Below are 143386 nucleotides of genomic sequence, written 5' to 3' on the forward strand. Positions count from 1 at the left end.
GTTTCCAGCTCTGGGTTGAGAAATCCCTGGAAATTTTGAGGGTGGGGCCTGGGGAGGCTGTTGCTTGGAGAGGGGAGGAGCCTGAATGGGATAGAATGCCATAGACTCCGCCTTCCAAAGCAGCCATTTTCTCCAGGGGGACTGATCTCTGTAGCCTGGAGGGAAATTGTAATTCTGGGACTTCTCTGACCAGCACCTGAACACTGGCAACCCTCTTCCACAATAAGATTGCTTCCCCCTTCCCCGCATCTCCAGATAAAAAAAGAACTTGAGTGGTGATGTCGGGAAAGACTCTGTTCGACCTGAGAGCATGGAGAGTCACTGCCAGTCATAGGTCGACACTACTGAGCTAGATGAACCAACAATCTGACTCGATAGAAGGTGTTCATTGAACCCGCTGTGGGTTGGATCCAAAGAGAGTCTTCCGCTTGCAAAAGGAGACCGGCTGTTGGTGGGAGGTCACTGGTGGATTTGGTCCATTAGAATTCTTTAGCTTCTGCTGAAACAAAAATGGCAACTTACGGCCATTTTTTTAGAGATGCTGCTGCTGTCTACTGTACTTTAAGGTGGGGGCGCAAAATCATTTGCCAATTTTTTTTAAAAAAAACTGACAACAGAAATGTCAGCACGGTTGGTCCTTTTTTCCTCCCCTTCAAAGAAAAATTTAGCTTTCGGGAGCTTAGAAAGTGCAAAACCCACAACATTATGCTGAAACGGCACACTAGAAATGGTGCGAGGAAAAAAAATCACCGGAGTGAACAGCCTTGTAAGTACAATTAATGTCACATCATTCTCAAATAAAGTATTCCTTACGAGGGGTTTTCCTTCAGTCCTGTCCTTTACCACCCCCACCCACTCCCTTTACATTCCCCCCCCATAAAGCCTCGGAAAAGGACATTTATAATTTCCAGTTTAGTTCCCTGGGCTCTCGCAAATAGATGTGGGTAAAATTTAATTTGGGCTCCAGTTCACCAAACTGTAGCACTTTTTGATCCCTGGATTCAGTCCGGCACTGTGTGAAGTACTAAAAAAAGGAAGTTGGCCTCTGAGCGTGTGCAGAGTTCCTTTCTCTCACCTCCTGTATCAGTTTTATAATCCCACACAAGAAAGATTTTCTGTTGACACTAGTGAAAGTAGGAGGGGCTAGTAGAGGAACTGGATTCTTACTTGTGTTTCAGAGGGCTCCTCCCCTTGCAAAGGGGTCACAGGTGAGCAGACCACAAGCGGGACGCTGCGAGGCTGCAAAAGCTAGGTGGAACCACGGTCATGTGATCTCAGCCAATCATAAAATATCACACGATCACTTGCAACTCTCGGTGTCACATGACCACAGGCATGCTATAATCTTTGGGTGAGATCGTTGTAGGGTTGCCAGCTCCAGGTAGGGGGCTACCTGGAGATTTTGGGGGTGGAGTCTGAGGAGAGGCAGCGTTTGGGGAGGGGAGGGACTTCAGGGGACGACAAGAGTCCACCTTTCCAAGTGGCCGTTTCCTCTAGGTGAAATACCTCGAGCACCTGGAGGACAACTGTCATTGCAGGAGATCTCCAGGTGCTACCTGGAGGTTGGCAACACCATCTTATATCGATCCTCACACACTCTTTCTCCCTGCCCTGCACCAGTAATCAACCAGGAAGCACAACCATTTGCCCAAATGCTTATCTGCTGTTCCCAATTCTGCTGAGACTTCAAGAGATGGTAGATTCCACCAGCATCTCCTGCCCATTCTAAACACCAGTTCTCATTGGAGTCTATGCCTGCCTACACTTTTGCACAGCAACCCCCATGGCGTTTTGCTATATGATCCTATGGACATGATACAAATGAATGGAAATGCCCCTGAAAATATACAGGTTCACCTGGGTTCAAAAGAGCTGCAATCTTATATAACGGGTGGCTGACGGTAGCTCTCCAGATGTTTTTTTGTCTACAACTCCCATCAGCCCCAGCCATTGGCCATGCTGGCTGGGGCTGATGGGAGTTGTAGGCAAAAAAACATCTGGAGAGCTACCGTTGGCCACCCCTGTTATACACAGCACCACCCCACAAAAAGTCCATGAACATTAACAACCATCTGTGTTCTAGCCCAGTTATGGGGCCACACGCAGGCCATTGTTATGTCGCCGTCCGGGTATTTTAATTAACTTTAGCTGATACTTTCATGCTGTATGATTTTTGTTTGTGATTTTGTATGTTGTTACCCGCCCTGAGCCCATCCTTGGGGAGGGCGGGTCATAAATTGAAAATAATAAATACATAAATAAATAAATATAAATAAATAAATAACCGCTTCTGCCCTCGCCCTGCTTCCAGACCCCCAGCCTGTTCCATCAAATTCTTTTCTAGCCCCATTAAACATTAGACTTACAGCCTCAGCTGCCGTATAGCCTGTGAACGCATGGATTTCTCTCTAGATATACAGGATAACCGCGGTTCGCCTTGCCTCATTCCAAAGGTTTGCCCTGAAAAATGGAAGCTTATTTAAAGCTTCCAGGTTGGGTAATTCTTGGGAGATGGGAGGTGATGTCCAAGCTGGGGAGGGACGTCAAGGTATAATGCGGGGGGGGGGGGGGGTGTAGCAGGAACTTATTTGCATATTAGACCACGCCTCCCTGATGTAGCCAGTTCTTCTGGAGCTTACAGTAAGCCCTATACTAAGAACCCTGTAAGCTCTTGGAGGATTGGCTACATCAGGCAATGTTCCCTCTAAGTTGCAGAGTCTTGTGAGCAAAAGTTCTACTTTGTGAGCTCCTGGCATTAAAGCGGTGAGCTCCTGCATCAATTCGTGTGCTCTGGGGCCATCCTTCCTGAGGTAAGACAAAAAGGTGTGAGCTGGAGGCTAAAAATCTGTGAGCTAGCTCACACTAACTCAGCTTAGAGGGAACACTGATCAGGGGTGCGTGGCCTAATATGCAAAGGAGTTCCTGCTACAAAAAGAGCCCTGGTAGAATGTCATAGAATCCAAATGAGCCATTTTTTCTAGTGGAACCGATTCCTGTAGTCCGGAGACCAGCTGTAATTCCAGGAGATCTCCAGGTGCCACCAGGACATCGGCAACCCTACGCAGCCTTCCTGTTCCTACTTTCAGAACGAACACACTTCTCGCCTTAATCCTTGCTACTCTGCTGCAGTCCCTGCTCACGCTGTCTCTCCTTCAGCCGCCTTTCTCTCCTGCCAACAAACAGAATGTTTTAGGAGCGGAAAATGCTTCCCAAACCGTTGCTGTAGCTAGAACTGAAAGAAAACGGCAAAATAATAATAATAATAATAAAATCAGTCTTCCTTGTCTACAATTTAAAGGGTTATTTTTAAAATCCCTTTTACCGATGAGAAGCTGGAACTGGGCGTTGTGTTAAGAGCACATTTGGACGGCAGCAATAGCCTTCCTATGAACTACGGCATAAATTCACACGGCCGGTATTTTCTCCCATTGTGAATTAGCTGTAAATCCAGAACTCAACAGCATTTCCAGTTCAAGCTAAAGAAGTAACGGGAATGGTCAGACCGTCAAATTATTGTAATTAGAGCCACTAAACTGGCCCAATAAGGAAAACATCTGCTGTGGAGGGGGGGGGGTTATTGGGCTATATGTTAATGATCCTAAAAGTTCCAATCAGGGCTTTTTTGGTAGAAAAAGCCCAGCAGGAACTCATTTGCATATTAGGCCACACCCCCTGACACCAAGCCAGCCGGAACTGTGTTCCTGCTCAACATAAAGCCCTGGTGTCAATGATCCAACACTTCTGTCTCTCCATTGAAAGACAAATAAATAATGAGATGTAATCTATGGCTGCTTCCGCATGGAGACGATTCTCCTTGGACTTTCCTCTGCCTTAGCCCTTGGGGGCTGCCGTCCCGTTGCTCTGCTGCGGCCACAAGAGGGCTTTTTCCATGCTCTTTTTAAAAATGGTAATGGGTACATCGTTACAGTATTATAATAATCTATTACAATAACCTCCTGTTACCAGCTTTCGCTGTTTGTTTTTTTTAAAACAAGCCTCTAGCTATTTTGGTTGCAGAGTTACAGGGGAAAATGTGCCGTCTGTGCTTTCCCCCTTAGGCCTAAAGGCTTTTTAAAATAAAAGCTGAGAAACTAGTGCATTGTTGCAACAGATTATTGTCACGTTGGAATATTACAGCAGTTTAGCTAGTGCTTTTTTTTTTAAAAGCCTGAAAGGGGAGGGACGGTGGCTCAGTGGTAGAGCATCTGCTTGGGAAGCAGAAGGTCCCAGGTTCAATCCCTGGCATCTCCAAAAAAGGGTCCAGGCAAATAGGTGTGAAAAACCTCAGCTTGAGACCCTGGAGAGCCGCTGCCAGTCTGAGAAGACAAGACTGACTTTGATGGACCAAGGGTCTGGTTCAGTATAAGGCAGCTTCATATGTTCATATATATGAAAAAAAACCTCCAGGGGCATCAGAGAGAAAAAAAAAAGTGTGTGTGTGAGAGATGGCTCCAACGTAGGCAGAACTTGCAAAATACCCACTTTCTAATCGATCCAACACCCACAGATACTTCGACTGAGATCTTTAAAAAAAAAACAAACCCCAGTTTTCGGAAAGATCACAGCAAAGTGGGCCATGGGCTGGGGAATCCGTAGAAACGGGATGAATACAGAACGATGTCATATGACGGTCCTGAAAACAGCACTGCAGTTCAGAAGCCAACAGGGAGAAACCCCTCCCCCCACTCCCCCCCAAAATTGAAACAGCCTACTTTGCCACAGGGTGCAGACATGAACTGCCATGGTGCATCTGTAAATCCCTTTTCCTTTTGCATTAACCGTTACGGCACGGCAAAAGCGTGGCAAGTGCGTTAGGCTTCAGTCTTTCTACAAATATCGTATGGACACAAGCCCAGATTGCCCACTCTTTCTCCATAGGTGTTTTATTATTATTATATACGGGTTTTTCATACTGTGGCCTCATCACACAGCACTGAACGACAGGTGCATTCAAAACAGGGTGTCTTCAGAGTTCCCAGGCTTCTACCACCCCTATCTGACCTTGTCTTTCTTGACACTGCCCACCTCCTACCTTATAAGCATGCATCTGGGTTCATTCCTACATAATGGGGGGGTTCCTTCCCCCATTCCCTCCTTGGTTCTATTCTTCCGAGGTCCAAAGCACCGTGACATGCCGCTCACCACACTTCCCTCTGCATCCCCTTCCGCCGCACCGAGTTCATCTAGCAGGGTACGTTTGGTTCGTAAAGTCCGGCATCCTTTCTCCTCCCTAGCAGAGGCACCGCCTGTCGGATTTCACCACCTCCTCCGACGAATGCACGACGTTGGGGACGAAGCCGCTCTTCACCCCTTCCCATCCTTCTTGGATGGTGATCTCCCCCCTCTTAACCAGCTCGTAGATGTCTCGAGTGAGGTCGGTAAAGGCCTTCTCCACGTTGATGGCGTCCCGGGCGGAGGTCTCGATGTATTTCATGCCGTAGGCGACGGCCAGTTTCTCAGCCTCATGCCGGGTGACTTGCCGCTGAGTGTCGAGGTCGCACTTGTGGCCCACCAGCACAAAGACGATCTGGTAGGGCTGGACGTGCACTTTGGTTTCCTCTAGCCACTCGTGGACATTCTGGAAGGACCTGCGGTTGGTGATGTCGAAGAGCAGCAGGCCCCCCACTGAGTTCCGGTAGTAGGCTCTGGTGATCGATCTGAAAGGCAAGGAGAGCCCGAAGGGGGCAAAGCTCTTTTAATGAGGAGACCGCTGGTCAACATGAAGTCAAGACTGTCTACTCTGACTGCCAGCACCTCTCCAGGTTTTTGGGCACAGATCTTTCATAAGAACATAAGAGACAGCCCTGTTGGATCAGGCCAATGGCCCATCCAGTCCAACACTCTGTGTCACACAGTGGCCAAAAAACCCCAAGTGCCATCAGGAGGTCTACCAGTGGGGCCAGGACACTACAAGCCCTCCCACTGTGCCCCCCCGCAAGCACCAAGAATACAGAGCATCACTGCCCCAGACAGAGAGTTCCAAAATACTCTGTGAAATAAGAGAAGCCATGTTGGATCAGGCCAATGGCCCATCCTGTCCAACACTCTGTGTCACATAAGAACATAAGAGAAGCCATGTTGGATCAGGCCAATGGCCCATCCAGTCCAGCACTCTGTGTCACATAAGAACATAAGAGAAGCCATGTTGGATCAGGCCAATGGCCCATCCAGTCCAACACTCTGTGTCACATAAGAACATAACAGAAGCCATATTGGATCAGGCCAATGGCCCATCTAGTCCAACACTCTGTGTCACATAAGAACATAAGAGAAGCCATGTTGGATCAGGCCAATGGCCCATCCAGTCCAACACTCTGTGTCACACAGTGGCCAAAAACCCCCAAGTGCCATCAGGAGGTCTACCAATGGGGCCAGGACACTACAAGCCCTCCCACTGTGCCCCCCCAAGCACCAAGAATTCAGAGAATAAGAGAAGCCCTGTTGGATCAGGCCAATGGCCCATCCAGTCCAACCCTCTGTGTCACATAAGAACATAAGAGAAGCCCTGTTGGATCAGGCCAGTGGCCCATCCAGTCCAACCCTCTGTGTCACATAAGAACATAAGAGAAGCCCTGTTGGATCAGGCCAATGGCCCATCCAGTCCAACACTCTGTGTCACACAGTGGCCAAAAAACCCCAAGTGCCATCAGGAGGCCTACCAGTGGGGCCAGGACACTAGAAGTCCTCACACTGTTGCCCCTCCCAAGCACCAAGAATACAGAGCATCACCTGCCTCAGACAGAGAGTTTCAACAATACGTTGTGGCTAATAGCGACTGATGGACCAGTGCTCCATATGCTTATCCAATCTCCTCTTGGAGCTGTCTATGCTTGTAGCCGCTGCCACCTCCTGTGGCAATGAATTCCATGTATTAATCACCCTTTGGGTGAAGAAGTACTTTCCTTTATCACCTGTTACCAGAGCCTTAACTGGAGATGCCAGGGATTGAAGAAGACGATGATATTGGATTTATATCCCGCCCTGTACCCTGAATCTCAGAGTCTCAGAGCAGTCACAGTCTCCTTTACCTTCCCTCCCCCTCCACAATAGACACCCTGTGAGGTAGGTGGGGCTGAGAGAGCTCTTACAGCAGCTGCCCTTTCAAGGACACCCTCTGCCAGAGCTATGGCTGACCCAAGGCCATTCCAGCAGCTGTAAGTGCAGAAGTGGGGAATCAAACTCACAAATACCTCCCGCTAAATTCACAGGATCTTCATTGCTGTCAGATGGCCATCTAGCCTCTGTTTAAAAACCTCCAAGGAAGAAGAGCCCACCACCTCCCGAGGAAGCATGTTCCACTGAGGAATCGCTCTAACGGTCAGGAAGTTCTTCCTAATGTTGAGCCAGAAACTCTTTTGATTTTATTTCAACCCACTGGTTCTGGTCCTACCTTCTGGAGTCACAGAAAACAATTCCACACCATCCTCTATAGGACAGCCCTTCAAGTACTTGAAGATGGTGATCCCATCACCTCTCAGCTGCCTCCTCTCCAGGCTAAACATCCCCAGCTCCTTCAACCTTTCTTCATAGGACTTGTTCTCCAGACCCCTCACCATCTTCGTCGCCCTCCTCTGGACCCGTTCCAGCTTGTCTATATCCTTCTTAAAATGTGGTGCCCAAAGCTGAACACACTACTCCAGGTGAGGTCTTACCAGAGCAGAGTAAAGCGATACCATCACTTCACGTGATCTGGACACTAGACTTCTGTCGATACAGCCCCAAATTGCATTTGCCATTTTAGCCACCGCATCACACTGTTGACTCATGTTCAAACCCTTCTCCTTTGTTCTCCAGTGGGAAAGCTGGTTGGATCCAACCCTTTTGTGCCACGTGGCACCTTGCCTTAGCCTACTGAGGTGGACGTGACTCTAGGGCTTGGTCTGTGAGCAACAACAATTACCTGCCACGTGGCAGAGGTCTTAGACTGAACTCAGTGGCTCCTTGATTCAGTGGGTCGCGGGGAGCCCCCCCAAATAGGATGCAGCTTTGTCGATGAAATATGCATTACCCTCTAGATTAATAATTGTGTGCCTTCAGGTTGCAACCAATCTGCAGAGGCCCCAGGATGATGGGGTTTTCAAGGCAAGAGATGAGCAGAGGCGGTTTGCTCTTTCCTTCCTCTGCAGAGCAACCCTAATCTTAAAAACTAAGAAACAGAGAGCTGGAAGGGACCTCAAGAGTGAAGATATGAAGATATGAAGCTGTCTTATACTGAATCAGACCTTTGGTCCATCAAATTCAGTATTGTCTTCTCAGATTGGCAGCGGCTCTTTCTCCAAGGTCTCAAGCTGAGGTTTTTTCACGCCTATTTTGGCCTGGACCCTTTTTTGGAGATGCTGGGGATTGAACCTGGGACCTTCTGCTTCCTAAGCAGATGCTCTACCACTGAGCCACCATCCTTCCCCAAGAGTCATCTAGTCCAACCCCCTGCACAATGCAGGGAATTCAAAACTACCTTTCCCAGTGAGCCCTGCTCTATGGCCAGAGGAACGCAAAAAACCCTCCAGGATCCCTGGGCCAAAACTCCTTCCTGTCCCCAAAGGGGTAATCTGCATTACTCTAGACATATAAGAGAAGGCCACAGGAGGTGCACCGCCTCCCTTTCACTGTTGGACTCAATTCACACCTGGTGGTCTCCTATCCAGGGTTTTTTTGGTAGCAGGAACTCATCCGCATATTAAGCCACACACCCCTGATGTAGCCAATCCCCCTGGAGCTTACGGTAGGCCTTGTAAGCTCTTGGGAGGATTGGCAACATGAGGGGTATGTAGCCTAATATGCAAAGGAGTCCCTGCTACACCGGGGGTGGCCAAACTTGCTTAATGTAAGAGCCATACAGAATAAACGTCAAGATGTTTGAGAGCTGCAAGACGCGCACGTCGGATGTTTGAGAGCAGGCAGGCAAGCAGGAAGAAAGGAAAGCTAACAGATGGGGAAGGAAAAGAGAGGTGGAAAGAAAGCAACTTTAAATGTATTCTCCAAGCTGCTGGCTGACTTGGCTTGGATAAGCGATTTAAAGAGACAAATAAATGCTTTTTCCAAGCTGGCCGATGGGGCGGCGGGGGCCCTGAGAGCCACACAGCATGTGTGAAAGAGCCACGTGTGGCTCCCGAGCCACAGTATGGGCACCCCTGTGCTACACCATGACCAACTCTGCTTAGCTTCCAAGCTCTGATAAGAATGGCCTAGGCTGTGCTGCTGACCCTTGAAAGGGGTCCCTGTGAGGCCACGAAAATTGCCCTGTTAGCCCAAGGAATGTGCTCCGTGGACTCAACACCCTTCTTTGGCCAACAGACTCAATGGCTCCGGTGTAGCTGCTTTCTCTGGCAGCACTGGGGTTCTCTCTGAGGAAGCTTCTGGTTGTTGGCTTCGGAAGGCTTTCCCGTCAGCCCTGAGGCCTACCTCTCTGCTTCCCAGCAGGCCGCTCTCCGAGCAACCACTTCTGTACACCTCCTTCCTCACCAGGACGTACTTAGGCATTAAACATTCATTGCCTGGGAGCTGTGCTTTTAAAAGAAAATGGAAACAATGGGGTCTTAAAGAGATAGCTTGAGAGAAGAGCCCCACGTGCTTTTCCTAGCAGACCGGGAGGGCCGGCGAGATGTCGATGGCATCGCGAGGAAAAATAGGCAATTTCCTGAATGGCAAACATACACACAGCATCTCCTAATGGAAACGCTGCTTGAGCAAAATGGTTCTTTCTCCTGAGTAAGTAAATGTTGAGCTCCAAGGAGAGCGGCTGTTTGCTTATCGACACACCCCTTCTGGGGCACTGTTCAGGACGGCGGATCCAGTTTTAAAAAGAACCAGCCTTACATGAGGATGATATCCCAGGATGCATCACTCTGGGAAGGAGCTATGAGGCTTAGGGAGTACAGGAAGTCTTCCTCAGCGTTTCCATGGTGAGACATGGAGTTACGGGCTAGGCAGACGCTGCCTCTTCATACCCATCCGCCTACATGCCACAGACCCTAATTTTAGGAAGGGAGTCTGAAGAACTGATCCAAATTGAGGTGAACAGAAATTAAATTTTAGACCTACTGGGGAAATTTTAAAAGCCAGTAAGTCTCCAGCTCCTTATGGCATACACCTGAGAGTTCTTAAGGAACTCAGAAGTAAGATTGTTGACCTACTGACCCGTATACGTATCCTGTTACTAAATTCAGCGGCTGTGCCAGAAGACTGGAGATTAGCAAATGTGGCACCCGTTTTTGAAAAGGGATCCAGAGGAAATTACAGGCCAGTCAGCCTAACATCTGCCCCAGGCAAACTAGTAGAAACTGTAATCAAAGAGGGACAAAGCCTGCTGAGGGAAAATCAGCATGGCTTCTGCAAAGAGAAGTCCTGCCTTATCAGCATTTTGGAGTTCACTGAGAATGTGAACAAGCATGTAGATACAATGAGGAACCTAATATAGTGGTGGTGGGGCTCGCATCTGAAACCCAAATTATCACTGAATGTCGAAAACAAGGACTCTCATCAGGATACCTGCGGCACTCCTTTCCCAAATGAAATGAGCTGGATCCTTGGTCAGACAAAGCAGGGTGGGAGCGTTTTCCGCTGAAGCCCAGCCACGATGGCTCCACTGGATTGGATCCAACCATCTTCTCAGTAACCTTCCTCCAACTGCAGTGGCTCTTCCTCCAGTGGTAGAGCCACTAATGTTGGAAGAAAACTCCTTAGACTGGAGATAGACCTCAGACAGCTTCAAGAGGGGATTGGATAAGTATCTGGAGCAGAGGTCCATCGGTGGCTCTTAGCCACAGCATATTGCTGGAACTCTCTGTCTGCGGTGGGGATGCTCTGTATTCTTGGTGCTTGGGGGGGCACAATGGGAGGGCTTCTACTGTCCTGGCCTCACTGGTGGACCTCCTGATGGCACCTGAGTTTTTTGGCCACTGTGTGGCACAGAGTGTTGGACTGGATGGGCCACTGGCCTGATCCAGCATGGCTTCTCTTATGTACAGAGAGTTGGACTGGATGGGTCATTGGCCTGATCCAACATGGCTCCTCTTATGTTCTTAGACATGAGCCCAAGTGAAAGGTGGCGGCATTGCTATTGTAATAAGTGAATGAATAAACTAACCAACTATGCTTAGTTGAGTGGCAGGGGGCAGTTCTCCTCTACGACCAGCACTGGTCAACATTGTGGGAAGCGGTTCCTGAAGAAAGAGACAGCCCCATGGTTTGTATGCCATCCTTCGCTTGGGGGACTTTCGCCACCCACTAAAGACTCTGCAAGGACTTCACTGTGCTGGGCAGGAATCCATGTACCCTCAACACGGCTGTAGGTCTGTGGGTATGGGAGGGCCCCCCGGATGAGCTCAAGCACCTCCCCTGAGTTTGCCAGCTCTGGCTTTCTGGCAAAGTTGTTAATTTCCTGCACTGTGCAGAGGGCTGGACTAGATGACCCATGAGGTCTCTTCCAGCTCTATGTTTCTGTGTAATTCCAAGAAATCTCCAGTCCCCACTTGGAGGCTGGTTGCTATAACCTCCCCCAGCCTATGTGGCTGCAGTTTATCTGGAAGGAGGGAGGCCTTCCTTGTCCCGAATATGACAAGCAGGCCTCTGCTTTGTATGCACCAGGATCGATCCCTGGTACCTCAACTTAGTTAACAAGACTTCAGGAAGGGCCTTTTCTGCCTGAGTCCCAGAAGTGCTGTGCCAACTTGGTGTGGGGCAGGTTTGTCTGTTCAAAATCAGACTGATGTACATTTTTTTCCTATTGATGACACCTGTCTTACTTAACAGTGCACTTAGATGGGTGCAGCTCCACTTAGGAGCACATGGCCAAACTGCAAAAAAAAAAAAATTAGCCTTTTTTATTTAATGACAATACAGAAACAGTTTCAATATCTACGCTGTAAAATTTTCCTTTCTCACATGCTTCCTTGCTGCTTTTTAAAAGCGTGTGAAGCCGGCACCCCTTTCTTTCTCTTCTTTTCTTTGGGCTGGCTCAGAAAGAAATAACTGATGAAATCTCTGCAGGAAAAATACGATGGCAACAACAGAAACGGTCATCGGGCATTTTATGAGCCGCACAGCAGGAAAAAGGGAGGTTTCCCCCCATGTGCTGAGTGGCTACAATTCAGCCTGGCGGTCATGTGCCCTGGGCAGTTTTGGGTTGCTGCCACTGCCCTGGGACTTGTAATACACAACAAAAACCATTCCCAGTCCTCAGTGACAGACACATCCAGAACCGGGCCAGCCCAGTGTTTTAGGAGTCCAAAAAAACAGGCCCAAAATCCATGAGGTCCTTCAGATTTCATGTCTCTTTATTTCTACAAGGGTCTGACTTGAGCTGTTCGTGTTGAAGAGGAAGGAAAAGCGTTCTCCAGAGTATGCGGTACAGTCCTCTCCAAGGACTGCGTTGGCTTGGAACCTGCAGGTTTGTCGGAAGGAACTGCTGCGCCAAAAAAGGCCTCTTGGAAACGTGGGGAGCCTACAGATCAGAGCCCAGGAGGCGCCTCTCCAAGCCTGTGCTGGGAGAGGAGGGCAGGAGGTGGGCCCGGGATCAGCCCGCGGTTTCTCCAGGAGCCTTCTCAGCATCCTTCCTGCAGCGCAGGATGGAGGCTTGCAGCCTGTAACTGCGCATCCCTGAAAGTTTGTCCAGGGCAACAAAGGAAGCCCAGGCCAGCAGGTCTAAGGGACAGACTCAACCCGGCAACACCAACACCTCCCCCAGAAGATTCTGCTCTGCCCAGTTCTCCCTCTAAGCTGAGTTAGCAAGAGCTAGCTCACAGTTTTTTACCCTCCAACTCCAGATTTTTGCCTTAGCTCAGGAAGGATGACCCCAGAGCACACTCATTCATGCCAGGAGCTCACAAAGCAGAATTTTTACTCACGAAACCCTGCAGCTTAGAGGGAACGCTGGTTCTGCCCCCTGCGTTGCTGTTTGAAGGAGGAAGACCTTGGGAGCTGTATGGGGGTGGGGTGGGGGGAATGGCCTACTTTCCCTGGCACTGAGATGCGACGTCCATGATCCATCCCCACTGCCAGTGAGGGTCTCTTGCCCTTCCCACATGTATGGATGTCAGCAGGCCTGTAGCTAACCAGGGGCCCTGAAGGTTGGGGGGGGGGGGGGGCTCACCCCCAGGCAGGCCCTCTCTTCTGTGCAATTTAAATGGGGTGGGAGGGGCACCCAGGAGCAGCCGCTGCCCCTCCCCTGTCATTTAAAGGGCCCACAAATCAGCTGATTGGTATTCTTCACCCAAAGGGTGATTAACATGTGGAATTCACTGCCACAGGAGGTGGCAGCGGCTACAAGCATAGCCAGCTTCAAGAAGGGATTGGATCAACATATGGAGCAGAGGTCCCTCAGTGGCTCTTAGCCACAGTGCATTGATGGAACTCTGTCTGGGGCAGTGATGCTCTGTATTCTTGGTGCTTGGGGGGGGCACAGTGGGAGTGCTTCTGGTGTCCTGGCCCCACTGATTCTCCTGAGGGTGCCTGTTTTTTTTTTTTTTTGGCCACTGTGTGCCAAAGAGTTTTGGACTGGATGGGCCGTTGGCCTGATCCAGGATGGCTTCGCTGATGTTCTTATGCCTAGGGCAGTGATGCTCTGTATTCTTGGTACTGGGGTGAGGGGGGCAACAGTGAGAGGGCTTCTAGTGTCCTGGCCCCACTGATGCATCTCCTAACGGCACTTTTTTTTTTTTGGCCACTGTGTGACACAGAGGGTTGGACGGGATGGGCCGTTGGCCTGATCCAGGAAGGCTTCTCTGATGTTCTTATGTCCAAATAGCAGGGGGGGGGGGGAGGAGGCAGGCGCAGTCACCAGCCTCCTGCATGATTTAAAGCCCCCCCCCCTGCGACCCCCCCATAGCCCCCTCCTCAGGGCTGGATGTCAGGCATGACAAAGCAAGATGCGAGAGTCGTGGCCTCCCCGGCCGCTCCCCCCTAATGCTCCAGCAGCGCACAATGGAGCCCAGCGCTCTCCTTGGCGCATCCCGAGGGCGCCACGTCGGGGAGGCCGGAATCCCCCCCCCCAAGCCCGACTCGCCCCCCGGGGCTGCAGGGGCCCCCTGCCCAGCCCCCCTCGCCTCCTGCGGCCGGCCCTGCCCTGCCCCGCGGCGCCCACCTGAAGCGCTCCTGGCCGGCGGTGTCCCAGATCTGGAGCTTGATGCGCTTGCCGGGCTCGATCTCGACGAGGCGCGAGAAGAAATCCACGCCCACGGTGGGGTCGGAGACTTGGGCGAAGCGGCCCTCGGTGAAGCGGCGGATGAGGCACGACTTGCCCACCGTGGAGTCCCCGATGACGATCAGGCGGAACTGGTACAGCCAGATGGCCTCCATGCCCCCCCCCGCCCCGCCGAGCCCCCGCCCCCGCTAACGCTGCCCGGGCCGCTCCCGCATGGCGCCGCCGCCGCCTGCAAACGGCCTGCAAGCCCCGCCGAGGGAAGCGCCGCCGCCGCTCAAGGCCCCGCGCCGGCGGCTCGAGGCGGGAGGGGGGCCCTGCAGGGCAGCGGCTGCTCCGGAGCCATCCTCGGGGGGGGGGGGGAGACAAAAGGGGCTCAAGGGCCGGCCGGGCTGCTTCTCCTCCGGCGGGGCCTTCCCTGCCCAAGATGGAGAGCGGCGCGGGGCTGGCGGAGGCGGAGGGATGCGGGCGGCGGGCGCGGGGACGGCGGCGGCATCAGCACCAAACAGTCTGACTCATCATTGGCAGCGGCAGCGGCCGCAATGCCCCGACTAAAGGCGCAGCAGCAGCAGCCCCCGCCGGCCCGGCCGCTACCGCGCGCCTCCGAAAAGAAGCGGCGCCCCGAATGGAACGGAGGGAACGGCCCGACCCGAGGGGGCTCGCTCGACGGCACCGCGGAAGGAGGAGAAGGGACAGCCAGGCACACCACGAGACGCTGAAAAGAAGCAAGGAAAGCGCAATTCTGCGGGGTTTGGAGGAGGAGGAGGAGGAGGAGAGGGAGGAGAAAAAGAAGAGGGAGGAGGAGGAGAAGAGGAAAAAACGAGGCGAAGAGGAGGAGAAAAAGAAGAAGAGGGAGGAGGAGGAGAGGAGGAGAAAAAGAAGAAGAGGGAGGAGAAGAGGAGAAAATGAAGAGGAGGAGAAAAAGAAGAGGAAGAGGAGGAGAAAAAAGAAGAGGAAGGAGAGGAGAAGAGGCGAAAAAGAAGAGGTGGAGGAGGAGAAAAAGAAGAAGAGGAAGGAGAAGAGGAGAAAATAAGGAGAGGAGGAGATAAATAAGAAGAGGGTGGAGAAGAGAAAAAGAAGAGGAGGAGAAAAAGAAGAAGAGGAAGGAGAGGAGGAGGAGAAGAGGCGAAAAAGAAGAGGAGAAAAATAAGAAGAGGGAGGAGAAGAGGGAGAAGAGGAGAAAATGAAGAGAGGAGGAGAAAAAGAAGAGGGAGGAGGAGAGAAGAAAAAGAAGAGGAAGAGAAAAAGAAGAGAAGGAGGGGAAGAAGAGAAAAGGAGAGGAGGAGAAAAAAGAAAAGGGAGGAGGCGAGGAGGAGGAGAAAAAGAAGAAGAGGAAGGAGAGGAGAAGATGAGAAAAAGAAGAGGAGGAGGAGAAGAGAAAATGAGAGTAGGAGGAGGAAAAGAAGAGGGAGGAGGAGGAGAAAAAGAAGAGGAGGAGGAGAAGAGGAGAAAATAAGGAGAGGAGGAGAAAAAGAGGAAGAGGGAGGAGGAGAAAAAGAGGAGGAGGAGAGGGAGAAGAGGAGAAAAAGAAGAGGAGGAGGAGAAGAGGAGAAAATAAGGAGAGGAGGAGAAAAATAAGAAGAGGGAGGAGAGGAGGAGGAGAAAAAAAGAGGGAGGAGAGGAGGAGAAGAGAAAAAGGAGAGGAGGAGAAGAGGAGGAGAAAAAGAAGAGTGAAGAGGAGGAGAAAAAGAAGAGGAGAAGGATAAGTGGAGGAGAAAAAGAAGAAGAGGGAGGAGGAGGAAAAGAAGAAGAGGGAGGAGAAAAAGAAGAGGAGTCAGGAGAAGAAGAAGAGAGGAGAAGGAGGGGAGAAATAGGAGAGGAGGAAAAAAAGATGGAGGAGAGGAGAGGAGGAGGACAAGAAAAAGAAGAAGAGGAGGAGAGGAAGAGGGGAGAGAAGAAGAGGACGGAGGAGAAGAAGAAAAGGAGGAGGTTCCTGCACTCATCCTGAGGTGCTAAGGGAAGAAAGCATTTTGGCAGACAGGGTTACCCAACAGTACAAAGATGCCAAAATGCCACTCTCCAATCATCCTATCTCCATGCTAGAAAAAGTTTCACATAAGAACATGAGTAGACATAAGAGAAGCCATGTTGGATCAGGCCAAAGGCCCATCCAGTCCAACACTCTGTATCACACAGTGGCCAAAATACTCAGGTGCTATCAGAAGGTCTGTTGTGTGTGTTCCTGCCTGGCTCATTGGAGCCATAAGGACTGAGCTTGGGGACTCAGGGATGATGGACAGCAGGATCCAAATACCTGTTGCCCTTCTCCAATCACCAGCCTCTGGCTGGTTTGAATGCTCCAATGGCATGCTAGCGTGGGGACCTAGAAATGTATATACTGGGCTTCCGGGTCAGAAACAGCTTGCCGAGTGCCTCCTGGCAGCTCTTCTGAACCTCATGAATGGAGGGGCCCCTTCAAGGGGGGCTCTACTGGAGACCCGGTAAGGATCTCTGGCACCAAGAGGCGCGATGGTGGCGTAGAATTCCGACAGGTGCGGGATTCGTAGCACCTTCTTTGCCTCCGGCTGCACCGCGCAGTCACCAATTTTGTAATGGACTAGGTGAACCGCTCGTTAGTCCAAGAACAATGAAGAAGAGAGAAAATGAAGCAATGAAGAAGAGAAAAGTGAAGAAAAAGAGGGGAGGAGTGACACCATTAGCCCCCCTCAACCCCCCCTCCTTTTCAATGTTAAAAGACTTAAAAGTCTAAAAACGAGGCTTGAGATTGAAGAAAGATAAAAATCTTTTTTGGTGATTGGAGGAAAAATAAAGTGGAACATTGGATTTTGATTGGAGAATATAAAGTGGATTGATTTAAAGACTTAAACTGAAATAAAAGTGAAAAGTGGAAATATTGTAAAAGAGAAGAATTGACAGAAAGTCCTTTGATTGTTACAAACTTTCACAGCTTTTCTTTATCGAATGGACACAATGGGGTTGAAGTTAGAATCGGATTGGGACATAAATGTGGCTTTAGAAATTTTTCGGGACAGTTTTCGTGAATGCGATGCAAGCTCTGCAAAAGTCTTTGCATGAGTGCCTCAATCTGATGTGTGACCCGACAGCTAGCGATAGTACTGAAAGTATAAATGAGCCACAGGATGTAACAAACCAGATAATATCAGGAGACCAGAAGACAGAGATGATGGGAAAAGAAGAAGCCCAGCAATATGGGAATCATTTTAAAATGGAGTTGGTGGTTGTAGCTTTGTTTACGAAGGAGAAAGAACACCTTATCAGAAAGGAAGAGGAGGAGCGTCCCTCAAAGATTCCAAAAACAGAACAGAAAGGAGAAGATGATGCCAGCACATCAAACAATGATGAAAGAGAAGAAATGGAAGTCCAACTGTTTGTAGCAGCAGTAGGAGTGAAACAAACACAGGGGTGCACAGCAGCTGCAGCAGAGGAAAAGATACACAACAGCCCAGAAAATTTTGACAGACGTATGTTATTAGGACTGGCTAAAAATTGGAAGATCTTTAAAAAGAAAGAGACTAAGAAGAAGAAGAAGAAGATATTGGATTTATATCCCGCCCTCCACTCCGAAGAGTCTCAGAGCGGCTCACAATCTCCTTTACCTTCCTCCCCCACAACAGATACCCTGTGAGGTAGATGAAGATATTGGATTTATATCCCGCCCTCCACTCCGAAGAGTCTCAGAGCGGCTCACAATCTCCTTTACCTTCCTCCCCCACAACAGACACCCTGTGAGGTAGATGAAGATATTGGATTTATATCCCGCCCTCCACTCCGAAGAGTCTCAGAGCGGCTCACAATCTCCTTTACCTTCCTCCCCCACAACAGACACCCTGTGAGGTAGATGAAGATATTGGATTTATATCCCGCCCTCCACTCAGAAGAGTCTCAGAGCGGCTCACAATCTCCTTTACCTTCCTCCCCCACAACAGACACCCTGTGAGGTGGGTGGGGCTGGAGAGGGCTCTCACAGCAGCTGCCCTTCCAAGGACAACCTCTGCCAGAGCTATGGCTGACCCAAGGCCATGCCAGCAGGTGCAAGTGGAGGAGTGGGGAATCAAACCCGGTTCACCCAGATAAGAGTCCGCACACTTAACCACTACACCATACTGGCTCTCCCAGTAATAAATTTTGCATTGTCAGAAATGGAGAAGAAATTAATATATTCTTTGATTTTGTGAGAAATGGATTATTAGAGATGTAGTTAAAATTTGTAAGTATTGGTTAAAAATTGGACAGTTGGGGGAAAGAACGAAAAGATTGTGATATTGGGAGGGATTTATTTAGATTATTTAGCTGATGGCAAGGGAAAAATATATAAAAGGATGGTGGGCAGCCCAATCCAGACATAAGTGGCGGCCAGCTGTGGCGTAGCTGCCGAGCCGCTAGTAGACTTCCTGAGGACTTCGGCATGCTGGAGCGTGGGGAGGGGAGAAGCATAGCTCGCCGTGAGGGAGATGATCGACATGGCAACGTCGCTGGCATAGGCACGCAAGGGAGGCGGTGGCAGCCGGAGGGGAGGGCCAGCCCCCCCACCCCACCCCCCCATTGGCCAGTCCTGGCGCATGCACTGCGGCTCATATCAGTCAGGGATGAGGAGAGGCGGACCTAGAGAGGCTGATAGCCATCTCCAACTTACCCCCAAACAGAGAGCGGAGCCAATGATGGGCAGACCATCAAAGGCAAAGGAGAGATGTCCCACCAACATGGGGAGGGAACAGGAGTGAGGCTGGGCATGCGCGCACAAGAAGCTTGGCTTGGTGGCAAGGTGGGGGTGAGACAGGCCCGCATGGGACCACGGAGAAGCCGTCAATCCCCTCACACCCTCCTGCTGTCAGAGACTCTGCCAATGGCAGGCAGACAAGCAGGAAGTACCAAGTGCAGGAGTTGGATGTCATAGACAGTGGCTGGAATGTGTGTCTGGGAGTGAGCAGCCCAGCAGCAAACACCCCCCCACCCAGAGACTCCCTGTGCTGACCTGACGCCCCCTGCCATGTGCACAGAACACCTCCCCCAGGGGCCGCAGAACTCAGAGTGCGAGTGCATCAGCCACAGAACTCTGAGTCCACTTCATCAGCCCCCTCTTAGTGCCCTCCGCACAACAGCCCTGTGGGGTCGGGTAGGCTGTCAGCCCGGGCAGGCTGAGGTGTGGCGCTCCTCTCCCCTGTCCAGCCACACTAGTGGCAGCATGGCAGCTCATAGACCATTTCCCCTCACCAAAACCAAGTCTGCCCATCCTCCCAGGCAATCCCTTGGAGAGGCCACTGATGGGGGGGGGGTGCCCAGGGAACATGCAGCAGATGCCAAGCAGGAGAGACAACAGAGGGCACAGCTCAGACTTTATTTTTCTGGAACAGAGTGGGTGGGGCTGAGATGGCTCTCAGCAGCTGCCCTTTCAAGGACTACTACGAGAGCTATGGCTGACCCAAGGCCATGCTAGCAGGTGCAAGTGGAGAAGTGGGGAATCAAACCCGGTTCTCCCAGATAAGAGTCCGCACACTTAACCACTACACCAAACTGTTTTTAGGATGAGTGAGGGGCCAGGTGGGGCTTTTGCCCAGTGAGGTTTCTGACGGGCCTTCAGAGAGTAGATTTGGTTGTGCAGGTTTTTAGCAGCAGCTGCTGCCACAGCTCAAGGATCTTCACTGTGTGACTGAAGGGAAGCCGCAGCAGCCATGTTGTGGCTGGCTCTGGCCCCTGCGGCAGCTATTTGGAGGCAGCCATTTTGTGGCAGCACTCACCACCTCGTGTCAGAATCCCAAAAGTGCCTGCAGGTCAAAGGGGAAGGGGACCCCTGGCATACGGCAAGATGGATCCAGATAAGGGATCTCCTAGTTTGCAAATCCAAGTGGACTTTTTCCTCTGAGGGGAAAAAAAGTCAGATTGTGACACAAAGACAGAGCATCTCAGGACTCAGGTGCAGGCCTCATTTTGGGCAGGAGCTCACAGGAGCGGAACTCCGGAACCACTACATTTTTTTGTGCTCTTTCTTTCTTACCTCCCCTGCCCCAAATACTTGCTTCTGGACGCCATTGTTCTACCCCCTGTAAGAGTTTTGCTGAACTCTTTAAGATTTGACAAACTTCCTAACGCTTTTTTCTCACACAAAAAAAAAGGAAAATAAAATGTCTAAAGCAGACAGATGGACATCTTCATCATGCCATCGTGGCCTCATAGGATACATTTATTTATTTATTTTATTGAATTTATATCCCGTCCTCCCTGCCGAAGCAGGCTCAGGGTGGCTGAAAGTCATTTAAAAAGCGCAATGGGAGTCAGGTTTTATTATGACAATTATAATTCCAGAAGCATTTAAGGTCGATGCTGAGTTAATATAATTTGGTACACCTTCTGGTGATGTCAGGGGTGTGGGGCATGTGCCAACGAGTTGTGCTAATGAGCTCCGGCACCTCTTTTTCTGCGAAACAACACTTGCTCACGTGTGTTGTGTCTTTACGGAGGGGGCAGCTGTACTGGTTCCCATTCCTCTCTGACCCCAGTTAAGCCATTTTCTCTGCAGAAATTCTCTGCCTGGGTCTCTGCTTTTGGCACACCGTGGATTCCTTGTGGGCGCTTTGCTGGTGGATTGGCATTTGGGTGGGAGACAGACAGGCTGTTGACACCGAAGCTGTCATATAGCTATGGCTTACATTACTTTGGAAGAGCCCCGTGGCGCAGAGTGTTAAAGCTGCAGTATTGCAGTCCTCAGCTCTGCTCACGACCTGAGTTTAATCCCTGGCGGAAGCTGGGTTTTCAGGTTGCCGGCTCGAGGTTGACTCAGCCTTCCATCCTTCTGAGGTCGGTCAAATGAATACCCAGCTTGCTGGGGGGGGGGGGGGGCGGAAGTGTAGATGACTAGGGAAGGCAATGGCAAACCACCCTGTAAAAAGTCTGCCGTGAAAACGTCGTGAAAGCAACATCACTCCAGAGTCGGAAATGACTGGTGCTTGCACAGGGGACCTTTCCTACATTACTTTGGTTTCTACCAAGGAGAAGGCAAGACACAGTTTGCTGCCCATGGGCAGGATCAAGTTTGAATTAGCACTCATGAACAAAATCCAGGTGTTTATCCCCCAAGATTCCTATCTTTTCAAGCAGGAATGCAATTCCGGCTGGTTTGGCATCAGGAAGTGTGGCCTACTATGCAAATGAGTTCCTGCTGGGCTTTTCCTACAAAAAACCCTGTGTGAAACAATGGTGATGTCAGGGGGTGTGACCTGATATGCAAATGAGTTCCTGCTGGGCTTCTTCTACAAAAAAAGGCCCTGCCTAGCTAACTGTAGGTGCTAACCAGTGTTCCCTCAGGTGAGTTAGCATGAGCTAGCTCACAGATTTTTAGCCTCCAGCTCACACATTTTTGTCTTCGCTCAGGAGGAATGGCCCCAGAGCACAATTTCTGCAGTAGCTCCCAACTTTAATACCAGTAGCTCACAAAGCAGAATTTTTGCTCACAAGACTCTGCAGCTTAGAGGGAACCTTGGCCGCTAACATCTTGCATACCCCATCCTTACAAATGCTAATTTGATCCATCACATTTCATAAAGGACACCTCCACCCCACGGGCAAGGGAAAGGGCAAGAATGATGACAGACTCGGTAACCAAACAGTCGGTGCGCACAGCTGTCATTGACACTGCAAAGGTCAGAGGAAGCGGGATCACCCCATGGGAGAGAAATCTACTGGGACACCTGTTTCAATGTGACATCTGTACACAGCCTCCCAATCCCCTTGGCAGCTGAAGTCTTTCGCCACCTCCTGGTGGTTGGCAAAACTACAACAACAAGGGGGAAATGCCTGCGCCGCTCCTTGGCGTTGTAAGACTCCCGGTAATTGTCACGCGTTGCCTAGGAGACCAATCCACACAATCCATTAAATTGTTACCTGCATTGTTTTGTTTTCCCAGTGTCACTGTGCAAACAGCAGTTCCTCTCCTCCCGGGGCTGCTTTGGAAAAAAAGTTTTAAGTATGAATAAGAAAAATAGTGAATTCAAGAGGCTCAACGCAGTCTCTCTCAGCCTTTTGAACTGGGAGTGGGTGGGCATTGGAACTATACACCAGGGCTTTTTTTGAGCAGGAACGCAGTTCCGGCTGTCTTGGTGTCAGGGGGTGTGGCCTAATGTGCAAATGAGTTCCTGCCGGGCTTTCCCTTCAAAACAATGGTGATGTCAGGGGTGTGGCCTAATATGCAAACGAGTCCCTGCCGGGCTTTTTCTACAGAAAAAGCCCTGCTACACACTGTCTTCTGTCACCCTCCTCCTTTTGAGTTTTTGAAAATGCAAAGATCAGTGCATGCACCCAGAGCGGCTTACATCCTCCTCCTTGCCTCCGTTTTATCCTCACAACAACCCTGCAAGGTAGGTTAGGCTCAACAAGTGTGACTGGCTCAAGGTCACCCAAGGTCACAGCACAAGTGGGGATTCAAACCTGGGTCTCCCTGATCCTAGTCCAACACTCTTAACTACGGCACTACTGCAGATTGGGACAGTAGCTTTCTACTAATGCTAGAAGAGGAATCATAATAATGATGATGACCAGGGCTTTTTTGTAGCAGGAGCTCCTTTGCATATTAGGCCACACATCCCTGATGTAGCCAATCCTCCAAGAGCTTACAGACCCAGTTTGGTGTAGTGGTTAAGTGTGCGGACTCTAATCTGGGAGATCCGGGTTCGATTCCCCACTCCTCCACTTGCACCTGCTGGAATGGCCTTGGGTCAGCCAGAGCTTTCGTAGGAGTTGTCCTTGAAAGGGCAGCTGCTGTGAGAATCCTCTCAGCCCTACTCACCTCACAGGGTGTCTGTTGTGGGGGAGGAAGATAAAGGAGATTGTGAGCCGCTCTGGGACTCTTAGTGGAGGGTGTAATATAAATCCAATGTCTTCTTCTCTTAATACAGGGCCTACTGAAAGCTCTTGCAGGATTGGCTACATCAGGGGCGTGTGGCCTAATATGCAAAGGAGTTCTTGTTACAGAAATGCCCTGATAGTGATTAGGGTTGCCAAGTCCAATTCAAGAAATATCTGGGGACTTTGAGGGTGGAGCCAGGAGACATTGGGGGTGGAGCTAAGAGCAAGGTTGTGACAAGCACAATTGAACTCCAAAGAGACTGCACACCTTTTAAATGCTTCCCCTCAATTGGAAATAATGAAGGATAGGGGCACCTTCTTTTGCGGTTCTTAGAACTGGATCCCCTGGTCCAATCCTTTTGAAACCTGGAGGGTGTTTTGAGGAGAGGTACCAGATGCTATGCTGCAAATTTGGTGCCTTTACCTAAAAGGAAAAAAAACACCAGGGCTCCCAGAGCTCCACATACCCGTGGATCAATTCTCCATTATTCCCTATGGGAATCGATCTGTGTATGGAATAATGGAGTGCCCAGCAGACATTCCCCCTCCCGGCTTTCTGATGACCCGGAAGCAGTGGGAGGGCCTCCAAACCGAAAATGCCTTTTGGGAGCAATTGACTAATTGCGTGTATATTCTTACTGAGGATTGGTTCCAGAGTACTGAAGTATTTTGATCAGAGGAAGTGGATATCGAAACACGTAACTTCTACCTAGGAAACGTGTATACTTCTTATTCATTTTCGAGTCTTCACCACGCTGCAACGTTGTTGTTTTGAGAGAGTTCTTCTACAATAACTTTGTTTCTTTCCAGAGAGGTCCGCCTGTCAACACTGCTACGCTACAGCAGCCCTTTCGGGTGGCCTCTTTAAGTGACTCTGGTTTTTTTGTAGGATTTGCAATCGTTTCAATGTACTTTCATAAGTTGCGAGCGTGTAAAAATAGTCTTAACGCTTCAAATGCATTCATAGCTTTATTAATTAGCCGGAAAGTAAATGCAACTTCGCATCAAGCTCATGTAACTGTTTGTAGTTAATTGTCAGTCTCAGAAAATTCTTGAGAGATTTTACATCTCTTTCGAACACGGTTCTTTCTTGGTCCCCGCCTGCGGATGGGCAGCCCGAATAATGATGATGTTGTACATTTTAATTCATCGTACACAGTGCAACCCTATGTAATGTCTGAGCCCAGTCGGGGCTTAGGTGGAAGTCGCTGCATAGGGTTGCGCACACAGTGGACCTTTTCGACAGAATCGGGATTTGAACCTGGATCTCCCAGACCCGACTCTTAATGCTCCACCCATTGCACTTGCTCTGGCTGTCAACGGAGCACACTATTTCTCCTTCTCAAGCCGGACAAAAAGAAACATGCAAACACGGCGGCAGCTGTTCCTGAGGAACGGTCTTCCCAAACCAAACTGGGCCGTTGGGGTCATACCGGGCGAGTCATCACCGCTATTCCAGTGAGGGCTGCTGTATCTCCCCTTTAATCAGCTCTTCCCCACTGTCCTCACTCAGCATATATTTCTTCTGGGGTTGAAGCAAATGGTAGTTTCTTAGAAACAAGCAGCATTCTGAGCGACTGAGCAACCCAGCAAGCTCCAAGCACGTTCTGAACACAGGCTGCCAACCAGCCGCCCATGTAGATGGTGCTCGTTTTAAATCACGGACAGATCATCAGTGGGAGCATATGGGGTGTTCCACTCAAGAGAAAACAGGTGAGGTGTGCTTGATTTCCAAGTATGTTCTTTGTGAAAATGAGAACATCACTAGTCAGATCTTGGTTTTAGGGGGGAAAGAGGAGCAGGGCTTTTTTTTGTAGCAGGAGCACCTTTGCACCACACACCCCTGATGCAGCCAATCCTCCAAGAGCTTACAGGGCTGTTAGTACAGGGTCTACTGTAAGCTCCAGGATTGGCTACATCGGGGTGTGTGGCCTAATATGCAAAGGAGTTCCTGCTACGAAAAAAGCCCTGGAGAGGACATAACCTGTTTTAGAACCTTATCCCTCCGCAGAAATCTGCCTTGACGTATGAGGAAAGGTGGGAACTAAGGGTTTTTCTTTGTCGAAAAAACCCAGCAGGAACTCATTTGCAAATTAGGCCACATCCCCTGATGTCACCATTGTTTTGCACAGGGCTTTTTCTACAGCAAGAAGCCACATACCCTGACACCAAGCCAGCCGGGGATTGCGTTCCTGTTCAAAAAAAGCCCTGGATATAAATATTTTGATACATAATAAATGAAACTGAAATCTCCCAGGACACCCCCCCCCCCAAAAAAATTTGGGAGTCTCCGGTTAAGTGGATAAAGTAAGTATAGCTAAGAACCACAGAAGCGAATGTTGCATCAACTGCCACAGTGCTATTTGTGAGAGGCAAGGTACCCCACGTGCCCATCCCTTTCAAAGGGATGGCTTTACAAACCAGGGGGTGGGCTCGCAGGTGGTTCCCTTCCGACTGACCCAAAATGCCGCATGTGCTTTAGCTGATGCCAGTGGTGGTGGAGGGGGACTTCCGTGGAGACAAACTGTTGAGTGTACAGAGTGACCGTTCCAGGGAATGAATGGGGAGACCCTTCAGTGCTCAACACTGGAGCTTCCCGCTACAGGGATAAGGAGTCCAGGGGGGGGGGGCTTCTGTGACAGCAGACTGGAAAGGCACTTTGCACTTGTAGTTCTCTACAGGTTGTGTTGTGTATGTGGGTGAATGTGGTTACTTTGTAAGTGTGTTCCTGTCTGGCTCATTGGAGCCCTTAGGTCTGAGCTTGGGGACTCGGGAACAATGGGCAGTAGGATCCAAATCCCTGCTGCCCTGCTCCAATCACGGGTCCCCTGCTGGCTTGAATGATCCAATGGAGTGCTTGCATGGGAACCTGGATGTGTATGTAGTTGGCCCTGTGGGCCCAGTCTCCAGCCTTTTAGTTCAGCCCTTGCCATGCTGTGCTTAATAAAGGAGCTATGATCACTACCGCTTCGCCTCTTCCTTGCGTTGAACCCACTATATTGTAGTCTGAGGTCTTCTAGCCAGCACGATCTGCAGGGCTTTTTTTTTGGAGCAGGAACTCCTTTGCATATTAGGCCACACCCCTTGATGTAGCCAATCCTTCAAGTGCTTACAGGGCTGTTCTTACAGGGCCTGCTGTAAGCTCTTGGAGGATTGGCTACATCAGGGGTGTGTGGTCTAATATGCAAAGGAGTTCCTGCTACAAAAAAAGCCCTGACGATCTGTGTTTTGCTTTGCAACTGAGGTGCGATATGATGCGAATTTTGTCAACCAGCCTGAATTATTGGAAAGGCAGTCTGATTTCTGAAAACCAACCAGTAAATAAATACCACACTACATAGTGTCAGGGAAGGGGGGAAAGGGACTAGAAAATGCAAATATATTTTGGTTTATTATATATTTTAAGTCACATTTTTATGAACTCCTGCCCTGGGAGCCAACAGCATTAAGAAAATTTTCTAGGTAAAATTCAAAGAACATACACCTCTACATCATAAAGTGAGTGAAACCTTTGGTTTGCTACAGGTACTTCATTGCTACTGGATGAGTAACTGCATCTTTGGTTATAAAGCACTTCCCACACAAAAAATAAAACAGAAATGGTATGGTAACATTCATTCAACAGAATGCACCACGTTGTTAATATACCAAAGGGCAGACAGATATGATATGCTAACACAAAGTTCCTTATCACACTTGGGATTTAATTTCAATGCACAAAAGGGCTGGGAAATTCCCATGAACTCACAACATTGCCTTTTTTGGTTCTGGAGCAAACCCATCCAGGCTTTGTCCTCATGATGAAGTTGACTCAAAAATAGCACTTTCCCCCTGTGCTGTTAGCACTGAGTTCCAAACATGATTGTCTGGGGCTTGTGGTCACATGTGCCTTCCACGTTTTCTGGGATATTTACTGTGCACAGATGTGGAACGCCTCGTTGAACAGGATTGCTTCCCCTCCACCAATTTCAGTCCTGCACAGGGCTTTTTTTGAGCAGGAACACAGTTCCAGCTGGCTTGGTGTCAGGGGGTGCGGCCTAATATGCAAATGAATTCCTGCTGGGCTTTTCCCACAATGAAAGTCCTGTGCAAAACAATGGTGATGTCAGGGGGTGTGGACTAATATGTGGACTAAAATGCACCATCTTCAAGTACTTGAAGGGCTGCCATATAGAGGATGGTGTGGAATTGTTTTCTGTGGCCCCAGAAGGTAGGACCAGAACCAGTGGGTTGAAATTAAATCAAAAGAGTTTCCGGCTCAACATTAGGAAGAACTTCCTGACTGTTAGAATGGTTCCTCAGTGGAACAGGCTTCCTGGGGAGGTGGTGGGCTCTCCTTCCTTGGAGGTTTTTAAACAGAGGCTGGATGGCCATCTGACAGCAACGAGAATCCTGTGAATTTAGGGGGAGGCATTTGTGAGTTTCCTGCATTGTGCAGGGGCGGTTGGACTAGATGACCCTGGAGATCCCTTCCATGATTCTATGAAATGAATTCATGCTGGACTTTTTCTACAAAAAGCCCTGCGTGAAACAAGGGTGACACAAGGGGGTGTGGCCTAATATGCAAATGAGTTCCTGCTGGGCTTTTTCTACAAAAAAAGCCCTGGTCCTGCATATGTACTGGGGAACTGTGCCTGGTAATGAGTTACCTCTGGCTCACATAGGTGTGCTGGATGTGCACCAAAGACTTGCACCTGCAGGCTTCAAATCATGGAAGGGAAGGGAGGGATGCTCTTCATGAAACCCAGAAGCGCCTCCCCCTAAATCCAACCATGTGCCCCTCTTAGTGCTCTGCAAAAAGCAGCCCTCCTATAATGTGAACATGCCCCATCTGTACATAACAGCTGCTGAATGAACAGGTCTTTTTTTGGGGGGAGGGGGTTAACAGTAGCATGGTACATTTCCTCTGTTAACTGAATTGGGTCAAAAATAGCTTCTTAGAGTGCAGGGGTGGCCAAACTGTGGCTTGGGAGCCACATGTGGCTTCTTCACAGAGACTGTGTGGCTCTCAAAGCCCCCACTGCCTTGTCGGCCAGCTGGGAGAAGGTATTTGTCTTTTTTCATCACTTTAAATGCATTTAAAGTTGCTTTCTTTCTACCCCATCTATTTTCCTTCCTTCCTTCCTTCCTTCCTTCCTTCCTTCCTTCCTTCCTTCCTTCCTTCCTTCCTTCCTTCCTTCCTTCCTTCCTTCCTTCCTTCCTTCCTTCCTTCCTTCCTTCCTTCCTTCCTTCCTTCCTTCCTTCCTTCCTTCCTTCCTCTGACATTTATTCTATGTGGCTCTTACGTTAAGCAAGTTTGGCCACCCCTGTTATGGCGCATACAGAGAAAGGAGATGAGCACAGAGTCCATCCATTATTAGATAGAACCCTCCCTCTCCATATAACCACTTATCTTTTTAAAAAATCATCATGATACCAGAAGACGATTAGGGGAAAATGCACCACCAACCCTGGTAAATAAAGAAAAGAAGGAACAGATTAACAAAAGGCACAGACTGTATGGCAGACTGAGAAACCAACAAGACCATTAATAGGTATCAATATGTATCAGGATGTCTGGTGGGGCAAGGCATCCTGATGATACGAAAAGCTGTGGTTAGAATGTAGTTTGGCATTAACAGGTAAGGTAGCTCATGTAAGTTTGGCTGATTCAGTTTAATGCACCAATCACAGAACAGATCTCTTCCAGAGAAACAAGCATTGGTGGCTGTAGCTCAATAGCATAGAAAATACTTTTTGTGCAGAAGATCCCAGGTTCTATCTCAAGTAAGTGGGCCGGTAAAGGCCTTCCGCCACTGGCCAAGGGATTATGATGAATTTTCAAGTGTTGTGTCCCATCTTCACTATAATTCTCATGGGCCAGGGATAGATTTTAAATTTCAGACTTTTTTTTTTACAAAAAAAATTGTCCTCACAATTCATCTTTGTTAGGAGGTTTTGAGAAAAATGAACAAACAAACAAACAAACAAGAGGTGCCTTGCGAGGTAAGATCAAATCCAGCATCCTTTGCAGGAGTCCCAGCAACCAGAAGACATCGAGTGGTCCATCAGAACGTTGGCCGTTATCCATTGGGTGGGCTGTGATCGACCAGTTCCAGTATAGACAGTTTTGGCCAGATGTGCCAAGGACTGACTCATCATGAAGCAGACACATCTGTCCTAGAATACAGGTTTCACATTTCATTTATATCAGACTTTTATGCTTCAAAGTTCTGATGACATTGTGCTTGCCAGTGGATAGACGGACCAAGTTAATCATGGCTTTAGTATAACTTCCCCTGCATAGGAAAAACACCCCCAATGTCATGAAAACAGTAATATGATTATTTAAAAAAAAAAACGGCCTATAAAGTATTTACACCTCTTCTTCCCTGCCGTTTGGGTCTACACCCAACACTGAACATCTATCATCTGGTACGTAGAGAGAGAAACAGTAGTTATTTTGCCATGTAGCTAAGCTTTGGTGTGGCTAAGAGCATTATAGGTTTTTGCTCTTCCCTCGGGATAAGAAATAATACTTAGCCCGTAATGTTTTAAAAGAATGTTGGGAAAATGTCTCCAAGCTGGCAATCAAGGGACCTTCTTGTCCTTTGTCTGGGAACTCACTCCAGTTCTTAGCTGGGGACCAGCGGTTTCACTTCAGCTTCCTTTTCCCTGCTAAGGAGCGCAGAGGCAGTGTCCCTTCAATCCATTCGTTGGCCGTCGTCATCATCTCCTGCCAAAAGGCCACCTCCTCCTGTGTGGAATCCATCCAGTCGACAGCAATCCCATAGCTAGAGCCTTCGAAGAAGAAAGATGTGGAGAATCACTATAGCAAACCGTACAAGAAAGGGACACCCTCTCACGATCCAATCTGCTTTCCCAAAAGGACCGTGCACTTTTGGTGCACAACAGCAGGGGTGGAATTCTAGCAGGAGCTCCTTTGCATATTAGGCCACACGCCCCTGATGTAGCCAATCCTCCAAGGGCTTACAAGGCTCTTCTTTGTAAGCTTTTGGAGGGTTGGCTACATCAGGGGTGTGTGACCTAATATGCAAAGGAGCTTCTCCTAGAACGCCACCCCTGCACAATAGTAAATTGTTCACTGTCAAATCTTATTAGCAGAGTTCCACGTGACACCAAAAGAGCCATTTATGCCAATCTTGGAAGACAACACTATTCGTTATCTAAATTAGAAAGGGAGCCTCAAAGGTTGCAGCTGGCTATTTAAAAACAACAACAACTATAAGCAGATGTATATATCATTTTTTGTGGCCCACAGGTAATAAAATGGTACAGAAAGTGAGCTCTGAACATACAGTAGCGCAACAACAGCAGCAGCATCAATGGCAAGTAACACATCAACATCACAGCCTCATAATCAATTGCACATCCAACTCCATAATCAATTGCAAGGATTTTGACAAATGTTTTGACAACTTTTGGGTGCAATGGATGCAAAACGTGCTGCTGTTCTTAAAAACACTAATCCGTTTTGCATATGTAAAAAAAAGGTAAAGGTAGTCCCCTGTGCAAGCACCAGTCATTTCCGACTCTGGGGTGACGTCGCATCATGACATTTTCACAGCAGACTTTTTATGGGGTGGTTTGCCATTGCCTTCCCCAGTCATCTACACTTCCCCCGCAGCAAGCTGGGGACTCATTTTATCGACCTCGGAAGGATGGAAGGCTGAGTCAACCTGAGACGGCTACCTGAACCCAGCCTCCACCGGGATTGAACTCAGGTTGTGAGCAGAGAGCTTGGACTGCAGTACTGCAGCTTTACCACTCTGCGCCACGGGGCTCCTCATATGTGCCTGAATCTAATTTATTGTGTATTCTTTGTATAGTGCCCACTGAGGACTGGATGCTCATGCTCTTTAGGGAGGAGATGTCGCTCAGTGGAAGAGCCTCTGCTTGGCATGCAGAAGGTCACAGGTTCAATCCCTGGTATCTCCAGCTAAAAAGATCAGGAGGCAGGTGATATGAAAGACCTCTGCCTGAGACCCTGGAGAGCTGTTGCCAGTCTGAGTAGACAAGACTGACTTTGATGGGAGAAGAAGAAGACTATAGATTTATATCCCGCCCTTCTCTCTGAATCAGAGACTCAGAGTGGCTTACAATCTCCTATATCTCCTCCCCCCACAACAGACACCTTGTGAGGTGGGTGGGGCTGAGAGGACTCTCACAGCAGTTGCCCTTTCAAGGACAACTCCTACGAGAGCTACGGCTGACCCAAGGCCATTCCAGCAGCTGCAAGTGGAGGAGTGGGGAATCAAACCCGGTTCTCCCAGATAAGAGTCCACACACACAACCACCACACTACACAACCACTACATTCAATATAAGGCAGCTTCATGTATACATCAGGTCTATGTGAGCTCCTCTCAAGTATTCTGTGCCTCCCTGTTTCCATACCCCTCTGCTCTGTGGACACCTGCTCTGCTGCAAAACCCCCCCTTCCTATTCCCTCTTGGTGTCTCCTTTGTGGCTATACCTGCTAGGGTTGCCAAGTCCAATTCAAGAAATATCTGGAGACTTTGGGGGCGGAGCCAGGAGACTTTGGGGGTGGAGCCAGGAGCGAGGTTGCGACAAGCATCATTGATCTCCAAAGGGAGTTCTGGCCATCACATTTCAAGGGACTGCACACCTTTGAAATGCCTTCTTTCCATTGGAAACAATGAAGGATAGGGGCATTCTCTTTGGGGGCTCATAGGATTGGACCCCCTGGTCCAATCCTTTTGAAACTTGGAGGGTATTTTGGGGAGAGGCACCAGATGATGTGCTGAAAATGCCTCCAAACCGGGGGATCCCCTGCCCCCACTTGGGGATTAGGCTGGAGTGAATTGAATGAGAATGGCATAGAAGTGTGAGGAGTAAAAGCAAATTATTGGTTCAAACTGTAGCTTGGATAAAGCATTATTGCAAAACAGGAGTATAGACCGGTTATGCCTGTAAGCTGCTACTTAAAATTGTATTGGAGTATCCTCTGCATACATTGTGCAAATCCAGGTTTATTTAAGAATTTTTTGCTACTAGTAAAAGACTTGGAATACTAAATCATGTTTTGTGAAAGTATTTTTGATTGGACTGTTGAAGATAGGAAATTGACAAGAGGTGCACTACCCATGGAGCTGTTGCTTGCTTCCACCTGGGGGTTGGCAACCCTAACACCTGCCTACAGACTGCCCTCCATTGGTTGAGGGGCCTGGGAGACTTCCAGACCATGTGGATATTTACGGGAATCTCATGAGCAGCAGCCCTATTGATTAAAAGAGCTGTTGCTGCTGGACATGATAACAAGGATGTGAGATGTTGGCATGGCTTTCGGGAGTGATTCAGAAAATAAATGGTTGGGCTGCGTGACTCGCCAGCAGTCCCTCCTGACTCCCCGCCCCGCCCCAGGCCTTCTGTCAAGTGTCTCTTTTTAGCATAGGGGCAATTAGCCTTCTCAGGCAGCCGAAGGCTGGAATTTGGGGGGAGTCTTTAGCTTCAGGGGTTTGGGTGGCCTCAGACAAGACACTTCAACAGGTTCCCTTAACCTAGAAGAGAGTAGATCAGGGGCAGTCAAACTTCCTTAATGTAAAAGCCACATAGAATAAATGTGAGATGTTTGAGAGCCACAAGACATGAACTTCAAATGTTTGAGAGCTGCAAGGCAGGGAGGGAGGGAGGGAGGGAGGGAGGGAGGGAGGGAGGGAGGAAGGAAGGAAGGAAGGAAGGAAGGAAGGAAGGAAGGAAGGAAGGAAGGAAGGAAGGAAGGAAGGAAGGAAGGAAGGAAGGAAGGAAGGAAGGAAGGAAGGAAGGAAGGAAGGAAGGAAGGAAGCCCTTAATCCACCACTCTTTTAACATCCAACCTAATGAAAACTTCTGGAGAACCTGAAATCTTGGACATCATAATATTGTTTGGGTTGGGTTGGTCTTAATCAATGATATTATATGACTTTGGTTCATGCATTTTGATGTGGATTAAAATGCAACTGCCATCTACTTTAGTATGAATGTATAGTCCAGGTGCTTAATGTAAGAGCCACACAGATAAACATCAGATGTATGAGAGAGGAAGGAAGGAAAGAAGCAAGGAAGGAAGCTAGGAAGGAAGGAAGGAAGGAGGGAGGGAGGGAGGGAAAGGTGGAAAGAAAACAACTTTAACTTAAAATGCATTCTCCAAGCTGCCAGCTTGGAGAAGCTGAGGAAGGCCTCAGCCTACAGGACCGTATCTCCCCATATATGCCCTGGAGATCACTACAATCCGGCACACAACATTTGCTGACCATCCCTGACTTGAAGGATGTCCGTTTTGCCTCAACTAGGGCCAGGGCCTTTACAGCCTTGGCCGCAGCCTGGTGGAATCAGCTCCCCCTGGAGATTCAGGCCTTCACTGAACTATTACCTTTTTGTAGGGCCTGTAAAACGGAGTTATCCCGCCAGGCCTTTAATTGAGGCCTGGACATCCTACTCTATTCCTTCCATTGGCCGGCCCTATGCTGCGATACCATCTCTGCTGTAATATTAAATTACCTTTTTACTGTGCCAGATTCTTAATCTATATAACTTGTGTCCAACTAGGCCACCACCTGTAACCGTTTATGATCAAATTATATTGTATTATTGATATGATAAGTTTTGTTATTTATACTATTTTTATAATGATGTAATCCGCCCTGAGCCCTTTCTGGGATAGGGTGGAATATAAATAGTCTAAATAAATAAATAAATAAAAATAAGAGAGAAATGCCTTCTCCAAGCTGGCTGACGGGGCAGTGGGGACTTCGAGAGCCACAGATCATGTGTGAAAGAGCCACCTGTGGCTCCCAAACCACAGTTTGGCCACCCCTGGAGTAGATCAAGATGGGTGGCCATGTTAATCTGTCTGTAGCATAGGGCTACTAAGCCCCCGGAGGTTCTCAGGGGGGGATCTCCCCCTGTGTCGCTGGCACGATGACATCACCTGGAAGTGACATCATCAAAATGGCGTTGAGCGTGCAAGCTGTTCTAGGCATTCCCAGGAAAACTCTATGGTTTTCCCTGGACGCTCTAGCCATTTGAGAGGTTAAAACTCTATGGTACTTATTGTACCATAGAGCTTTACCTCCCAAATGGCTAGACTGTCCGGGAAAACCATAGCGTTTACCCGGAAACGTGCATGTTGCCATTTTGATGACGTCACTTCCAAGTGATGTCATTTCGTCCCCCGCCGGGACTTCAAGAGGACTTGGCAATCCTACTGTAGCAGTAGAAAAGAGCAAGAGTCCAGGAGCACCTTAAAGCCTAACGGAGCCGGGACTCCCGAAAGCTCCTCCCCTGCTACAGATTTTGTTAGTCCTTAAGGTGCTTCTGGACTCTGGCTCTTTTCTGCTACTGGGAGAGACTAGGCAGAGGCATTTGCTCCCACAGGAATGGCAAAAAGAAACCCAAAGCCCCATCTGTTATGCTCATTAGAGCAGTGAAAACCAAACAGTCCTTGGGGCTGTAGTAGATGGTGCAATGAAAATGTCAACTCCGTGTGCCACAGTGGTGAAAAAGGCAAACTCTATGTCAGGGATTATTAGGAAAGGGATTGAGAATAGAATGGCCTCATTTTGGGCAGCAGCTCACAGGAGTGGAGCTCTGGAACCTCTGAGTTATATTGTGCTCTTTCTTTCCTAATATTCCCCCCCCCCAAAAAAAAAATACTTGCTTCTGGGCTCCATTGCTCAAGCCCCCGGTGAAAATTTTGCTTAACTCTAGGACCGATTCCCCACTAGCCTTATGCTGCTCTCACTCTCCTCTTCTCCGCAGGGTTTCCGTGGGATTTCACACTCTCTGCCCCGGGGCTGCAACTCGCTCCGCCTCTTTCACGCAGCAAACAAGATCCTCTAAAAACCGGTTTCTGTTTGCCGCTCGAAAAAGGCGAAGCGAATTGCAGCCTTGGGGCAGAGAGTGTGAAATCTGTTGAAAGCCCCACAGAGAAGAGGAGAGTGAGAGCGGCATAAGGCTAGTGGGGAATCGGTTTAAGATTTGACAAACTTTCTAATATTCCCCCCCCCACACACAAAAAGATGGGGAAAGAACCAAAATATATAAAGCAGACAGATGGAAATCTTCATCCTGCCACTGTGGCCACATAGGAGAAAGTAATTTTAAAAAGTATGATGGGAGTAAGGCTTTATTATGACAATTATAATTCAAGCAGCATTTTAAGGTAGATGCTGAGGTGATACAATTTAGTACACCCTTCGCTGTTGTCAGGGGTGTCTGTGGCATATGCAAATGAGTTATGCAAGATGAGTTGTGCTAAAGAGTTCCGGTATCTCTTTTTCTACGAAATGACCCCTGCTGTAATGCCCATATGTAGATCTATGGGGCAGCCTTATTTGGAAAACTGCCTACAGTCCTGGTCACTTTATCTCCGAAAGGACGTGGCAGAGCTGGAAGAAGCACAGAGGTGAGCAACCAAGATGATGAGGGAGTTGCAGCACCTTCCCTAGTGTCAATTCTGTCTGTAACTCTGGCTCAGTCAAAGAGCATTCTGGGTAGAACCAAAGTATATTCAAATGCTGCTAGCCTGTACCTTTCCTACCCCTCCCTTCCTGTAGTGAATAGCCTTGCTTTGAAATGAAAAGATGTGAAAGTCTTATCTGTGCCTTCTCAGGCCTGGCTCTCGGAAGGGAGTCAGGAGCCCGCAACGATCAAGGCCATGCAAGCCTGAGAACGAATTGGTAACATCAATGTGTGAATGTTCCCTGCATAATCCTCCCCCCCTTAGGAATCCCTTTGAAGTGTCCCTTATATGCCATGTATCTACAGGTTATTCTTTAGTCTTTTCAATGCTGGTTTAACCTCAAGTATCAGTATCAATAAAGTAGTTTCTTTGTATCAACAACGACTCGTTATTGAATCTGCCAACTTGACACCTAGGAGGACAGGCCCAACAGTCTGGCACTTTTCAGTTTGGACAACTAACGGGGGACATGCTAGAGGTTTATAAAATTATGAATGGGACGGAGAGAGTTGACAAAGAGAGATTTGACTCCCCAAATATTAGAACTCGAGGGCATCCAATGAAACTGATGGGCAATAGGCTCAGGACACACCAAATGCAATATGACTTCACACAGGGAGTGATTCAAATGTGGAATCTGCTGCCTGAGGATGTAGTGATGGCCACAGGAATAAACAGCTTTAAAGGGGGATGAGAAAGATTCAAGGAAGATAAATCCATCAGTGGCTACTAGCCGTGCAGGCCCGGAGCCAGGATTTTAAAAGTTGGGGGCATGTAAAAAAATCTTTCACCCTTGCAGCAGGGGAAGGGAAGGGAAGGGAAGAAGAAGAAGATATTGGATTTATATCCCGCCCTCCACTCCGAAGAGTCTCAGAGCGGCTCACAATCTCCTTTATCTTCCTCCCTCACAACAGACACCCTGTGAGGTAGATGAAGATACTGGATTTATATCCCGCCCTCCACTCTGAAGAGTCTCAGACCGGCTCACAATCTCCTTTATCTCCCACCCCCACAACAGACACCCTGTGAGGTAGATGAAGATACTGGATTTATATCCCACCGTCTACTCCGAAGAGTCTCAGAGCGGCTCACAATCTCCTTTCCCTTCCTCCCCCACAACAGACACCCTGTGAGGTAGATGAAGATATTGGATTTATATCCCGCCCTCCACTCTGAAGAGTCTCAGAGCGGCTCACAATCTCCTTTATCTCCCTCCCCCACAACAGACACCCTGTGAGGTAGATGAAGATACTGGATTTATATCCCGCCCTCTACTCCGAAGAGTCTCAGAGCGGCTCACAATCTCCTTTATCTTCCTCCCTCACAACAGACACCCTGTGAGGTGGGTGGGGCTGGAGAGGGCTCACACAGCAGCTGCCCTTTCAAGGACAACCTCTGCCAGAGCTATGGCTGACCCAAGGCCATTCCAGCAGGTGCAAGTGGAGAAGTGGGGAATCAAACCTGGTTCTCCCAGATAAGAGTCCGCACACTTAACCACTACACCAAACTGGCTCTCCACATCTCCAAGGGAAGGTCTGGGGCACCCAACATGAACTCAGGGGACAGGGCCCCCACAGGCCCCCTGTAACTACAGGCCCGTAGCCATGGTGACCTAGCAGAACCTCCACATCTACGGGAACTAAGCCTCTGAATCTCAGAGCCGGGAGGCAACAGCTGAGGAAGGCCTCAGCCTCTTGGCTGTCCAGAAGAACTGGTTGGTCATTGTGTGAAACAGGATGCTGGACTAGATGGTCCACTGCTCTGACCCAGCAAGCTCTGCTTATGTTCTTATGTTTTATGGGCCTTTCCTCCATGCTTGGCCCTCCGTTGTCGTGCACTTGGCCTTTCATTGCCTACAGAACTGGGGCCCTTTCTCCCCTCTGTCTGCACTTTGGCAAAGGATTCCTTGGGGGGGATGAATGACGTTAAAGTCCCTGAACATTCCATTCAACTCCGACAGAAATGAAGCAAGCCGCCGACATGTTTCCCGTTGAAATGCAAAGAGAGAATAAATACATTTTCAGAGAGAACAAAAGTGAAAACAGTGTTGGAAACCAAGTGGAAACGGAAATAAATGCTGCAATTTGACAAACAAGGCAGCGCCTGCGGGCTGAGAGGTCTCTTATGGATGAGATGGCGGGCCAAACTCCAGTTGGTGGCTGGAGATCAACTCGGGTTACAACTGATTTCCAGGCAGAGCTTGTTCAACATAAAAAGGAACCACAGAAATAGAGTGGGAAGGGACCTCCAGGGTCATCTACTTCAACCCCCCTGCACAATGCAGGAAACTCACAAATACCTCCCCCTAAATTCACAGGGAATGAGCCCTGTGGTGCAGAGTGGTAAGCTGCAGTACTGCAGTCCTAAGCTCTGCTCACCACCTGAGTTCGATCCTGGCGGAAGCCGGGTTCAGGTAGCCGGCTCAAGGTTGACTCAGCCTTCCATCCTTCTGAGGTCGGTAAAATGAGTACCCAGTTTGCTGGGGGGAAAGTGTAGATGACTGGGGAAGGCGATGGCAAGCCACCCCGTAAAAGGTCTGCCGTGAAAACGTGAAAGCAATGTCATCCCAGAGTCGGAAACAACTGGTGCTTGCATAGGGGGACTACCTATACCTTTTAAAATCCACAGGATCTTCATTGCTGTCAGATGGCCATCTAGCCTCTGTTTAAAAACCTCCAAAGGAGAGCCCACCACCTCCCGAGGAAACCTGTTCCATTGAGGAACTGCTCCAATGGTCAGGAGGTTCTTCCTAATGTTGAGCAGGAAACTCTTTTGATTTAATTTCAACCCACTGGTTCTGGTTCTACCTTCTGGGGTCACAGAAAACAACTCCGCACCATCCTCTAGATGTCAGCCCCTCAAGTACTTGAAGATGGTGATCATATCACCTCTCAGTCGCCTCCTCTCCAGGCTAAACAGGCCCAGCTCCTTCATCCTTTCCTCAGAGGGGGAGGGAAAGCAGGAAGGGTGTCTCTCTCACCCATAGTAGCCATGAATGAATATCGCCCCTCTTCTGGGGAGGGTTGTAGAAGTGCCCTCTGGAGGGTTGTAATAAGCGCAGAGCCTCGCTCTCATTGCTAATGAAAGCACGGCCTGTCGGCTGCTGGCAAGAGCTAATCTTTGGTATGAGATTTTTACTGCGGCAGGCTGGAAGTTTATCTGAGCCGCTATTTCACCCTTGGGAGCTTTATAACGTGGCTGATGACATCTCCGCAGTCAGAAGTTCTACGGCCCGTGAAGCCGGGGTGAGGAGACCAATTCCAGTCACCGCAGACGTCTTCCAAATGATCCTCCTCAAATTACTCTCAGCAGATGTTCCAATGGGGAAATCAAGAGCCTTTTTGGGATTTACAGATAGTTTGGGGAGGTGGGGTGGGCCGTCAAGTCACAGGTGACTTATGGCAACTCTCAGGGCCGGCCCTAGACCGGCTGGCACCCTAGGCAAGGCTAACGTCTGATGCCCCCCCTGCACTGATAACATCACCGTCACGTTGGGGGCACCCAATCTGGCGCCCCAGGAGGCTGGCGCCCTAGGCAGTGGCCTAGTTGTCCCAGTGGCAGGGGCCAGCCCTGGCAACTCTGCACGATTTTCAAAGGACGAGACGTTCAGCGGTGTCGTTGCCTTCCTCTGCATCATTACCCTGGACTGAGTGCTGAGTTTCGGTGGTGGGGACAGGTTGTGGAGCGGAACAGTTCTGAACACTTAGCTTGTTGACCCGGGGACAGCTAAAGAGAAAAAGGCTCAGCAACCAGGGAGGGACGGTGGCTCAGTGGTAGAGCATCTGCTTGGGAAGCAGAAGGTCCCAGGCTCAATCCCCGGCATCTCCAAAAAAAAAAGGGTCCAGGCAAATAGGTGTGAAAAACCTCAGCTTGAGACCCTGGAGAGCCGCTGCCAGTCTGAGGAGACAATACTGACTTTGATGGACCAAGGGTCTGATTCAGTATAAGGCAGCTTCATATGTTCATATGTTCAATCAAGCAACCACTTTGCATGCAGAAGGTCTTTCGCAGAGGTGGGGTTATAGCAGGAGCTTCTTTGCATATTAGGCCACACCCCCTGATGTAGCCAATCCTCCAAGAGCTTACAAAAAAAGGGCCTTGCGAGCTTTTGGAGGATTGGCTACATCAGGGGGTGTGGCCTAATATGCAAAGGAGCTCCTGCTATAACCCCAATATGCAGGCCTAATATGTGTGGCCTAATATGTAAATGAGATCCTGCTAGAATATGCAAATGAGATCCTGCTAGAATTCCACCCCGGTCTCCTGCTCAATCCTAGCCATCTTCAGTTCTCTTTTTATGCTATTTACACTTAAAGAATCTCAGGCAGGCGGACTAGACCATTCTCTAAACCGACAGCCGTCTGTTCTAATTTTATTTTAACTGTTTCTAATCCATTGTGTATCTTATTTGATGTAATTTATGTGTTTTGTTTGATGTAATCTGCCCTGAGCCAGCTTGCAGGGAGGGCAGAATACAAATCGACAAAAGTAAAATAAAATAAGCTGATGCCAGTAAGAGTAGACAATACTAGGGAAGATGGATCAATTGACTAATAGCATAAGAATGATAAACCAGAAAATGAAAGTCCCATACAAGTCACACCTTTGTTGTTAGCTAAAATACAAGGATATGGGGAATTGGCGGGACTTTGTATTAATAAAGAAAAATCAAAACTTCTATGTAAAAATATGCAAGTAAATAAACAAAAGGAATTGCAGAGGCTAACGGGTTGTGAAGTTACCTCTAAGGTAAAATATTTGGGTGCGGAGATAACAATGAAGAATATTGATTTGTTCAAAAATAATTATGAGAAGCTATGGCGTAAAATGGATGAAGATATGTTAAAATGGAATAAACTTAATTTGTCATTGCTGGGCAGAATAGCTGCAATTAAAATGAATATTCTACCAAGAATAATGTATTTGTTTCAAACTATCCCGATTGTGAAAGACAGTAAACAATTTAATAGATGGCAAAGAAAAATTTCAGAGTTTGTGTGGGCTGGGAAGAAACCAAGGATTAAAATGAAAATTTTAACAGTGTAAGAGAGGCGGATTCCAATTACCAGATTTAAAATTATATCACGAAGCAGTTTGTTTAGTGTGGATAAAAGAATGGATGATGCTGTTAAACAAAAAACTCTTAGCGTTGGAAGGTCATGGAAATAAATTTGGCTGGCACACTTATATGTATTATGGGGAAAAAAAAGATGGATGGTTTTTTCTCTCACCATTATATAAGAAATAATTTGCTAAATACATGGATGAAATATAAGAAATATGGAGATGAGAGAAAACTGTTATGGATAGTGTCAGCAGAAGTAATAAAAATAACAGCTGAGACGGGTGAAGAAAAGTGGTTGTCATATAATCAACTATTAAAAATATGAAGTGGCAAAACAGAATTGAAAACTGCTGAAGAGCTGAATAATAAATATGTTTGGTTCCAAATGCAACAAATAAAGAGCTTGGTGGATAATGATATTAAAACGGAAGGAATAAGAAAAGAGCAAACAGAAATGGAAAAAGTTCTGATTGGCGATAATGAAAAATTAATTTCAAAACTATATAAATTACTTTTAAAATGGTCTACGGAAGATGAAGTAGTGAAATCTCAAATGATTAAGTGGGCAATTAATGTAAATAAAGAAGTACAGATGGAAACTTGGGAATATTTGTGGAAGAACTCTATGAAGCTTTCGACGTGTCATAGTATTAAAGAGAACTGTTTTAAAATGATGTATAGGTGGTATATGACTCCTAAAAAGTTGGCAAAGATGAACAATAAGATGCCAGACAGATGTTGAAAATGTAAAAAACATGAAGGTTCTTTCTACCATATGTGGTGGACTTGTGAAAGAGCAAAAAAGTATTGGCAGATGATTCAACAAGAAATTTCTAGGATCTTGGGATATGAATTTAAGAAAATTGCAGAGACTTTTCTGTTGGGGTTACAAATGGAAAAATTTCCAAAAGAAAATAGAACTATAATTTGGTACTTGCTTTCAGCTGCTAGGACATTATATGCGCAGCTGTGGAAGCAAGAAAAAATACCAGAGAAATGGGATTGGATTGTAAAAGTTATGACATGGAGTGAAATGGACAAATTAACAAGAATTTTAAGAGACTATGACTTAGAAGTTTTTAAGATGGAATGGAAAAAGTTCAGAAGGTATGTAGAAAAAGAGTGGAAAATAAAAGGACATTGGACAATTTTTTATAATGATTAAGTCTTAGAAGGAAGAAGAATGTAATTTTTTTTTATTAGTTAAGGGTACCTTTTAATATTAGTATTATAAGTAAATAACACCGGCGGGGGTCAAGTAACGGAGGGAGGGGTGGTTAGAAAGTAATATATGGGATAGATAAAAAGAAGTTATTAATGATGCAGGAATAAGATATTCTTACCGTATGTTACTAAATAAAAATTGTTTTAATCAGAAGAATGATAAACCAGAAGAAGTAGATGATGAAGAAGATGAAGAAGAGGAGGAGGAGATAGGATTTGTACCCTGCCCTTCACTACCGAAAGGAGTCTCAGAGCGGCTTACAATCTACTTTCCCTTCCCCTCGCCACAACAGACGCTGTGTGACGTAGGCGGGTGAGCAGAACAGCTCTAAGAGAGTTATGATTGACCCAAGGTCATTCCCAGCTGGCTGCATGTAGAGAAGTGAGGAATCGAACTTGGGCTCTCTCTGATAAGAGTCCACGCACTTAACCACTACACCCAATGTGGCACCTGGACTTCTGTTCTTTTTCACTGAAACAGACTAATTATTTGTAGCTGATAGTACAAGGTAAATCAGAGTGCAATCCTAAACAGAGTTCCAGAGCCCTTTTGAGCCCACTGACATCGGTAGACTGAGAAGGGTATAACTCTGCTTAGAACTGTACCGTTAATAGTTCAGATGGTGGTTTGGATCCTCCCTAGAATTTCTGTGGGTGCAAAAATGGGGTGATTGTCACCAATTCCCCCAGTGGCGCCAAACATTTCCCCAAATGCTGGGGACTCCCAAGAATAGGTGGCAAAGAGGAATCAGAGGATCCCTGCAAGACAGGAATCTACCTGCCCATGGAAATTCTAGGTAGGATCCAAGCTATAATGCAAAACCATGGTTTATTCTAACTATGGTTAGTTTGTGAACTCAGGATTCAGCCTCATAAAAAGGTTTGCCATTGCCTTCCCCAGTCATCTACACTTTCCCCCCAGCAAGCTGGGTACTCATTTTACCGACCTCGGAAGGATGGAAGGCTGAGTCAACCTGGAGCCGGCTACCTGAACCCAGCTTCTGCTGGGATTGAACTCATTTTGTGAGCAGAGGGCTCCAACTGCAGCACTGCAGCTTTACCACTCTGCGCCACGGGGCTCTTCAGCCTCATACCAAACTCAGGTCTGCCTCGACAATCACTGCTTCATTTCCCTCGGAGGGCTTCGCTAGAGAGCAAACCAGACTTCAGCCAGGTTTTCGGCATTCAGACTTCTTGTGAGACCATCGGTGAGATAAGGGGAGGAATTCTAGCAGGAGCGCCTTTGCATACTAGGCCACACCTCCCCGATGCAGCCAATCCTCTAAGAGCTTACAAAAGAGAGCCTTATAAGTTCTTTAAAAAGAGCCTTATAAGAGTATAGATTGGCTACATCAGGGGGGGTATGGCCTAATATGCAAAGGAGCTCCTGCTAGAATTCCACTCCTGGGTAAGATGAATCAACCCAGAGCTTTTTTTGAACAGGGACGCACAGGAATGCATCAGGGGGTGTGGCCTAATATGCAAACGCATTCCTGAATAAACCCATTTCAGACCCTGGCTGCGGACTGAGAGACCTAACTAATCATAGTCAGAGGGGTGGTCTGCCTTGAGACGATCACCCTCATCCGAGCCAGCATAATTGCAAACCCTGGTTTCGCCTGCTGTCTGACCTGCGCCAATAGGTTGATGATTAACGGCCTGTGGGGCCATGTCAGGAAACTTGGCTCCTCTTGATCTCAGCAAATAGAGACAAAGCATTCAACATACATTGGGGGAGCAGCTGCCTTAGTCACAGTTTAAGCTTTGGCAAGATTTTGTGTGTTTGTTTGGGCTTTTTGTTCAGTGAAAGTTCTCAAGTGGGGTAGGATCAAGATAGTTAATGCTTACTTTCTCACAGCGGTCTGGATTGCTCAGGGCTGCCCAGCTGCAGGCCTCAACTGAAGCCGGGATCACCCTTCTGACTGCAACAACCCACAGACACAAACCTGAGTGGATCCCTGCGTCGACAGTCTGTGTTGCATCGGACCGGGTGTCGGGATTATTCTAGTTTTCACTCTGGTTGCATTTTCTCATCTGATTGGTCACTTGAACAAGATCACACAGATTCTTACAAAAATATTCTCCTCCTCTGAAAGGAAACCCTTGGGATACAATGTTCCCTCTAAGATGCAGAGTCTTGTGTGAGCAAAAATTCTACTTTGCGAACTACTAGTATTAAAGCTGTGAGCTCCCGCATCAATTATTGTGCCCTGGGGCCATCCTTCCTGAGCTAAGACAAAAAGGTGAGAGCTGGAGGCTAAAAATCTGTGAGCTAGCTCACGCTAACTCAGCTTAGAGGGAACACTGCTTGGGAACCTTTTATATTGTTAAAACCAGGGCTTTTTTGAGCGGGAACACACAGGAACACAGTTCCGGCTGGCTTGATGTCAGGGGGTGTGGCTTAATATGCAAATGAGTCCCTGCTGGGCTTTTTCTACCAAAAAAGCCTTGGTTAAAACAATCCCCAGCTGGCATCCCGATGCCAGTTCTTTCTGCTCGTATCTGCCAAGCAGCGGAAGAGGGTTCATGTTGAAATGAAGATTAAGTTCAAGAACATTTGACGGCTCACTCACCTGTCCCAAGTCCCAGCCTGATTCCTCCAAGGAAATGATTGGTCAGTTTTTCGTGATCCCAGACAGTCAGCTCGACACAGGCGTCTTTGAGATCTTCCGTGTGGAATCCATCATATACAATCGTGTGGTTAAAGACAGGGTTGGAATCCCTCTTGATCACTCGGGTCTTTTGATAACTTTTCTTGCTGGTGTCTGGAAGGACGTAGCTTAGAACAAAAAGAAATGGTATGTTTCATGTCGCTGCAAAAGGATACGTTTTTCGATGGCATTTCCCCCAGCTCTTTCCCTTCCAAACATAATCCAAAACTGACAGATTAAAATGTGTTGAAAACTGCTGAATCCATACACTGGGGAAACGGGGTAAATAATACCACTTCACCACTTCTGCTGTGAATTGTACTGTAGTCCTAAGCTCTGCTCATGACCTGAGTTCGATCCCTGGCGGAAGCTGGGTTTTCAGGTAGCCGGCTTGAGGTTGACTCAGCCTTCCATCCTTCCGAGGTCGGTAAAATGAGTACCCGGCTTGCTGGGGGAAAAGCGTAGATGACTGGGGAAGGCTATGGCAAACCACCCCGTAAAAAGTTTGCCGTGAAAACATTGTGAAAGCAACGTCACTCCAGAGTCAAAAATGACTGGTGCTTGCACAGGGGACCTTTCCTTTCCTTGGTGTGTATTCATATTTTAAAAAAGAACAATGGCAAGAGGCCCAGCTATTGAGTTGGACCCAGCCAGCTTTCTCACTCAGTCTTTCCTAACTGCCCTCCTTGCTACAGACTCCTTCCCATGACTTTCAGGGGTCATTTTGTAGAAAAAGAGGTGCTGGAGCTCATTAGCACAACTCATTTGCATATGCCACACACCCCCTGACATCACCAGAAGGGGTACTAAATTATATCACCTCAGCATCTACCTTAAAATGCTTCTTGAATTCTAATTGTCATAATAAAACCTTACTCCCATCATACTTGTTTGAATTACTTTCTCCTATGTGGCCACATTGGCACGGGGAAGATTTCCATCTGTCTGCTCTATCTGTTTTGGTTATTTCCCCATGTTTTGTGGGGGGAAATATTAGATAGTTTGTCAAATCTTAGTGTTCAGCAAAATTCTCACAGGGGGTTGAACAATGGAGCCCAGAGGCAAGTTTTTTTTTTTGGGGGGGGGGGTAAGAAAGAAAGAGCACAATAAAATTTAGAGGTTCTGGAGCTCTGCTTCTGTGAGCTCCTGCCCAAAATGAGGCCTTCTTTTGTCCATGCAGGTCCTTTGATCCCCAGCATAGCCTTTTTGGTTGTTAAAGGGATGCCTTTTGACAACCAGTGGAAAAGCTGGCTGGAACCAAGCTCTGCATGAGATGTCGTTTGTCTCTTACCCAACAGGATGAAATGCTGCAGCATCCATGACTGAATCTTCCTGATTTTTTAAAAAGTCAACTAGCGGTTTTGTGAGGCCCTGATATGGACAGGGTCAACTGCATGCATGTAAGTTTTAATCCATGTTTCCCCCCTTGTCTAAATTGACCTGTCCTAGAAGGGAAAAAAGACGGGCACCACCTTTTTGCTCGATCTCACAACCTGAGTTCGATCCCAGCGCAAGCTGGTTCAGGCAGCCGGCTCCAGGTTGACTCAGCCTTCCATTCTTCCGAGGTCGGTAAAATGAGTACCCAGCTTGCTGGGGGGAAAGTGTAGATGATGGGGGAAGGCAATGGCAAACCACCCCGTAAAAAGTTTGCTGTAAAAACGTTGTGAAAGCAATGTCACCCCAGAGTCGGAAACAACTGGTGCTTGCACAGGGGACCTTTCCTTTTCCTTCCTCCCCCCTTCTGGGGCTTATAACAGCTCGCCCTCTGCACCAGGACACCAATCAAACTGGGCACTGTACAGCAGGTGCTGGCCTTTTAAAAAAAACACCAAATATCAGGCATGCCTGATCATGTCAGATTGCGGAAGCTAAACAGGGTCGACTGTCATTACTACTTGAATGGGAGACTTCCTTGAAATACCCAGTTGGGAGGACAGGGGCAAGCTATTCAGTCACCTCTCTGAATATCCTCCAGGCTCCTAGAAGGGGTCAGTCATCAGAGGTTGACATGACTTCCAGATACAGATAGATGCACACAGGAGTGGAATTCTAGCAGAAGCTCATTTGCATATTAGGCCACATACCCCTGATGTAGCCAATCCTCCAAGAGCTTACTAAAAAGAGCCTTGTAAGCTCTTGGAGGATTGGCTACATCAGGGGTGTGTGGCCTAATATGCAAAGGAGCTCCTGCTAGAATTCCACCCCTGGATACACATATACAAACAAATATACAAAAAAACACCAACCCCTCCCACTGAATATCTAGTCATAGATTTCTAAGCACCATGAGGCTCAGAATGAAAAAAAGATAGACACCAATTTTGACTACTTAAGAAAGTTTTTGCATTTTCTACTCTGGATCTTCAGAATACATTTCAAACATCACACACACACATGTGCTCAGCTAATTCTTTTAAAATGGTGATATTGACATAAAATCTGAGCAGGACAATTTTCATTATAAAGATATAGCTTTCTGCACTGTGCAGGGGGTTGGACTAGATGACCCTGGAGGTCCCTTCCAACTCTATGATTCTATGAGTCTATGATGCGAAAAGGAATTTTATACATGGGCTATAAAGAAATGAGGGCAGGGGGAGGAATGAACTCTCTAAATGACACACATACCATTTCACAAAGGAATCTACTCCCGAGGGGCGCAGCTGTGGAAGATCTTTGGTGTCCTTGACCCAGATATGAACTTCGCCAGATGGAGGGGTCTTCCAACCTTCCATGAATTATCATAGAAGATAATTAATCATGAAGAAGCATGTAAGTTTCATTCACCATAACTTTAATGAAACAAGTTTTATTAAACAGTAAAATGAAGTGTAGAGGACAGGGTTTCAGAACGATACAGCAGAGCCCTGGGTTCAAATCCTCCCTTAGACCTGAATATTGGTGGTTGATCTTGAATCCATTACCATCGTTTAGCTTAACCTAAAGGATGCTAAAGGGGGGGGGCGAGAATTAATTGGGGTGTGTGTGAGAGAACCATATGCCTCCAGGAGGACGGCTGGGATAAAAACATAAAAAAGTTAATTTTTTTTAAAAAAAATATTAAGGGCAAGGGGACCGTGCTCGTGGCCCTACGTGAAGCAACTGTAGGATGTAGAACAAACTGGCTAAGGGATACTTAGGTGGCACACATTATACCCCCAAGGAGGGGGGGATTAAAACAAATGTATCTTGGGAAAAAACCTTTCATTTTGATTCCTTAGAACAGGGGTGTTGAACTCAAGTTATGAGGGCCAGATCTGACATGGGCCATGTCAGTTTGGGCTGGGCTATGTTGGGCCAGGCCATGTGTATAGCTATTTAAGATTAGGTAGCAGAGATATAAACTTTATAAAGGACACAGACAAACACAATTAAATATTTTCTTACAAAAAAACACCTTAATACATGCTTAAAACGTTCGCACTCGTTGGTCTTAAAGGTGCTTTCTTTGTATTTCTCCCCTGGGATCCAGGGAACTGGGCAAAGGAAACTCTGGCTCTTTCCTTCCTTCCCCAGGAGGGGGAGGAGCCTCAGCTAATGGAAGTAAGCGAGGTTTGGCTCAGTAGCTCTGCTGGGGGATTGAGAGAGCCTGGAAAAATAAGCTCTGCTTTCCCCCCTTCCTCCCCAAGGGAGACTCAGCCAATGGAGAAGATAGGGGCTTTCCTCTGTAGCTCCTGTGCAGTTGAGCAAGCCTTGCAAAGCAAGCTGTGATGCAGAAGAGAGGGAGAAGGAAGCAGATGACAGCCAGTTGCTCGGGGGCTTGATAGGAGCTCTCTGGGAGCCTGATTTTGTCAAGCATGGTGAAATTCCATTGGTAATTGATTGTTATAAGGTTCTGTCTAACACTGGTCTGTGAAGTATCAGGGAGGACCCAGTTTTGCTAGCTCTGTTATTCTTCCCCTTTCTTGCTTTATTGCCTGAAAAGTAGAAGTAGTGAGAAACGAAACTAACTTGAGAAGAAGTAATCAGCACCTTCCCATACATTCCTGGTAGGGAGTGCGACACATCTGGGGAAAGCAAGGACAGAGTCCTGATAACACGATGAGAATGTAGACATTTATGATAGTTTATGTGTGAGAGCTACCCCGCAACCCCATCCCTTGGAATCCTTTTGAAGTAAGCCTTAAAAGTATTGTATCAATGTATTTGCAGCATCACTCTCAAGAATCTGTTACACAGAAAGTATCGGTCTATCAATAAACCTAGTCTTTGTATCAACTTCGACTCGTCATTGAACCCGCATGCTTGACAGATTTGGCCCCCGGGCTGCATGTTTGCCTTAGAATATATGAAAATGAGACTAGGTTTTTCAAACTGATGTTTTTCTTTTAGCGACGCGGAAAGGCTTCTTAACATACAGCCCTGTGTTACCTTGGCTTCCGGGTGGCACATATTTAATGGACAGGTTCATGACTCCTCGATGGTCAACGCAATTGAGGGTAGACAGGCTCTGAAAGAGAAAGGGCAGTAATAGGCAAAGTGTGTACAGAACAGCACCAAGGAGGACTTAATAATAATAATAATAATAAATTTTATTTCTACCCCGCCCTCCCCGCAAAGCGGCTCAGGGCGGCTAACAGTAAGTAATATATTAACATAAATAGTAAAACATTAGATTAGCAATTAAAATTACACATATAAAAACCCGTTAATTCAGTTAAAATACTTAATTTACAATTACATTATATATATATCTGGCAGTAATAGCTGTTCTGGCGCTGATTCTGCCAGTTTAAATGGTGTTAAAGATGGCGGTTCTTCGTTCATTGCAACTCAGCAGTCCGTATCATTATAGGCGTGTCTAAAAAGGGCAGTCTTGCAGGCCCTGCGGAACTGGTCGAGGTTCCGCAGGGCCCGCACCTCCTCCGGGAGCTGGTTCCACAGTGCAGGTGCCGCAACTGAAAAGGCTCGCACCCTGGTGCTTTGGAGCCTGGCCTCTCTCGGCCCAGGGATGGTCATTTTGTTTTTACTTGCTGACCTCAGTGCCCTCTGGGGTTCATACGGGGAGAGACGGTCCCTTAGGTAGGCAGGTCCTCGGCCATATAGGGCTTTAAAGGTAATAACCAACACTTTGTACTGGACTTGGTAGATAACTGGCAGCCAGTGCAGTCCGCGCAGCCCCGGCTGTATGTGCTCCCATTTCGGGAGCCCCAGTAACAGCCTGGCCGCCGCATTCTGCACTAGCTGCAGCTTCCGAGTCCGGCACAGAGGTAGCCCCAAGTAGAGGGCATTACAGTAGTCCAATCTTGAGGTGACCGTTGCATGGATCACTGTTGCGAGGTCGCGGCGTTCCAGGAAGGGGGCCAACTGCCTTGCCCGCTTCAGATGAAAGAATGCTGACTTGGCAGTGGCTGCTATCTGGGCCTCCATTGATAATGAAGGCTCCAGTAAAACACCCAAACTCTTTACCTGGCGCACTGGTTCCAATAGTGCGCCGTCGAAGGTTGGGAGAGCTATTTCCCCTCCCTGGGCGCCGCGACCCACGCAAAGGACCTCTGTCTTCGCTGGGTTCAACTTCAACCCACTCAATCTAAGCCACACCGCTACAGCCTGCAAGGCCCGATCCAGGTTCCCTGGGGCGGAGCCAGGCCGGCCGTCCATTAGTAGATAGAGCTGGGTGTCATCTGCATATTGATGGCAACCCAGCCCAAACCTCCGGACAATCTGGGCAAGGGGGCGCATATAAATGTTAAACAGCATTGGGGAGAGAACTGCTCCCTGAGGCACCCCACAGTCAAGTGTGTGCCTCTGGGATCGCTCGCCCCCAATGGCCACCCTTTGTCCCCGATCGGAGAGGAAGGAGGAAAGCCACTGTAAGGCCAGCCCCCTAACCCCTATGTCGGCAAGGCGGTGCTTTAGTAACTGATGGTCGACTGTATCAAATGCCGCCGACGGGTCTAATAACATCAGTACCGCAGAGCCGCCCCGATCCAGATGCCGCTGGAGGTCATCCACCAAGGCGACCAGCACTGTCTCCGCCCCATGGCCCGGTCGGAACCCAGACTGGCACGGGTCAAGGACGGAAGCGTCATCTAGGAACCTCTGTAGCTGCAACGCCACTGCCCTCTCAATAATTTTGCCTAGGAATGGTAGATTAGACACCGGACGGTAATTCGCCAATTCGGCCGGGTCTGCTGTACATTTTTTTAAGAGAGGGCGAACCAACGCCTCTTTCAGAGGCGTTGGGAAGTGCCCCTCTACGAGGGATCTATTTATGATGTCCCGTAAAGGACTTCTGAGCTCCCTCTGGCAGGATTTAATCAGCCAAGAGGGGCAAGGATCCAAATCACATGTTGTTGGGCGAGCAGCGGAGAGGATCCCATCGACTTCCTCCAGGTCGAGCGGGTCGAAGCGATCCAGGACCAACCCCGAAGACAGGCACGGAGCCTCAATTTCACTCACTGTTTCCAAGGTGGTAGGCAGGTCTTGGCGGAGCAGTGAGATTTTATCCGCAAAATATTTCGCAAATGCCTCACAGCCAATCTCCAATTCTCTAATGTTTGGTTTGCCTTGTGGCAAAGTTATAAGGTCCCCAATTATTCTAAACAGTTGTGCTGGGCGCGAATCTGCGGATGCAATCTTGGCTGCAAAGTAATTTTTCTTTGCGGCCTTGACTGCCATCTCATACGACTTCATAAGCGTTCTGTAGGATGTTCTCATTGCTTCGTCCCGAGTATGTCTCCACTGCCTCTCTAGTCGTCTGAGCCCTTGTTTCAGCTGGCGCAATTCCAAGGTGTACCATGGGGCCAACCTCCTACGAGGGCGCAGAGGGCGCCGGGGTGCTATTTCGTCAATGGCCCTGGTTAATCGGTCTTGCCAGGTTTCCACAAGGCCATCGAGGGAATTTCACAGCAGGGGGATGTTAAGCTGAGGCAAACATACTTTAGGACAGAGCTGAAAAGGGGAGGGAACAAACTTGAAGAACTCCACCAGGTCCCAATTGGGTGTTGGGTTTTCAAAGCCCTGAAGTGTTTACCACCAGGGTAACAGCTTCATATGAACCTTCCTCAAAATCTTCAATGGATGCCTCTCTCTGAATTCCCTCCCCGATCTGGAGGTGAAAGGACAGGGCCTTTTCTGTGGAAGCCCCTCACCACCGGAACTCTCTCCATGTAATAATTGATCCAGTGTCTGCTTGGATGAATTTTATGGACTTGCTTGGTCTTTAGACGGTGGTGAAGCAATTCACCTCTCCTGGAGTTTTAAGCAGCTGAAAGTTGAGTTTTGTTTTAATGGATGTGATTTTAAACAATGTTCGTGAATGATGGTTAGTAACTGTGATAGAAACATTTTCCATAAGAAAAACCATGTCGGATCAGGTCAGTGGCCCATCCCAGTCCAACGCTCTGTGTCACACAGTAGCCAAAAACCAGGTGCCCATCAGGAGGCCCACCAGAAGGGCCAGAACTCCAGAAACCCTCTCACTGTGGACCCCCAAGCACCAAGAATACAGAGCATCACTTGCCCCAGACAGAGTGTTCCATCTAGATCTTGTGGCTAATAGCCACTGATGGACCTCTGCTCCAGATGTTCATCCAATCCACTCTTGAAGCTGCTTATGCTTGTAGCTACACAGTGAATTCCACTTGATAATCACTCTTTGGAGTGAGCCAAATGAGTAGGGCACTGATGCACCACAGGGGCTAAGCTCACTGGGTCCGGAAATGGAGGGATGTATTGGCTTGGGACAATAAATACTTTGAACCACACAAAAGGCCCTGTCTCTGGTACATACCTGCCTAAATCCCAAAGGTTCCTGAAGAAGTACCCAACTAGGGATGCTGCCGGATTTCAATTTGAAAACTGCAGTTCTCCTTCTCAGGATGAGTCTGCGGTTGTGTTCCTTCCTGACAACCCTCATGACATGCAGTAGAATGATGGCTAATAAAGTTGGGGGGAGGTAGCCATGCTGGTCTGAAGCAGTAGGACAAAGTTTGAGTCCAGGGGCACTTTTAAGACCAACAAAGTTTTATGCTGGGCATAAGCTTTTGTGTGCACGAAAAAACCCAGAATAAGCTTCATTGGTCTTCAAGGTGCCACTGGACTCAAACGTTCTTCTCTTAACTGAAGACTGCTTTTGTAAGCACAAATTTACATCGAAGCATTGTTTTGTATGTAACACATGTCCTCACAAAGAAATCTGTGGCTGTGTGGGCCTGCTTCAGTGACAGAACATTTGCTTGGCATGCAGAAGGTCCAAGGTTCAATCCCAGGCATCCCCAGTGTAAAAAAGGATGATGCGATGATGTAGATGATGGAGGAAACCTCCACCTGAGGCCCTGGAGAGCCGCTGCCAGTCTGAGTAAATGACACGGACCTCAATGGGCCAGTGGACCAGTTCAGTAGAAGGCAGCTTCACGTGTTCCATACCTGTCCTACTTACCCGTGGTTTGAGCATGTACCAGTTCAACCTGTTGTTGCTCCAGTCCCAGCTCGCCAAGTCAATCTCCATCTCTCCCAGAAAACTGTTCCGTCCCAAAGGGTCATTGTGCCACACTGAAAGGTTCAGTTTTTGAATCAGCAAAACCATTTTTTCTATCTTATACTGCAGGGACGAGAAAGAGGAGTTGGACCATTTGGGGTGGCCAAACTGGCTTAACTTTAGAGCCACATAAAATAAACACCAGATGTTTGAGAGCCACAAGACAGGAAGGAAGGAAGGAAGGAAGGAAGGAAGGAAGGAAGGAAGGAAGGAAGGAAGGAAGGAAGGAAGGAAGGAAGGAAGGAAGGAAGGAAGGAAGGAAGGAAGGAAGGAAGGAAGGAAGGAAGGAAGGAAAATGGATGGGGAGGGGGGAGGGAGGGAAAGGTGGAAAGAAAGCTACTTTAGCTTTAAATACCTTCTCTGAGCCAACCAATGGGCCAGTGGACTATATATGATAACCACCAAAGCGTGTAAATATGCGGGGTTTTTTAGTGCAAACTAAATAAAAGCAGAACTAAGGCGCACTGAATACTCAATTCTAGAAATTTTCCCACAAAGTCTCTCAACAGTCTTTAAAGAATAACAGCCTCTTCAACGTAGGCTTAGTGAAGACGTGGGTAGAGTCTTTAATCTCTTAGTGTTCCACTCGTGATGGTATGGAGAGAATAAGGAACCGCTTTTGAAAGGAATCCTCACAGTTTTGCTTATCAGTTCTTCCTCAGCCTCTTTCTCCCGACGTTACACGGAGCCACAGCTCTGTGCTTTACAACACGGATCAACGCATGCTCTAATCTGCTGCTACTGGCAGTGGAGGCTTCAAGAGCCACACAATATCTGTGAAAGGGCCACATGTGGCTCCCTAGCTGCGGTTTGGCCACCTCTGATTTAGACATTGCTGCTTTCACTTCTGCTCAGGCAGAGAATGGTCTGTCCCGAACCTGCTATCTGAGAAACTTCAACTGAAGATATTCTGGACCATCCAAAGCTGAGGTCATTTCCGTGCACGGCACTGGGTTAAGGCCTTACGGGGCCTAGAAATATAGACCTCAAGGAGAAGGACTTTATCATGCCTTTCGCCCTGCCACAAGAGACTACATCCCGCAGAGACTGTGCCCAGGTTGCAAAACGCCATCTTAAAACTTCATTTTAGATACCCTGCTGCCCCCCAACATCTGGACTTTCTGGGTAACCTATCCTTGCCCTTACCCGCAAAACCTCGTTGTAAACTGGGCTCACGGTTCTCTTCTTCACCGACGTTTTTCTCTTGCCCATCCGAGCTTTGTCGGGAAGCAGATAGGTTTTGACGTACCTGGGAAGAAAGTGTCCCCGAGTTAATTGTGTACCGGATTCGTTACAAGGTGCTGGTTATCACCTTTAAAGCCCTATATGGCCGAGGACCTGCCTACCTTCGGGACCGTCTCTCTCCATATGTTCCCCAGAGGCTACTGAGATCTGGCTCGCAAAATCTATTGACAATCCCGGGGCCGAAGGAGGCCAAACTGAAAGTTACGAGAGGAAGTGCCTTTTCAATTACAGCTCCCCACTGGTGGAACCAATTACCAGAAGAGGTACGGGCCTTGCGGAGCCTTAACCAGTTCCACTGGGCCTGCAAGACTACCCTCTTTCAGCTGGCTTTTTATTAACGTGGAATTTATTCGACTGTCGTCACCTAAAATTGTGTCATGATGCGTAACGTCGAGATTGTAGCACCGAATTAATTTATTGGTTTTAAATGTGATAGTTTTAATTGATGGTTTTAATGTAATAGTACATTTTAATTGAGTAATATAATCGTTATGTAATTAGCGCATTTTTATTATTGTATTATTGTAATGTCTGCATTTTATGCCATGTAAGGCGCCCTGAGCCTGCTTCGGCGGGGAGGGCGGGATATAAATGAAAAATTATTATTATTATTATTAACATTCAACAGAGCTGCGCTGTCACACGCAAGCCGGCACCTAGGGTAGACAGTCAGCAGGCAAAACTAATTAAAGACCTCGCCAGGTTGTTAACATGGCCTCTGTGTGGAGAGTGATAAATCATTTGGGGCAGACGGGCGAGCTCTGACAACAACCAGCTGCAGGAGGCTGCCTAGACACTCAGAAGGGCAGGGGATGATTTAGAATCAGGTGTGGAGTCTCTTCCCCTTGGATTTATGCCTGTAAAGATCAAAAAACGGGGGAGCTGAGCAGGGGACCCAAGTGGGAGACGCACCGTGGCTGTCAGTGAAAGATGGTTGTACACCCTGCTATGCAGGGCTTTTTTGATAGAAAAAGCCCAGCAGGGACTCATTTGCATATTGTTGTCACCATTGTTTTGCACAGCAGGAGCTTATTTGCATATTAGGCCACACCCCTGAAACCAAGCCAGCCGAAACTGAGTTCCTGTGTGTTCCTGCTCAAAAAAAGTTCTGCTGCTCCAGGACCCTGGCGGAGCAGTTCCCGTCCAATCCTGGCCATTTCCACCAGCTACAAGGGCCTCAGGTGGAAAAGCTTGGCCTGAGGTCTTAAAGAAATGCTGTCAGTCAGAGTAACTACTGGTGGGCTGGAGGAACCAGCAGCTTGACTCAGTACAAAGCCTTGTCTTATGCTCGAGGCATGGGGAAATTATACCTTGAGTTAAGCTTCGAAACATAAGATGATATTGATTTATACCCTGCCCTTCACTCACAATTTCCTTTATCTTCCTCCCCCTTTCAAGGACAGCTCTGCGAGAGCTATGGCTGACACAAGGCCATTCCAGCGGCTGCAAGTGGGGGAGTGGGGAATCAAGCCCGGTTCTCCCAGATTAGAGTCCACGCACTTAACTACTACATCAAACTGGCTTTTTGTGGCACTAAACAAATGGAAGCAAAATTATTTGGTGGTTTGTAGGAAGTTGGGAAATTGCTGAGAAAGAGACATCAATTGCTGAGAAAGAGACATCTAACTGTTTGAGAAGAACATCAGGCTCCCAGTTTCCTGTTCTAAAGAGCTTCTCTTGGTTAGAGAAAAATACCTACAGACTAGTCGTCTTCTCAGACTACAGAAAATGAAGTGGATGTGGTTAAGAGTCTTTGTGGATAAGACTTTCTTCATTTAGTTTAAGGGACCTTCCTGGTACACGACTGCTCTTCTGTTCCATGTTTAGCTGTCACAATATTTATTTATTTGAAACATTTTATGCCCCATTCCCACCCAATCAGGGTCCTGAGGTGATGCACATAAAAACATTTGAACAATTAAAAACATTAAAAATGATAAAATGATTTCATAAAAACACAAACAATAACCAGAGTCAGGGAGGAAAACCAATGACTGTTACTGGGCGTCTGCCAAAGGAAACAAAAAAGTCTTCATATTTGGCATCATCCCTGGGATTGTGTAAGAGCCCCGTGGCGCAGAGTGTTAAAGCTGCAGTACTGCAGTCCTAAGCTCTGCTCACGACCTGAGTTCGATCCCCGGCGGAAGCTGGGTTTTCAGGTAGCCGGCTCAAGGTTGACTCAGCCTTCTATCCTTCCGAGGTCAGTAAAATGAGTACCCAGCTTGCTGGGGGGAAAGTGTAGATGACTGGGGAAGGCAATGGCACACCACCCCATAAAAAAGTCTGCTGTAAAAAAGTTGTGAAAGCAACGTCACCCCAGAGTCGGAAACGACTGGTGCTTGCACAGGGGACCTTGCCTTTCTGTTCCTGCGATTGTTTAACTGGGAGGTGGGAATGTGTTGAGGGACAAAAGTCTACACCCGCTAAATTTGGAGGCTGCACAAAATGAAAGCGGAAAGAGAAGGGCGGGGGATGTAAAACGATGGCAGGCTGGCTGAAGAAACTGTGGAAGAGGGAACAAGAGGGAATTCAGGATTAGGTGATTTGCCCTGGATTGGCAAAGCAAAATGGTGGCTTCATGTTGACCCAAAAATGTATGACAAACCTTGAAACAGTGAAGGACCCGTTATGTTTGTTGGAAGCTCCCCAGAGAGCTTCAGCTATGGGATGATGATGACAATAATAATAATAATAATAATAATAATAATAATAATAATAATAATAATAATAATAATAATAATAATAACAATAACAACAACAGATGATGGGATATGTTGGCTGGGTCCAGACCTCATTTTGGGCAGGAACTCACAGGAGTGGAGCTCTGGAACCTCAAACTTTATCGTTCCCTTTCTTTCTTAAACCCCCCCCCCCCAAAATACACACACACACACACACACTTGCTTCTGGGCTCCATTGTTCAAACCCCCGGTGAGAATTTTGCTGAACTCTAAGATTTTACAAACTTGCTAATATTTTTCTCCACAAAAAAACGGAACAGCGTCTCTGGCAAAAGCGATTCACCACTGGCTTTCTCTTGCCTCCTCAGTGCAGGAAGCACCTCAGAAAAGGCCTGAAACCATTGCGTCTCCAGTGAGTGGCCATTCAGGAACAGTAGTCTCCATTGCAGGAGGACACTTGGCTTGGATCATCCAAAATTTTTTTTGGAGCCTCCCAACACTTTGTGATGGTTCTCACCTCTGTGGTAGCCCCCATGGGTTCTGAACAGCCTCCCAGAAGGGGTTAAGCGAGCTCCTGCTAAGGTTGCCAGCTCTGGGTTGCAAAATTCCTGGAGATTTGGGGGTGGATCCTGGGAGGGTGGAGTTTAGGACCTCGGCAGGGTATAATGCCATAAAGTCCACCCTTGAAAGCAGCCATCTTCTCCAAGGGAACTGATCTCTGTAGCCTGGAGATCAGTTGTAATTCTGAGAGATCTCCAGCCACTATCTAGCCTAGCTCCTGACTTTCCAGCAAGGATGCTAAACAGAATGATGTAAGCTCCTGGGGGGGGGGAGGGGGGGAAGATAGGTAGATTATACATAGAACAAACAAAAAAACCCAGAGTTGTTCTGGAGAGATTGTGGGGCCGTCAGAGCCTGCTAACTGTGGCACTTTGGTTTTAGCTTTGTTTTTAATGTGTTGTTTTAATTTCCTTAAAAAATTTCCTTAGCGGCCGCGTGGCGCAGAGTGGTAAAGCAGCAGTACTGCAGTACTGTGGTCTGAACTCTCTGCTTACAACCTGAGTTCGATTCCAGCAGAAGCTGGATTCAGGGAGCCGGCCCAAGGTTGACTCAGCCTCCCATCCTTCCGAGGTCGGTAAAATGAGTACTCAGCTTGCTGGGGGGAAAGTGTAAAAGACTGGGGAAGGCAATGGCAAACCACACCGTAAAAAGCCTGCCATGAAAACGTTGTGAAAGCAACATCACCCCAGAGTCGGAAACGACTGGTGCTTGCACAGGGGACCTTTCCTTTCCTTTAATTTCCTTAAATTGTTTTGTGTTGTTTTTACGTTGTTGTTACCCACCTTGGGTCCTAGGATGCTTGGAAGAAAGCAGATTTGAATTTATATCCCGCCCTATACTCTGAATCTCAGAGCGGTCACAATCTCCTCTACCTTCCCCCCCTCCACAACAAACACCCTGTGAGGTAGGTGGGGCTGAGAGTTCTTTTATAGCAGCTGTCCTTTCAAGGACAGCTTCTATGAAAGCTATGGCTGACCCAAGGCCATCTCAGCAGGTGCAAGTGGAGGAGTGGGGCATCAAACCCGGTTCTCCCAGATAAGAGTCCGCACACTTAATCGCTACACCAAACTGGCTCTCATTTGCATATTAGGCCACACACCGCCTAGTAAGTTCTTGGAGGATTGGCTACATCAGGGGTGTGTGGCCTAATACGCAAAGGAGCTCCTGCTAGATTTCCACCCCTGAAGGTGGATATATAAATTATTTATTTATTTATTTTAGTAAATTTCTTTTCCGCCCATTCCCCATAGGGCTCGTGGCGGAGTACAATATATAACAAAACAATACAAAACAATAAAAACATTTTAAAACAGACACCTCAACAGCACTCAGATTACCATGACATCACATATTGCTCAGCCTAGCCATCTCACATCATGATATCTCATAGGGATGGCAGTTTTTATTCCAATTCCTAGCACAGGTGGCAGTGCTGGCCGGGGAGGCCAACCAGATCAAGAATAGACGCCCGCAGCCTCAGCTAAAAGCCTGGCGGAACAGCTCCGTTTTACAGGCCGTACGGAAGGCTAATAAGCCAGGTAGGGCCCGGATCTCAATAGGGAGCTGATTCCACCAGGTTGGGGCCAGAACTGAAAAAGCCCTGGCCCTAGCTGAGGTGAGGTGGGCATCTCTTGGGCTGGGGACGGCCAACAGATTCATTTCTAAATGAATACATTTTGTGGCTGGTCCCGTTCCCACAGAAGCTATTTTGTAGTGATGGTTACAACCCTTTCTCAAATTCCCACAGTGCCTTTCTCAAATTCCCACAGCAAGGCTGGGGGATTCAGGTTTAGAATTTAGCCTCAAATTCTAGACTCTCCTTCCGTATGAGGGTTTCCAGCTCTGGGTTGAGAAATACCTGAAGGGTTTGGGGGTGGAGCCTGAGGAGGGTGGGGTTTGGAGAGGGGAGGGACTTCAATGGGAAATAATACCATAGAATCCATCTTCCAAAGCAGCCCTTTTCTTCAGGTGAACTGATCTCTGTCACCTGGAGATCTGTTGCAATCCTAAGGAAGCTCTAGGCAGCATCTGGAGTTTGGCAATCCTAAATGGTGCCCATTTGACACCCACTTTGTCTGGACACAACTACCAACAGTCTTACAAGTCTGTCATTTTTAATCTCCACTCACGGGTCTGTTCTGCCTTTCTTCTCATCCACAATAGCCAGGTCTTTGCACTGAGAGACGTAGATTTGGAACTCTCGGTTTTTCTCATCGTAGTCCAAGGCAAATTGAACTAGCCCCTGGGCATCGACACTGCCGAAATCGCCACTGTACACGCTGAGAACACTGCCGCTCACCTGTCCAGAGTGCAATAGGAATATTTCCTGAGGTCAGAATGGACACTATCCCTTTTTCTCAGCTAGAGAAAGAGTGAATCTTTTTTTGGGCTGAAGTGACCTTCCATCATCTTTCCTGCTTCATTCAGGAAAGAAGATGAATCTTTATGGAGTTAACGCTGAATAATTCTTGGATGGAATCTTCACTAGCTGCACGATACACAGGCATAATATTCCTGAGAAAAGACCGTAGATTTCTCAAGTCAGCTATCACAGTAACTTGTAAAATGCTAGAGGGCTTGATCCAAGGATTCTATCAAGAGGGCCAAAGTGCCTAATCCCTTCTGTCACCAGGGAAGTTGCCGACAAAAGGAACCCACTGCTTTGATAAGTCACCCTACAATGGAGTACATGGCAGCTTTTCAGCCCAATGAAATTAGTGTCCTGAAGAGCCAATAAGATTCTGTCTGGTCTTATTCTGGCTTGGTGCCTTTCCTCAAGGTAATAGCAGCTGCATTGTGTGAGAATCTCACTGAGGCCTTGGGGAGATGGAGCCAGAAGAATTAATCCCTCATGTTGTTTTCCTTATTTAAATTGCCACTCCTGCTTCTATTTGCTGTGGGGGGGGAAGGTACCAGCTTCTTTATGATACAAGATGGAACCCTCAAATTCCTGAGGAAAACAGAAAGGTGGGAAGATGGAACCCTCAAGTTCCTGAGGAAAACAGAAAGGCGGGAAGATGGAACCCTCAAGTTCCTGAGGAAAACAGAAAGGCGGGAAGATGTCTCAGTGGAAGGGCACCTGCTTTGCCTAAAACAGGCCCCAGATTCTGCCTCAGAACTTATCCAATTAAATATCTCAAGGCAGACCAGGGAAAGATCTTTCTTTGTATGAGCATCTAGAAAACTGCTGGCATTGCCAGTCATTGTGTGCCTGGCACCACCCTCACAGCAGCCATTTTATACTGATGACCACCACCTTTGCTCAAAATTCTAAGGGCACTCACAGGCCCACCAAGGTTGGGGAACTCTGCTCTGGATTAACACAGGGTGGTTGAATCTCAGTGTCTTAAAAACAGTTCCCCAAACACCTGCTTGATATCAGGGGTGGACTGGAAGGTCACAAAGGATGCCTGCCATTCAATTTCCCTCAAAAGCCCTGGCGAAGAGGCAGGCCTCTCAGAACCTCGTGAAGATCTCCAGAGGTCTTCTTCCTCCTCCCCTTCAGGGAGCCTATTCCACAGAGCCAGAGCCACAATGGAAAAGGCCCAGGCTCTGTTCAGTGCCAGATGGGCCACACTAAGAGGTAGGCTAGCCAATAGATGACTGCTTGACCACCATAGATGGCCCACAGGGATATATGGAAGGAAGAAGAAGACCGTAGATTTATACCCCGCCCTTCTCTCTGAATCAGAGTCTCAGAGCGACTTATAATCTTCTTTATCTCCTTCCCCCACAACAGACACCTTGTGAGGTGGGTGAGGCTGAGAGAGCGCTCCCAGAAGCTGCCCTTTGAAGGACAACTCCTATGAGAGCTATGGCTAACTCAAGGCCATTCCAGCAGCTGCAAGTGGAGGAGTGGGAATCAAACCCAGTTCTCCCAGATAAGAGTCCACTTAACCACTACACCAAACTGGCTCTCTTTCTGGAGACCATCTTTCACAAACTGGAGACCATCTTTTACAAACAGCCTTGTCTTATCTGTGGAGGACAGCAACGGAAAGTGACTCATGGGAAGTAAGCACCTTGAGAACCCCAAAGAAGATTCTGGAATCAACCATATGAACTTCAGAGAAGTCAACAATGAAGCTCAGCAAAAACCAACAGTCAGTACACAGTTCTTAAAATCCTGGCACACAGTGAAACAACTTGGCAAATCGTATGGGGAACTAATGGACATGGACATTAATTCTCTTAGCAGCACTGTTCAAAGGATCAAGCTAACTTAAAGATAAACATTTCCCCCTTTTCCATCCTCTCATTAATTCTCTTAGCCATGATGACACCCAAAAGGGACTGCTGGATTCAGAGGCATATTTCTGGGGAGCTGTTAGTAGGATAACTCAACTATATGAACCATTGGTTTAATTCCTTGTGACTTAGGCCGTTTTCCCACTGACCTTACCTCGGAGCGATGTCCCTCTTCACCGCGCAGCGTCTGCGCGGATTTCCCACCAACTGCTCCGAGGCTGCTCCGAGGAACCAGGAAGTTCCCGACCTTTTGCATCGCAAATGGAAACCGCTAAAAACCAGTTTATGTTAGCGACGCAAAAGCCGCGACTCTACTTGGTTACTCGGAGCAGTTGGTGGGAAATCCGCGCAGACGCTGCGCGGTGAAGAGGGACGTCGCTCCGAGGTAAGCTCAGTGGGAAAACAGCCTCAGTCATCTTCTTAATGATTGGCAGAAATAGTACTGGGGAGGTGAGGGAGAAACCACTCTGGTTACAAGCACCAGAGCACCTTTGCTAGATTTTCTGTAGGAGTACCCACCGAGGAGACAGAGGCCATGTCAGAGGAGTGGCTGCCCATACTAGGCGACTTCTTGTGCCGGCTGAACTGGAAGCTGATTTCTGAAGCGGTGTCAGATTCTGTCTGCAAATCAAATCGAGAGGAGTGTTAAGTCTGGCAGCACAAGCCCCATGACATGCAAGACGCAAGCTCCGTCAGGGAACTGGTCTCCATGGAGTGCCCGGAGGATGTCTCTCCCCCCTCTTCCCACTTTCTGATAACCCTGAAGCCTCCAAACTGGGAAACCCCCTGCCCTCAGCTGGGGATTAAGCAACCACACAAGAGAATCCCAATAATAGATAGCAAACAAATAAGCACAAAGCTTCCAGCCTCAATCAAATGCCACAACTAACAATATTATCAAAACTACTATATTGTGAACCAGACTAAAAGCAAAACCAATGCAAAAAAATGATACAAATTGGAACATCACCAAACAACAATAGAATATAAAGTCCAACTTAAGAGAAGCCCAATGTTGTTCTTAGCCAAAAAGTCCGATGCTTGAAGAGACTTGCATTGTTGTGGTGTTCACACCCTTGTATCTGAAATGGATTTCTGAAGCTTGAAGAAGCAATAGTGAAACAAGGCATTAGTACATCCTTGTTGCAATGACTGGACTGCTGGCTGCCTTATGAATTCAAAGTTGGACTAAACATGACATCAATCTTCTCAAGATATCACCTTTTGGCTAAGAATACAGCATTGGGCTGCTCTAAAGTTGGACTTTATGGCTGTCTGGTGATGTTCCAATTTGTATAATTTTTTTGCATTGATCTGGCTTCGAGTCTGGTTCACAACATAGTAGTTCTGATAATATTATTTGTGGCATTTGATTGAGGCTGGGAATCATGGAAGCTTTGTGCTTGTTTGTTTGTAACTGGGGATTGGCAACCCTACACAGGTACCCTGGAAGTGTCTCACCTCTGAGAGAAGGAGAGGGGTGGATCGACTCAAGTCTTTGGCTCGCTCCGGTTCCAAGTACTGCTGGGTCAGCATTTGAGGCTTACTGTATGCTGGAGGTGGGGGTGGGGGAAAGAGGAGAACAAAATACAAAAAGGCAACTTATACTTTGCATAATAAATGGCATTTTATTATCAGTCCTTGAGAAAGCCGGGGTGGTCCTCTGTTTTAGGGCCCATGCTTGGGTGGGGGTGCAACTGTAGTAGTAGTTCTTTATTCACCGTCATCCGACCAGCTTAAAAATACAAACAAAACATAAAAAACAGAAACAAACTCATCACCTCTTATACAAAATTCCTGACTCCTACTATTACATATATTGTTAAAACCCGTAACCAAGATTTACACTCTCAATTTCCCTCCTTTCCAGCTGAGCAGCGTAACAGAAACGGGCAATCTTAGAGGGGGCAACTGTCTGCAGCCCAGTTCCCTCAAAGGAGGGGGGGGGGAAGAAGAGCAGGCTCTTGGGGCTGATTCTACCTGCCCTATCTGGGGCTCAGGCAGCTGGCTTCTGGGGACAGTGGTGGCCTCACTTGACCTCAGCTGGACTTGGGCCCAGGGCCACAGAATCACGATAACCACTCCTGAACAAATCAAAAAGGGACTGCAGAAAGCTGAACAGGAACTTTTTTTTAGGAGGGTGTTATTTTTGGATATGCAAAGGATTGTAGATTTCTTGCCCTGACCTGGGGTGCTTTCACACACATTCAATAATATACTTTCAATCAGGGCTGCCCCTAGGGTGCAAGGCGCCTCAGGCAGACTCGCCACCCGCTTTGCCCCCCCCCCATGACCAGCTGATCGGCGGGTAGAATGCTGCCACTGCCGCCTCCTCCCTCTCTCCCCTTCCCTCCTCTCCTGCGGCGCCGCGCTGTTTGCCCCCCCCCACACACACACTCAGATGTGCACGGCTAGAATTGGCCCTACCCTTAGATTCAGCCCGGGTCTCTCAGCGCTCTCACTTCCAGCAGAAGTGAGGAGGAGAATGCTGAGAGGCCCAAGTAAAGTCTAAGGGTAGGGCTAATTTTAGGTGCCCTTCTCTAAGTGCCTGGGGGGTGGGGAGTGTGGCACTGCCACGGAAGGGAAGGAGCGACAACAGTGGCAGCAATGTTTTACTGCCGATCAGCTGATTAGTGGGGGGGGGGCTTTAAAGAGGCCAGGAAGCGGCACTCCACCGCCCCATTGGCACAGAAGGGAAGGGGGGGAGGTGGTGGCGGCACAGCGGGGGGGGGGGGTAAACTAGGCATTTGCCTTGAATACGGGGCGGCGGGGGGAGAGCCCAATTTGGTGCCCCCCTTCCTGGTGCCCTAGGCAATAGCCTAGTTTGCCTAGTGGGCGAGCCGGCCCTGCTTGCAATCCACTTTCATCAAGGCACTTTGCAACGAGATTTTACTGTGTAAAATGGCAAAATCCACTTGCAAACTGTTGCTGAAATGGATCTAAACGGCATGATTTAACATGCGTGAAAGTGTGTAGCTCTTGTCAGGTCTCGGAAGCCAAGCAAGGGGCTGGTGCTGCTTTGTACTTGGATGGGAGACCTCTGAGGAAGCCCAGGGCTGCTATGCCAAGGTAGGCAACCGCAAACCACTGCTGAATGTCTTGTGCTTTGAAAACCCCAACAGGGCCACCTTAAGCCAGATGCCGCTACATGGCCCTTTCTATCTATCTCTAGATTTTACTTAAGCCTGCGCTTTCTTTTTTGTTTTAAACTTCTGCTGGCCAACACAGGTTCCGTTACTTGAAATCGGGTATGGTAGCACCGATGTCTGCTGAACTGCAGATAAACCACTTCCAGCATAGGACGGAAAAGCTGGACAGAAATAGCTTAAGTAATCGAAATCAGTATTTCAGTAAGGTTGACGTTAAAATGTTAGGTTCCCCCAAACAACTACACTTTGTAGGGGGTAAATTTAATGCGACTTTTTTTGTAGCAGGAGCTCATTTGCATATTAGGCCACACACCCCTGATGTAGCCAATTATCCAAGAGCTTACAGTAGGCCCTGTAAGAAGAAGATGAAGAAGAAGATATTGGATTTATATCCCGCCCTCCACTCCGAAGAGTCTCAGAGCGGCTCACAATCTCCTTTCCCTTCCTCCCCCACAACAGACACCCTGTGAGGTAGATGAAGATATTGGATTTATATCCTGTCCTCCACTCTGAAGAGTCTCAGAGCAGCTCACAATCTCCTTTACCTTCCTCCCCCACAACAGACACCCTGTGAGGTGGGTGGGGCTGGAGAGGGCTCTCACAGCAGCTGCCCTTTCAAGGACAACCTCTGCCAGAGCTATGGCTGACCCAAGGCCATGCTAGCAGGTGCAAGTGGAGGAGTGGGGAATCAAACCCGGTTCTCCCAGATAAGAGTCCGCACACTTAACCACTACACCAAACCGGCCCTGTAAGCTCTTGGACGATTGGCTACATCAGGGGTGTGTGGCCTACTATAAAAGAGATTGCGGCTCACAATCTCCTTTATCTCCCTTCCCCACAGCAGACACCCTATGAGGTGTGTGGGGCTGAGAGGGCTCTCACAGCAGCTGCCCTTTCAACGACAACCTCTGACAGAGCTATGGCTGACTCAAGGCCATTCCTGCAGCTGCAAATGGAGGAGTGGGGAATCAAACCCAGTTCTCTCAGATAAGAGTCCGCACACTTAACCACTACACCAAACTGTCTCTCTAATATGCAAAGGAGTTCCTGCTACAAAAAAAGCCCTGAGGTTGAGGATGATCAGTCCTGGACCGCCTAACAGGGCAGGTGGGCTGCATTCAGCTCCAAGTGTCCTGTTGATGGATCTGCATGAGGGAAAACCCAGGCAAGGGGGACTTGGGGGCAACTGAGACTTACTCTCCGTGGTGGTATAAAGGTTCACCATACTCTTGGCAAGGTTGAGGCCATTTGCGTGGGGCAGCTTCTTGGGAAGGGAGGAATGATACCCGTTTCCCTCTGAAAAGCAACACACGACTGAATTAAGCAATGGAAAAATACTGGCGTCATCGTAACGATGGCTGAGAAAGAATTCTTAAATAGCCACCCCCCTTTTCTTTGTTTATGTGATCTAAAGCTTTATGGGGATGACTCAGGGACCTATTGCTTATAAGGCAGAGAGGCTGTGGCTAAGATGCAGAGCATATGTATTGAATGCAGGAAGTCCCAGATTCGGTTCCAGATATAGCCAACTGAAGGATCTCAGGTAGCAGGAGCTGGGACAGACCCCTCTTTGCTAGGGAGCTGCTGCCAATGAGGGGAGTAAGGCTGACAAGCTCCCGCTGGAGGAGGGGCATCCCCTGCTCTGGAGGGCCCCAACCTGCCAGCAGGGAACAGGCCGCTGGGGGGATCCCCACCCCTGAAGAGCCCTGTTAGCAAATGCCATCCCCAGCACGATGACATCACCTGGAAGCGATGTCATCACACCAGGGATGTCACGCCGGGGACACTCTAGGACTTGCGCTAAAAAACCTCCTATGGTACCATAAAGTTCTACCATGAATCCTAGAGCATTTCCAGTGTGACGCTCTAGAAATCACGGTAAAACTCTATGGTATCATAGAGTTTTATCATGACTCCTAGAGCGTCCTCGGTGTTATGTCCCCAGTGCGATGACATCACTTCCAGGTGACATAACTGCACAGTGCAGGCTTTGTGTGTGCGAGGAACAAGTCCCCCACTGCAGTGGTGGAGGGACTTGGCAACCCTAGAAAGGTGTTAATACTTAGAGGGACCAATGATCCAGTAAGTAAGGGTCATGTGTTTTGACCAGGGCTTTTTTTGTAGCAGGAACTCTTTTGCATATTAGGCCACACACCCCCTGATGTAGCCAATCCTCCAAGAGCTTACAGGGCTCTTAGTGCAAGGCCTACTGTAAGCTCTTGGAGGACTGGCTACATCAGGGGTGCATGGCCTAATATGCAAAGGAGTTCCTGCTCCAAAAAAAAAAGCCCTTGTTTCGACCCAACACCCTGATCCTCAGTCAGTTGGCCTGGAAATAATGTTCACAGAATCGCCTACTTAGAAAGTGCGCCCAGGGTCGCAGTCTATTTAAGAGGTTATTTTTTTATAGGTGACTCTGCAAGCCTTAGAACCCAAAACCTACATAAACCTTCCATGGAGATAGATCAAGATGGGTAGCCGTTTTAAACTGTCTGTAGCTGTAGAAAAGAGCAAGAGTTCAAAAGCACCTTCCACACTAACAAAATTTGTGGCAGGGTAGGAGCTTTCGTGAGTCACTGCTCACTTCTTTTTCCCCCCTTCTTCAGATACAGCTAGAATGTGAGTCCATCTGTCCTTACATCTTCGAGAGCGGAGTGATTTCAGATGCTGAATGACAATAACAATGACATGCAGGGGGTTGTAGGCATGGCAGTTCTCTTACAAAGGAATTTCAAAGGGAGATCAGAGAGGGAGCCTGCTGAATTGCAACTGACAGTGAAGTTCGAGACAATGCATCCTCCTGGACTGAATCGAGACTTAGGTTTCCTGTCTCATTACCAGTGCTGATTTCGCCATACTTACTATTCCTCTGCATACCACACCTAAACCAATCACACCTTCTACAGTCATTCACCTGCTATTGTCACTTGGCATTTGTTAGTCTTGAAGGTGCTACTGGACTCTTGCACTTTTCTACTGCTATAAAAACCTGTAAAACATTCCACAGAGAAGCCCCGTGGTGCAGAGTGGTAAAGCTGCAGTACTGCAGTCCAAACTCTCTGCTCATGACCTGAGTTCAATCCTGGCGGAAGCTGGGTTCAGGTAGCCAGCTCAAGGTTGACTCAGCCTTCCATCCTTCCGAGGTCGGTAAAATGAGTACCCAGCTTGCTGGGGGGAAAGTGTAGATGGCTGGGGAAGGCCACGGCAAACCACCCCATAAAAAGTCTGCCGTGAAAATGTCGTGATGTGATGTCACCACAGAGTTGGAAACGACTGGTGCTTGCACAGGAGGCTACCTTTACCTTTTGGGGAGGGATGCTGGCTCAGTGGTAGAGCATCTGCTTGGTAAGCAGAAGGTCCCAGGTTCAATCCCCAGCATCTCCGACTAAAAAGAGTCCAGGCAAGTAGGCATGAAAAACCTCAGCTTGAGACCCTGGAGAGCCGCTGCCAGTCTGAGTAGACAAGACTGACTCTGATGGACCGAGGGTCTGTTTCAGTATAAGGCAGCTTCATATGTTCTTCATGTGTTAATTTGGGAATGGAGCGGTTAGTGACTAACTGGCTAACTCTCTCTTCAAAAAAAGAATATGTACACTTTACAAGTCAATTTGGTTCCTAGAATAGATTAATACAAATTAAGCTTTCTACGTGACACAGCCCACCAGGCAGGATCGTAAGGAATCCAAAAATATATCTGCCGAGCGAACGAGAGTCAGCTATAAAAGAATTTCAGTGTAGCGTGACAGTGTTTCTAATCCCGATGAAAGCTTATGACTAAGGCTGATAAAAGTAGAACCATCCCACAAACTTTGGCACTGATCTGGTCCCTTGTGGGGGGAAAAATATGAATCAAACACTAATCTGGTCACATTTGTCACAAAACAGATTTAAAAAAAAATATTTCCCTTTTTAGGAATGATTTAAAAAAGGAAATGTTACCTGCATTTAGAAATGTCATTTGTTGGAATTTTACAAAATGATATATAAATAATAATGCAGAAGAGGAACTGTAACAGCATGAAGAAAGAAGAAGCCTGTAGGGACCACCTCTCCCCACACGTTCCCCAGAGGGTACTGCAATCTGGATCTCAAAACTTGTTATCGATCCCCGGGCTGGGGGAGGCAAGACTTAAAACAACCCGCAAAAGGGCCTTCTCTGTGACTGCCCCCTACTGGTGGAATCAACTTCCAGAAGACGTTAGAGCTCTGTGGGACCTTGCCCAATCCTGCAAAGCCAGGGGTTGTTTTACAGAAAAATAGGTGGCAGAGCTCATTAGCATAACTCATTAGCATACGCCGCCCTCCCCCAGCCAAAAGCAACCCGATTCAAGAAAGAAGAGCACTGGGCAGGCAAGGCCTGCTTGGGCTGGCTAGAGATCCAGGCAGCCCAAGCAGGCCTCGCTCGCCTGGGGCTCTCCTGGGCCACCCCCCCCAGTCAAATGGTCAGCAAGCTACCCGCTGCCCAAAATCCCATAAGTGGAGAAAGGGTGGCGTGGGTTAATGAGGGCTGCTGGGGATATGGCAAAGCCCCTGGTGGCTGGCTGGCTGCCCGCTCTCCTAATCCAAGGATTGTTATGCAGCTGCACCTACTATTCAATGGACAAGGTAGGTAGGGGGAGGAGGGGGAACCCTCAGAAAGGTTCAGGAGCTGTGCTCCTGTGAGCTCCCACTGAATTTGCTTATGTAAGACTATGCTATTCCACCTTGTGTTTGATTGTTAGTGATTGACTGGAATTAGTAACATCAAACCTGCAATGTCATCGCCTAAGACTTCGGATGAGAAGAATTATTATAAAGGTTAACGGAATGCCGCCTACTTCAATTGTCTATTTCATCCTTTACTGAATGGTATGGAAATTAGCACCGATTGCTTTAATTAATGTTTTTATTGATCTTGTTTTATTATCATATGCTCGTGAGCCCGTTTGTCTGAGAGGGCGGGATACAAGTCGAATAAACTAAACTTATGCATACCTAAAATTAAGTTTTATAATAATGGTTATTCAATACATTAAGAAGGGAAGTCACAATGCATGTATGTTCCTAGAACTGGATGGCATGATTTGGCATGAAGAAGAAGAAGAAGAAGAAATTGGATTTATATCCCGCCCTATACTCTGAATCTCAGAACGGTCACAATCTCCTTTGCCTTCCCCTCCCACAACAGACACCCTGTGAGGTGAGTGGGGCTGAGAGAGCTCTTGCAGCAGCTGCCCCTTCAAGGACAACTCCTACGAGAGCTGTGGCTGACCCAAGGCCATTCCAGCAGTTGCAAGTGGAGGAATGGGGAATCAAACCCGGTTCTCCCAGATAAGAGTCCACGCACTTAACCACTACACCAAACCGGCTCTCAAAGCATATGCTAACAAATGGACCACAGAATACCTGAAAATGCAGAAGAGTCTGGTCCTTGAATGACTTCTCTTTCATTAGCAGCTTCATTTTCTGGTTGGTCACCGGCAGAACCACTAGGCTTATCCTTGAGCAGTTCTTCATTGGTTTCTAGATGGTTCTGAGGGCCCGGACTACTTTGGGTAGTAACTTTATCAAGGTCCTCCAAAGACTCGGACTCTATTAATATCTGCACCCTGCCTGCCAACGAATCCTTCTTACGCTTGCTTTCATCAGCCATGATGTACTCGTCGGCGGGGATCTCCGGCTCAAAAATGATCCCGCTCCGCTCTTTCGTTGGGGACTCAATATTAAGCGAAGGCACGCGAATGGGCAACTTTGATCTCCTTGTGCAGTGCTGGGCTTTCTTCTCTTCTTCCACCTCATGTTGCTTCCCGTTCCCGTTGCTCATGCTGTTTTTGTGAGCGGCTGCCCCTTTGCTCCTGCCGTAGGTGGATCTGGGGATCGAAGACCCCGATCCCTTCCTGGGGGGAGCTATATAAGTAGGTTCATCTTCGCTGGAAGAGAAGGTGGCCGTTCTTTTGTGAAGGACTCTTGTTTTTGGGTAGATATGAGAACTCTGTTTTTCCTCACCGTTTTGGCTTTGGTTGGAGAGCAACGAGAGGGACCTTCTCAGCCTGGGTGGCCTCCCGTTGATTTCCATCACACTTGCTTTTTCGGAGGATTTCTCAGATGCATTTTTAGACAAGGCAGACTTGCCTCCCTTCTCCCAAAAGTTCTTCAGATTCTTGAACTGTTCCCGATCTAGGCCTATCTCCTCATCTTTGTTACCAAGAGTTGAGATAATATAGTTGCCATCTTGTTTTGGAAGACTGTCCTCCCATCCCAGAGACGGCAATTTGAAGCCCTTCAGTAACTCTCTCTTTGCCAGATTTGATTCTGTTTTCTCAGCCGCATTACTTACGTCTGTGTCAAGACAGAAGAGCCCCTTCGTAGACTTTGTCTTAACTGGTATCTTGCTGGAAGAACTAGTTTTTTCCTGGGCAGCTGGCTGGATTGATGGGCTTCCGGCAGCCGTGTCAGGAACATCCGCTTTGGCCAGGGAAGCGAAATCATTTGGCTCCTTTTCAGAAGGTTTTGCGAAGGACACTGAGTGTCCTTCATGCCCTGCAACGATAGAATCGTCAAAGCATGCGTGGAACATTTGGTACAAAAACCGTGTACAATTATGATGTCGAAGGTGTGACAATTTTGTTGAATTATTCTGTGCTACTTCTCAGTTCCCTGGACTATTTCGCTTTAGCAAACAGTAGGTATATAGTTGCCCCAGCTGCCTACCTACACTTCCCTGAATCTCACAACACTACAAGGGCCTTTACCTTAGCTAGGAGTATGTCCCTGCCATCGGCAGTTGTAGAGGGGAGGTATAAAGGGACTCCTAATGCACTTAGGCTCCGTTCCTGTTCCCAACCTGAAATACGATTCTAGGGAATCATAGGCTGTTGTTAGCACTGACGAATTTGTTGCAGTGGTTAAAACCCTTCTAAGATTCAAAAGGGAATGAGAATTTAAAAGTAACTGAGCTGCTTGTCTAGTCTGACTATTCCAGCAGATCTTTGGTAAGGGTGTAGACTCCGACAAGCGTATAGAGGGATTAAGGGGAAAGTCTGGGGAAGACTCTGTATGAAGGGTCAAAATAATAATAAGAAGAAGACTGCAGATTTATACCCCGCCCTTCTCTCTGAATCGGAGACTCAGAGCGGCTTACAATCTCCTATATCTTCTCCCCCCACAACAGACACCCTGTGAGGTAGGTGGGGCTGAAAGGGCTCTCACAGCAGCTGCCCTTTCAAGGACAACCTCTGCAATAGCTATGGCTAACCCAAGACCATTCCAGCAGTTGTAAGTGGAGGAGTGGGGAATCAAACCCAGTTCTCCCAGATAAGAGTCTGCACACTTAACCACTACACCAAACTGGTTCTCAGTGGAAAAATAAGTGGAAGGTGATGATCACTGATAATGAGATCACCTATACAGAAATCTTTTATATACAATTCTAGTGAGAAAGGGACAGTAATATAATCAATTATACTGCAACCTTTATTAGAAATGAAGGTAAAATCCCCCCGAATGAGAAAACCTTTCCAAGCCATTTAGCCAGACCCTATTGTATTGGATATGGTGAGTCGAAGGGAAATTAGTAGCCCGCTGTTGAAAGGGTTCCCTGGCAGGTCAAATAAACTCAAATTAGATTACCTTCTGTCAGATAGGAACCACCAGACAACAAGGCAGGTGGCTAGGTTCTGTTCCCAGGTTTACAAAGAACGCACAAAGCGAGACGAATAGGCCAAACTGTAAATCTTTTAACCAATTTTAAAGTGACTTTTAAAAGGTTTAAAGGCTTAAATAATAATCTGTTCTATTCTTCTTCTTTTTTTTACTGTTATAACCCTCAAGTCATCAAATCTTAATATGTAGACTCTTTGTGGGACTTTTTATAAGGTACTTTTAAGGTTGTTCTAAATGAATTACATGTTCTGGTCAATGACTGTATTCATAAACTGACTGACTGTACTACTTTTGTTGAATAAGGGCAGCCGCTGATGATTAAAAGGAAGGCGACGGCCATGCACCAAGATTACATTTTTACTGTTCACCTTGAGGATGAAAAATGCCATTGAATCCCAGTCAATTTATGGTGACTCCTAGGGATTTCAAGGCAAGAGGCATTCAGAGGTGGTTTGCCTTCGCCTGCCTCTGCGTTGCAACCCTGGGCTTCTTTGATGGTCTCCCGTCCAAATACTAACCAGAGCTGACCCTGCTTAGCTTCTGAGATCTGGTGAGATCAGGCTAGCCTGGGCCATTTAGGTCAGGGCACTTCTTACCTTAAAGGGGGGGAAATTAATCAAAAAGTTTGCCCAGAGCTCCCTGTGGTAGCCTTCCACACACTTGTGGAATCAGCCATCTTCTCCCTTCTGCGAGGAGGCACTCGTTTGTCCTGGTCTGATGATCACGCTGATGGAGGAGGTGAACTTTCTGGGAGTGGAGGCGGAGCGTGCGATGCACTGACGCCACACAGAAGTGCTGTCATCACGTCGACGACATTGTGTGATGGCGCTCTGCTTTTGCGGCAAAACTCTATGATAAAACCAGAGTTTTGCAAAAAAACCCCAACAAAACCCCAGAGTGTTGCCGCACAACATTGCTGACATGGTGACTTTACTTTGCCATGACATCAGCGCATCATGTTTGGGGGCGGGATTTCCCTCTGCCGGCCAGCTGGCCAGCAGCAGACAGGAATCTGAAAAAAACGAGGGATCCCCTGCCCCCAACTGGGGAATGGCATCCCTACTCCGCTTCCTGCAGCAGCCATTTTGTGGCTAGCTCCACTTCCAGCAGCAGCCATTTTGTGGCTGCACCCACCATGCTGTGTCATACTTACAGCGCTCAAAAAAGTTGGGAACCTCTGTTCAACAGAAACATGCTCTGTACCCCTCCCATGGAGAAAGCAGTTACTTCGCAAGTACCCTCAAAGCATACCTTTTTCATATCCTTGTGAGCTGTCTCTTGTGGCCAAAAAAGGACTTATACCGACGCCGCTGTCTGGAGAAACATTTTCTAGACTGGATCTCTGAGGAGAAAATTTCTTAAACTTTCATTCGTGTCAGGACCGTAAATATGTCATTGTAGAACAAAGCAGGAGTCAAGTAGAAGAAGAAGAAGAAGAAGAAGAAGAAGATATTGGATTTATATCTCACCCTCCACTCCGAATTTCGGAGTCTCAGAGTGGTTCACAATCTCCTTTATCTTCCTCCCCCCACAACAGACACCCTGTGAGGTGGGTGGGGCTGAGAGGCTTCTCACAGCAGCTGCCCTTTCAAGGACAACTCCTGAGATAGCTATGGCTGACTCAAGGCCATTCAGGCAGGTGCAAGTGGAGTGGGGAATCAAACCTGGTTCTCCCAGATAAGAGTCCGCACACTTACCCACTACACCAAACTTTTGTTTGTTGGTCTTAAAGGTACTACATGACTCCTGCTTTGTTCTACTGCTTCAGACCACCATGGCTGCCCACCTGGTTGTATCAATATGTTATTGTGTTAGCTTTCAGTATGGCTGCCACATGTGACATAGATTTCTAAGCCTCTGAGTAGTGGAGGGGAAGCAGGCATTTCCTTGCAAAAATCAGTGGACCCAAATACATCTAGATCACTTTCAAGACCCACTTTCCTGTTCTCTCTCTGCTTTTCTGTGCTTCTCTTTTCTCTTAAGAAAAAACATAATAAAAAAAAATGGCAGCAGTTCCACTGGTGTCAACCACTGGAGGTCAGGGTGTGTCCCGCCAACTGAAGGCTAACCGAGCAGGGTGTGTCCTGCCAACATGTGACTGAGCACTTTCATTGGACCTTACCTTTTCGGAAAACGGCAGGGCTGACAGCTTCAGTCTTGGCTTGGGCTTCACTGGACATCCTTCTGCAGAATCCAGATCCGGTTCCTGTGATCTGCAGAGAAGGACAGCGACAGATTCCAAGGCATGGGATAGAGAAGGTAGAGAAAGAAGTACTTTTCTCCCTTTCTCACAATACAAGAACTCATGGGCATTTGATGAAATTGCTGAGCAGTCAGGTTAGAACGGATAAAAGGAAGTACTTCTTCACCCAAAGGGGGATTAACATGGGGAATTCACTGCCACAGGAGGTGGCTGCTGCAAGCATATATGGCTTCAAGAGGGGACTGAAAATGCATATGGAGCAGAGGTCCATCAGTGGCTATTAGCCACAGCGTATTGATGGAACTCTCTGGGGCAGTGATGGTCTGGATTCTTGGTGCTTGTGGGGGGCACAGTAGGAGGACTTCTAGTGTCCTGGCCCCACTGGTAGACCTCCTGATGACACTTGGGGTTTTTTTGGCCACTTTGTGACACAGAGTGTTGGATTGGATGGGCCACTGGCCTGATCCAACATGCCTTCTCTTATGTTCTTATTTGATTGAAAGGCACAGATCTCAAGGCACCAAAAAGTCAAGAGAGATCAGGCCTCACATTCAGCAGCAGCTCACAGGAGCACAGCTCCTGAACCTTTCGGAGGATTCCCCCTCTTCCTCCCCACCTGCCTTGTCCATTGAACAGCTGCACGACAATCCCTGGATGAGGAGAGCGGGCAGCCAGCCAGCCACCAGGGGCTTTGCCACACCCCCAGCAGCCCTCATTAATCCCTGGAGAAGCCCACGCCACCCTTTCTCCACTTCTGATGGGATTTTGGGCAGCGGGTGGCTTGCTGGCCTTTTGACCCACACATGGCTCTCTAGCCAGCTCAAGCAGGCCCTGCTCACCCGGGGCTCTCCATTCTTGCATTGGGTTGCTTATGGCTGTGGGGGGGGATATGGTAATGTGTTATGCTAATGAGCTCCACCATCTATTTTTCTACAAGCAACCCCTGTGGAAGATAATATATATTTTTTGGCGCAAACACTGTCTGATGTTCCTGGTTTTACCATCACCAGTTGTCATGATTATCATCCCTATGGTTGTTTTCATTGCCATTGCTCCTTGTTTTGTAGCATCAGTTAAACACCGTTTATTATCCAAACCGGGAGGACCCAAACATTTCTCCATCAACCTGAATGGAAAGGAAAGGTCCCCTGTGCGAGCACCAGTCATTTCCGACTCTGGGGTGACGTTGCTTCCACGACGTTTTCACGACAAACTTTTTACGGGGTGTTTTGCCGTTGCCTTCCCCAGTCATCCGCACTCCCCCCCCCAGCAAGCTGGTTACTCGTTTTACCGACCTCGAAAGGATGGAAGGCTGAGTCAACCTCAAGCTGGCTACCTGAAAAGCCAGCTTCCACCGGGGATCGAACTCAGGCCGTGAGCAGAGCTTAGGAGGACTGCAGTACTGCAGCTTTACCACTCTGCGCCACGGGGCTCTTTCCATTAACTTACCGGGTTGCAAAATGCTTTGTTTTTCTGCCAAGGCTACTGGGGAAAGGAACCACTAAAACAAGAGGCTGTGTCATTTTTTACACAGATTGTTTGGCCAAGTGCATTCAAAGGCTCCTCCATCTCTCACCTGCTGCTTGTTTAATGATTAACCACCCTGTTTGCCTCTGGCTCAGAATGGTTTTTTCCTTTGCAGTCAACCAGATGGAGAAACAATTGGTGGGAGCATTTTTCATGGTTTGTCTGAGGCTTTTACAATGACCACATGTGGCCATGAATGTATCTTTGTGTGTGCTTCCCAAACCATCTTTCAAAAGATACATTGCACTTCCTATGGTGCAGAGGGTTCCAAAGCAATTTTCATAGCAAGAATTAAAAAGGACGTTCAAGTGACAGGAAAACAAGAGGGCTACCACCAACTGCGGGGGTTTCCTTACTGGAGGGTACCAGAAGGTGGCGCTAGAGACACCAGGACTGTAATCACAGCCCAACTGTGCATGTGACCAGCTGCTGATTGGCTGGCAGTCCTTGGGGCAGTCTCGTGATGTCATCACCCGAACCTGCTCAGGGCACTGCTCATGACAGCAGCTATACATGGGCACTGTGCTAGGGCAGCAGCCCTCATGCCTCTGATTTAGGGTTGCCAGCCTCCAGGTGAGGCCTGGAGATCTCCTGCTTTTACAACTGATCTCCAGCGGGCAGAGATTGGCTCACCTGGAGAAAATGGCGGCTTTGACGGGTGGACTTTATGTCATTGCATTCTGCTGAGGCCCCTCCCCTCTCCAGAGTCTCCAGCTATTTTCCATCACAGACCTGGCAACCCTACTCTGAGTCCTGGCACCCTCCGGGAAGGTCCACTTCTGCATTTTGTGGTGCTCAAAATGATAGTGGGGAGTTGCCCAGCAAACTTGCATGAGCTGCCACTCATTTATGGTTGCCTACAGAATTTCATACTACGGAGCCAAGTGCTGTTTGAAATGAAATCCTGAAACTGACAATTACTTATTATTCTTATCTATGGGGGGGGAGGGGAATCAAGGAAAAATCCCTAGACTTTTTACTGAATCATTTAAGGAAAATCTTGTTTTGATAATACATTAGTTCTATGGAGGTATTCTTAAAACACCTACAGTCAATGTGCAAAATGAAGACTGGGATTCTACTTTCTGGCCCAGCCACCTAAATGAGTTGATTGTGCCTTATAAGAACTTAAGAGAGGCCAATGGTCCATCCAGTCCAACACTCTGTGTCACCAGGGATGGAATTTTAGTAGCTCCTTTGCATATTAGGCCACACCCCTTTGATGTAGCCAATCTTCCAAGAGCTTACAAGGCTCTTTTTTTGTAAGCTCTTGGAGGATTGGCTACATCAGTGGGTGAGTGGCCTAATATGCAAAGGAGCTCCTGCTAGAATCTGTTAGTCAGATCCAGCAGGGTTCTTCTTATGTTTTTAAGAATGAGGATTAGCATGTAGTTTTCTCAGATCCAAGTTTGACACTCTAATCCCTATACAACAATGGATCTCTCTTGGTCATCCTGACTCTCCCTTCTGGCAAATGAGACAGACCCTATCAGCTTTTCTAGAATATGAGGAAAGGCATTGCCCACCAAATAGCTTATGCTGGAGAGTCCTGCTGAATCAGACCCACGGTCCAGCTGTTTCATTCATAAGAACCTAAGAGCATCCTGTTTCATTCATAAGAACATAAGAGAAGCCAACTCACACGGTAGAGAGGCCATGGCGTGCCTCGATGTTGCTTACTAGTACTGGTAATTCAGAAATTTACTGCATCTGCATACAGAGGTTTTCAACAAGGGAGGTCCCCTCGTAGGACCTTCCAGGGACAAAAGGCATGCAGCGCAGAGGCTATGGAAGGGGGGATGGGCAGGATAGTGCAGGAAGCTCATAGGATCCAAGCCCATGCTCCCTTCCACCACTGCTACCCTGACCTAAATATAAATTGGACAGGAAGCCTTTCCAGGGACATAAGCCTGTTGCTTATGTTCCGGTTCCACCTGCTACCTGTGCTGCTGGGACTGCAACGCTCTTTAACATCCATGCTCAACACCAAGTCACTTCTTTAATCTGGCTTTATGGCGATGTGTTCCACTTCCATTGTTCTCCTTGGTTAATAATTACCTGTCTTCTTCCGATTCAGGAAAGGGCACAGCTGGTTCTTCGGAGGGCAAAAATGTCGCGTCGCCTTCTGGACTCTCTTGAGCGCGCTCAATCGTTCCATCTGTTAAAGAGTCCATAATGTCAAGTTTCAAAAGCCAACGCTGATGGCTGCTGTGTTTTATTCTTGTATAAGAAAATTCTTGTCGCATGATTGATAACAGACCTAAATCTGTGAAATTAAACAGGCATAGCTGAGCCTAAAGCGGGCTGGGGCAACCCACGGCACATCTGTGGGTTTCTACCATCCTCGTTGTTCAAAATGCTTTAGTCCAGAATAGGGTTGCCAAGCTCCCATCAGGGGCGGGGGATCCCCCAGTTTGGGGGGTCCCAACTGGCCGGACGGGAGGAGGCTGCCGGGGAATCCCGAGAGCCCTGTTGCCATGCAGTGTGATGATGTCACCCGGAAGTGATGTCATCGCGCTGGGCAAGAGTTCTACCACAATTCCACCCTGTGCGACGTGCCCAGTGCGATGACATCACTTCCGGGGTTGTTGTGCTTCTGAATCACTGTGGTGTGCTGTTTAAAATATCCATAGCACTTTCGACAATGCCACTAAAGTGAGCATTACAGTGCTTTAGCATTTACCTTAGAATGTTTTTATAAAGTCCAAGGAAGATCATGTGGCGAAAAAGGGCAGGAAAATAAAGCGCACGTTCAGTAACCAACCACAGCACTCCAGAGATGCACAACCCCCATCCCTGTATCCAGGGATCATTCATAGAAAAAGAAGTGCCGGAGCTCAACAGCGCAACTCATTTGCACACACCTCAACATCACCGGAAGGTGTACTACATTGTATCAGCTCAGCATCTACCTTAAAATGCTTCAATTATAATTGCCATAATAAAACTTTACTCCCACCATACTTTTTAAATGACTTTCTCCTATGTGGCCCCGGCGGCATGATGAAAATTTCCATCTGACTGCTTTATCGGTTTTGGTTATTTCCCCATTTTTCATGGGGGAAAATATTAGAAAGTTTGTCAAATCTTAAGCGTTCAGCAACATTCTCCCAGGGGGTTTGACGATGGAGCCCAGAAGCAAGGTTTTTTTTTTTTTTTGAGAGGGGGTAAGAAAAGAAAGAGCACAATAAAAATTTAGAGGTTCCGGAGATCCACTTCTGCCCAAATTGAGGCCTGCATTGCTTTACTTGAAACCACGTCAACAATGAATAACATCCAGTTTGAAACGGTCATGGGAAAAGGGCTTTTAGGTTGGATCTTAAAGATCTGTTCTGCTACCATTGCCATTTGCTCACGGCACAAGGAACCTCCTCCCGCCAAAAGAACCTGAGGGCGAGTGCCACTGTTAGGGGAATGGATCAGTGTAGATATTTGCGGTTGGGTGGATCTCATCTGTTCAAAGAAGGAAATGACGGGGCTCCAATCATCTGTGTAAGCACTGGGCTGGGTACCTAGTAGGCTTCCCAATCCCCAGGTCCCAGCGGGGGATCCCCCGGTTTTACAGGCTTCCCCCCTCCCCCAGCTAGCTGGTTGGCAGGGGAAGCCCCGCCCCCACAGCCATCATGCACCTCCATGAACGATTCCCATAGGGAATGATAGGGGATTGATCCGTGGGTATCGAAGGCTCTGGGGGGGGGGGCTATTTTTTGAGTTAGAGGCGCCAAAATTTCAGTATAGCATCTAGTGCCTCTCCCCAAAATACCTCCCAGGTTTCAAAAGGATTGAACCAAGGGGTCCAATTCTATGAGCCCCAAAAGAAGGGGCTTCATTATTTCCTATGGAAGGAAGGCATTTTAAAAGGTGTGCTGTCCCTTTAAATGTGATGGCCAGAACTCCCTTGGAGTTCAATTATGCTTGTCACACCCTTGCTCCTGGCTCTGCCCCAATGTCTCCTAGCTTCACCCTCAAAGTCCCCAGATATTTCTTGAATTGGACTTGGCAACCCTAGTACCTAGCCACCACCTGGCAGAGGGCCCACCACTGACTGGAGATGCTGAGTCAGGCTCCCGAATGAGAACTTCTTGGAGGCAGTGTTAGAAGTACAGCTCCATAGAACTGAGATCCCCTCTAGACTCCCCTCCCCAGGGGTGGAATTCTAGCAGGAGCTCCTTTGCATATTAGGCCACTCCCCCTGATGTAGCCAATCCTCCAAGAGCTTACAAAAAAAGAGAGCTCTTGGAGGATTGGCTACATCAGGGGTGTGTGGCCTAATATGCAAAGGAGCTCCTGCTAGAATTCCACCCCTGTCCCTCCCAATAGGTCCTGGGGCTGCCAGCAACACTGCAGAGCCTCCTGCTTACGGCGCTGCAATTTTTGCATAATAATATTGTCCTGTATCCATCTATGAGTTTCCATGCGTGAAATAGTACCTGCCCCAACTTTCAGGCTTTTCTCCTAATGGAGACTTATATGGGTTAAATCTGATACCGTTGCAGGCCACAAAAGTGGTTCAAGCTGCTGCTACCGAACAGGTTCAGTTGTGTGAGCACGCACTGTAAGGCTTAACAACAAAATGTGACATGCTACCATTGTCATGATAAGGACATGGGGCAGGGCAAATAGGTATGTGAGAAAGTTGCGTTTCGCTTCACTCAACATAGAGGCAATGGGAAGGGCAGAGAAGAGAAACTGCGATGGCTGGGGGAACAGAGGGGTGGGCTTGGGGGTAAGTGGGAATATGACTGCAATTCAAGGGTCCATTTATGGGAGAAGGGAAAGATGATGAAGGCCCAGAAAAACTTGCCACTGCAATGGTTTAATTGGGGGGGGGGGTTGTAGCAGGAACTCCTTTGCATATTAGGCCACACACCCCTGATGTAGCTAATCCTCCAAGAGCTTACAGGGCTGTTATTATTTATTATTACTTATTACTTTAAATTTATATCCCGCTCTCTCTGCAAGCGGACTCAGGGCGGCCAACAATCAATTATATAATACAATTTAAAACCAATAAAATACATTTAAAACATTTTGTGGTGCTATACAACTTTGATACGGCGGGATCTTTAGGTTTTTTTCTGTTAGTAACCAGGCCAACTGTAAGCTCCAGGAGGATTGGCTACATCAGGGGTGTGTGGCCTAATATGCAAAGGCGTTCCTGCTACAAAAAATTAATTAAACCCTTCGGCATTTTGTCATAGCTCTCTCAGATACTTTCTGACAGTAAACAAGTCCCCATGAAACTTGAATTGTGGTGGCTCTCTGAAGACATTACCGATAGCTAAGGAGACGTGTCTCCAGGGACATCAGCGGACATGCGATGCCCCTTGCAAAACCAGCCGGGGATTAAAACAGGTTGTCTTCCTTGGAATCCGAGCCCCAGCTCCCAGTTTCCTTCTGGGCAGCAGGCTGACAAGCCCAGGTGCAAAACTAAACAGGACGTGGCAGGAGGCTGTCAACAGAGTTAATCCATTCCAGGATTTTAATTGAGCTACTTCCTGTTTTGCGTCTAAGTCATCCGATCTTGGCAAACAGAGGAGGAGGCCAGAAAAGCTAATAAAAGGAGATACCCTATTGTTTGCCCTGGCACAGGAATAAGCAGCGTCCTTAAGGGGAAAGAAAAATAAAAGCACGCTAATGTTTCAGACAGTGAGGAGGTGGCAGACGTGTCCTGTCACTAAGGGAGCACGAGGGGAAGATGCATTCGGGCCCAGCAGGGGTGTTGTGCTATGCAACACAGCTTCAGCAGCACTTTGTGGCCCACTTGCTTCAGGCCAGCGCAAATGGAACACTCTGCAGTTTTGTGGCACTGGGATTCAGGCTGTGCGCTTTTTGGCTGAAGCCAGTTGCTGTTTTCATCTCAAGGATACAGGAGTAAGCAAAAAGGGTAGGATTGCCGATCTCCAGGGAAAGGCCTGGAGGTATCCTGGATTTACCACTGATCTCCAGACTACAGAGATTAGTCTCCCTGCCTGTAAAAATTGGTTGGTTTCAAGGGTGAACTCAAACGTATGACACCTTGCTGAGGTCACGCCCTCCCCCAAATCCAACCCTCCCCTGGCTCCACTCCCGAATCTCCAGGATTTTCCCAACCCAGAGTTGGCAACCCTTCAAAGGGGGGAGGTAATGTGACTCAGTGGAAGAACATTTTGCATAGGACGCACGCGATCGGTTCACAAGGCGTCTGCTTTTTCGAGGTCTCTATTTCCTGCTCTTGTGGTTTCGCCAAATCAAGATTATAAGAAACTTACTGAGTGCACACCCCCTTTCAGGGCAGAAGAGAGTGCCATCATTACAAAAGGAGAGAGGAGTTGAGACTTGCCCGGCCTGGCCCAAATACCTCATGTCCTGTTTCGTTTGAGTTACTGATGACTTGGAAGCTTTAGCGAGTGTCAAGTGTTGGGAACCCCAGGAGATGGGAGCCTGGTACACCTTTGCTTTTGTCAGAGAGCCAGTTTGGTGTAGTGGTTAAGTGTGCTGACTCTTATCTGGGAGAACTGGGTTTGAGTCCCCACTCCTCCACTTGCACCTGCTGTAATGGCCCTGGGTCAGCCATAGCTCTGGCAGAGGTTGTCCTTGAAAGGGCAGACTCTTATCTGGAAGAGCCAAGTTTGATTCCCCACTCCTCCACTTGCACCTGCTGGGATGGCTTGGGTCAGCCATAGCTATCGCAGGAGTTGTCCTTGAAAGGGCAGCTGCTGTGAGCGAGGCCGGATGAAACCCTGTGGAGGCCCCTAGGCAGTCAAAATCTTGGGGGCCCCCTTGCAAATTATCTCAGAGTTGGAGCGGCTGCCCTGATGTCTGTGGCCCCTGCTGCAACCTGCAGGTACCGTCTCAAAAGCCCCTTTGACAAAGCTGCAGGGGAGAGGCAGAGAGAGGCAAACTTGTTGATTACACCAGCATCAGCTGCACCAGGCAAGTCGGGCAAAGAGCAGCTCAGTTGCTGGCTGTGCATGCAAGATGGGAGGGAAAAGCAGGGGGGAAACTAGGGAGAGAAGCTGGCCCGGGGCCCCTAAAGGCATGGGGGTCCATAGGTCAGTGCCTACTTGGCCTAATTGTTAATCTGGCCCTGGCTGTGAGAGCTCTCTCAGCCCCATCCACCTCACAGGGTGTCTGTTGTGGGGGGAGAAGATATAGGAGATTGTAAGCCGCTCTGGGACTCCGATTCAGAGAGAAGAGCGGGGTATAAATCTGGTCTTCTTCTTCTTCACCCACCCTTTCTGCTGGGCCAATTATAGGTACCATTCAAGGTTTGGTTTGGCACAAATGCGGAGCTGAGCATTCTCTAGGGAGCCGAATGTTCATTAGGTGCCATTTTTAAGGACGAAAGGGATTTTTAGGAAGCCAAATGACACTCCCCCCAGTTCTCAGCCAAAGTGTGCCCCTTCAGTGCCTGGCAGCTTCTTTTTGCAGCCTTTATCAGCTGCCCCACTGGCATTGTTCTTTTCTTTCTACATTGTCCACTTCTGTTTCTGCACACCAGGAGGCTGTTGTGCAGCTGATAAGACTCGCCTGTATGCTGATGGCAAACAAAGCTTATGCAAAGTAAGGGTTTGTCATGCCCCACAAGGCACAGGGTTTGAGAACAGGCTGATCTGGAAGGAGGGGAACTGATGTCTGAGAACCATGTGCATAAGAGTGGCCAGCCTTCAGGAGGTTGCTCGAGATCTGCTATTCCACTGATTTCCAGACTGCATAAACCAGGGGTGTCGAACCTGTTTGTTATGAGGGCTAGATCTGACATGAATTAGACCTTGTTGGGCCGAGCCATGTCAGGTTGGGCTGAGCCATGTCGGGCTGGGCCATGTGTGCACCTATTTAAGATTAGGTAGCAGAGATATAAATTTTATAAAGGACACAAACACAAATATATATATGTTTAAAAAAACTTCAAACATGCTTAAAATGTTAGCACTCATTGGTCTTAAAGATGCTTTCTTTGTATTTCTCCCGCGGGATCCAGGGAACTGGGCAAAGGAAGCGCTGGCTCTTTCCTTCCTTCCCCAGGGAACCAGGAGGGGGAGGAGCCTCAGCCAATAGAAGGAAGAAGGGCTTGTCTCAGTAGCTCTGATATGCAATTGAGAGAGCCTGGCAAAGCAAGATCTGCCTCCCCCCTTCCTCCCCAAGGGAGGAACCTCAGCCGATGGAGAAAACAGAGGTTTTGCGCTGTTGCTCCTGTGCTATTGAGCAAGCCTTGCAAAGCAAGCTGTGATGCAGAAGGAAGCAAGAGAGAGGGAGAAGGAAGCCGATGACAGCCAGTTGCTCGAGGGCCTGATAGGAGCCCTCTGAGGGCCCGAACTGCATGTTTGACACCCCAGACATAAACCATTTAAAACTTCAGTTTCAGTACTCCTGGAGAAAATGGCTTTGAAAGGTGGACTGCACTGCATTATACCCATCCAAGGTCCCTCCCCTCCATAAACTCCACTTTCTCAAGTTCAATCCTCAAATCAGATCTGGCAACACTAGCCTGCATATATGTGTTGGATGGACCATACATAAACAGTTTGAATGCTGGCTAAAGGGCAGTGGGGGGACCGATGCATTTCATGGAGTACAAAGCTTTTCCTGGAAGACTTCCCCCATGAAACTAAAGTCCATAAAACTCCACACAGACTGGTACCTGCATACCCTAGAGTCTCTTTATGTGAATCCTCCCACCATCGGCATTCGTGAACTGAGGCCCCGTTTCCGCGGCAGCCTGTTTGTGCAATACTAAATCCCTTTGGAACTGAAGAATGGTTCCCTCTTGCTTCGATTCTAAAAAGGCCTCCTTTTTCTTTGAGACTCTTTTTGGCTGGCAGCGTTTTGTTGTCGTTTGTAATTCTATTTTAAATTATTTACATTATTTCAGTTTTAAAGCTATTTTTTTTATTGCTCTTCCTCTCTTGTTTCAATCCACTTTGAATGCCCGCTAGAAAAGCAGGATGCAAATCTTTCAAAATAAACTTTAACCTGATTTTACTAGAGGAAGCGTTAGTTTTTTAGGGGTGCGCAGGAACCACACTTTATGCTTCGAACCACAAACCGAACCACAAATTGATACCAACCAGGAGATTGGTTTGCAAACTAAACTGGATTGTATGGGTTCGTGACCCTGCTTTTTGCTCCTTGCTGCATTTCGCTCAGACCAATACAAACAAAAGAGGCAGCTGTGCAGAAAGACACAAACAGCGAAGCCCCGAAAGGCACACATGACGCTGCAAAGACTTGTACACCAAAGACTTTTACAAAACCTTGATGTATTTATAAATGCATAACTCATTCGTGCTGACCTATTGGAAACACTTGGCACAATTCATACAGGGCTCTCTCTTTGTCTCACACAAACCCTTAAAGGTACATGAACACTGAGTTCTGGAAATTATTTCTACTGGCTCCGTAGAGTTCCCAGTGGTTGATTCAGAGTCCAAAAAAAGATCCAAAGTCCTGTTTAGTGGAGGTCTTGCGCGACAGGACACCGGTAAGACCCCGTTTCCTGGAATTGCTTCCTCAGGTGCATACGTGCTCCAAGCTACCTGTTCCAAGGGACAAATATTGCCAGTGGTCTGTGCTGAGCTCGAATCAAGCGGTGTATAAATATTGATGGCAATATTAGTCCCTTGGAACAGGTAGCTTGGAGCATGTATGCGCCTGAGGAAGCAGTTCTTCCTATGCAAAGGAGCTCCTGCTAGACTTCCACCCCTGATAATAAGAGATCATATAGGTGAATTAGAGCAGGAGAGGTTGATGTAATTAGACACCAGTCGCCACAAACAAAGGCCTTGGTGGTTGAAAAGTTTGTCAAATCTTAAAGAAGTCCAGAACAATGAAGCCCAGAAACAAGTATTTTTTTTGGAGGGGGGGACGTAGTTTAGTTTATTACAGTCTCAAGACCAGGATACACTGTAAACATAATTTAGAAAAGTAAAAGCAAACATAGTATACACAACTAGCGATCTAAATTTAAGGGGGGGGGGTTAAGAAAGAGCCCAATAAAAATTTAGAGGTTCTGGCGCTCCGCTCCTGTGAGCTCCTGTCCAAAATGAGACCTGATCTTACCTATTAGGAGACTTTTGGTGTGCTCTCCTGTTTTTAAAACTGAATAGGCATTGGTGGTACATTAGGACTCTATTTTTTTAAAGATTAGATCATATCAAGAAGGATATAGACAAGCTAGAACGAGTCCAGAGGAGGGTGACGAAGATGGCGAGGGGTCTGGAGACCAAGTCCTATGAGGAAAGGTTGAAGGAACTGGGGATGTTCAGCCTGGAGAGGAGGCGGCTGAGAGGTGATAGGATCACCATCTTCAAGTACTTGAAGGGCTGTCATATAGAGGATGGTGTGGAATTGTTTTCTGTGGCCAGAACCAATAGGTTGAAATTAAATCAAAAGAGTTTCCGGCTCAACATTAGGAAGAACTTCCTGATGGTTAGAGCAATTCCTCAGTGGAACAGGCTTCCTCGGGAGGTGGTGGGCTCTCCTTCCTTGGAGGTTTTTAAACAGAGGCTAGATGGCCATCTGACAGCAATGAAGATCCTGTGAATTTAGGGGAGAGGTGTTTGTGAGTTTCCTGCATTGTGCAGGGGGTTGGACTAGGTGACCCTAGAGGTCCCTTCCAACTCCATGATTCTATGTAAGACTGAGGCCAGCCCAACCCCTGGCCTCTACACAGCTGGTCTGCACTTGTTCAAGCCAAGATAACAAGAAGGGTGCTGACCTTGAATTTCCATCATGTATTGTGTAACATCCAATCTCTGCTGTAACTTCTTGGGTAAATTTCAAAATTCCTAAGTCTCACTTGACAAGAATTATTGGCAGATCAATCCACAGAGATTAGCAGGATTTAAGAAATACAGGACATTTTGTATTGGGCAGTTCTGAAATTGTTTCTTAAAGAGCAAAAAATTAAAATGTGCTCTGGGCCTATTAGAGATGCCTAAGAAAATAGCGGCTTGGAACAAAGACAGCTGGAATTAGGAGGCAAATTATACTCTTGGCTCACAGCTGCCCATCCAGTTCAACTTGTTTTGTTCGTTGTTTTGTGAAAGATCCAGTTCCTCAAAAATGATAACCTCTTCAGTAATTTTACTGTCCTTTTAAAAGAGGCCAGAAGAAAAGGAGAATTTGTGTGTAGCGGCTAAGAGTGCAAATCACACCCCTGCCACACAAGCCACCCTGTATCAGCAGCAGATTTGTACTATTGATAAAAAGGTAAAGGTTTGTGCAAGCACCAGTCGTTTCCGACTCTGGGGCGACGTCACATCACGACATTTTCATGGCAGGCTTTTTATGGGATGGTTTGCCATTGCCTTCCCCAGCCATCTACACTTCCCCGCACACCCCGCAGCAAGCTGGGTACTCATTTTACTGACCTCAGAAGGATGGAAGACCTAGTGAACCTTGAGTCGACTACTTGAACCCAGCTTCTGCCAGGATTGAACTCAGGTCATGAGCAGAAAGCCTGGACTGCAGTACTGCAGCTTTACCACTCTGTGCCATGGGGATCATATAATACTGATACACAGGGCCAACTCCAGGCTTTGAGAAGCCCTGGGCTGAGAGTTCCCAGGGTGCCCCTCTCCTCCTATGGTTCCCAGCCTCCCACTGAGGGTGTGGCTTCCCCTCAGTTTTGGGGGCCCCAACCTGTTGGCACAGAGCTAGCCAGTCGGGGGGATCCCTGCCTCTGAAGAGCTCCATCAGTGTCCAATGTGCCTGGCGCATTGACATCACTTCCAGGTGACATTATTTCGCCATGTGTGATTTGCACGCATGAGAAACGTACCCCGCCTGGAACCAGGTAAGACCTGGCAACCTTATCCCCTCGTCTCTCTAACCTGATAACAAAAATTAAGGTACAAGATAGCATAGGCTACATCGCCTTGCAGTTTTCTCTCAAGTATTTGGGTAAATTTGTACAAAACTAAGGCATTTATAATTTTAGAATTCCATAAATATGTCAAATATTGCAATTTCATATGCTATGTTATATATGATGCATTTTATGGTCTCCCCCACCCTGTGGTTTCAAAATTACCAGAAATATGGACCTCTGCTCCATATGTTTATCCAATCCCCTCTTGAAGCCATCTATACCTGTAGCTTCCACCACCTCCAATGGCAGTGAATTCTATGTGTCAAGCTCACACAACAGTGTGGCTGCTGACTGGCTAGCAATTGTAGTGCAGGCTGCCACTGTCAGTACGGTCTGCCAGCCCATTGGCTAAAACTCCCTGCTTCTACTATCACCTCTTGATGGGTGCTGGTAAGAGAAGACCTTCTCAGTCCCCTCTATTGATCCACTAGGTGGAAATTTCAACCAGTGAACTGGATGGGCCATTGGTCTGATCCAACATAGCTTCTCTTATGTTTTTAAGTTCTAAACCCTCCACCCCCTGGAAAAAAAGAAACCCACCCACCGAAAAGACTGGACAATACATTCTGTAAGAGTCTCTACCTTGGCCCCTGACTTTCCCAACCAGCATTTTGTGGAAGTGGGTCATTTTGTGGCACCTGCCCACCAGAAGCCTTGCCACTGCCTGTCTGTTCTCTTGTTCCGCCATATCCTGATGATGATGATACCACGAGAGCCAGTTTAGTGTAGTGGTTAAGTGCACGGACTCTTATCTGGGAGAACCGGGTTTGATTCTCCACTCCTCCACTTCCAGCTGCTGGAATGGCCTTGGGTCAGCCATAGCTCTCACAGAGTTGTCCATGAAAGGGCAGCTTCTGGGAGAGCTCTCTCAGCCCCACCTACCTCACAGGGTGTCTGTTGTGGGGGAGGAAGGTTAAGGAGATTGAAAGCCACTTTGAGACTCTTAGAGTGGAGTGCAGGATATAAATCCATAATCATAATCATCATCAATAACAACAAAATGAATATAGAAGACTTACGAAAATGCGAGGCAATAGAGGAGTGATGGTGATGTGCAATGTAGAAGGTGCCTTTGAAAGTTGCACAAAGCGAGGATTTTTTGCTAAGTGTAGAAACAGCCATGATTCCAGAGACAAGGAAGTAATATGCAAGCAGTACTCTGTCCAATCACTGAGTGAGAAACAAACTCATCCCTACCTTTCCTGGGAGGAGCCAGCACCTTTGACTTGACATGCTTTTGAATTGAATGTGAATATAAGATTTGCGTAATCCCAACACGAATATCTGACGAAGCCTCCGTGTGAAACGGCCAGCTCCAGCTTGCGGCCCCGTGATCAATTTATGGAATGGGGGTTCAGCTTCAATGCCACTGACAATCTCTGAAGAATGGCACTGGTTTTTGCCTCTAAATTTATGAAATGATTGCAGTGGAGACAATGGTATTATGAACTGCTGATTCTGTCGTCTCCTGGTTTCATCGGGAGTTCATCGGGTCAAAGTACAAATTGTACAAAAGTACAAAGTACAACGGATCAGAGTTGTCCACTGTGATGGTGACAAACAGTATGGACTGTCTGCCAGAGTCTCAAGGCGGCAGGAGGAAGGTGGTGGGCCTAGCTTGTCTGGGAAATTATAGTTTTTTGTACACAAATGCTAGAAGTGTTCAAAGTAAAATTGGTGAATTGGAATGTTTAGTGTTGGGAGAAAACATAGACATTGTGGGAATTTCAGAAACTTGGTGGAATGAGGAGAATCAGTGGGACACGGTGATTCCTGGATATAAGCTATATCGGAAGGATAGGGAGGGAAGGGCTGGAGGTGGGGTGGCTCTGTATGTCAGAGAGGATATACGGTCCAGAGGAGATTCGGCAAATTACAGGCCAGTCAGTCTGACTTCAATACCGGGAAAGTTGGTAGAAACCATTATCAAGGACAGAATGAGTAGGCACATTGATGAACACGGGTTATTGAGGAAGACTCAGCATGGGTTCTGCAAGGGAAGATCTTGCCTCGCTAACCTGTTACATTTCTTTGAGGGGGTGAACAAACATGTGGACAAAGGAGACCCGATAGATGTTGTTTACCTTGACTTCCTGAAAGCTTTTGATAAAGTTCCTCATCAAAGGCTCCTTAGAAAGCTTGAGAGTCATGGAGTAAAAGGACAGGTCCTATTGTGGATCAAAAACTGGCTGAGTAATAGGAAGCAGAGAGTGAGTATAAATGGGCAGTCTTCGCAGTGGAGGATGGTAAGCAGTGGGGTGCCGCAGGGCTCGGTACTGGGTCCCATGCTCTTTAACTTGTTCATAAATGATTGGTGAAACAATCTAGTACAGCTCTTTGCCTACTGTTCTGGTTTTCCCTTTTCATGTCTCAATTAGCACTGGAAACCATTTAAATGAAATCCCCTCACTCCACTCACTTCTGAAGTCTAAAGTGGTTCAGTCAGTTCCATCATTTCTGGACTGTACCACTTAATATTACTACATGTGTAGTCTGGCCACATGGACTGGCATTTTTACATGCTTATTTAATCAAGGATAACAACAGTTATTGGGTTAGATCCTGCTTAATCTTGCTGTGGTGGGAGGGAACAATTTTCACCAGGTCCACAGATTTCTGATTCCTCCTCTCATGCTTTTCATGGGTGTTCCCCTCCCACAGAAATGGCATTGGGGGACATGAGGGCCTGTAGCAGGAAGCAGGATGACACTAAATTGTTCAGGGTGGTGAGAATCAGAGAGGATTGTGAGGAACTCCAAAGGGATCTGTTGAGGCTGGGTGAGTGGGCGTCAACATGGCAGATGCGGTTCAATGTGGCCAAGTGCAAAGTAATGCACATTGGGGCCAAGAATCCCAGCTACAAATACAAGTTGATGGGGTGTGAACTGGCAGAGACTGACCAAGAGAGAGATCTTGGGGTCGTGGTAGATAACTCACTGAAAATGTCAAGACAGTGTGCGTTTGCAATAAAAAAGGCCAACGCCATGCTGGGAATTATTAGGAAGGGAATTGAAAACAAATCAGCCAGTATCGTAATGCCCCTGTATAAATCGATGGTGCGGTCTCATTTGGAGTACTGTGTGCAGTTCTGGTCGCTGCACCTCAAAAAGGATATTATAGCATTGGAGAAAGTCCAAAAAAGGGCAACTAGAATGATTAAAGGGCTGGAACACTTTCCCTATAAAGCAAGGTTGAAACGCTTGGGACTCTTTAGCTTGGAGAAACGTCGACTGCGGGGTGATATGATAGAGGTTTACAAGATAATGCATGGGATGGAGAAAGTAGAGAAAGAAGTACTTTTCTCCCTTTCTCACAATACAAGAACTCGTGGGCATTCGATGAAATTGCTGAGCAGACAGGTTAAAACGGATAAAAGGAAGTACTTCTTCACCCAAAGGGTGATTAACATGTGGAATTCACTGCCACAGGAGGTGGTGGCGGCCACAAGCATAGCCATCTTCAAGAGGGGTTTAGATAAAAATATGGAGCAGAGGTCCATCAGTGGCTATTAGCCACAGTGTGTGTGTGTGTGTGTGTGTGTATATATATTTATAAGGTTTTTTGCCACTGTGTGACACAGAGTGTTGGACTGGATGGGCCATTGGCCTGATCTAACATGGGTTCTCTTATGTTCTTATGTATGAACAAACATATTGAATCATTTTTAATGTTTATATTGCACTATTCTTGAATTTTTCATCATTATAATTCTTTAAATTGATTACATTATTGTTGCCAGTAATTTGCAGCCGTGTACCTTTGGGTTCATTGTGTACTAGCTCCTCCTAAGAAGCCTGACCAAAAGGACAGGTTCAAAGATACTCTTCTTCATATTTCTGTCACAGATGCCAAGAGGAGGTGCAAAACAGCTGCTAAATAATGCCATAATGATGTGTCTGATCACCCAATTATATGCACAATGTGCAAACTAAACTTCCTGGACTGATTCAATTGGAAAATCTCTTTTCTTTCTTTTTTTATACCCTACCAGTCTCCCCAGTGGAGACCCAAAGTGGCTTATGTAATTCTTCTCTCCTTTATTCTCACAACAACCCTTTGAGGAAGGTTAGGCTGAGAGTGTGTAACTGGCCTGAGCTCACCTAGCAAGCTTCCACGGCAGAGGGGGGGGGGATTCGAACTAGGTTCTTCCAGATCCTAGTCTGATACTCAAACCACTACACCACACTGTCTTTCTATATGGTAGGGTAAATGGTAACCTTATTGGTAATGGAAACCTTTGTGAGATCATCAGAGATTGGAGTTTGTCTCCGGCTGGTTATTCCCACCCGGCTGCCCTTTTGAAATTTAGTTCCAATGTTATTGTATGGGAAATTGCAAACTGTTTAAATGCAATTGCAAACGCAATTAGTAGCTGGCCATTTTTCCCTCTCAGAAAGAAAGAAAGCAGAGAGTAGAAGATAACTCCTCTGCTGTTCCTTTGGGGCCTCGAGCAAATATATTCTTGAGGAAAATTCTGTGTTAGCCTGTTATGGTGAAGACACCGGAACGTGCTGTGAATGAACAGATTTACTGTGGCATAAGCTTATAACACAAGACATTTGTTAAGTTTTTAAGGTGTCACCAGATCCCTTATGAAAAAACAAGATATATGGCATGGAAGAGAAAAATCAGATGCCGTTGGAGCATCGGGGTCCAAACTGAACACAATTTGGAGATCTTTGACTGGATTCCGGATGTACAATTTAGCCTCCAACACAATCGATGGGAGGAACCTGATACGTGTCAGATCTGTGGTGCTGGGAAACATTAAAAAGTACCATTTGTGGTACTTTACCCTTCACAAATTCTTGTAGTCTTGACAAGGAAAACTGACTTTTATTTTTTTTTTCCTAACCAGGGCAAAAAGCAACCTGATTTACACATGGTAGGGGGCGGGGGGGAAGAGTTTAAAAAAAAATTCCTCAGTGCCATGGTCCCAATTCATATCGCCAGTTTGGTGTAGTGGTTAAGTGTGCAGACTCTTATCTGGAACCTGATTTGATTCCTTACTTCTCCACTTGCAGCTGCTGGAATGGCCTTGGGTTAGCCATAGCTATCACAGGAGTTGTCCTTGAAAAGGCAGCTGCTGGGAGAGCCCTCTCAGCCCCACCCACATCACAGGGAGCCTGTTGTGGTGGGAGAGAAGATATAGGAGATTGTAAGCCGCTCTGAGTCTCTGATTCAGAGAGAAGGGCGAGTTATAAATCTGCAGTTGTCTTCTTCTTCTCCCCACCCTAGCTTTAGGGTTAAATTTCACAGCGGGGAATCCAGTTGCAGATAAGCAGAGCCATGGACATGGGACCCTGATATTTAATGAAAGAGAACACAAAATTCCGTTTAAAAAAATTGTAGCCCTCAACCGTTCTCATAATTATAACTCCAGATTCCAGGAATCAACCGACCCAGCGGTTAACCCTTCTGTTTCAAATATCTGTGGTGTCCCTCCCTCACAAAACTAATTAGTCCGGCAGTTGGGCAATGCAGATCAGGGGTCCCATAATATTTTGGCTGGGGTTTTATTGGCCTGCCTCGGTGTTCATATGAATCACCCCTCTTGTTCCTGCCCACAAAGGAACACTGATAACAAGGTGCCAAATGCAGGCTGGCAGAACTGGATTCGAGCCAAACTTTACCTCACAAAAAGCCACTATATTCTCTTTCATCATGTCAAATTTGTTCTCTCTCTCACATACTTGTCATATATTTTCAAGCAAATTACAAGGAAAGAGTGGGTGTTTTTTTGCTGGGATAAGAACAGGACTTCAGACGTATCACTCGTGCCCTTCAGTGTTCCCTCAGGAAGTGTATTATTTCTTTATTCTTATTCCTAGTCTGCCTTTCTCATTAACCTCAAAGCAGATTACAAAATAAAGGTAAAGGTAATCCTCTGTGCAAGCACCAGTCGTTTCCGACTCTGGGGTGACGTTGCTTTCACAACGTTTTCATGGCAGACTTTTTTACAGGGTGGTTTGCCATTGCCTTCCCCAGTCATTTACACTCCCCCCCCCCCAGTAAGCTAGGTACTTATTTTACCCACCTTGGAAGGATGGAAGGCTGAGTCAACCTGGAGCCGGCTACTTGAACCCAGCTTCCGCCAGGATTGAACTCAGGTCGTGAGCATAGCTTGGACTGCAGTACTACAGCTTTACCACTCTGCACCACGGGCTCTTAGATTACAAAATATATTGATAATTCAACCAAACTTCAGAGTTTCCTGATAAACAAAACAATGCAATGGGATTGCGACTGAAGAACCAGGGGGGGAAATGCAAGCAAACAAAAAGCTATCTAAGGAGACAAATGCTGGGAAAAAGTAGTCTCCCTTGAGATATTTACGTGTTTCTATGTACATGATGTGATTTTTATTGCTCAGCCAATGGTTGGCTCCACTGAGCAGTCTGAGGATATGAAAACAGCATGGGGTGGGTGGGCTACAAACTCTTCTCCCTGCCTGCTGTGGTCATAAACAGAAAAGAGCCAATGTGCTTTCGAGAGGCACAAAACTCCCATTGCACATGTGAAGCAGAGGTCTTGCGTTGTTCCCCTACAAACACAAGGACTTTGTGATGCGTAGATGAAGTCTCAGACTACATCTGTGAGGCCTTGTTCAAATCTTCAGGGCCATACATAAGCTGTGCAGGCATTCTTGGAGTGGGGCCATGGCTCCTTCAGAAAATATTTTCTTCCCGGAGAGCTGGTGTCTGTCTCAGCTGACAGAATTGAGTCAGACAGATCTGACACGTGTTCAATACATGTTCAATACGGTATACATGTTCAACATAAAAATCTTGCAGAGCAGAGATTCCTGAGGGGGAAATAAATACTGATAGGGCTTTTTTTGTAGCAGGAACTCCTTTGCATATTAGGCCACACCCCTCTTATGTAGCCAATCCTCCAAGGGCTGACAGTAGGCCCTGTAATAAGAGCTCTATAGGTTCTTGGAAGATTGGCTACAAAAGAGGGGTGTGGCTTAATATGCAAAGGAGTTCCTGCTATAAAAAAAGCCCTGCTGATATATTTATACCGTAAGTTGTAGTTCAAATGAAGCCTGAATTCTCCTTAGAAGTTAAAAAAAAAAAACTAAACTGAGGCTATTGTACTTTGGTTGCATCTTGAGAAGACACGCCTCCCCGGAAAAGACAATCATGCTTGGAAAAGCTGAAGGCGGCAGGAAAAGAGGAAGACCCAGCATGAGATGGTTTGACTCAATGAAGGAAGCCATAAGGGCCCTCACTCTGCAAGACCTGAGCATGGCTCTTAACGACAGAATGTTTTGGAGGTTGTTAATTCATAATGTTGACTAGGGCTGTCAAGTTCCTGGGCCGGGCAGGGGTTCTCCCACCCTGGAGGTTCCCAACGCATTGGCCCACATTGGGCCATCGGGGGGGAATCCTCCCCCAACATCACAGGCGCAATGATGTCACTCTGAAGTGATGACATCGCGCAGGCGATGTCACACGCCGGTCGCTCTAGGGGCATCCAAGAAAACTCTATGGTTTTCCCAGATGCTTTAGCAGTTTGGGAGGAAAACTTCACGTACCATAGAGTTTTCCTCCCAAATTGCTAGAGTGTCCAGGAAAACCCATAGAGTTTTCCCAGATGCTCCTAGAGGGGCCGGTGCTATGACATCACTTTGAGTGATGTTAGAGTACTGTGCGCATCACACACAAGCATAAACAGTCCCCCACCAGAGTTCGCGGGGGACTTGACAACCCTAATGTTGATGTAAGCTGGAAGTGACTTGATGGCACATAACACATCATACTATAAGCTGAAAGCCAAGAATTAGGAAGAACACAGATGTATACATCTGGAGAGGTCAGCCTCTTATGATTGGCATAGCCCTTTTTGCAAAGATACAAACACTTCCCAACAAAATTAAGTCCAGGAACGGCTGGTTCCTCCTGTTTCCACAAGAAGCTGACAGAACAGAGTGATAATTGAACAGTTCTTGTGGCAGTTATGAAATCACTCCAAAGTTTCCTGAAAGCATTGCCCTCATTATGAACGAGTTTCATTTGTCCTCAGTGACATTGTACTGTAGCCAACTCTCATTGACTGCATGAGAATCTTATTGGCCTTTATCCAACCAGTCCACTAAGCAGAGTTGGAAGCCTTTCTATGGCTGGACTTCTTCCAGCTTCATGTCGGATTCTGTCCGCTTCTTCTAGCCCCTCTTCTTTCAAATTTTCTAGTTTACTGAACTCTATAACTTTTTTTCTTGGACATGTCAACAAGCTCAGGCTCCAGTTTAGCCTACAACATCCTAACCTATAGATTCAGGCTACTTGTCTGGGAATAACTGTACCTTGTTGATGGTTACTTTTCTACAGAAATATTAGCTGAATACAAGAGTGAAATTCTAGCAGGAGCTCCTTTGCATATTAGGCCACACACCCCTAATGTAGCCAATCCTCCAAGAGCTTAAAAGGCTCTTTTTTGTAAGCTCACAAGGAATGGCTACATCAGGGGGTGTGTGGCCTAATATGCAAAGGGGCTCCTGCTAGAATTCCACCCCTGGCTGAATATAAACTTTTCACCAAACCTATCTGTTAAATATGAGTTAAAGAGACACAGAGAGAATTCATTCGCTGAATGCTGATTACCTAGCACTGGTACAATATTGGGTGCGACTGATGTATTAAATGTATTATGATAAAGCAAGTATACTGCACTAGGTACGTTCATTCAATTACCATTCTGTATTTCATATTTATTTTAAAACACAAAAGGGGAATAACCCCCTCAAAAAACCAAAATGGAACATCTCATTTACGATGCACCACAAAGGTTTTTTTTAAGTTAATAATCACATTGGGATTGCAAATGGACTCTAAACAGACTTATAGAAGAAGATGAAGATATTGAAGAAGATATTGGATTTATATCCCGCCCTCCACTCCGAAGAGTCTCAGAGCGGCTCACAATCTCCTTTACCTTCCTCCCCCACAACAGACACCCTGTGAGGTGGGTGGGGCTGGAGAGGGCTCTCACAGAAGTTGCCCTTTCAAGGACAACCTCTGCCAGGGCTATGGCTGACCCAAGGCCATTCCAGCAGGTGCAAGTGGAGGAGTGGGGAATCAAACCCAGTTCTCCCAGATAAGAGTCCGCACACTTAACCACTACACCAAACTGGGACAATACAGTCTGTAAGCTCTTAGATGCACTTGGATTGATGTCTTTGAGGCCGGAATATATAGGTGATTTTACACCATACGTAAATTATTGTATGTGTGTTCATTCATGTTACAGAAACAGCCTGTCAGGCTCATCCTGACAGTGTCCATTAAAGCCAGAAGCCATTGAAATAAGCAGGGAGAGGGGGGGGGGAAAACACTCTTGGATCTTACCGCTAACGACCCAGTACTTACAACTTGCATCGCTCTGTTTTTTCCTAATCGAAACTCGAAGTAGATCTGGCCCTTCTAAGTCTTCTTGAAACCGCTTGGCCTTCGCTTCATGGAACCATTCCCCAGTCACACATTTCTTCTTCTCATCCGTAAGTGAGCCCTGCAATCGCCTGGAGAGAAAGTGAACAAAACCAGGCTCACAGCTGCTTTAAGGATCTGCTTTAAGGACCGCCATAAGATGGCTGTGATGCGATGGGAAAGACAAAGAACATAGGCCAGATGTTTGAGACAGGTAGGATACCTCTCTTTTTTTACACCTGCTCTTACAATTGTTGAGGTGGTCGAGGCCTACAGCGGCCATTTTGGACTACGCTACTTTCAGAAGCCTGCCAGCCTGCTGGGAGTAGCAACTATCAGCAAAGGGATCAACGACTCCTATTCCTGTAAGGCTTGGAGTGTCAATATGCTCTGACTTCTTGCAGGCTGCCCAGTGGAAGGAGACAGAAAAGGGGATGCTTCTTCCTCAACCTTCACGGAAAGTATCAAACAGAAAATGATCAATGGTTGCTAAGCCTAAGCACTCTGTTTAATTGATCTTTGACAATTTGAACCTTGCTTTTTGTATTGTGTATTGTGCTTGGAAAATTGACTCTTGGATTTGGATTCTTTGATGACTTTGTGTGTCTTGATAGTAATTTATAATATAATTCAGTCTGTATAATTCATTTTGAGGGTGGTTCTCTTTCTAAACGTTTCACTTCCATTCCTGCACTATTGCAGTATTTCTCTGGTTTTGATTCATTGTCTTCATATATTGTAATCAGTGTTCCCTCTAAGCTGAATTAGTGCGAGCTAGCTCACAGATTTTTAGCCTCCAGCTCACACGTTTTTGTCTTAGCTCAGGAAAAATGGCCCCAGAGCAAACCAATTTATGCAGCAGCTCCCAACTTTAATGCCAGTAGTTCACAAAGTAGAATTTTTGCTCGCAAGACTCTGCAGCTTAGAGGGAACACTGACTGTAATCTCTCTCAGTTTTAAGTTTTATAGTTCAGGTTTTGATTTTTTGAAACCATGGCTTATTTTATTATTCCCAGTTGGTTGGTATGTGTTTAAAGCCACTGCTTGTGCAATTATTTGTTTCTGTTCTTATTATTGGGTTTCGTTTTATGACTGCTACTGCTTTTATTAGAGTGGGATGTTGCGAATGCAAGAGACAGGAGTCCCAAATACGTAGAAGCTGTGGGTTCTGCTGGAATTTTGACAACCAGGAGAGGGTACCCAACAAAATGGTTGCCTAGTAGGGGTCTGTTAGGGTTGCCAACTCCAGACTCGGATATTCCTGGAGATTTGCTGGTAGAGCTTGGGGACGACAGGGGGTGTCTGGGGAGAGCGAACATCTGTGGGGTGTAATGCCATACAGCAGGGGTGGCCAACGGTAGCTCTCCAGATGTTTTTTGCCTACAACTCCCATCAGCCCCAACCAGCATGGCCAATGGCTGGGGCTGATGGGAGCTGTAGGCAAAAAAACATCTGGAGAGCTACCGTTGGCCACCCCTGCTATACAGTGCACCTCCCGGGGGGAGTAATCTCGGTATTCTGGAGATCAACTGTAATTCCAGGATATTTCCATCCTCCACCTGGAGGTTGGCAACCCTGCTCTGTCAATCATAAATTAACTGTCATGGGGGCTGGGGCCAATAACAAAAAGTTGGGTGGTCCCAGGGCTTTTTTTGTAGCAGGAACTCCTTTGCATATTGGGCCACACACCCCTGATGTAGCCAATCCTTTACAAGCTTACAGGGCTCTTAGTACAGGGCCTACTGGAAGCTCCAGGAAGATTGGCTGTATCAGGGACATATGGCCTCATATGCAAAGGAGTTCCTGCTACAAAAAAAGCCCTGGGTGGTCCCAAGCTGAATGTCTTCCTGCAACATTGCATGTGCTCACATTAGGGTTGCTGGGTCCTTCTTCATCATAGGTGAGGGCTTTGGGGGATGTTTCTAGTAGGGGCGGGGATGTCTCCAATGTGATGATGTCACACAGAAGTGACATCATCACGATGGAGACCAGTGCCTTGCATGCTTGAACTCCATGCAGCAAATTTGCCAATTGGAGTTCAGGCGCACATCTCCTCCCCCCCACCTCACTTCTTGCAAAAAGCATTTAAAGGGTCCCTTTACCTGCTTTTTACAAGAAGCGGTGGCTGCACACACTTGCACTCCAAGTGGTGAATTTGCTGCTCGGAGTTCAGGAGCACCCCTCTGCTTCTTGCAAAAAGCATTTAAAGATTTCCTTTAATTTGTCACTTGGAGTTCAGGTGTGCAGCCACTGGCCACCCCTCTCTCTCCCTTCCTACAAGATTTAAAGCAGCGGTCCCCAACCTTTTCAGCACCAGGGAATGGTTTTGTGGAAGACAATTTTTCCACAATCCGGGGTGGGGTGTGTGTGTGTGTGGGGGGGTGACGGCATGGTTTCAGGATGATACAGTTGTACACTTTATTTTGATGTGGTGGTTAAGTGTGCGGACTCTTATCTGGAAAAACCGGGTTCGATTCCCCATTCCTCCACTTGCACCTGCTAGCGTGGCCTTGGGTCAGCCATAGCTCTTGCACGAGTTGTCCTTGAAAGGGCAGCTTCTGGGAGAGCCCTCTCAGTCCCACCTACCTCACAGGGTGTCTGTTGTGGGGGAGGAAGATAAAGGAGATTGTGAGATGCTTTGAGATTTGGAGTGGAGAGCGAAATATAAATCTAATGTCTTCTTCTTATTATTATTACCACATTGTAATATATAATGAAATAATTATACAACTTACGGCCTGGTTGCTAACAGACCATGGACCGGTACTGGCCCACAGACGGGGGGCTGGGGACCCCAATCAGCTGGAGGGCCCTTTAAATCTCACAAGAGGGGGCAGAAGGGGTGGGACTTCCTCTGCTGGCTAACTGGCTGCCGGTGGGCAGGAGCTTGTTAAACTGGGGGATCCCCCCGCTTCCACCTGGGGACTGGCATCCTTAGCTCACATTCCTCCATTTTTACTCTTGTTTCGGTTGGAAGTGGAGGACTGTGAAGTGCTCCTTTGTAGTAGGGTTACCAGGTCCCCCCAGCCACTGGTGGAGGATGGGGGTATGTCTGCCAGATGCAGGTTGGGAAACTCCTGGAGATTTGAGGATGGAGCCTGGGGTGGATACAGACCTCAGTGAGGTACAATGCCAGCAAGGCTGCCCTCCAAAGCAACCATTTTCTCTAGGGGAACTTATGTCTGTAGTCTGGAGATAAGCTGTAATTCCGGAGGATCCCCAGGTCCCACCTGGTGGCTGGCATCCCTACTTTGGACAGAACACAATGATGCTTCAGAGGGGGCAGTAGAGCGAACAGGGCTAGAAAGGTCTATTCCTGTACCCTTCCTCTTTCTTTGCTCTGATGCTGTCTTTGTCTACCCAGAATGCCACTCTCAGGGGTTTCTTCCTTTTGGTAACCTCCTTCTCTTCCTACTTCTCTCTCTATCTGCCTGCCGTAAGGGCAAGCGGTGTTCTCCTCAACCTCTCTCCATCCTAGGTTAGATAGACAGCTAGAACCTTTCACTTTGTCTTTCCTATCCAGTACGAAGTTCCTTCACAAGAAAGGATTCCTATTTCATTTCTAAAGCAACAGACCTAATCTCTGGACTTTGCTCCATAAGCATCATTTCCCTTCTGAACTGCAAACCGAACCCTAGGCTAACATCCCTATTGTGAATATTGTATGTGCCTTGGGGCTGAGAGTTGTCATTTCTGTTCTCTTACAAACCTTTGTAAAATTCTACGTAGACTGATGGAACTCCATGTATGTACTTATAAAAGAAACCACATTTTACTGGGAAGCAGGGCTTTTTTTGCAGCAGGAACTCCTTTGCATGTTAGGCCACACACCCCTGCTGTAGCCAATTCTCCTGGAGCTTACCGTAGGCCCTGTACTAACAGCCCTGTAAACACTTGGAGGATTGGCTACATCATGGGGGCGTGACCTAAGATGCAAAGGAGTTCTTGCTACAAAAACAGCCCTGATGGGAAGGCTTCTTGAGCGAACCGACTGTGGAAAATTAGCACTCATAATATTTCACAATCGATCCCCTATGCGAGTCTGTTGGTTGACTGCAACCCGCCTCTCAGAACCTGCAAAGACTTCGCGATGGAACCAGCCCTCCTACCTGATCCGATCGCCATCTTTCCTCTTGAGCTCCGCATCCCTCTGCAGCACCTGTAACAGCTTTTCGTACTCCTCGTCGGTCAGAAAGCTCAGGTCCAGCATCTTCCCTGTGGTGCTCTAGCAGATCAGAAGAAGCTCCTGTGGCACGGAGGCCATCGAGTCGTGAACGGAGGATGCTGTCACAAAGTCTGAAGGAGAAGGCACCGGGAACAGCAGGAGATAGTTCACACTAGCGTGGTTTGGAAAAGGCGTCTTTGTAGGACCCCGGCTTGAACCTCCAAATACAGGCCTCTTCTTCTGTGACTCAGACTTTTCTCTGGCATGCCCATGTGAAACAAAGCATTCCCACCATGGAGGGATGCCTTCCACTGACTGCACGCACAGGTGGAACTATGAATGGCCCAGTCCAAAGCACCCAGAAGTGAAGACGGCCGGCGGCTGGCATTGGAGAGGATCGAATTGGTTGGCCCTGAGGCAGCCGCCCACTACTCCTGTCTGCCCGCCTGGTTCAAGTGCTCCTGCAAAAGAGAAAGAATGAAAAACCACACCGAGATGCCTTCTGAGATAAAGCCGATATGTGGAGATTGCCTGTGTACATTGGGGATGTTTACTTGTGCCGGAGCACATGACTGCAAGCAAGCCACACTGCTGAGACACCGGGAGTTCTTTCCGGGCTAGCAGGTTGACACTGCGATATGATCTTTCACTTGTCCATTGTGCGGGGAGAAAAAGGTGACGAGAGAGCACAGCAAAATGGATTTCATGTTTGGTGGAAGAAACGCAGATCGGAAAAGTCAGTTCCCCCCAATCTGCCCAGTTTATGAGAGGACAATAAGGGAATTTGCTTTCTGTGAGGCTTCCTCCTCCAAGCTGCCTGACTGGGCAAAGCCATGACAATGTGTTTAGAAACATGTCGCAGCAACTTGGGCTACAATGTCCAGGGGAGGCCAAACTGTGGCTTGGGAGCCACATGTGGCTCTTTCACATATATTTTGTGGCTCTCAAAGTCCCAACCGCCCGTTCAGTCAGCTTGGCGAAGGCGTGTCTCTCTTTAAATCACTTCTCCAAGCCAAGCCAGATAGTGGTTTGGAGAACTGAATCTAAAGTTAAAGTTGCTTTCTTTCCACCTCCCTCCCCTCATGTATTTGTTTCCCTCCCTCCCTTCTATTCATACATCCAACTTGTGGCTCTCAAACATCTGATGTTCATGGAGAGCCAGTTTGGTGTAGTGGTTAAGTGTGCGGGCTCTTATCTGGAAGAACCGGGTTTGATTCTCCACTCCTCCACTTGCACCTGCTAGCATGGCCTTGGGTCAGCCATAGCTCTGGCAGAGGTTGTCCTTGAAAGGGCAGCTGCTGTGAGAGCCCTCTTAGACCCACCCACCTCACAGGGTGTCTGTTGTGGGGGAGGGAGGTAAAGGAGATTGTGAGCCGCTCTGAGACTCTTCGGAGTGGTGGGCGGGATATAAATCCAGTATCTTCTTGTGGCTCACAAACATTTGACGTTCATGTCTTGTGTCTCTCAACCATCTGACGTTTATTCTATATGGCTCCTACGTTAAGCAAGTTTGGCCACCCTTGCCCTATAGTATTTCTACCCACTGAAGACTTCAGTCTTCAAATTATGTTTACCCCTGAATTGTAAAAAGAATACGGGTATGCCATCCAGTAAGGGGTAAAAACAGCTTTTAAGGTCGCCACCCTCCAGATGGATCCTGAGGGATTTCTGGGAATCACAAGATCTCCAGACTACAGTGTTCAGTCCCCTGGGAGACAAACGGCTGGTGTTGAGGGTGGTCTCTATGGCATTATACCCCACTAAGGTCCTCCCCCTCCCCCAAACCCAACCTTCCCAGGCTCCACCCCCAAATCTCCAGGAATTTTCCAGCCCACTATTGGCAACTCAATTGGAGATGACAATTTTTGAGGGGATTGGGACTAGAAATGGGGAGCAGCATAGGCAGAAGTGTTAAAAGCCACCCCCTTCCAGTTTCCCTCATGAAATTACAGTCCCAGCAACTACAATCTGTAAAATTATCATCTTTATTTAGGATATTCCTATGCTGTCTCTTCGGAGTCCTGCTCAAGGCAGCTTCCAATTAAAATAATGTAAGAAGATAAAACAACAAGCCATTAAAAACAAGCCCAGGGACATAAACAACACGACACACAAACCAGCCCTCAGACCAGAAGCCCATGAAAAACCTGAAAAGATAAAAAGGTAAAGATAGGCCCCTGTGCAAGCACCAATCGTTTCCGACTCTGGGGTGACGTTGCTTTCATAACGTTTTCACAGCAGACTTTTTACGGGGTGGTTTGCCATTGCCTTCCCCAGTCATCTACACTTTCCCCCCGGCAAGCTGGGTACTCATTTTACCAACCTAAGAAGGATGGAAGGCTGAGTCAACCTGAGCCAGCTACCTGAAACCAGCTTTTGCTGGGATTGAACTCAGGCCGTGAGCAGAGGGCTCCGACTGCAGTACTGCAGCTTTACTACTGCCCAGTATTTAAAATTCCATTCACAGGCAAGGTGCCTGAACAGGTGGTGCCTTCACAGTTTCAGGAAGTCTTGGAGATGAATAATGCAGGCTCGTTTCAATCTGGATGCAGGCCAAGTTTCAGGATGGAAATGGGCCGACTAGGGTTGCCAAGCCCCAGGTGGGGAACAGGGAAATACCATGATACAATAACAGAACCACTAATAACAATTTATACCCAATTTATCAAATTTAAATAAGGTGATATTAACACCCAACATGTATATTTTGCTACCACTGGGTAAGGAATTTTCATAACAACTTATCCAATACAACTGAGCACACATAAAAATATGGAGCACAGGTCCATCAGTGGCTATTAGCCACAGTGTATGTGTGTATATAAAATTTTTTGCCACTGTGTGACACAGAGTGTTGGACTTGATGGGCCGTTGGCCTGATCCAGCATGGCTTCTCTTATGTTCTTATGTTCACATGAAACCTTATATGAAACTTACTTCAAGATGAAGAAGATATTGGATTTATATCCCGTCCTCCACTCCTAAGAGTCTCAGAGCGGCTCATAATCTCCTTTACCTTCCTCCCCCACAACAGACACCCTGTGAGGTGGGTGGGGCTGAGAGGGCTCTCACAGCAGCTGCCCTTTCAAGGACAACCTCTGCCAGAGCTTATGGCTGACCCAAGGCCATGCTAGCAGGTGCAAGTGGAGGAGTGGGGAATCAAACCCGGTTCTCCTAGATAAGAGAGATCTGGCTGACCCAAGGCCATTCCAGCAGCTGCAAGTGGAGGAGTGGGGAATCAAACCCGGTTCTCCAAGATAAGAGTTCACACACTTAACCACTACACCAAACTGGCTCTCCAGTTACTTCAAATAAAGTGCAAAGTGCAAAAAAGTGCTTCTGTATTGAGAAATTTTCTTTTTAAATCCCAAGGTTCATTCCATAGTTCTTTTTACAGAAGACTCTACCAAAACCAACTCTGACGGAGCCCGGTGCCAGCTGATAGTTTGCCGCACCGTTTCAAATCTCTTTGTCAAAGAGGGGGCATTTGAAGTTCTTCCAAACCTTTTTACATCATAGAAATGTACAGAAGCTCATACAAGCATGAACAAAAGCTTTCACAGGGTATATTACCCCAGGTGGGGGCAGGCAATCCCCCAGTATGGAGGCCCTCCCCCTGCTTCAGGATCATCTGAAAGCGGGGGGGGGGGGAGGGAAATGTCTGCTGGGCACTCCATTATACCCTATGGGAATCAGTCTCCATAGGGAATTGATCCACGGGTATCTTGGGCTCTGGAGGGCTGTTTTTTTTTAGGTAGAGGCACCAAATTTGCAGCATAGCATCTGGTGCCTCTTCCCAAAATATCCTCCAAGTTTCAAAACGATTGGACCAGGGGGTCCAGTTCTCAAAAGAAGGTGCCACACCCATTATTTCCAATGGAGGGAAGGCATTTAAAAGGTATACAGTCCCTTTAAATGTGGTGGCCAGAACTCCCTTTGGAGTTCAAAGTAGCTCCTGGTTCCACCTTGCTTCTGGTTCCTGGTCCTTGATCCTGGTTCCACCTCCAACGTCTCCTGGCTCCACCCCCAAAGTCCCCAGATATTTCTTGAATTGAACTTGGCAACCCTAGGGCTGACTGACGGCCTTCGCTGGGAGAGTGACAAGGGAAGTGTGCCCATTCTGATTCTCCTGGACCTCTCTACACCTTTCGATACCATCAGCCGTGGTCTCTTTCTGGATACTGTGGCTGGGTTAGGATTGCGGGGCACTTTGCTTCAGCGGTTCCTTTCTTATCAGATTGGCCTGATTTCAGAAAGTGAGGCTGGGGGACCACTGCTCAGCTTTGTGGCATTTATGCCGTGGGGCCCTGCATGGCTCCATCTTATCCCCCATGCTATTTAACATCTACAGAGAGCCAGCATGGCGAAGTGCTGAAGAACTGGATATGATTCCCTACTTTGTCTTCCTCATGAAGCCTGCTGGGGGACCTCAGGCCAGTCATGGTTCCCTCCAAATTCTCTCAGCCTCACCTACCTCACAAGGGGCTCGTTATAGGGAGAGGAAGGGACAGACTGTAAGCCGCTTTGAGAGTATGGTAAAGAAAAGGAGGGTATGAAAACCAACTCCTCTTCTACATGAAACCACTGGGAGAGCTCTGGGGATTTGGAGTGAGGCGTCATCAATATGGATGGCACCCAGTTCCGTTTCTCCTTAACTGTCAAGTTAGGTTGATCTGTGGAAGTTCTGAATAGGTACCTGGAGAATGATATGGGATAGCTGAGAGCCAATAAACTGAAGACTGAGGTACTTTTGGTCAATGAATGAGCTTCTCAGAGACCGCAGACTCAGCCTGCTCTGTTGGGGGTTGCAATCTCCTTGAAGGAGCAGGCTCATAGCTTGGGGTTGCTATTGGATGATAATATTTTTTTGATGATATTGGATTTATATCCCGCCCTCCACTCTGAATCTCAGAGCGGCTCACAATCTCCCAGCAGAAACTGGTTCAGGTAGCCAGCTCAAGGTTGACTCGGTATTCCATCCTTCTTGCTGAGGGGAAAGTGTAAATGACTGGGGAAGTCAATGGCAAACCACCCCGTAAAAAGTCTGCCGTGAAAGCAACGTCACCCCAGAGTCGGAAATGACTGGTGCTTGCACAGGAGACTACCTTTACCTAGTCATTTAGGGCACTTGAGTCCAGGGTAGAGATGTAAAATTTCCGGAAATTCTGAAGCTTGGAAAAAAACCCAGTTTTTTTTCCGGGGGGAAACGGAAATTTTCGGAAAAATTGAAAAAAATGCCACATTAGCACTTTTTTTTTTCTTTTCCAGATTGAAAGTCATTCTGTTACTTTAGGAACATAAAATATGACTATGGACAATTTTACTTGGCATGAAATTATCACAACTAGCATACTAAAAATATAGTGTATCCAAACAATTATTACAAACAGAATGTACTTTTAAAATAATATTTATCTGTAATTGTAACAAATGGTACAACAATCTAATTAACTGTTTACTAGTTTGTGTGGAACAGACAAAAAAGCCTCCACAAAACAATTTTTAAAAATCCAGAAGTAACAATTATTCATATTTCCTCTCCACAGTATTAAATAAAAATAAAAAACCCATCCCCATAAAAAGAATTGAAGAGGGGGGAAGTGTATAGAAGGGAGTGTAAGACTAAGTTTCAATGAATGGGTATGACCTAGGACTTGCTTGTCCTCAGTGGACAGAAATTAAAATAATCTGATACCATACATATTTTTTAAGAAATGATTTGGAAAATATTTGAACACCTTGTCTTAAAATGTTTTATTCATCATGTTAAAATAAAACGCTCCATGATCAATTTTTTTTCCTTCAATTTTTCCAATTTTTCGGGAAAAAAATTAAAAAAGGCTTCAGAAAAAAAATGGAAAAAACCTGTATTTTCCCCAAATTTTTTCGATTTTCTTCCGGGCCTTCACATCTCTAGTCCAGGGATATCTTCTTCAGGAAGGGTCTCACAATTGCTTCCTTCAAAGTGGTTGGAACTGCACTTCCCAGCAGAGGGATATTTATTACCTCCTGGCCCCACTCATCCATCTAGCCTGGCACTATACTATTAACCATGAGCGGCAAGCAAGACTTATACATACTAGATAATATTACAGATTCTGTAAATCAACATGAATCTGATCCTCACTGTTCATCTTTTGTGGCCGCTTGGTTTCCTGTATTAGATTAACTTGCATCTAAACCAGGATTTTCTTCTATACTCGAAGCAATTAATGTCATATACTGAGGTTAATTTTTTGCCACTTATTTTTTTCTTTAGAATGATTTTTTTTTCCTGTTTTAAAAAGGGGAAAGAAAACGTTTCTCCACTGTCGCTATTACTTTTTATGCAGTCAACCGACTCGAAGTTGTTGTTAATTCAGCATATTAGTATATTTTTAAAAAAATTAATGGATGTGTGTTATTTTTGTTATGCCTTATCTTATTGTTATTTTGGACATGTAGTTCTATATTAAAGGTAAAGGTAGTCCCCTGTGCAAGCACCGGTCGTTTCCGACTCGGGTGACGTTGCATTCACAACGTTTTCACGGCAGATCTTTTTATGGGGTGGTTTGCCATTGCCTTCCCCAGTTATCTGCACTTCCCCCCAGCAAGCTGGGTACTCATTTTACCGACATCGGAAGGATGGAAGGCTGAGTCAACCTAGGGCCGGCTACCTGAACCAGCTTGCGCTGGGATTGAACTCAGGTCGTGAGCAGAGCTTAAGACTGCAGTACTGCAGCTTAACCATTCTGCGCCACGGGGCTCTTTTTACTTCGAAAATTAGCATTCAATAACAAAAATAATAATTAAAAAACAACAACCATGAGGGGCAAGGATCAAGCCAAGATGTGATGGGCCTTGTGCCTCTAAGCAGCTTGTCTCCTTCATCAGGCATCACCAATGGAAAGAAATAAGGGCAAGCGATGAATCCCCACGGCACAGAGTGGTAAAGCTGCAGTACTGCAGCTGGAGCCCCCTGCTCACGACCTTTCGATCTCAGGCGAAGCTGGTTCAGATAGCCGGCTTGAGGTTGACTCAGCCTTCCATCCTTCCGAGGTTGGTAAAATGAGTCCCCAGCTTGCTGGGGGGGGGGGGGGAAAGTGTAGATGACTGGGGAAGGCAATGGCAAACCACCCCGTAAAAAGTCTGCCGTGAAAACGTTGTGAAAGCAATGTCACCCCAGAGTTGGAAACGACTGGTGCTTGCTTGCACAGGGGACTACCTTTACCTTTTATGAATCCAGTAACTCCCTAAAGATCAACATGATTTCCAGGGTACATTAGGGTTCCCATCCTCCTGCTGGGGACGGGGCTTTCCCTGGTTTTGGAGCCCCAACCCGCAGACGTGGAGCTGGCTGCAGGGGAATCCCTGCTTCCAAAGAGCTCTGCCAGTGCCTGATGTGCCTGGGGCAATGGAGAGCCAGTTTGGTGTAGTGGTTAAGTGCTCAGACTCTTATCTGGGAGAACGGGGTTTGATTCCCCACTCCTCCACTTGCAGCTGCTGGAATGGCCTTGGGTCAGTCATAGCTATCACAGAAGTTGTCCTTGAAAGGGCAGCTGCTGTAAGAGCTCTCTCAGTCCCACCCACCTCGCAGGGTGTTTGTTGTGGGGAGGAAGATAAAGGAGATTGTGAGCTGCTCTGAGTGGAGGGCAGAATATAAATCCATCATCGTCTTCTTCTTCTATGACATCACCCAGATGTGACTTCATCTCACAGGGCGCGTTGTGCGGGCGCGTTCTAGCATTTGGGTAAAAACTCTATGGAAGCATAGAGTTTTTTACCCAAATGCTAGAGCATCCCCCATGCGACACGCCTGCCACAATGACGTCACTTCTGGGCGATGCCAATGCGCCGTGTGTGCAAAGCGCATGCGAGAAGCTTCTCCCACCAGGAGCATGGTAAGAGCTGGCAAGCCTAGGGTACATACTTTCGAGAGTCAGATCTGACAAAGGGAGCTTTGACTCCCGAAAGCTTATACCTCGGAAATCTGGTTGGTGTTCACAGAATACCACTGGACTCAAATCTTGATCGTCTACTGCAGACCCACCCGAAAGAAATAAGTCCTTCAACTGCAGATGCCAGTGCAATCTGTCCCTCGAACAAGCAAGGACTGGGAATCCTGTATAAAAACAGGATTTGCAGTTAGGAAATAATTTTTAAATACAAGGGCAGGGCTACTGTTTAAAATCCCAATTTAAAAAAAGAAACTGTGTAAGAGCAGGGATTCTCTGGACCCGGGACAAGGGATGTTGAGATAAAGCCGTCAAAATACCTTTTGACTATACTCGACCAAACCCGAAACTCGCCGAAGGCCAGACTTGTGGGAATGCGTCTTTGCAAACGTGGGCCAATTTGTTTGCACACCTGTTTCCAGTGCGGCTAAACTCCCAGCATGGAGCAGCCAGAAGTAAACAGCTAGCAACCATTTGTCTTGGTTGTGTGCTTATCGGGAGCTGGGGTACTACAAATTCGAAGCTTCTGTTCTGCCTGTACGCATTTCCGTGGTGGTGTTTGTTCTGCCAGCCTCTGTACCTTGTACAGCCTCAGGGAAAGAGAGCCCATAACACGTTTTATTGCAATCTCCTGCATCTCCGTTGACTTAGTAGCACCGAGGGGCTAAGATCAGCTGGCAAGCGACAGGGTGCTGCCATAAAGGCAGTTGTGTGGAACAGATCTTTGCTCCCGCACTTCTTCAAATTACAAACACCGACGTTCTTATACTTTTCTTCCCCTTCTCGAAGTAAGCTTTGCGATTGTCAGCATTCCTCTAGGCTGGAGATTCTCTAACTTCCAACGCTACTCACTCAGAAGGCAAATTTGAAGGGGCTCACGGCATTCTTCATCACCACATTTCTCCACCAAATTCGATCTGCGCCCTCACTGCCACAGCACAGTGAAGCAGGAAAGGAAAGGTCCCTATGCAAGCACCAGTCGTTTCCGACTCTGGGGTGACGTTGCTCTCACAGACTTTTTTACAGGGTGGTTTGCCATTGCCTTCCCCAGTCATCTACGCTTTCCCTCCAGCAAGCTGGGTACTCATTTTACCGACCGCGGAAGGATGGAAGGCTGAGTCAACCTCGAGCTGGCTACCTGAAAAACCCAGCTTCTGCCGGGGATCGAACTCAGGTCATGAGCAGAGCTTAGGACTGCAGTACTGTAGCTTTAACACTCTGCGCCACGGGGCTCTACTCAGTGGAGCAGACACAAGTACAGTTTTTTCAGGGGGGGGGGGTGCTCTCTTCATTCCACTCAGAAGACAAATTTGAAGGGGCTCACAGGATTCTTCATCATCACATTTCTCCACCAAATTCGATCTGCGCCCTCACTGCCACAGCACAGTGAAGCAGGAAAGGAAAGGTCCCCTATGCAAGCACCAGTCGTTTCCGACTCTGGGGTGACGTTGCTCTCACAGACTTTTTTACAGGGTGGTTTGCCATTGCCTTCCCCAGTCATCTACACTTTCCCCCCAGCAAGCTGGGTACTCATTTGACCGACCTCGGAAGGAGGGAAGGATGAGTCAACCTTGAGCCGGCTACCTAAAAACCAAGCTTCCACCGGGGATCGAACTCAGGTCGTGAGCAGAGCTTAGGACTGCACTACTGTAGCTTTAACACTCTGCGCCACGGGGCTCTACTCAGTGAAGCGGACACAAGTACAATTTTTTCAGAGGGGGGAGCTCTCTTCATTTTGCTGCCTACAAAATGATGATTTCTTCTGTGTGGCTCTTGAGTTAAGCATGTTTGGCCACTCCTGCACTACACCAAACCGAGGAAGCAGGGAAATCCTACTCTGCTGATGGAAATCCCTTCCATCAGTGGAGATTTTGGGAAGAGATCCCGTCCACAGTCATTTTAATGGCACTGAAAATGGTATGGTAGTGGGGTTACCTATCCCCAGGTGGGGGCAGGGGATCCCCCGGTTTGGAGACCCTCCCCCTGCTTCAGGGTCATCAGAAAGTGGGGGGAGGGGAGGGAAATGTCTGCTGGGAACTCTCTTATTCCCTAGGGAGATTTATTCCCATAGAAAATAATGGAGAATTGATCCACGGGTATCTGGGGCTCTGAGGGGGCTGTTTTTTGAGGTAGAGGCACCAAATTTTCATTATACCATCTAGTGCCTCTCCCCAAAATACCCCACAAGTTTCAAAAAGATTGGATTAGGGGGTCCAATTCTATGAGCCCCAAAAGAAGGTGCCCCTATCCTTCATTATTTCCAATGGAAGGAAGGCATTGAAAAGGTGTGATGGCCAGAACTCCCTCTGGAGTTCAATTATGCTTGTCACAGCCTTGATCTTGGCTCCACCCCTAATGTCTTCTGGCTCCACCCCCAAAGTCTCCTGGCTCCACCCCTAAAGTCCCCAGATATTTCTTAAATTGGACTTGGCAACCCTATATGGCAGAGATATTGCGGCCTGTAACTCATGTGTTAGTTTCTTGCCCTACAATCTTCTCTGGTCAAGCACATGTCAATATTTCACCTGAAGATGAAGAAGATATTGGATTTATATCCCGCCCTCCACTCCGAAAAGTCTCAGAGCGGCTCACAATCTCCTTTACCTTCCTCTCCCACAACAGACACCCTGTGAGGTAGATGAAGATATTGGATTTATATCCCGCCCTCCACTCCGAAGAGTCTCAGAGCGGCTCACAATCTCCTTTACCTTCCTCTCCCACAACAGACACCCTGTGAGGTAGATGAAGATATTGGATTTATATCCCGCCCTCCACTCTGAAGAGTCTCAGAGCGGCTCATAATCTCCTTTACCTTCCTCCCCCACAACAAACACCCTGTGAGGTGGGTGGGGCTGGAGAGGGCTCTCACAGCAGCTGCCCTTTCAAGGACAACTTCTGCCAGAGCTATGGCTGACCCAAGGCCATGCTAGCAGGTGCAAGTGGAGGAGTAGGGAATCAAACCCGGCTCTCCCAGATAAGAGTTCGCACACTTAACCTGTATCTGCGCAGTTATTGACTATATATGAGCACTTAACCAACCAATTGTTTCATCTGTAAATTTTAAAAATCAGTTTTGTGGCTGCTGGTGTGGGAGCCATTGAACTCACGCTGGGAAGTGGAACAGAACAATAGCTCAGGCACCTTGAAAAACTACAGTGGGTGCGTGCATGTGCAGATCTAAACAGCGGACACGGTGGAAGACTACCACTCCCGTGGTTCTTTCTTGCAGAACCATATTTGCACAAAAACCTAGCCGAATCACTTACATTGGTGACTGCAAGCAAAAAGAAAACCTTAACTGGAGACCGCAACCATTAGGATCTACTTTAAAAATAATTAAGGGGCCAAGACGTTCGTGATCTACTTAAATGAGGTTGCAGAGCACAGCAGACCTATGAAGCAGCACCACTGGGCTGTGAGAGATAATGAGCATGTGCAAAAACTGATCATGCATGCACGCTACACTCCAGAAGAGGCCAACCAGCAAACTTTTGCAGAGCAGTCCGTCAAGATCTTGATACGGTAAATGAAAAATCAGTGGCAAGTTCAAGATGCGAATGGAACTTGAAAAAGTTTGAGTATTCCAGTTTGCAGTATGGCAGACTGCTGAACAGAATATGAGATATCATGCCTGTATGAACATTAAAGGCGAAGGTAGTCCCCTGTGCAAGTACCAGTCGTTTTCAACTCTGGGGTGACGTCGCATCACGATGTTTTCATGGCAGACTTTTTAGGGGGTGGTTTGCCATTACCTTTCCCAGTCATCTACACTCCCCCCCCACCACAGCAAGCTGGGTCCTCATTTTACCCACTTCGGAAGGATGGAAGGCAGAGTCAACCTTGAGCCGGCTACCTGAACATTAACAGATCCATAATCATGAATGTGGGAGGGAAGTGTGCCCTCCTCAGGAAGATTTTGGGACTCTTCCTAGAATTTCAGGTTGTTTTTTTTTTTAAAAAAAAGGTAAATTGTTAACTCCTCTGGCTGCTCTTCAATATAACCTAAAATTTAACATTATAATGAGATAAATTCAATATTGCACCATTTTGTCTGTTTCTATTTAGCTTCAGGCCATCCCACACTGATCTCCCCCACCTCCCAGGGTACCGTTCAAGTCGAGGTCTCCCAGAATTACAGTCCCTCTCTGCAAAATTTTCAGCTCTTTTCCTGTTGATGTACTAGAAGAAAATAGAGGACAGCACTAATTGGAGCAAAAAGGTGAAGAAAAAACAGTGGTACAGTGGGAAGAGAATTTTATTCCCACTATTAATACCGCTTTTTATTTTGAATAATTTTTCCTTCCCACTGCCTCCTCGTTTTTTTCCTAGCTATGTCTACCAGGGATGGCCAAATTTGCTTGATATAAGAGCCACATAGAATCGACATCAGATGTTTGAGAGCTACAAGACATGAGCATCAGATGTTTGAGAGCCACAGGAAGGAAGGAAGGAAGGAAGGAAGGAAGGAAGGAAGGAAGGAAGGAAGGAAGGAAGGAAGGAAGGAAGGAAGGAAGGAAGGAAGATAAATAGATGGGGGAGGGAAAGTGGAAAGAAAGCAACTTTCAATGCATTCTCCAAGCTGCTGTCAAACTTGGCTTAAAGAAGTGCTTTAAAGAGGCAAATGCCTTCTCCAAGTTGGCTGACAGTTTGGTGGGGGCTTTGAGTGCCACACGATTGTGTGAAAGAGCCACATGTGGCTCCCGAGCCACACTTTGGTCACCTCTGGTATATACGGTAAATGAAAGCCAGCGGGTTCTCGGGGTCAGACCACTAGACTAGAACTGCAAAGTTCTGGGTTCAAATCCCCACTTGAAGTTCTTTGGGTTAACATGAAAAAGTCTGTCTTTCTTGGTCCAACCCACCTTGCAGACTTACTGACTGGAAAATAGGCTGGGGGTGGGTGGGGTGGAAATGAATATACAGGAATATTAAGCAGGCATATATTTTATACATTCCAAATGCCACTTCAGTATCTCCGTGTAACAGGATCCTGGTTTTCCTGAAGCTCGTTCCAGTAGAGTTAATAAATAATTGTTCCTCAACAAGAATACATTTTTCATTTTAAATGCTGTGCTGAGCTACATTAAGATCCCGGTTGCAGCTATGCAGCTCTTAAGTTTCCTGCGTCCTTGTGTGACTTAGCTGTTTGGCCTGCCACGGGCATATGTAGTACAAATCATAAAACAATTGAATTGTTTGCAAATGCAGTACAATCTCTTCTGCACCCAGACCGCTCACTGTTCCAGGCAAGCAGGTAGGTGAGGCTGGGCAAAAACTGATATAAGCACAGTTCCGGAAAACTTTCAAGGTGTTTCCCAGTGGGAGCATAACGCTTGCCCTTAGGTTTTTAAAAAATGACTTTGTCGTTGTGAATTTTCAATGTTTATAATAAAAAAGAAGAGCAAACGTGAAGTGCCTTGAAAAATGGGAATTAATTCAACCCAAAATTCTCAGATACGGTAAATATGTAAAAATTATATCACATTTTGTTTGATATAAAGTCAAGCTGGGCAAAAGGATGGGAGTTTTTTTGGGGGGGGCAGGGGGGAGTATTTTTGTATTTTTTTAATGTGCATGTGTGCGTGTGTGTGCTTGTGAGTGTGTGTGTGTACTTGAAAGTCATGGGCTGCTTACACTAAATAATCCACTTTAATTCCACTTTCAAGAAGAAGAAGATATTGGATTTATATCCTGCCCTCCACTCCAAAGAGTCTCAGAGCGGCTCACAATCTCCTTTCCCTTCCTCCCCCACAACAGACACCCTGTGAGGTAGATGAAGATACTGGATTTATATCCCGCCCTCAACTCCGAAGAGTCTCAGAGCGGCTCACAATCTCCTTTATCTCCCTCCCCCACAACAGACACCCTTTGAGGTGGGTGGGGCTGGAGAGGGCTCTCACAGCAGCTGCCCTTTCAAGGACAACCTCTGCCAGAGCTATGGCTGACCCAAGGCCATTCCAGCAGCTGCAAGTGGAGGAGTGGGGAATCAAACCCAGTTCTCCCAAATAAGAGTCCGCACACTTAACCACTACACCAAACTGGCTCTCTTGGAAACAAGGCACTTTCCAACTGGATTGTACTGTGTGAACTGGCAGTATCCAATTGGAAAGTGCATTATTTCGTGTGTGTGACTGAAGCCATGGCGACCTCTGGTGACTGACCCTTACTGGTGGCACGGAAGATATTCAGAGAGGTGTCTGAATAAAGCTGCCCCTGCCCTCCAGGCTGCTGGTATTCCAAGGAAGTCTCCCACCCAAGTACTTGCCAGAGTCAACGCTGCTTAGCTTCTGAGATCTGATGAGATTGGCCTTGCCTGGATTATCCAGGGCAGGGCGAGGATGAGGATTTTTTTGCTGTCAAGTTGGAGTCGAGGTATGGCAAATCAGTAGGGTTTTCATAAGAACATAAGAGAAGCCATGTTGGATCAGGCCAATGGCCCATCCAGTCCAACACTCTGTGTCACACAGTGGCCAATACACACACACACACACTCTGTGGCTAATAGCCACTGATGGATCTCTGTTCCATATTTTTTATCTAACCCCACATGTTTTTATCTAACCCCACAATTGTCACAACATTTTTCATGCTCCCTTGACCTCGTTTCCTTAATTTGACAGCAGCTTCTCCATTCTCAGGGTGCTCTAGATATACTGAAACAATGTTTTTTCTTCCGAAATTGAATGTTTCTCCCATTAAAGGCTACTATATTCTCCAGCTGCCAGTACAAGATGAAAAGTGAGAACTTTTAATGTTATTGATCTGTATCTAACAGCAACCAGTAATATTGTTAATTTCCTTCAGTTCCTTCTATCTCTTTGCTTAATACATCAAACACTATTCTGCATTCAGAAGGATTCGGTAAGAGGTGATGCGAAAGACTACCACCTGAGATTTTGGAGAGTTGTTTCCAGTCAGAGTTAGGGTTGCCAAGCCCCAGTTACGGGTGGGGGAATGGAAAGGGTTAGTTCTAGGAATTGCCGGAAACTCTATGGTAAGAGCTTCTGGTTTTACCATAGAGTCTCTAGCAATTCCTTGAGCTACCCTTAGCTCTAGGCAGGGCTTTTTTTGGTAGAAAAAGCTCAGCAGGAACTCATCTGCATATATAAGTGCGCAGACTCTTATCTGGGAGAACCGGGTTTGATTCCCTACTCTTCCACTTGCAGCTGCTGGAATGGCCTTGGGTCAGCCATAGCTCTCGTAGGAGTTGTCCTTGAAAGAGCATCTGCTGTAAGAGCCCTCTCAGCCCCACCTACTTCACAGGGTGTCTGTTGTCGGGGAGGAAGATAAAGGAGATTGTGAGCCGCTCTGAGACTCTGGGATTCGGAGTGCAGGGTGGGATATAAATCCAATATCATCATCATCTTTTTTCCTTCATTTTCCCAGCATGCCAAAGGCACAATCTGTAGCACTGCCAGCTTCCACATGGCACCCGGCGATGTCCTGCTATTACAATTGATCACCAGATGATTCTCCTGGAGAAAATGGCTGCTTTGAAGGGTGGACTTTATGACATTATACTAGACTTGCCAGGTCCCCACACCGCACTGGTGGGAGGATTGGGGGGCATTCTGGGACACTGCGACAAGCTAAAGTCACCCAGAAGTGATGTCATCGCATTGGCAATGTTGGGGGCGGTGTTCAGGTTTCTGGGCAAAACTCTGTGGTAAAACAGGCTTCAAACCATAGAGTTTTGCCTTCAAACCACAGTGTCACTGTCCGATGTCCCCACGTGAAGATGTCACTTCTGGCCGATGTCATTGAATCAGGGACACAGCACAGCAATGTTGCTCTTTGTGGGGCGGGGTGCCTGGCTGGTGGCAGGCAGAAGGCCCGAAAAACAGGGGAACCCCCACCAGGACCAGGGGACTGGCAACCCTACATTACCCTCAGTTGAGGTTCCTCCCCCTTCCCCAAACCCTGCATTTTCCAGGCTCCACCCCACAACTCTCCAAGAATTTCCCAACCCCGAACTGGCAACCCTAACAATCTGATACCAGCTAGCCACACTCTCTGCATGTTGAAGTAACCTAAGCATCCTGCAGACGATGCAGGCCTGGAGACTTTAACACCACGGCCTGAAAGATGTGTTTTTAACCATCCAACATGGAAGTAGCGACAGACTTCACATTTCTGGCATCCAAGATGACTGCAGATGGCGACTGTAGCCATGAAATTAAAAGACAGTTTGCTCTTTGGGAGGACAGCTATGGCGAACCTGGGCAGTTTAATAAAAAGTATTACAAAAGTCTGTATAATCAAAGCGATGGTATTCCCAATAGTAATGTATGGCTGTGAGGGTTGGACCATAAGGAAGGCCGAGCGCAGAAGAATAGATGCTTTTGAGCTGTGGTGCTGGAGAAGAATCTTGAGAGTCCCTTGGACTGCAAGAAGATCCAATCAGTCAGCCCTAAGGGAAATCAACCCAGACTGTTCCCTGGAAGGTCAGATGCTGAAACTGAAGCTCGAATACGTTGGTCACCAAATGAGAAGGGAGCATTCCCTGAAGAAGACCCTGATGCTGGGAAAGACAGAAGGCAAAAGAAGAAGGGGACGACAAAAGATGAGATGGCTGGACAACGTTACTGATGTAACTAACATGAATTTGAGCAGATTTTGGAGGATGGTGAAAGACAGGAGGGCCTGGCGGGACTTTGTCCATGGAGTCGCAAAGGGTTGGACTCGAGTGTGCGACTGAACAACAATAACAACAACCTAAAGAAGCATTCTGGACCATTTAAAAGTCTGCAGAATGGGTTGTGTCCTTTGGCTAGCCCTGACAAAAGGTTTAACGCAGATTTAGTTTGAATTTTTCTTACCATTAGCACACACAAGTCAAGCTCACGCATGCTTTCAAGTTCTCCAGAACTCTTGGTCAGGTTAGATGCTTCCCTTTTTCGTTCAGAAGAAGACCAAAAGCACAACCTGACACCAGCTCTACCCGGCACCGTTTTATCCATGCAGACTTGCTTGGCATTCTAGGCTGGATACTTAACAGCAGCAGCCCCCCACCTTTTTGACACCAGGGACCAGTTTTGTGGAAGACAATTTTCCCACAGACTGGGGGTGGGTGGGTGGGGGGGCGGAGCTTTGGCGGTGGTGTGGGTGGGAGTGGCTGTTGGTGCAGATGAAGCTTCGCTCACTTGCCCACCGCTCACCTCCCCTGCGGCCTGCTTCACGCTTCAATCTGGTGCCAATACTGATCTGACAGGGGCGGAGCTCAGGCGGTGGTTCAGGCTGCACAATGACATCACATCCCCTGTGTGACCCGGCTGCTAACAGGCCATGGACTAGTCCTGATCCGTGGCCCAGGGGTTAGGACCCCTGATTTATAGAAACCCTTAATCCACCACTCTTTTAACATCCAACCTAATGAAAACTTCTGGAGAACCTGAAATCTTGGACATCATAATATTGTTTGGGTTGGGTTGGTCTTAATCAATGATATTATATGACTTTGGTTCATGCATTTTGATTTGGAGTAAAATGCAACTGCCATCTACTTTGGTATGAATGTATAGTCCAGGTGCTTAATGTAAGAGCCACACAGATAAACATCAGATGTATGAGAGCCACAGGAAGGAAGGAAGGAAGGAAGGAAGGAAGGAAGGAAGGAAGGAAGGAAGGAAGGAAGGAAGGAAGGAAGGAAGGAAGGAAGGAAGGAAGGAAGGAAGGAAGGAAGGAAGGAAGGAAGGAAAATAAACAGAGAGCAGGGAGTGAGAGGTGGAAAGAAAGCAACTTTAACTGTAAATGCCTTCTCCAAGCTGCCAGCTGGTTTGGCTTGAAGAAGTGATTTAAAGAGGTGAATGCCTTCTCCAAGGCAGCTGATAGGGTGGTTGTGGCTTCAAGAGTCACACAACATGTGTGAAAGAGCTACATGTGGCTCCCGAGTCACAGTTCGGCCACCCTGGGTAGAGTCTCCCCTGTTCATCCCTGTCTGTAACTCCCTTCCCCTCCCTTAGGTCAAAAGTGAGACTGTAAACTCCTCGGGGCAAGAACCTGGCTTCCTGTACTCTGAAATGGGCTGCAAGCGCTGACGGTGCAAGCTAAACCAATAAAATGCTGTAAGGCCTGGGCGAAAACTAGCCCTAAAATGGAGGCGGGAAAAAGGCTGGCTGGTATTGACCAAAGCCAATGAGGCGAGCTCCTGAAACTTCAGCTCAGCATGGAAAACCTGCAGGGCTGCACGCAAGCCAGCTTGGAACAAAGAGCACTGTGTGGTTTATCATAACAGCCACCGACGAAAGTTCTTCCTATTCCACCTGCCCGCCTCCCTCCGTTCCCCGAGGGTCAAGGCCCAGCTCTGTCAATATATAGAAATAATCTCACCCTTCAGAAATGCTTCCCTGAATGCGCTTATTGTTCGAGGACGCCAGTCTCCAAACGGGAACTCTGCAAGGAATGTCTTTTGTTATCTTCAGCCTGCTGATGCGGCTTCTTCTTAGGCGACAATCCAGGAAAGGGGCTTATACCCTCTCCTGTTGCAAACGGGCGGGAACACACAGATTTAGCATTGGTCACCACCCACTAGGGCCGGCTCATCCACTAGGCATACCAGGCAATTGCCTAGGGCACTAGCAGGGTGGGGGCACCAAATTTGGCTTCCCCTCCCACCTCGCCCCCCCTAGGCAAATGCCTATTTGCCTCCCCAGCCTACTCCGCCCTTTCTTTTTTAATGCCTGTAACCGTGGTACAGCGCTGCATTCTGGGGCTCTTGAAAGGCCTCTCCCCCCCCCCCCGATCAGCTGATAGACGGGTAAAACCGTGCTGGAGGCTGTTTATGATCACCACCTTCAAGTACTTGAAGGGCTGTCCCATAGAGGATGGTGCGGAATTGTTTTCTGCGGCCCCGGAAGGTAGGACCAGAACCAATGGGTTGAAATTAAATCAAGAGTTTCCGGCTCAACATTAAGAACTTCCTAACCGTTAGAGTGATTCCTCAGTGGAACAGGCTTCCTCGGAAGGTGGTGGGCTCTCCTTCCTTGGAGGTTTTTAAACAGAGGCTAGATGGCCATCTGACAGCAAGGAAGATCCTGTGAATTTAGGGGGAGGTGTTTGTGAGTTTCCTGCATTGTGCAGGGGGTCAGACTAGATGACCCTGGAGGTCCCTTCCAACTCTATGATTCTATTATTCCCCGGTCTCCTCCTCCCTCCCTTCTCCACAATTTTAAGGCCCGGGAAGGGGCAGTAAAGCGCCATGTTCCCAGGCTCTTTAAAAGCTGACTCCCCTGCTGATCAGCGGGAAAAACCACACTAAAGGCTGGGCTCCTCTGCCCCTCCGGCACGCTCACGCAGGGCTGGATCTAGAAGGGGGGCAGAGGGGACTGTTTGCCCCGGGCACCGATGGAGGGGGGGTGCCAAATTGGGTATGGAGTCCATTGTATTCTATGGAACCATAAGGGGGTGCCATTTTTTAATTTTGCACCCCCTCCCCCTCAAAAAACATGCCGATCTGGTCCTGCGCTCATAATCAGCACTGGGAGCAGCAGCAGCGAGCGACTCACTGAAAGAGCAGCGCCACCCTTTCCGCCTCCCCGCTTTCTTCCTGACCACGCAGAGCTGTAAGTGCGCATGTCTGTATGCCGCAAAGGCTTTCCGTACAGAAGCGCATAGGTTTGGGCCAGAGTCTGTTGCTAGGATCTTACCTCCCCCCACCCCCACGCATCTTCATTCCAGCCTACATCCAAAGAGAGCTGGAGAGAACCTGGAGTTAGCTGATAGTGCAGCACGCTTTCGGAGGCACACAAGAGCTTTCCCTGGAGACCTGGCCTGGTATAACAGATCCCCTGCTTTGAAGGCATATCTTTCTGCCTCCACTCCGGTTCCCCTTCTGTACTTGCAAAGGAAGCAAATCCAGCAAAGATGCCACAGGTCTCCAGAGCTCTCTTGCAAAGGAAACTCAAACCGGCTCCATTGCCCCACCTGGATCTTCTCGCTGCTCAGGGAAATGGCAAGCGCAAAAGGACCAGACACTAATTTCACAGCAGCTGCTAAAGAATTTCAGAGAAGCCGAGGGGGTTTATTATCCTTTAAAGGGAACTGACTGCTTGAATTTAAATATTTGTGGATGATGTTGAGTCAATAGGTGGAGATTTGTTTGTCTAGTCTAGACCACAGGACATCAGGCTCTTGCCATTTCCGTAACGTTGGGTCACAAACGGAGACCAACGGGACACCAAACACACCTCCGGGTTGCCGATTTATGGACAATGAAAATGAACATGACACTTTTTTGCACTCCCTAGTTAAATGAGAAACACGTTTGGGCCGGGATGTACATCTGGCTCAAAATTCTCTCTTGTGCTTTGGTGTGTGTGTGTGTGCGTGCACAAAGTACCGGCAAGTCGCAGCTGACTTCTGGTGACCCCAGCAAGGGGCTTTCAAGGCAAGGGAGAAGCCAAGGTGTTTTCCCATTGCTTTCCTCTGCAGAGTCTTCCTTGGTGACCTCCCATCCAAATACCGACCCTGCTTAGTTTCTCTGATCTGACAAGATCAGGCTACACCAGTGTTCCCTCTAAGCTGAGTCAGTGTGAGCTAGCTCACAGTTTTTTAGCCTCCAGCTCACACCTTATTGTTTTGGCTCGGATGTGAGGGCGATCTGGCTGCGACATCTGTCACCCCACTGATTGCCAGGGGAGATTCGGCTGATCTGTCTGGCTAGGCGGGTGTCCCCTCCCTCACCATTCAACGTGCGCCTCTCCCAAAGCTGGGTGCTCGGTGGAAGAGGATGACCATCCCAGATAGAAGGAGTGGACCGTTCTTTGGTCAGGGGTCTATGATAGCTGCACTCCCCTGCTAGAACCTCCAAACAAGCTCAAGGTTTTAGCTCAGGAAAAATAGCCCCAGAGCAAACTAGCGTATGCAGCAGCTCACAACTTCAATGCCATTAGCTCATGATGCAGAATTTTTGCTCACTAGACTCTTTGGCTTAGAGGAAGTGTTGGGCTACACCAGGCCACCTTCTCTCCGGTGCTTTCTCAGCTGATGTTGTTAAAAAAAAAAACAGTCCACATCTTGAGCATCCGGATTTAAAGAGTTCTGTTCCTCCCGACACGCCTGGCGCGATGACGTCACCTGGAAGCGATGTCATCGCGTCAGGCATGTTGTATGGGGGATGCTCTAGCAATTTGGGCTAAAAACTCTACGGCACCATAGAGTTTTTACCCAAATTGCTAGAGCGTCCCCCTGCCGGGAGCCCGGTAAGACCCGGCAGCCCTAGGTTTTTCAGATCCACCAACAGGACCCCCCCCTCATGCATTCACTCCAGTCCACCCCATCTCCGCCTGCCTGTGTTTCCTTCCTTTCCCTGCCTCTCTGTGGACCTTCCAATGGGCTGTATGTCCTTTCCCTGATGGCACTGACTGCTGTGTACGGATAGGAACATCACCACTGTGCCCCCACTTGTGCGTGTGGTTAAGAACATAAGAGAAGCCATGTTGGATCAGGCCAACGGCCCATCAAATCCAACACTCTGTGTCACACAGTGGCAAAAAATTTTATATACACACATACACTGTGGCTAATAGCCACTGATGAACCTGTGCTCCATATTTTTATCTAAACCCTTCTTGAAGGTGGCCATGCTTGTGGCCGCCACCACCTCCTGTGGCAGTGAATTCCACATGTTAATCACCCTTTGGGTGAAGAAGTACTTCCTTTTATCCGTTTTAACCTGTCTGCTCAGCAATTTCATCGAATGCCCACAAGTTCTTGTATTGTGAGAAAGGGAGAAAAGTACTTCTTTCTCTACTTTCTCCATCCCATGCATTATCTTGTAAACCTCTATCATGTCACCCCACAGTCGACGTTTCTCCAAGCTAAAGAGTCCGAAGCGTTTCAACCTTTCTTCATAGGGAAAGTGCTCCAGCCCTTTAATCATTCTAGTTGCCCTTCTCTGGACTTTCTCCAATGCTATAATATCCTTTTTGAGGTGCGGCGACCAGAACTGCACACACTACTCCAAATGAGACCCGGCAGCCCTAGGTTTTTCAGATCCACCAACAGGACCCCCCACTCATGCATTCACTCCAGTCCACCCCATCTCCACCTGCCTGTGTTTCCTTCCCTTCCCTGCCTCTTTGTGGTTGAGGGGTTCTGGCAAGTGGGCCCTGCAGAAACCCTGGCCCCACATCCCAGGCAGGCCCACTGTGTTCAATGGTATGTGCGTATAAGATTACCGGATCAAAGGAGGTGCCCTTCTGCAGCAGAGGACAAATTGCTGCTGCAATTAGAGAGCTAAAGTTGCACCCGCAGAGCATTAATCAAGACTCAGGAGGTTGCACAGGGGTAACCTGATCCGTAATTGCTCAGTCTGAATACACTTATGGCCTATTCAACCACAGAAGCTGCGCATCAGTTGGCTTAATAAGACAACTGCCGAAAATTGTGCTAAATAGCTGCCCCAGTCTGCCAGCATCCCCCACGCACCATGCACAAAAAGCGCTCTGCTTTTGTGTCATCCCCCAAAAGCTTATTTGATTTGTTCAGTTCAAAAAGGCCCATTTTCAGCTCCTGGGGAAGCTTTTGCAGCCAGCTGCTTTTGACTTTGCTGGAAAGTTCCTTGAGATAATTTGCTCTTTTTCTGTCAGGCTGCAATCTTTCGGAGATGCAGATAGCGGTGTTGATTTAGAACCAAATCAAAGCGAGGCGGCAGCCAGCACAAGGGAGGCATTGTTTCTCCCTGGGCTTATGGTGCTTTATAAGCTCAGGGAGAGGAGAAATTCCTGGATGCAAGCGTGCCTGCATCTGGGATAGGCAGTGAACCCTGTAATGTGAAGAGGATGAAAAGAGAGCTGGAGAAGGAAACTACAGATAGGGGGGGGGGTGTCTCTTTCATACATACAGTGTGGCTCTTGAAGCCCACACTGACTTGGAGAAGGCATTTATCTGTTTAAACCACTTCTCCAAGCCAAGCCAGTTGGCGGCTCGGAGAATGCATTTAAAGTTAAAGTTGCTTTCTTTCCACCTCTCTCTCCCACCTCCCCCCCATCTATTTCCTCCCTCCCCATCTTCCTTCCTTCCTTCCTTCCTTCCTTCCTTCCTTCCTTCCTTCCTCCTCTCCCCTCCTCATCTGACATTCATGTCTTGCAGCCCTCAAACTTCTGACATTTATTCAATGTTACTTTTATGTTAAGCAAGTTTGGCCACCCCTGCTACAGAGTCTTCTCTTCCAGATGAAAAAGTGGAGTGAGCGTGGTCCTTCACCTAGGGTTGCCGGGTCCCTCCTGGCCACCTGAGTAGGGTTGCCAGATCTAGGTTGGGAAAGTCCTGGAGATTTGGGGCTGAAGCACGGGGAGGACAGGATCCCCAGTGGGGCACAATGCCAGAGAGTCCTCCCTCCAGAACATCCATTTTCTCCAGGGGAACGTATCTCTTCAATCTGGCGATGAGCAGCAATTCTGGGGGATCCCCAGGTCCTACCTGGAAGATGGCATCCCTATTTTCAACTCATTTCTTCCACTGCAAATGATGCATATGTTTTTTTTAAATTTATTTTTATTGATTTGATTTATATCCCGCCCTCCCCGCCAAAGCAGGCTCAGGGTGGCTCACGACATAAAATCCCAAAAACAATTAAATTAATGAGTATTAAAATGACACATTCAGGAATAAAATAGATATACAATGATTCAAACAGTTAAAGCAGGAAAAAAAAACAGATATGGAGTTGGTGCTATTCTGGTGGGGACGGCCTTCTTCCGCTTCTCTTAAATACCGGTGCCGAGCCAGCCAGAAGAGGACAGTCTTGCAGGCCCTGCGGAACTGCACAAGGTTCCGCAAGGCCCTCACTTCATCTGGCAGTTGGTTCCACCAGCGGGGGGCTACAATTGAGAAGGCCCTGTCTCTGGTTGATTTCAATCGGGCCTCCTTCAGCCTGGGGATTACTAATAGATTTTGTGATCCCGATCTGAGCACTCTCTGGGGAACATGTGGGGAGAGACGGTCTCTAAGGTAGGCAGTGTGTGTGCAGTACCATATGTGTGTGCAGTACCATCAAGTTATGGCTACCCTTGGGGTATTCAAGGCCAGAGGTGGTTTGCCATTGGCTGCCTCTACACAGAGACCCTGGGATTCCTTGGTAGTCTCCAACCAGGGTAGATCCTCCTTAGCTTCCAAGATCTGATGAGCTGGGGCTAGGCCTGGGCCATCATGCCCTGGAGAAGAGCCGACTGCCATTCAGACATCACATCTGCACCAACATGCATTGGTCAGCTGGGATGGTCCCCTTTTCCAGGTGTCCGTCCCTGGTGTGATCAGGGCTGGCCCAGGCACTAGGTGAACTAGGCAACTGCCTAGGGCGCCGGCCTTCTGGGGGCACCAAATTGGGCATCCCCCATGTGACTCAGTGATGTTATCAATGTGGGAGGGGGCGCCAGAAGTTAGCTTTGCCTAGGGTGTCGGACAGTCTACAGTCAGCCCTGGGTGTGATGCTATCATGGTTTTGCCTCCAGAGAATTTGGGTTAGCCATAGCTCTGGCAGGGGTTGTCTTTGAAAGGGCAGCTGCTGTGAGAGCCTTCTCAGCCCCATCCACGTCACAGGGCAGGGCTTTTTTTTTTTTTTTCTGAGCAGGAACGCACAGGAACGCAGTTCCGGCTGGCTTAGCATCAGGGGTGTGTGGCCTAATATGCAAATAAGTTCCTGATGGGCTTTTCTCACACAAATCTCTGTGAAAAACAATGGTGGCATCAAGGGGGTATGGGCTAATATGCAAATGAGTTCCTGTTGGACTTTTTCTACAAGAAAAGCCATGTCACAGGATGTCTGTTGCGGGGGGAGAAGATATAGCCGATTGTAAACCGCTCTGAGTCTCTAATTCAAAGAGAAGGGCGGGGTATAAATCCTCAGTCTTCTTCTTCCTGAGAATTTGATGTGTGCTAGTTTTCCACCTGTAAACGCCTAACCAAATAGCAAAAGTTGCTGAGATCTACTGGCAGCCTCCAGGTAGGGTCTAGAGATCTCCTAGAATGACAACTGATCTCTGGACAACAAAGATCAGAAGGGCATGACTGCTTTGGAGGATGGACTCTGGAATTATATCCTGCTGAGATCCCCCTCCTTCCCCAAATCGACCCTCCCCAAGCTCCATTCCCAAATCTCTAGGAACTTCCCAACCTGGACCTGGCAACCTATTTCCATGTGCTGTTTAGACCGAGAGAATCATCTTTACATAAACCAAAACACAATCCACCCATGCCAGTGGATCTTAGGCTTGCCAATCTCCCGGTCCTAGTGGGGAATCACCCAGTTTTGCAGGCTCCTCCCTGCCACCAGCCAGCTGGCCAGCAAGGGGGGGAGAACCCCACCCCAACAGCCAAAATGTGCCTTTAAACCTTGGCAGGCTTAAAAGAAGCTTGCAAATTGCTTGTGTTTTGGACTGTGTGTACGTCTTTAAATCTCAGCTGGAGGAAAGCTGCATGGGCGGGATGAGCAGGCAGAGCCATGTAGCTCTTCCTGGGGAGTGTGTGAACCATGTGAGAAAGGAAGAGAAGCAAGTACAGTCCCTCTGTTTGCTTTGCATTGGTTTCAGAAGTTGTGGGATGGTAAAATGGAGTTAACTAGAACCTAATTATAGAATGGAGAAAAACGCCATCCCCTAGGCTGCTCTCCTTTTGTTTTCCTGTTAATCTGAAGAAGTTGGCTGAAATACAACAGATGGTTGCATTCAGCAACTCCTGTGAGTAAACTGCCCCAGTGAGATCACAAAAGTGTGCGCTTGTAAACTGTTTATTTTGGCTGCTTTGTGTGTGTGTGTGTGTGTTCACCTTCATTTAGCGGAAGTGTAGCTGCTGGGGGGGATGAGGAAATGAAGACTGTATTCAGGGGAACTGCACTATTGTATTCTTATTTATTTTAAGGGAATGGGAAAGTCTCCTAGCTCCACTCCCAAAGCTCCCAGATATTTTTTGAGTTGGACCTGGCAACCCTAGCGGGTCTGACTGCTGGTGTTATATTGTGGCAAGTTGTGAATTTGGTGATGTTCCCCTATTGAACTGCTTCGTTATTTCCCCCTGGTCCCTTAGGGTGGAAAAGCAGGTGCTGTCCTTGGTTTCACTTTCCTTTGCTGGTTGTTGGCTGTTAGTTTTTTTGTTCAAACAGAAGCCAGGAAAGGCCCTGCTTTTGCTCCAATTAAAACTTTCAATCCTTCTGGCACGGTGTGCTTGTGGAGGCATAACAGCTAGACTATCTTTGCCAGTGAGCAAAGCGAGAAATGCCTTCATGAGAAGGCATAAAGTAGGAGAATCTAAAGCTCCGGTTTGGGAAGCCTCTTACTGCGTTGGGTTTTTATCAGAGATTACCGCTAATCTTCTAAAAGAGCGCAGGCCTTCAAACACAACTGGGAGCTTGCTGTCCAATCGATCCCTGATGGTTTTTGCCATCTGGGATTTTTGCTAGTCAAGAGTTTGACCCCTAAGTGCTCTTTAATGGCTGCGGCTGTTTCTTGACTGGGCAGTTTGCCAGCCAGAGAGAGGCAGGAGTGCCCTGGAAATGGCACGTGGGCAAATCAACAGCTTTGAATAGGGTTCCAATCGCCTGGTGGGGCAGCTAAGAAGCTCTAAGGCATCCACACCAAACTAGCCTCAATTATAGAAATGTTTGATATTTTATAACAAAATTCACTTATAAGATAATACAATACAACGCGCGAGTATGAACCACACCCGAACGCAAGGTCCATCCATTTGTAATTGAACGTTTATCCCTTAAAACTGGAAATCCGGGATGTGGTCTGGCGAGCTGTTTGAATAGAGTCCAATGCTCCAAATCTTCTTTCATTCACAGCCGGTGTCAAAGTTGGAAGCAGCAAGGCACAAGATCGCAACAGGGATGAGCATAGCGCCCTGTTTCCCACGAGGCTTCTACGAGCGTCAAAAACATTTATATAATTCATACAGGAGACCAACGCTCCATCCATTCCGCAGACAAACAACAAACACAGGGCTCACCAGACCACACCCCGGATTTCCCGTTTTAAAGGATAAACATTCAATTACAAATGGACGGACTCTGCATTCGGGTGTGGTTCATATTTGCATGTTGTGTTGTATTGTATCATCTGATGTGAATTTTGTTATAAAACACCAACATTTCTATAATTGAGGCTGGTTTGGTGTGGATGCCTCAGTGCTTCTTAGCTGCTCCAATTTCCGCATTACTCTCTTTGGTTGCTAAATCCCCTGGTGGGGGCAGGGGATCCCCCGGTTTAGAGGCCTCCCTCCCACATCAGGGTCATCAGAAAGCAGGGGGTGGGGATGGAAATGTCTGCTGGAAGCTCCAGCAGGGGTGTCGAACGTGTGGCTCGGGGGCTGAATCAGGCCCCTGAGCAACTGGTTGTCATCTGCTTTCTTCTCCCTCTCCCTTGCTTCCTTCTGCATCACAGCTTGCTTTGCCAGGCTTGCTCAATCGCACAGGAGCTGCAGAGCAAAACCCTCTATTTTCTCCACTGGCTGAGGCTCCTCACTTGGGGAGGAAGGGGAGGAGGCAGAGCTTGCTTTGCCAGGCTCTCTCAATTGCAGAGCTACTAAGCCAAGCCTCTCTTCCTTCTGTTGGCTGAGGCTCCTCCCCCTCCTAGTCCCCTAGGGAGGGAGGGAAAAAGCCAGAGCTTCCTTTGCCCAGTTCCCTGTATGCCATGGGAGAAATCCAAAAAAAGCACCTTTAAGACCAACGAGTGCTGATGTTTTAAGCATGTTTTATTTTAAGGTTTTTTTTTTTTTTTAAATCTTTAATTGTGTTTTTCTGTGTCCTTATAAAGTTTATATCTCTGCTTCCTAATCTTAAATAGGTACAGACATGACCTGGCTCCACATGGCCCAGCCCAATAAGATCTCATTTATGTCAGATCTGGCCCTCATAACAAATGAGTTTGACACCCCTGCCTTATAGAGACTGATTCCCATAGGATATAATGGAAAATTGATCTTCGGGTATCTGGGGCTCTCGGGGGCTGTTTTTTGAGGTAGAGGCACCAAATTTGCAGCACAGCATCTGATGCCTCTCCTCAAAACATACTCCACGTTTCAAAAGGATTGGACCAGGAGGTCCAATTCTATGAGCCCCCAAAGAAGGTGCCCCATCCTTCATTATTTCCAATAGAGGGAAGGCATTTAAAAGGTGTGCAGTCCCTTGAAATGTGATGGCCAGAACTCCCTTTGGAGTTCAATTATGCTTGTCCTGGCTCCACCCCAATGTCTCCTGGCTCCACCCCCAAAGTCCCCGAATATTTCCTGAATTGGACCTGGCAACCCTAGCTTTGAATGGGGAGCGAGTCAGGGTGTCAACTGGGAAATTCCTGGAGAGTTGGAGGTGCCGCCTGGAGAGGGAGGAGCTCAGCAGGGATGTGTAGCCAGAGACTCCACCCTCCAAAGCGGCCATTTCCTCCAAGGGAACTGATCTCGGTAGTCCGGAGAGCAACTGTAATAGCAGGAGATCTCCAGGTGCCACCTGGAGATTGGCAACTCAATGATGCTGTGGATTGACCATGAGGGTGCAGCATCCTGGGGCTCGAGGGTTGCCAGCCTCCAGGTGGGGCCTGGAGATCTCCCGCTTTTACAACTGGAGAGCTGCTGCTAGTCTGAGTAGACCAGGGTCCCTCAACCTTTTTGAGCCTGAAGGCATCTTTGGAACACTGAGATACTGTAGCACTGGGGTGGCCGACGGTAGCTTTGCAGATGTTTTTTGCCTACAACTCCCATCAGCCCCAGCCATTGGCCATGCTGGCTGGGGCTGATGGGAGTTGTAGGCAAAAAACTTCTGGAGAGCTACCGTTGGCCACCCCTGCTGTTACAGGTGCAGCCAGAAATGGTGACAGCGGCTTATCTTCAGACACAAAGGCTGTGGTCAGACAAGCCGATGCACTTTCAATCCACTTTCCAACTGGATTTCACTGAGAGAACGGGCGAAATCCAGTTGGAAAGTGCACTGAAAGTGCATTATTTAGTGTGGGCGTGATTGCAGCCATAGCAAATGAAGGCCCTTGTGTTGTGGTAGCAACTGCTGCCGAAGCAACTGCCTCTGCACAGCCAATCAGATTTCCCATGGCCAATCAGAAGCCTTGCTGGACAAAAGCTTGATCTGGCCCTGCCCTCTTTCTAAAAACACTTGGTGGGCACCAGGGCTTTTTTTTTAAAAGAAAAAGCCCAGCAGGGACTCATTTGCATATTAGGCCGCACACCCCTGATGTCAACCAGAAGTGACGCCACCCATTCAGTGCATTACTTTCTGCAAATTGACCCAGAACAGTACAGTGCCATCAGCTGTACTTCATGGATGTGTGTTCTCACACAGTCCAACGAGAGACCCCCAACACGGCCGGAAAGAGAGGGCTGCGTGCAGCGAAGTGGGCAGCGGCAGGCTCAGCTTCTCCCAGGAGGGGGCGCTCATGGGTGGCTCCACATCTCTCACTCTCTTTACAAGCCTGTTGGAGGCTGGAGGGGGCAGAGAGGACAGAGCGCACAGTCCGGGAGGCGTGGCTGCCTAGTGCCTTCCCTCTGCCAGAAACCTCTTTTTGAGCTGGAACTCTGGCCAAGCTAGCCGGAACCGTATTCCTGTGCGTTCCTGCTCAAATAAAGCCCTGGCAGGCACCAGGAAATCTATTGGTGGGTGCCATGGCCCTTATGAGCACCATATAGGGGGGCGACACTCTGGTTTTAGGGCAAGCTCTATGGTTTTGAAGGCAAAAAACCCCGATGAAGTTTTGCCCCCAAACCAGAGAATCACACATGATGTCACTGACACGATGATGTCACTTCCAAGGGACACCATCACGCTGGGGATGTCATGTGTGGTATACAACCCACCCCCAGAACACCCCCCAAATCCCGCCACCGCAACAGCAAGGGTGTTTAACCTTCCCCATTTTAAAGGCATCTTAACTAGATTTTATAATGACACACTGTGGCAGGGAGTTCCACAAGCTAATTATGCACAGTGTGAAGAAGTGCTCCTTTCTGTCTGTCCCGACTCTATCACCTACTGCTGTTATTGGTCTTCAGAATAGAGTGAAGAAACGCTGATGGAAACTGGTGCACGACAGGGGCTCCGGAAATGAGCTGCCATTCAGAAGGTCCCCGTCCCATAAACATACAGTGCCCCCAGAAGGCTGGCGCCCTAGGCAATTGCCTAGCTTGCCTAGTGGCAGAGACGGCTCTGGTGTGTGTAGGGGGCTCGCATAAACCAGCCCAATCTCATCAGATCTCAGAAGCTAAGCAGAGTTTGCCCCTGCAAAGGCAGACAATGGCAAAGCAAGCTCTGCGGGTCTCTTGCCTTGAAAACCGCCTTTCCCCATACATGCCCCGGAGGTCGTTGTGGTCTGCTACACAACACCTCCTGACCACCCTTGGCCCGAAGGAGGTCTGTTTTGCCAGAACCAGGGCCAGGGCCTTTTCAGCTCTGGCCCCTGCCTGGTGGAATCAGCTCCCTATGGAGATCTGGGCCCTACCTGAATTACTATCATTTTGTAGGGCCTGTAAGACAGAGCTGTTCCGCTGGGTTTTTGGTTGAGGCAGCGGGCATCCTATTCCACCAACTATTCCATCTGTTGGCCTCCCTTGTTGGGACATCATGCTTTACAGACTACGGTGCTATCCTGTTTATTATCACCATCATTTTGTCTTGGGCTGGAAACTGTGAAATGTGCCCTTCCTGCCTGATGATGCACCTATTTGTTTTATTGTTCTGTTGTTTGATTTACTAATTTTATTGCATTGTTTTAAATTTAGATGGTAGGTTTTTATTGTTGTTCCGTTTATGTTGTGATCCACCCTGAACCAGCTATGAGAAAGGGTGGAATATAAGTCTACTGTCATCTAGAGCAGTGTTTCCCATTTGCAGGGTCGCAACCCAGCACCAGGCCATGGAAGCCTCAATACCGGGTCACAAGAAAAGCCAAATCTAGCCCCGCACGCAGCAAAGCATGAGCTCTGCTTTGCTTCCTTCCTTCCCCCATCTCTCTGTTGTGCAGAGAAAAGTTAGCCTTGAAGACTGACACAGGCTGCAAAATCTGAGCTCCGTTTTCTTTCCTTCCTTCCCCCATCTCTCTGTTGTGCAGAGAAAAGTTAGCCTTGAAGACTGACACAGGCTGCAAAATCTGAGCTCTGTTTTCTTTCCTTCCTTCCCCCATCTCTCTGTTGTGCAGAGAAAAGTTAGCCTTGAAGACTGACACAGGCTGCAAAATCTGAGATTCGTTTTCTTTCCTTCCTTCCCCCATCTCTGTGACATAATTCCTGTTGTCTGGCTCCACCCCCAAAGTCTCCTGGCTTCACTCTCAAAGTTTAGTGGGCCACGAAGGAGAAGTGTAAAAATTACTGGGCCACAGGGGGAAAAAAAGTTTGGGAAACCCTGATCTAGAGGATGGTGCGGAATTGTTTTCTGTGGCCCCAGAAGGTAGGACCAGAACCAATGGGTTGAAATTAAATCAAAAGAGTTTCTGGTTCAACATCAGGAAGAACTTCCTGACCGTTAGAGCGGTTCCTCAGTGGAACAGGTTTCCTCGGGAGGTGGTGGGCTCTCCTTCCTTGGAGGTTTTTAAACAGAGGCTAAATGGCCATCTGACAGCAATGAAGATCCTGTGAATTTAGGGGGAGGTATTTGTTTCCCGCATTGTGCAGGGGGTTGGACTAGATGACCCCGAAGGTCCCTTCCAACTCTATGACTCTATGAAACAAACAAACCCTCTTTGGTTGTCCTCAATCGGCTACAACTTGAAAGTCCTCTCCACCACCACTTGGTGAACACAGAGATCTCTGGAACTCCCATGCAGTTCTTGACAATGCATTCTGTGAGCAAAGTTTCTCATTCAGGCATGTATTTTATGAATGAGAACACCACTGCCTGCTCTGGTCTGGTCTTTCCCCTAGCAAAACCAACCTAAAGGCATGATAACCATGTCCTTCTGCATTTCCAGGGCAGTTGCAACCGGGGACGGCACAAAACGGGTGGAACTTCTAAGAAAGGATATCAAAGGGAACCCATTCCAAACCTAGGGAAGGAAACCCACATTCCTCCTTTGATCTCAGATGGAGGTGAGGGGATTATGTTTCCCCGTTTATTGCCGGATGTGGCTCTCCTGCTGTTTGCAAGGCACTGTAATAAAACAACCATGAAAGCAGGGATGCTCCTGGGAATGAGCCCGTCACGTGCATCATTCTGTCAGTTCCAGATGCTTTGCAATCCAGAGGTGGAGTCACACAGTGGCTGAGCGAACCAGCTATGGTCCAGCAGACCAGACCCTCCCCCCCCCCCACTAAAACCACAACTCTGCCTTAAGCAGACTGCTCAATCTCAACCTTCCATGGGAAGAATGCTGGCCCACCTCACAGGACTGCTGTAGGGATAATTTAGGAATGCGTTTAGATTGTCAGGCTAGGACTGGGGAGTTCTGGGTTCCAATCCCTGCTCAGCCATAAAGCTCACTGGATGTGCAGAGCCACATATAGCTTGTAGGCAGTGGCTCAGAATGCAAAATGGCACAAATTTAAGATCCAATGTACCATTTTGCATTCTGAGCCACTGCCTACCAGCTATATGTGGCTCTGCTCGCTATACCGGATTCCTCGTCTGAGGAAGTGTGCTTAGAGCACACGAAAGCTCATGTTCTGAATAAAACTAAGTTGGTCTTAAAGGTGTAACCTGACTCCTGTTTTGTTCTACTACTTCAGACCAACATGGTTGTCCACTTGGATCTATCTAACTCTTGTAAGGCTAGGATAGGGGAGGGAGAGCCATCTTGTAGATAGTTAAGAACATAAGAGAAGCCATGTTGGATCAGGCCAATGGCCCATCCAGTCCCACACAGTGGCCAAAAATCCAGGTGCCATCAGGAGGTCCATCAGTGGGGCCAGGACACTAGAAGACAGTTGTGTTGGTCTGCAGATAAATCTCAAAAGCAAAAATCCCTCCATGCCTTTTATTATTATCCACATTATCCCAAATTGGTGTGCAAATCTAGGATAGGGGAGGGGAGAGCCATCTTGTAGATAGTTAAGAACATAAGAGAAGCCATGTTGGATCAGGCCAATGGCCCATCCAGTCCCACACTCTGTCCCATCCAGTCCCACACAATGGCCAAAAATCCAGGTGCCATCAGGAGGTCCATCAGTGGGGCCAGGACACTAGAAGACAGTTGTGTTGGTCTGCAGATAAATCTCAAAAGCAAAAATCCCTCCATTCCTTTTATTATTATCCACATTATCCCAAATTGGTGTGCAAATCTAGGATAGGGGAGGGGAGAGCCATCTTGTAGATAGTTAAGAACATAAGAGAAGCCATGTTGGATCAGGCCAATGGCCCATCCAGTCCAACACTCTGTTTCACACAGTGGTAAAAAAAAAACCCAGATGCCATCAGGAGGTCCATCAGTGGGGCCAGGACACTAGAAGACAGTTGTGTTGGTCTGCAGATAAATCTCAAAAGCAAAAATCCCTCCATGCCTTTTATTAGGATCCACAACATTATCCCAAATTGGTGTGCAAATTTGTAATCTGCCAATTTAAAAACTACTGTGTGGCTTTTTATTGGGGAAGGCAAATAACTGGTGCTTGCACAGGGGGGCTACCTTTACCTTTATATGGCCTTTTAACGTTAGGAAAGCCTGTGAGATGTTCTCAGCGCTGGATAAAATGCGAAGTAATACTCTTTCTTTTCTGGACTCTGTTGGCTTTCCTGCTTTTTCCCTCTTCTAAAACCCCCAGAGGATTTTTCGTTTTAATTCTTCCACACGCCAGCATAGCTTTTAATTCTTTGAGCCCACTAAATCCACATCACGGTGTTCAGGTTCAAAGTCAGAGGGCTGCTCTCTCTTTTAGCCAGCACGTAACAGTTAAGGTGTCTGATCGGGATCTGGAAGGCTGGGGTTTGAATCCCTGCTCTGCCATAAAGCTTGCTGGGGGACCCTGGGCTAGCTCTTCTCCCTTTCTCAGGCTAACCTACCCTCAGAGTGCTGCTGGGAGGATAAAACAGAGGAAGGGGGAAAGATGCCCTGAGTTCCTTGGATTAAAAATATTGTAAATGAATAAACAATTAGGGAGGGACGGTGGCTCAGTGGTAGAGCATCTGCTTGGGAAGCAGAAGGTCCCAGGTTCAATCCCCGGCATCCACAACTAAAAAGGGTCCAGCCAGTAGGTGATGGAGATGGAGGGACGGTGGCTCAGGGGTAGAGCATCTGCTTGGGAAGCAGAAGGTCCCAGGTTCAATCCCCGGCATCCACAACTAAAAAGGGTCCAGCCAGTAGGTGATGGAGACGGAGGGAGGGTGGCTCAGGGGTAGAGCATCTGCTTGGGAAGCAGAAGGTCCCAGGTTCAGTCCCCGGCATCCACAACTAAAAAGGGTCCAGCCAGTAGGTGATGGAGATGGAGGGACAGTGGTTCAGGGGTAGAGCATCTGCTTGGGAAGCAGAAGGTCCCAGGTTCAATCCCCGGCATCCACAACTAAAAAGGGTCCAGCCAGTAGGTGATGGAGACGGAGGGATGGTGGCTCAGGGGTAGAGCATCTGCTTGGGAAGCAGAAGGTCCCCGGTTCAGTCCCCGGCATCCACAACTAAAAAGGGTCCAGCCAGTAGGTGATGGAGATGGAGGGATGGTGGCTCAGGGGTAGAGCAAGCATCTGCTTAGGAAGCAGAAGGTCCCAGGTTCAATCCCCGGCATCTCCAACAAAAAAAGGGTCCAGGTAAGTAGGTGTGAAAAACCTCCGCTTGAGACCCTGGAGAGCTGCTGCCAGTCTGAGTAGACAAGACTGACTTTGATGGACCGAGGATCTGATTCAGTATTCTCTCTCTCTCTCGGCTTGACTTCGTGAACGAAGATTTAAGAAGGGTGCAGTAGTCCACGTCTGCTACAGGCTCGCTGGTGGCTGACAAGACCAATGCGGGACAGGCATTGATTCAGTATTAATGACACCTTAACTGTTACGTGCTGGCTAAAAGAGAGAGCAGCCCTCTGACTTTGAACCTGAACACCGTGATGCGGACTTAGTGGGCTCAAAGAATTAAAAGCTACGCTGGCGTGCGGAAGAATTAATACTGAATCAGACCCTCGGTCCATCATATAGGTAACATACCATTAGGCAGGGCTTTTTTTGTAGCAGGAACTCTATTATTTGCATATTAGGCCACCCCCCCCCATGCAGCCAATCCTCCTGGAGCTTACAGTAGGCCCTGTATGAAGAGCCCTGTAGGCTCTTGGCGCAGAGTGCTGAGCTGCAGAATTGCAGTCCAAGCTCCGCTCACGACCTGAGTTTGATCCCAGCGGAAGCTGGGTTCAGGTAGCCGGCTCGAGGTTGACTCAGCCTTCCCTCTTTCCAAAGTTGGTAAAATGAGTACCCAGCTTGCTGGGGGGAAAGTGGAGATGACTGGGGAAGGCAATAGCAAACCACCCTGTAAAAAGTCTGCCAGGAAAACACTGTGATGTCACCCCAGAGTCGGAAAGAACTGGTGCTTGCACAGGGAGCTATTTTTACCTTTTTAAGCTCTTGGAGGATTGGCTACATCAGGGGTGTGTGGCCTAATATGCAAAGGAGTTCCTGCTACAAAAAAAGCCCCGCAAAGCCATTACGCTACTTGTTCCTTTATGAAAATGGACACAAGATTTCTGATTTGCACGGAGATTTTTGCACAGATCTGCAGCAATCTTGGGACTTGTGGCGAACAGGAGTTGCGGGTGTTGGGGTGCTACTACACAACAGTACATTGCACGGTGTGTGTGTATGCACACTCCATAAGACCGACAGGCACAGCTAACTTTAAATTCCAGCGACAAGGTGCTCTGCTCCACTGCAGAACCCAAAAGGAACTTGCGCTTCTCCCAAACGCGATGTTCTGAGCTTGACCTCTCTTCCCTGGGCCCTGTCGCTGTGCTTTTTTTGCTCTGTTCCAGTCCTGTTGCCTGCAAGGCAATTTTTAAAAAAGGACATCCGGAAAATCGCAAGGACATTCAGTGCCTTCATGGATGTATAACCACTGCAGAGCTCATTCATCACCAGCGCACTTCACATATACACAGCACAGTGGGAACGTTCCAAGTGCTTCACTAGCATTCTCTTTTGTATAATCCTCACAACACCCTTGTAAGGTAGATCGGTATTGTTGTCCTCATGCTGGAGATTGGGGCTGGGGCCTGAGATCAGGTGGCTTTCCTAAGGTGGAAAACTGAAGATTGCTGTGTTAGCCCAGCAAGCGGGGGGGGAACATCTCCAAATAATATTATCACATTATTGTATTGACCTTATTTATAGCCTGTCTTTCACCCCAATGAAGTCCCATTACACCTCTCCTTCATATTAACCTGTTGACAGTCCTCAGCATCAGAAAAGCGAGGCTCAAAACAACGAGAGCCAGGGCCTTTTCCGTTGCTGCCCCTAGCTGGTGGAAGGAGCTGCCGGAAGAGATCAGGGCCCTGCGAGAGCTTCCACAGTTCCGCAGGGCCTGCAAAACGGCACTCTTCCGCCGGGCATTTTCATAACAATAACATCTGCAGCAGCGGGACTGGCCCATAGAAACCTCGCCGATGGTCTACCTCTTCATGCTATCGCGATCCTAGGAGCTCTTAGAATGGCTGACCGCCATTCAGAGCACTGCCTGAAACCTTGAGACCAGCTTAAGTAGATGTTTTTAGAAATTGTTTCGATGTGTTATGATTTTATTGTTGTTTTATTTTATTTGGTCACGTAACGTAACTGCGTGACCTCAAATTTGTGAGCCGCCCTGGGCCTGTCTCGGCCGGGAGGGTGGGATATAAAATAAATAAATAAATAAATAATCTTCTCAACAACCCTGTGAGGTAGGTTTGGCTGAGAGTGCATGACTGGCCCCAGGCCACCCTGTAAGCTTCCATGGCAGAGGGGGGATTCAAACCTGGGTCTCCCCGAGCCTAGTCCGACGCTCTTAACCGCTACACCGCCCTGCTGGGGCTCCAGAGTGGCTTACACTGTCCTCTCCTCCATTTTATCCTCGCAACAGCCCTGTGAGGTTGGCTAGGCAGAGAGCGCACAACTGGCCCAAGGTCACCCAGCAAGATTCCATGGCGGAGCTGGGGCTTGAACCCGTGCCGTCCAGTTTCCCAGAGCAGCGGACTAAGCACCGCCTCAGCCTGGTTCAGAATTCCTCATCGGGCTGGAGGGGGGGGGGCAGAATGAGAAAGATGTTTTGGTCATGACAGAAGAACCTGGAATCTGCTGTCTGCATCTGTTCTGAAATCAGATGAGACAGATGAAACGAGGTGTTATGGAGCTGGGTGCAAGGCAGATTTCAAGTCACACCAGAGGATCTTGGAATGAAAACAAGCAACCCCCCTCCCCTCCAAAAAAATGGTGACTAGGAAGGGCCCTTGTTTCCACCTCCTTGGTTTAACCAACACACCGCATCAGTTCCTCTTCTTTCTCATAGCACATTTTCATGAGCAAACTGCCATAGAAATAGCTTGTTAATCCTCCAGTGTTACAGACTTGCAAACCAGCATTCACGGTCTTGTCCTAACTAAGTTTATCCTAGAAAGAAGTCTCAGACATTTCAACAGGACAGACTATCAAGCGACAGGTGAGAAGGACTGGGGCCTGACTAGGGTTGCCAATCCCCAGGTGGGGGCAGGGGATCCCCCGGTTTGGAGGCCCTCCCCCCGCTTCAGGGTCGTCAGAAAGCAGGGGGAGGGGAGGGAAATGTCTGCTGGGAACTCTATTATTCCCTATGGAGATTTATTCCCATAGAAAATCATGGAGAATTGATCTGCAGGTATCTGGGGCTCTGGAGGAGGCTATTTTTTGTGGTAGAGGCACCAAATTTTCAGTATAGCATCTAGTGCCTCTCCCCAAAATACCCCCCAAGTTTCAAAAGGATTGGACCAGGGGTCCAATTCTATGAGCCCCAAAAGAAGGTGCCCCTATCCTTCATTATTTCCTATGGAAGGAAGGCATTGAAAAGGTGTGCCGTCCCTTTAAATGTGATGGCCAGAACTCCCTTTGGAGTTCAATGATGCTTGTCACAGCCTTGATCTTGGCTCCACCCCTAATGTCTCCTGGCTCCACCCCCAAAGTCTCTTGGCTCCACCCCCAAAGACCCCAGATATTTTTTGAATTGGACTTGGCAACCATAGGCCTGACATTGCAATCCTAAGCAGAGATACTGAATTTAAGCCGATTAATGGACAGTTTGGGATAACTCTGCATAACACAACTCTATGAGAAAGATTTATCCCAGAGTCACATATTGAGTTCATGACTGATGTTGGCTTGTGAATTTCAATGGAATTACAGGCTGGCTTTAAAAAACACCTCCTCTACTCTTGACTTATGTTATAAGGCCCATTGTGGGGACAAATACAATGGGTGCTAGAAATTTGCTGTGGGTGAGTTTCATGGCGGGGGAGGGGAGAGAAGGCTGACTTTTAAATACGCTTCCTCTACTCTTGACTTATGTAAATATTCAGGCCTGGAACTTTGTGTTGGGAAAGAGATCAGCGGGGCAGAGCTGCTGGACAAACCATGATGCGCTGATCTTTAAGCGCAAGAATTGCAACTTTTGTCAGCTTGCAAATTTGAATGTCCATTGAGAAATGGGTCAGAATTTTACCTAAAATCCTGAATGGCGTGCATGCGTGTAAGAATGCATGTGCATGTAAGACAGAATGTTCCCCCCCCCCCCCTTATCTTGGAGAAAAGAATTTCCATACAAGCTAAGGCTGAATGTCCCGCAAGTATTCCAACACAAGATCCTTTTCAAAACTCATTTGAAAAGCTCATCAGTCAATCTCTGTCTGGTCACAAGTTACAGTGAACACATGTACATACATACATGCAGGACAGACATCCATCAGTAAGACAGAACCAACATGCATTTGCTACAGCAGGGGTGGCCAATGGTAGCTCTCCAGGTATTTTTTTTGCCTACAACTCCCATCAGCCCCAGCCATTGGCCATGCTGGCTGGGGCTGATGGGAGTCGTAGGCAAAAAAAACATCTGGAGAGCTACCGTTGGCCACCCCTGCACTACAGAACTGAAAATGGGGACTATTACTTGGATAAATGTGTGGCTTCAGTCACATGTTCAGCAGTACATGCATTGAATGTAGCATGAAAATTACTCAACAAACATAAAAAAGGAAAATCAAGCATACAGGGCACATGGATTAGAGGTGTGTCACTGAAGCTATCAAACATGGATAGATTCTCTAGGGCAGCAGTGACCAAACTTGCTTAACAGAAGAGCCACGTAGAATAAATGTCAGATGTTTGAGAGCCACAAGATGGATGGATGGAAGGAAGGAAGGAAGGAAGGAAGGAAGGAAGGAAGGAAGGAAGGAAGGAAGGAAGGAAGGCAAATAGATGGGGAAGGGAGGTGGAAAGAAAGCAACTTTAAATACATTCTCCAAGCTGCCAGCTGGCTAGACTTAGAGAAGGGATTTAAAGAGAGAAATGCCTTCTCCAAGCTGGCTGATAGGGTGGTGGGAAGTTCGAGAGCCACACAATATGTGTGAAAGAGCTACATCCGGTTCAATGTGGCCAAGTGCAAAGTGATGCACATTGGGGCCAAGAATCCCAGCTACAAATACAAGCTGATGCGGTGTGAACTGGCAGAGACTGACCAAGAGAGAGATCTTGGGGTCGTGGTAGATTCTCACTGAAAATGTCAAGACAGTGTGCGATTGCAATAAAAAAGGCCAACGCCATGCTGGGAATTATTAGGAAGGGAACGGAAAACAAATCAGCCAGTATCATAATGCCCCTGTATAAATTGATGGTGTGGTCTCATTTGGAATACTGTGTACAATTCTGGTCACTGCACCTCAAAAAGGATATTATAGCATTGGAAAAAGTGCAGAAAAGGGCAACTAGAATGATTAAAGGGCTGGAACACTTTCCCTATGAAGAAAGGTTAAAACGCTTGGGGCTCTTTAGCTTGGAGAAACGTCGACAGTGGGGTGACATGGCAGAGGTTTACAAGATTATGCATGGGATGGAGAAAGTAGAGAAAGAAGTCCTTTTCTCCCTTTCTCACAATACAATGTGAGAAATTGTGGGAATTCAATGAAATTGCTGAGCAGTCGGGTTAAAATGGATAAAAGGAAGTACTTCTTCACCCAAAGGGTGATTAACATGTGGAATTCACTGCCACAGGAGGTGGCGGCGGCCACAAGCATAGCCAGCTTCAAGAGGGGGTTAAATAAAAATATGGAGCAGAGGTCCATCAGTGGATATTAGCCACAGTGTGAGACCAATGAAGGTGGACCGTTTTCGCACACAGCTAACCTCGCAGTCACAATCCTGTTCCCTCCGCAGCGTCTGGTCGGATTTCCCACCTCTGCGCCAAAGTTACAGGAAGTGCCGCAGCTTTTGTGTAGCAAATGTAAAGCGCTAAAACCCAGTTTACGTTTGCTACGCAGAAGCTGCAGCACTTCCTGTAACTCCGGTGCAGATGGTGGGAAAGCCGACCGGACGCTGCGGAGGGAACAGGATTGTGACTGCGAGGTAAACTGTGTGTGAAAACGCTAGTAGTTTTTTGCCCCTGCCTGCCTCTGCTCAGCAGCCTTGATATTCCTTAGCAGTTTCCCATCCAAACACTAACCAGGGCTGACCCTGCTTAGCTTCTAAGATCTGACAAGCAAGCCTGGGCCTGCCAGGTCAGGGCGTGAAAAGCAATGCAAGATTACAATTCATAGCATTTCTATATCGCTTTCTGGATTAAGAGCCGGTTTGGAGTAGTGGTGAAGTGCGCGGACTCTTATCTGGGAGAATGGGGTTTGATTCCCCACTCCTCCACTTGCAGCTGCTGGAATGGCCTTGGGTCGGCCATAGCTCTCGTAGGAGTCGTCCTTAAAGGGCAGCTGCTGTGAGAGCTCTCTCAGCCCCACCCACCTCACAGGGTGTCTGTTGTGGGGGAGGAAGGGAAAGGAGATTGTGAGCCGCTCTGAGACTCTGAAATTCGGATCGGAAGGCAGGATATAAATCCAATATCTTCTTAATCTTCTTAATTAAAGTGCTGCGCATGCAGTAACTTGTTGTAAGCCCCACAGGGCTGGATTAAACCCTGTGGGGGCCCCTAGGCGGTCAAAATCTCGGGGGGCCCTCACAGATTATCTCAGAGTTGGAGCGCCCTCCCCGCTGCCTGTAGCCCCCTTCTCAAAAGCCCCTTTGACAACGCTGTCGGGAGAGACAGAGAGAGGCAAACTTGGCGACAATGCCAGCATCAGCTGCACCAGGCAAGTCAGGTAAAGAGCAGCTCAGTTGCTGGCTGCACGTACAGGCTGGGAGGCTTGCAAGCAGGGGGGAAACCAGAGCCCCTAAAGGCATAGGGGCCATAGGCCAGTGCCTACTTGGCCTAATTGTTAATCTGGCCCTGCGACACGGGTAAGGCGGGCCAGCATTCTGACTGCAGATGAGAGGCTCTGAGAAAGTGCTCTTACAATCTGATTATCAGACTTTCTCAGAAGCCCAGAAAATAATTGCATAGATGGTGGGTATGTCGTATCAGGTATGTCTGTTTGCTGAGGTGGCGGAAAAAAAAATCTTCAAACCCAGATGAATTTTTGTCCTTTATTCTGGAGATGAGTCTATACATTTGGGGTTGTTTAAAATACATTTCCCATCACAGAGAACTGCAATGGCCCTTCTCCTGAGGCAATAATGTTGGAATGACTTGGCTGAAAGCAGGTAACAGCTTTCCACAGACCACACCCTTCCCTTACACAAACACATATGGTAGACGCTGGATTGAGAATTCCAGACAGAAACTTTTGTCTATGAGCATGGGAAGTAGAATAAACAATGACCTTGATCCTTGAGCGCAGTGAAACCACAGAGGATGGTTCACTGGAGTCTTTGCATACCTTCCCCTCAAAGGAGGAGATTCCAGTGTCTAGGACTAAGAATACCCTCCATGGAGAAACATAAATCAGTTGAACGCATAAAGCTGCCCTACACTGAAGCGGACCTT

The 143386-nt window shown here is 47.7% G+C and overlaps 2 protein-coding genes across 2 annotated transcripts; both read right to left on the reverse strand.

The window, feature by feature from the left end:
- Positions 1 to 4865: 4865 nt before the first annotated feature.
- RAB39B (RAB39B, member RAS oncogene family) lies at positions 4866 to 14320 on the reverse strand. Its single transcript, XM_060249932.1, has 2 exons — positions 14081 to 14320; positions 4866 to 5657 (listed from the first exon to the last, which is right to left on the reverse strand). The coding sequence occupies exons 1-2, from the start codon at positions 14293 to 14295 to the stop codon at positions 5231 to 5233; spliced, it is 642 nt and encodes a 213-aa protein (XP_060105915.1). The 5' UTR covers positions 14296 to 14320; the 3' UTR covers positions 4866 to 5230.
- A 15222-nt stretch (positions 14321 to 29542) lies between these two features.
- On the reverse strand, positions 29543 to 101650 carry LOC132579470 (synaptotagmin-like protein 2). Its single transcript, XM_060249850.1, has 16 exons — positions 101486 to 101650; positions 97320 to 97468; positions 78153 to 78252; positions 74487 to 74577; positions 73616 to 73706; positions 70109 to 71242; positions 65921 to 66019; positions 63036 to 63127; positions 62094 to 62195; positions 59456 to 59625; positions 53986 to 54088; positions 52741 to 52902; positions 48729 to 48807; positions 46986 to 47085; positions 44280 to 44485; positions 29543 to 29734 (listed from the first exon to the last, which is right to left on the reverse strand). The coding sequence occupies exons 1-16, from the start codon at positions 101584 to 101586 to the stop codon at positions 29589 to 29591; spliced, it is 2925 nt and encodes a 974-aa protein (XP_060105833.1). The 5' UTR covers positions 101587 to 101650; the 3' UTR covers positions 29543 to 29588.
- Between the last annotated feature and the right edge of the window lie 41736 nt (positions 101651 to 143386).

The sequence above is a fragment of the Heteronotia binoei genome, chromosome 11 (genome assembly GCF_032191835.1).
Source record: "Heteronotia binoei isolate CCM8104 ecotype False Entrance Well chromosome 11, APGP_CSIRO_Hbin_v1, whole genome shotgun sequence".
NCBI lineage: Eukaryota > Metazoa > Chordata > Lepidosauria > Squamata > Gekkonidae > Heteronotia > Heteronotia binoei.

What these genes read in the sequence shown, in the direction of transcription:
- RAB39B (XM_060249932.1), bottom strand. Translation starts at nt 14,295, where the DNA reads ATGGAGGCCATCTGGCTGTACCAGTTCCGCCTGATCGTCATCGGGGAC. An exon ending in GCCGGCCAGGAGCGCTTCAG is followed by an intron (nt 5,658 to 14,080) that starts GTGGGCGCCGCG and finishes CTTGCCTTTCAG; the next exon opens with ATCGATCACCAGAGCCTACT.
- LOC132579470 (XM_060249850.1), bottom strand. Translation starts at nt 101,586, where the DNA reads ATGCTGGACCTGAGCTTTCTGACCGACGAGGAGTACGAAAAGCTGTTA. An exon ending in CTCACAAGGATATGAAAAAG is followed by an intron (nt 71,243 to 73,615) that starts GTATGCTTTGAG and finishes CTATCGTTGCAG; the next exon opens with GGCATGAAGGACACTCAGTG. An exon ending in CCCCTCTCCTTCTCTCAGAG is followed by an intron (nt 62,196 to 63,035) that starts GTGAGACACTTC and finishes TTTGATTTGCAG; the next exon opens with ACAGAATCTGACACCGCTTC.